The sequence below is a fragment of the Hippopotamus amphibius genome, chromosome 2, assembly GCF_030028045.1.
Source record: "Hippopotamus amphibius kiboko isolate mHipAmp2 chromosome 2, mHipAmp2.hap2, whole genome shotgun sequence".
Taxonomy (NCBI): domain Eukaryota; kingdom Metazoa; phylum Chordata; class Mammalia; order Artiodactyla; family Hippopotamidae; genus Hippopotamus; species Hippopotamus amphibius.
Window position 1 is genome coordinate 200709024 of NC_080187.1, and position 144179 is coordinate 200853202.

Genomic DNA, 144179 nt, shown 5'->3' on the forward strand with positions numbered 1-144179 from the left:
GAACCTGTGGAGCCAGTGGTAGAAATCCAAGTCCACATGCAGGAGAAGACTGACGTCCCTGCTCAAACTGGCAGGCTTGATCTGAGGATTAGCCCTTAGATTTGTCTCTCCTCAAAGGTCATATTAGCAGAATATTATTATGACCTTGGATTAGGAAAAATTTTATTAATAATGACACAAAAAGCACTAACTGCAAAGGAAAAGATTGATATAATGGACGACATTAAAGTTAAGAATCTTGCTCATCAGAAGATAGCATTAAGAGAGTCACAATACAGAGTTCCTATATACTCTTCATCCAGTTTCTCCAAATGGTTATATCTTGTGTAATTCTATCACAGTATCAGAATCAGGAAATTGATATTGGTAAAATGTATGTGTATAATTCTATGCCATTTTGTCATACACAGGTGCACGTAACCACTGCTACAGTCAAGATACAGAACTATTCCTTTACCACAAACATCCCCCTTGTGCTACTACTCTAGTAGCACACCCATTCCTCTCCCCGACCCCCATCAACCCTAATCCCTGGCAACCACTTACGTATTCTTCATTTGTATAATTTATTTGAAGAATGTTACAGAAATGGAGTAATTGAAATGTTTTTTTTTCCCACTCAGCATTAGTCCCTTGAGATCCAAGATGTTGCGTGTATCAATTTTTATTTTTTTATTCTTTTATTTAGATTTATTTTATTTAGTATCCCATAGCATGGGGGTGCCACAGTTTGTTTAGTCACTCACTTATTGAAAAAACTTTTTGGCCTTTCACTATCACAAATAAGCTGCTTTTTACACTTGTGTAAAGATTTGTGTGTGGACTCAAGTCATTTTCCTGGGACAAATGCCCAGGAGTGTGAATGCTGTGTCAAAAATTAAAAGTTAATAAAAAAAGTTATGTGGTATGTTTCATTTTTTGATAAACTGCCACTCTTTTCCAGTGTGACTATACCATTTTATATTCCCACTAGCAATTTATGAGACATCCAGATCTTCCACATTGTTGCCAGTAGTTGATATTGCCACTTAAAAAATTTTAGCTGTTTTAATAGGTATGTAGTGATATCAAAATTTGGGATTTTTTTTTTTTCTTTTTTTTTCTTTTTTTGGGATCTTCCTGGAGCTGGGATCAAACCCGTGACCTCTGCACTGGCAGGCGGATTCTTAACCACTGCGCCACCTAGGAAGCCCAAAATTTGGGATTTTTAATAACCAAAGTGAATCCATTTCTAACACCAGGATGAATTCCAAATGGATTGGATATTTAAATATGAGATGAAATAACACAAGTCCTGGAAGCAAGTGTTGGTGAATTCCCAGTTGCTGGCAACCACTGACCTAACTTCTGTCACATTGTTTTGCCTGTTCCGGTTTGTCACGTAAATGGCATCATATAGCACGAAATCTTTCAGTTTTGATTTATTTTACATAGCTTAATGCTGTTGAGCTCCAACTATGTTCTTTTTATTATTATTACTTTTATTTAATGTTAAACTTAAATGTTTAAGAAACTCAGGTAATTTAAGTAGTCCAAGTAAGCACTAGGTGAGTACTTGTTTCCAACTATGTTCTTGCATGTATTATTACTTCCTTCTGTTTAATGGCTGAGCAGGATTTCGTAATAAGGTTGTACCATAATTTGTTTATCCATGAACCAATTGATGGGCAAATGAATTGTTTTGAATATTATGAACAAAGCTACCATAAACATTCTCATGCAGGTATTTGTATAGACATATGTTTTCATTTTTCTTGAGTAGGTACCTAGAAATAGGTAGCATGGTGATTATATATTTAACTTCTGGAGAAACCACCAAACTGTTTTCCAGATATGTCATTTTCCATCCCCACCAGCAATATCTGAGGGTTTCAGTTGCTGTAAATTCTTTTTGTTTGTTTGTTTTTTGGCACATGGGCTTAGTTGCTCCATGGCATGTGGGATCTTCCTGGAGCAGGGATCAAACCTGTGTCCCCTGCATTAGCAGGCGGATTCTTAACCACTGCGCCACCTAGGAAGCCCTCTGTAAATTCTTATAAGCACTTAATATGCTCAGTCTTTTTAAATTTTAACCATTCTAGTAGATACGTAGTGTTATTTTATTGTCATTTTAATTCGCATTTCTCTAATGCCTAATAATTTTGTGTACATTTTCATGTGCTTATTTGCCATCTGCCTATGTGGTGAAGTGTATGTTCAAATCTTTTGCTCATTTTAAAAATTGGGTTCATTGGGACTTCCCTGGCTGTCCAGCAATTAAGACTAGGTGCTTCCACCTAAATGCCCATCAACAGATGAATGGATAAAGAAGATGTGGCACATATATACAATGGAATATTACCCAGCCATAAAAAGGAATGAAATGGAGCTATATGTAATGAGGTGGATAGACCTAGAGACTGTCATACAGAGCAAAGTAAGCCAGAAAGAGAAAAACAAATACAGTATGCTAACTCATATATTCGGAATCTAAAAAAAATGGTACTGATGAACCCAGTGACAGGGCAAGAATAAGGATGCAGATGCAGAGAATGGACTGGAGGACACGGGGTTGGGGGGGCAGGGGGGCGAAGGGGAAGCTGGGACAAAGTGAGAGAGTAGCATAGCCATATATACACTACCAACTGTTAAATAGATAGCCAGTGGGAAGTTGCTGTATAACAAAGGGAGATCAACTCGATGATGGGTGATGCCTTAGAGGGCCTGGACAGGGAGGGTGGGAGGGAGTCGTGGGAGGGAGGGGATATGGGAATATATGTATACATACAGTTGATTCACTTTGGTGTACCTCAAAAGCTGGTACAAGAGAATAAAGCAATTATATTCCAATAAAGAGCTAAAAGGAAAAAAAGGCGAGGTGCTTCCAATGCAAGGAGTTGATTCCTTGTTGGGGAACTAAGATCCTGCATGCAGAGAGCCCAAAAAAGTATAAAAATAAATAAATAAAATAATAAAATTTGTGTTCATTGTCTGATGTTTTTATTATGATTTAAATATTTTTAATAGTATGCATATAAGTCCTCTTTTAGATATATGACTTTCAAATATTTTCTCTTGTTCTCTAGCTTGTACCATTATTTTGTTAGGAGTACTGTCAAAGAATAGGACTTTTAAACTCTGTGGAAATCCAGTGTATCTTTATTTTCATGATTAATGCTTTTTACATCTTATCTAAAAATAGTTGCCTAACCCAAGGATACAAAGGTTTTATTTGATGTTTTCTTCTGAAAGTACTATAGTTTTAACTCTTAAGCTTCTGATCCATTTTGAGTTAATTTTGTGTATGGTATAATAGTCAAAGTTCATGTTATTACATGAATTACCCCATTGAATTAAGTTGGCAACATTGTGGAAAATCAACTGAACATATATGTTTTGAGCTGTTACTGAACTCTCTTTGTGTTCTATTGAGCTGTGTATCCATCCTTACAGGATTTCCACATTGTCTTGATTATTGTTACCTTATAATATAAGGTCCGTTACATCCAAATTGATCTATAGATTCAACCCAATTCCAACTAAAATCCCGTACTTTTTTGATAGAAATTGGAAAACTGATTCTCAAATTTATATGGAAATGTAAAGGACCTTGAATAGCAAAACAATTTCAAAAAGGGGACAAATTTGGGGACTCACAGTATCTAATTTTGAGACTTTATAAATTTCTTAAAGAGTTATGGAAGGATCGCGCTGTGATATATGTCTCCTTGGCTTGTTTCTCTTCATGAAACTCACCGTGATGATCATTGCAGGCATGTGATTAAGAATGCTGTTTACTGTCACACAGTGTCCCTTTTTTTGGTTTTGTTTTGTTTTTTAACTTGTATATAAGGTTTATTGTACACTTTGTTTTTAACTTTTATGTAAGGTCACGGTGTCCCTTTAATAATATTTCTTTCAGATCTCAATGTAAGGAAAATTTCCACTTCTTCTGAGACATATTACCTTATCGATACTTGTGAATTTTGCAATTGACTGCATTTCCCTATTGCCTTTGGCTAAAAGGAATCTAAAGCTAGATTTGTGGCCCTTGTCTAGAATTTGTCTGGATTCTACGGTAGGTATTTCTGCATAATTACCTCTGGCTAAATTGTCCTATCCTCATATATTTTTCATTGTTTTAGGTTTCTACCTTGATATTACATGTGTTCATGTAATAAGCCCTTGAGAATACTATTAGAAAATAGGATTGGGAATGTTTAAACATAAGTAAATATAATAAAATATGGTTCCTTTAAAGTGGCACTTAATGCAAGGAATTAGTATTTCATATTTTAAAAGTTATAGTTTCAAAATTTTAGATTGCGTCTCTAAGTTCATGATCTCATTGTTAAGACAGGTTTTATTGCATAAACCAAAGGTGAAGCAGTGGGAAATATGCTTCCTCCAACAACAAAAATATTTTTAATGTGAAACATCTTGTCTTTTTGTACTCAACACTTAATATTGACCTTGGACAAGTAATTTAAACTTTCTTAGCTATAATTGTCTCACTTAAAATGTGAATAAAGCCGACTTCACTTAATGATCAGTTCAAGAAATGGTACCTCAGGTGAAAAAAAGAAAATTGATTATTGCTACTAACTAAATTGCTATGGCATATTGGTAAACTACTTGATCTCTATAGGGTTTACTTTAGTGGGAAATAGGATGACTCAATTACATGATCCTTAAGATCCTTTATGGGGCTTTCCTGGTGGCACAGTGATTAAGAATCCTCCTGCCAAGGCAGGGGACATGGGTTCAAGCCCTGGTCTGGGAAGATCCCATATGCCGCAGAGCAACTAAGCCTGCGAGCCACAACTACTGAGCCTATGTGCCTAGAGCCCACGCGCCTAGAGCCCGTGCTTCGCAACAAGAGAAGCCACCACAATAAGAAGCCTGTGCACTGAAATGAAGAGTAGCCCCCGCTCTCCACAACTACAGAAAGCCCACGCCAGCAACGAAGACCCAATTCAGCCGATGTAAATAAATAAATACCTTAAAAAAAAGACACTTGGGCTTCCTAGGTGGCGCAGTGGTTGAGAATCCGCCTGCCAACGTGGGGGACACAGGTTCGATCCCTGCTCCAGGAAGATCCCACCTGCTGTGGAGCAACAAAGCCCGTGCGCCACAACTACTGAGCCTGCGCTTTAGAGCCCGTGAGCCACAACTATTGAGCCCATGTGCTGCAACTACTGAAGCCCATGTGCCTAGAGCCCATGCTCCGCAACAAGAGAAGCCACGGCAATGAGGAGCCTGCGCACCACAATGAAGCATAGCCCCCACTCACCGCAACTAAAAAGAAAGCCCATGCACAGCAAAAAAGACCCAACACAGCCAATAAAATAAATAAATTTATTAAAAAAAGACCCTTTACGACTCTTAATTGAATTAATCAACAAACGTTCATACAAAAGTGGGTAAAACAAAGGACTTAGATTTTACAAGGTCACAGTAGGGTTAGAGACAGAGGGTAAATGGATTAATTAATAAAATGTAATAAGTGCTCTAATAGAGGATATAAACATAATTTTATCAAGACAAAAAAGGGAAATACGGGCTCTAATTGCAAAGCCAGAGGAAGATTCAGAGGCTATGACATTGACTTTCTTTGTTTCTTATCCTAGGGGAAAAGTCATTAGTCTTTCACTATTAAGTATGATATTAGCTGTAGGTTTTTTATAGATGGCTTTTTTTAGAGTGAGGGAATGTTCCGCCCCCCCCCCCCCATTTTTCATTTGCTGTGAGTTATCATGAATGGATATTGAATTTTGTCAAATAATTTTTTTTCTGAATCATTGGAGATAATTACATAGTTTTTTCTTTTTTAGTGTGAGAGTATGGTGAATTACATTGACTGATTTTTTTATTATTATATCAACCATGCATTCCTGTGTTTAAACACACTTGGCCATGATACATTATCCATTTTTATGTATTGCTGGATTTGATTTACTAAAATTTTGTTAAGGATTTTGGCACCTATGTCCATGAGGGATGAGGGATGGTGGTCTAAATTTTCTTTTAATATGTTTGATTTTTGGTTTGGGGTAATGCTGGCCCCATAAAATGAGTTGAGATATATTCAGTATTCTATTTTCTACAAGAGTTTATGTAGAACTGGCATTATTTCTTCCTTAAATATTTTGTAGAATTCACCAGTGAAACCATCTGAACCTCAAGTTTTCTTTAAGGAGGTTCCAAAACTGTGAAGTCAATGTATGGATCTAATGTGATATCCTCTGTGTCATTCATGATGTTGATGATTTATTTCTTCTCTCTTTTATTAACCCATAAACAGTATGGTTATGGGTTTATCTGTATTACTGATATTCTCAAAGAATCAGTTTTAGGTTTCACTGATTTTTTAAAATTGTTTTTGTTTTCTATTTCATTGATTTCTGCTCTTTTTTCTATCTGAAATATTAAAAATTTTTGTTTTCCAAAGTAGAGTTCATAATATGTATAAACATCATGACACAGTACATAAACAAAAAGTACAGATTTTTAAAAAATTAACATATAGTTGATTTACGACATTGTGTTTCAGGTGTACAGCAAAGTGATTCAGTTATATATACATATACATCCTTTTTCAGATTCTTTTCCCTTATAAGTTATTACAAAATATTGAATAGAGTTCCCTGTGCTATTTAGTAGGTCCTTGTTGATTATCTATTTTATATAGTAGTGTGTATATGTTAATCCCAAACTCCTAATTTATTCCCCCTTCCCTTTTCCCTTTGGTAACCGCAAGTTTGTTCCTATGTCTGTTAGTCTATTTCTGTTTTGTATATAAGGTCATTTGTATCATTTTTTTTAAGATTCCACATATAAGCAATATCATCGGATATTTGTCTTCCTTTGTCTGGCTTACTTCACTTAGTATGATAATCTCTAGGTCCATCCATGTTGCTGCAAATGGCATTATTTCATTCTTTTTCATGGCTGAGTAATGTTCCTCACATACATAGCACATCTTCTTTATCCATTCACCTGTTGATGGACATTTAGGTTGCTTCCATGTCTTGGCTATTGTACATAGTGCTGCAATGAACATTGGGGTGCATGTATCTTTCTGAATTATGGTTTTCTTGGATACATTCCCAGGAGTAGGATTGCAAGAGCATATGGTAGCTGTAACGTAGTACAGACTTTTATGGCAGGTATTAGTCTGCATCAGTTTAACTTCACAAAAGAAGTTTATCAGCAGAGCTAATGTCTCACAAACTTACTTCTTCACATTCTGTAATAAGTTAACTTGATTCCTTTTTGTCACCTCTTCTCTCTGCCTCCAATTTATCTTCCAATAGTTCACATTCATATTCTAGTGTGTGCTCCTCCAAAAATGCACTAGCATAATCTAGATCATCTACACTCATTATACCCAGCAGATACTCTTTGGGAGAGATGTCATCATCCATGAGGGGCTTTGTTTTCTTCTTTTTCTACTGCTTTGTCAACTCAACTAATTGTTTCTGCTCTTGTTTTGGTCATACTGGGCTCAAACTTCCAAGCATTTTCATCTTCCTTTTGTATCCTATTTGCTTTTTGAGTGTCTCATGATTGGGTCCACACAGATTTGAGTGCACAGCAGATTCCATGACATCAGATGATCATGGGCTGTTGTAGGATCTATTAAGTCATTTTGTATGAAGTCTTCTTTTTCATCCAGGGTCCACAATCAGCAATTGCCAGTAACTAATCAATCTCAGCCAGAGCTGCACCTTGTCTCAAACAAACACTACAGGAAGTGCATTCCTCAGCGTCTACTGAGACACCAAATGATGCTTCACATGTACAGTGCTTTTCTGTAAGATGGTTTCTGTGTAGTCATTCTGTTCAGCAAACAGAGTTGTCTTCCAATAAACACAGCAGGCTGAAAGATCTGAAGTCAGACCTTGGAAGCTCTACATTCAGGTCATAGATTTCTTGGCTCACTTCAGAAGTGTCCAGCAAATCTGCAAGTGCTTTATTGAGAAGGCCATCCAGGATATTTAGTGCAAATGGTCCTCCTTCTTCGTTTTCTTTGAGGTATTCTGCATTAGGAATTCCAACCTGGATGACTGGAAGTAAAGAGACATCCTAAGGAAAATCTTTCATACCGAAATATTTTTCTAACTAGTACTCCTAAAAATTGTCAAAATCCTCAAAAAAAAAAAAAGGAAAACTTGAGAAATGCCATAGTCAAGAGGAGTCTAAATGAATTTTGAGGAAAACTTCTTGAACAAGTCCTTGTTGCCACTGGAATCAAAGGAGCCATGGAGGCCTCCAGCCCAGCTGCTGTGCAGCCCCTGTGGCCCTGTGTGGGGCCCCACAGCCCTCTAGCTGGTACCCACATGCCTTATTATTATTTTTTTTATTTTCTCCTTTCTGCTTGCTTTCAGTTTAATTTGCTCTTCTAATTTGTTAAGATGGAAGCTCAGGTCATTGATATTGTTTTTTTCTTTTCTAATATAAACATTTGATGCTATGCATTTCCTTGAAAATGCAGCTTTAATGGCATCCCATAAATTTTGAGTAATTGTGGTTCTATTTTCATTTAGTTCATAACATTCAAAATTTTCTTTTGTGATCTTCTTTGAGCCATTGGTTCTTTATGTGCTGTGTTTAACTTTTAATTATTTGGGGAGATATTCCAAATATCTTTCTGTTATTGAATTCTAGTTTACTTCCTTTAAGTTGAGAAGATGCTTTGTATGAATTCAGTCCTTCTGAATTTATTGACTAGTTTTATGTCATAGAATATAACTGGTATAACTTGGTAAATGTACCATGTACACTCAATAAGAATGTGTATTATGCTTTTTTTTTAATGTAGGTCAAGTTGTTTGATATTGCTCTTCAGGTTTTCCATATCCTTACTAGTTTTTTAAATATATCTATTCTATCAGTTATCAACAGCAGAGTATTAAAACATCTAGCATGAATTGTTAATTTGTGTGTTTGTCATTTACATTCTATCAGTTTTTTATTAATGTAGTTCAAGTCTCTGTTATTAGGTGCATACACATTTAGAATTGTTATAGTCTGTTAATAAATTTGTACCTTTCATCATTATGAAGTGACATTATGATAATATTTGTTTATCTGAAATCTACTTTATCTAATATAACCATTTTAACTTTCTTTTCATTAGTGTTAGCTTAGTATATCTTTTTCCATCCCTTTCCTTTTCAACTACCTGTGTCTTTAAGAGTAGAGTATGTTTCTGGTAGGCAACATATAATTGTCTTGCTTTTTCATCCATTCTGACAATCTCTGCCTTTTAATTGGATTATTTAGACCATATACATTTAAATTGATTGTAATTATTATATGATTGGGTTTAAATCCACCATCTTGTTCTCTATTTATTGCGTCTTGTCTTCTGTTTGTCCCATATGTCCTTTGTTCTTTTTTCCCTGTTTTCCTGACTTCTTTGCATTAATTGAGAATTTTTTTATGATTCAGTTTTACTTTATTGGATAATAAGCTATTCCTTTTGTTTTTTATTTTTAGTGGTTGATATAGGGTTTACAGTACAAATATTTAACTAAGTTTCCTTCAAATAATATTGAAATACTACATATACAGAATAGGAACTGTGGAACAACATACTTCTACTTTTTTTCTCCCATCCTTTGTCATGCAATTTCCTTGAATATGTAATAAACTCTACAATATATTGTTATGACAATTGCTTTAGACAGTAAATTATCTTTAAAAATAATAAAATAAGTATTTCATATTAATCTACATATTTACTATATGTGTTATTCTTCATCTCTTTACGCATATCTAAATTTCTATCTGTATCATTTTCCTTTTACCTGAAGAATTACTTGAACGTTTCTTATAGTGCCAACTTAAAGATGGTAAATTCTCTCGGCTTTCATAAGTCTGCAAAAATCTTTATTTTCCTACATTTTTGTTGTTGTTGTTGTTTGTTCTGGCTGTGCCACACAGCATTCAGGATCTTAGTTCCCTGACTAGGGACTGAACCCGTGCTCCCTGCAGTGGAAGCGGGGAGTGTTAACCACTGGACCACCAGGAAAGTCCCTATTTCCCTACATATTTTGAGAGATATTTTTGCTAGGTATAGAATTCTTGGTTGGCAATTTTTTTCCTTTAGTACTTTTAGATAGCACCCCACTCACATTCTGCTTGTATTGTTTCTAATGAAATGTGGGCTGTCTTTCTTGCATTTTTTTCTTCTGTATGTCATGTCTTTTTCTATGTTTGCTTTTAAGATTTAATCATTGATTTTTAGCAATTTATTATGTGTGTATTGTTTTGCTTGAGGGTTGATAAAAACCTGTTGGATCAGTGAGTTCATAGTTTTCACCAGATTTGGAATATATCCTGCAACTTGTTCAACTTTGTCCACCCCATATGTCCTTCTGGGACTCCAATTATACATATATTAGGCTACTTGATATTTTCTCATAGTTCACTGATGCTCTATTCATTTTTTCCCATTCTTTTTTTTTTCTGTGCTTCATTTTGAATAGTTTCTATTATTTTTTCTTCAGGTTTACTTGTAATCCTGTCTAAAGTATTTTGTATTTCAGATATTGTATTTTTCATCTGTGGAAATTTGATGTGGGTGTTTTTTACCTTTTATTTATTTTTTTATCATGCTCATGTTTCCTCTACTTTCTTAATCAAATGAAGTATATTTAAAATAGTTGTTTTAATTTCCTTGTCTACCAACTATGTCATCTGTGTAATTTTAGCATCTGTTTCTGTTAATAATTTCCCCCCTGGTTATGGGTCCTATTTTCCTGCCTCTTTGCATTCTTGGCCATGTTTTTTGGACCATAAATATTGGAAGTTCTACATTCGTGAGTGCTGGGTTATTTGTATTGCTTTAATTATTTGGGCTTTGTTGTGGGAACCCATTAAAGTACTTGAAATAAATGTGGTCTTTCTGAGGCTTGCTTTTAAGCACTGTACATGCATTCATTGTACAAGCATTCATTGGATGAATCCAGACAGCCTTTATTTGGGGCCTAATTTGGCCCCACTAATGAGGCAATAATCCTCTGAAGTCTCTATGCCCCCATGTGTTTGAAGGTCTTCCCACTCTGACTGATGGAAAACACAAGTATTTACAGTCTTATTTGAGTTCTGGAGATGTTTCACGCATTCTCTTCTGATGGCTCTCTTCCTATCCTTAGTTTACTCATAGGCATGTGTAGATCAGTAGTTAGTCCAAGACTCAAGCAGTCCCTCTTCTATTCTTATGAGCTTCCCCTCTCTACATGTACAGCTTCCTCTTCTCTGGTTGTCTGCCATGTAAATTTTAGCTGCTTGCCCCCCACCCCGAATCTCTGTCCCTTCAACTCAGTAGAACCAATGGGGTCTATTTGGGTTCCACCTCTCAATGTCTGGAAACTCTCTTAAGGCTGGAGGCACTTTACAGTTTCACCTTGTTAGTTCCGTTCTCTTGGAATCACTAACCTATGCTGCTTGTCTTCTAGTATCTCAAAACGGTTGTTTCAAATATCCAGTCTGATTTTTTGATGATTTAAGTCAGGACAATGGTGGCCTATTATTTCCTCATGGCAGGAAGCAGAAATCCAGATCTGGATTTTTAAATACTGGTTTTGACTTTTGGAAAATTACTTATACTCTCTGATTCTTTTGCCGTAAATCTGGCATGACAGCAAATGAAAGCATTCAATCTTACTAGGGATCAGCAAGGGATCCCAGTAGGGATCACTTTGCTGATAATGCCAGCTGGAAGATTTAGAAATTGAATGAAATAATATACATATTACTAGAATACATATATTATGTATATGGACTGGAATCACTGACACAGATCCAATTCTATGCATGTTGGGTTTGGGGGTTCCTGTGGGTCACTCAAGTGGAGATGTAGAATAGGCAGTTGAATATACATATATCTGATGCTTAAGAAATATGTGGGCAAAGATATAAAATTTTGAGATATCAGCTTATACATGAAGTAGCATATAAAATTACTTAGGGAGAGAGTGACATACACTGAGAACTAAATGGAAACCCGCAAGACTGAAACTTGAAGGCAGGTTATTTAGCTTTAAATTATTGTAAACTAGATAATTTGTACCTATCTTCCCCCTGAATATAACTTAAAAGCTAGATAGGCTATAATGTCTTCTTAAAATCATGAAACAGCTAATAATTTAGCAAGAAATTACAAGGCAAGTTAAGGGAGAGGTTGGGGTCCAAAGACATAAGCCATCTAGGAGTACTTCAAAAAAAAATTTGAGGTATAATTTGACACATAACATTACATTAGTTTCAGGAACACTTTTGTCCTAGGTATGTATGCCAATCCTAAGAAGTCAATTGAAAGACTAAGCTGAATTTATGGAAGCCTTGCTGGGCTGAAGGAATGAAGACTGGTAAATGGAGCTCACCAACTTTGTGCTCGGGCCATGACAGTCTATTCTCTGGGAGAAAGGGTATGGGTTGCTGTCTCCCTTCACATCCTGTGGTGATGCAGCAAACCACACTTTGGTCTGGCACTGCTGGGCACCTTGAGCATCCAGCAGATACCTACAAAACCCCTTTGTGCAGGAAGTTAACACCAATAACAGATCTAGGGTGATGTCTATAATAAAAGTTCAAGCACAGGGTTCTGAAAATAATCAAAGATAAAGAGGCACACAGAGAGACAAAAGATGCCATGAAGTTGAACCAGCAGGAAAAACAAATAGCAGAAAAAGATTTACAGGGACCCGGAAATTGGAATTATGAGGCACAGACTTCATAAAAACAAACACACACACACACAGAAAAAACACTACGATTACTGTATTCAAGGGACAAAATCAAATTTGAAAATTTTAGCAGGGAACTGTAAACTCTAGAAAAGTGACATAACAGATGTGGGGGGTGGGGAGGGGGATGAAATCCAGAAGTGAAAGTTTAATACCAAATTTTAAAAATTTTGATTAGTGGGTTAGTAACAAATGAAGAGCAAATTAGGTGACTGACTATGCAGAATAAAGCAAGGAGTAATTAAAAAACAGGTAATACCGTATAAAGATGAGCGATGTATCCGATGCAGTGAGGGGACCTAACGTGCTCAGTTGAAGTCCCAGAAGAAAGAGAGAAAGAACGGATCTGAGGCAATATTTTGAAGAGGTGATTGTTAATAATCTGATTCAAGAAGCCCTACAAAGCCTAAGCAAAATAAATAAAAATAAAAATAAATCCTCAACTAAACACATGAAAATGACACTTTAGTAAATCAAAACAGAGGTAAAAATCTTAAAACAGCCAAAAAAAAAAAAAAAAGACATTAACTTTGAAGAAGTTAATGACATCTCAATGACAAGAGCTTCAAAAGACAGTGAAATGTTATCTCCAAGGTGCTGTAAGAAAATAACTACCCCTCTAGATATACTGCAATAAAGAAGGCAAAATTAATACATTTTTGAGAAAAATAAAAGATATCGCCAACAGAAGATACAGTATAAAAAACATTCTATAAGTGGTTCGTCATTCAGAAAGAAAATCATCTTGCGTGAAAGATCAGGTGCAGAAAGTGACAGAGACCAAAGAAAATAAGTATGAGAATAAATCTAACTCACATTGACTGTGAAAGTAGGGGGTGTGAAGAAACAACAGTGTGGCATTTAAATGATATAAAATTACAATAATATAGGACAAAAACAGCACAAGTGATGTGTGTGCATGTTGGGGTGTATGTGGTAAATGTGGTCACACTGTTTATAGATTCTTCCCCAGAAGGATAAGAAAGATAACAATATTAGGTTTTATTAAGTAAGGATGGTTTTGTTAAGGAATTTCTAAAGTAACCACTAAGAAAACAAAACAGTGTGACCACAATGAGCTGCCACTTTACACCCACCAGGATGACTGTAATAAAAAAGACAGACATAACAAGTGTTGGCCAGGATATGGAGGTATTGGAACCCTCATATTTTGCTAATAGCAATGTAAAATTGTGCAGCCACTATGGAAAATTGTTCGAGCAAAATGATTCATCAAAAAGCTAATCATAGAGTGATGGTACGACCCAACATTTCCACTCATAGATACACACCAAAAAGAATTGAAAACAGGGACTCAAACAGAGACTTCTATATGAATGTTCATAACAGCATGATTCATGGTAGCCGAAAGGTAGAAACAACCTGAGTGTCCCTCGAGAGATGAATGAATAAACAATTTTAGAACTTCAGAAATCTTCAATTTGGGAAATTTCTTATTACTTCTTTCATAATTTCTTCTCTACATATTCTTTGTTCTCCCCTTCTGGAATTTCTACTAGGTATTTTACCTCTAGGATTGGTCCTTTATAACTCTTACCTTTTCTCCCATATTCCTTTCCTTTTTTGTCTTACATCCTAGAAGATTTTCTTGCTTTTATCTTTCAAACTTGCTATTGATGTTTAATTTTAGAAATCATCATTTTAATTTCCAAGCATTCTTTCTTGCTTTTTTCATAGCATCTCTTTTTTTTGTTATAGGAATGCAGTGTCACTTTTTAAAAATTTCTGAGAATATTAGTGGGGTTAAAATATTTTCCCCTTCTCTGTGTTAAATTATCTCTACTCTCTGCAGTTTCTTTCAATGTTTAGCTTGGTCTCTTTTGCATTACAGATTTTCCTCAAATACCTGGCATATCTTGGTTTTCAATAAATATTTTAAAATTATGTAGTATAAAAACTAAACGTGTAAAAGGATGATGTCTACTGCCAGGGAGGTGTTAGCAGGTGAGACCTATTAGTATTCAAATTGAAGCATTTAGTGTGGGCTGTCACACCAGCTGCTCTAGATCTCCTCAACTAGTTCAGTCTGTTTGTTTTTTCTATTCTTTTCTTTCTTGCTTTCCTCCCTCCTCCCCCCAGAACTTCCTGCCCTTGTTTTTAGGCTAGGACTTCAAAATCTAGATGCTATACATTCTTTACGTGATGAAGAGAGGCGTAGAGAGGTTTGACCATGCCACATACAGACTTACAATTAATCTTTTTCATTTCTACATTTTTTTCTTTGGCATCCTTTGTCTTTAGCCTGAGTCCTTAGCCTCTGGTGTATTCTGCAAGGCGTATCAGCTACCTAAGTAGTGCAGCCCTCTGATAGTATTTCATGGTGTCGCTTTTTCTTCACTCTACCTCAACAGTCACCAGTTCTCCAACTGATTTCTGTCCAGATATTTGGTAGAATAACTCGTTTGCTCATGATCTGCTCCCACTCTCTTGTTTTGGGTTTGTACCATTTTGATTCCTTTGTCCTTTGTCAGGTGATGTTGGGCATGATAAACACGCATAACCAGTTTGTTATTCTTCTACTAGGAGGAAATATTTAGTCAAAAAAATTTTCAGAGGGTATTTTCTGTATGAAGATTCTTTAAAATATACATTTAAAAAAATAAAAAATAAAAAATACATTTTTGATGCTAGAACTTTAGATGTCCTGAAAATAATGTTGAGGTGTAATTTTGATCCAGTAGGTGGCACTCTTTCCTAGTTTAACTCAATCCTAAATTAGTGTTTGAAGGGTTCAGGGTAGAAAGGTTTTAGTTATCCTTATAATCCAAATAAATACATTTTCAGAGTTTGGTTATAATCAACTTTGACCAATTTATATTTTCACAACTTAAAATTCTTGAGATAAATTTCAAAGTAAAGATCTAAAATTAAAATCTCCAATCTTTCCAAATTTCTGAAACAGTAGTTTTAATAGTGACTTATGCTCCATCAAAAGTTAAAAATAATTAAAATCTTATCAGAAGTCCCGAATACTGGGACTTCCTAGGTGGCGCAGTGGTTAAGAATCTTCCTGCCAATGCAGGTGACACGGGTTCAATCCCTGTTTCAGGAAGATCCCACATGCCATAGAGCACCTAAGCCCGTGCACCACAATTATTGAGCCTCTGAGCCACAACGACTGAAGCCAGTGCACCTAGAACCCAGGCTCCACAAACAAGAGAAGCCACCACAAGGAGGAGCCCGCACATCACAATGACGAGTAGCACCCCCCCACCCCCGCAGCAACTAGAGAAAGCCGTGTGCAGCATCAAAGACCCAACGAAGACAATAAATAAATAAATAAATAATAAAATTTATTTTTAAAAAATGCTGGGTATTAAAGGCATTCAGATTTAAGTTGTTACATATTTTTAAAATTTACTCTTATTACATGGAAAGTTTCATTTCATTCTCTTTCTTCTTTTATATCCTTCCTTCTGAATATTCCCCAAATGTATCAGTGTTTTAAATGTACTGATATATTTGTACAGTCTATAAAGTAAACAATGCACAATCTCTGTTTACAATCTTATAATCCAAAATCATAGTGGAGATACATGTTAGGCAATTAAATAAATACTAATATAGTTTAGGGAAACATTTAGTGCTTTTGGAAAACTTTATATCACCTATAAATAATAAGCCAGTGCATAGAAAATCTTAATTTCCTGTTCCAAATTTGTAAATAATTTACCAGTCTGTAAATCACGTTTGAAACTGTAATATTCACAGCGTTCACAAAAATCTTATTAGGTCTGAAGCAAACCATGAAATGTTAGAGCTTTAAGGGACTTTGGAGAGTATAAGCCTAACTTTTTTTTTATTTTAATTTTTATTTATTTATTTATTTTTATTTATTGGCTACGTTGGGGCTTCGTTGCTGCACGTGGGCTTTTTATAGTTGTGGAGCATGGGGTCATTAGCTGTGGCTCGCTGGCTCTAGAGTGCAGGCTCAGTAGTTGTGGTGCATGGGCTTAGTTGCTCCTCCACATGTGGGATCTTCCCAGAACAGAAATCAAACCCACGTCCTGTGCATTGGCAGGCAGATTCTTAACCACTGTGCTACCAGGGAAGCCCAAGCCTAAATTTTTAATGATTATAACCCTGTAAAGTTTTGTTTATTGCTTACAGAAGTGAATCCTTTAGAAATCATGGTTTTTAAAAACACTGCAAAACATTCTAAAAAGAGTTTAAACAACTTATTGTAAAAGTTAATTGGTAAGCCTATGACCAATTTTGACAAAGTGTGTAAAAATACTAGTAATTACCAGACTAAACTATTCTGAGAACAATTGTCAATCAATCTGGAAACCTCAGTGTGATGCTAGGCTTACATAACCATAGGTGAATGGTAGCTTTCTCTTTTATTTTTCTACAGTTTTATTTTAAAATATACTTTCACAGAACCACGTGGCCTCAAGCATGCCCAGAATTTGGTCAGATAGCCAGAAATATTTCAGGATACTCAAAGTTTCAAATGTTTGTCTACAAAATTCTAGGCATGCTGTGTATTCTTGTTAGTCTATAATTTGTTACTTCTGTTTTTCAAAAACTGAGCACACAGATAATATTAGTGCTTGACAACTCACATATATCTTGAAAGTTGCATTCCAAAGACAATCAGAGAAACTTTAAAAATGATAAATACTCATGAAAATTATCCTGTCTTTTGAAGTTATTTTTCCACCAATAACTCTTCAATTTTTCAAAATGATTTCATTGACTTCAAAAAGTTTAGTAGTAAGAATAAGAGCCATGCCTAATGACTCTTCACTTTCTGTTCCTGTTTTTCTGTCTCTGTCTCTCTCAATATGTATAATAAAGATTGTAATCTTCAAACTAAACATAGTCTCTGTTTGCAATCTTATAGTCTGAAATTAGATTATATATATAGAATTTTAATGAGGACCTGCATTGCCTCAACTAAATCAGCAGTGTTGTGGCATCTATAAAATTTTCCTTCTGGTTTCAAATTCCAGTGATACCTTGGTACATCAATAAGAAAGTAAAATGTGAATCACTGAATGTCCTGACCAGTGCATCTCTTAGATCCTTTTAATTCTTCCAAAAACTTTTCATCTGAGGAAATACTTTAGTAAATATTTTCAACAAGTTCCCCAAGTCCCCTAACTCATTGCATTAAATCTCCAATCTTTGCTTCATTTTCTTCCAAAGAGCTCACAAATCTGGCCATGTAAGCATACTCTCACTTGCAGACTTTACGCGGTTATGAAGTATTTATGCAATGGATGGTGGGCATATAAGTCTTTCCCTATGACTTTGATAATTTGTAGAAAATTTCCTTTTTTCCCATTTATTGCAGGTGATCCATTAACACAGCTCCATATTTTCATGTTTAGAACAAGCTCCTTAAATTCTTGTCTACTAGATAGTTAGGCACTACTGGCCCATGGGTGCAGATTAATTTGGTAAACGTTATTTTGCTGCAGTTCCCAGCAGGCAGAATTTGGTTTGGACTATATGTTAAATAGCCTTGATCTTTCCACAGTAAGTAAACTTAATTTTTGGAAGAGTTCAAATGATTTAAGACTAAGAATTTCTGTTTTCTTAGTGCAGAATTGAGACTAGAACCCCAATCTCTTTTTGAAAATTTATTTTATTGAACTATAGTTGATTTACAATGTTGTGTGTTAATTTCTGCTGTACAGCAAAGTGATTCATATATAAACACTCTTTTTTTCATATTCTTTTCCATTATGGTTTATCACAGGATATTGACTGTAGTTCCCTGTGCTATACAGTAGGACCTTGTTGTTTATCCATCCTATATATAATAGTTTGCATCTGCTCATCCCAACCTCCCAATCCATCCCTCCCCCAACCCCCACCACCCCCTTGGCAACCACAAGTGTGTAGAGCCCCAATCTTCTTTTTCAGTAAGTTCAATAAATATTTTTGAGTGATATTTTTCTGCTAAAGAGAGAAGGACATTATATATATTTTTGATCTTAGTTTTTGGAACAGACAGGTATATATATATAAATAAGTATAGTACTTCTGATAGAAATATATACAAAGATTGAAGAGAGTACAGAAGTGGGAGTAATTATTAGGTCTGTTGTGGGAGTAGAGGGAAAGAGGTGTGGAAATGCTTCATGGAGGAGGGCTTTGAGGAATGGATAAGAGTTTGCTAAGCAGATGAAGCAGGGGTGGGGGATGTGGGGGAGAGGGTGAGGATATTTGAACAGAAGGAATAGTAGGTGCAAAGGCAGGAAGATATTGGAACAGTATACTTTTTCTAGAGGATTGCAAGGAGTTTGAGAATTCTGCTGAAGTCTAAGTGGGGGCAAGGAGTAGGATTGTAGAAAGAGGTGGTGTGAAATGGCCCTGGAGCTGGATTTTTAAGAGCTTTATTTGCCAAGCTAAGGATTTTGGATTTTATCCTGAAGGTGATGGAGGACCATTGAAGAATTTTCACTTAGTGTCCCAGTTTCTGCCATAGTCTGGTAGTGGTTCAAGATGGGATTGGGAGTGGTGGGGTGATGCTGGTGGGAGTAGAAACATAGAAATCAGGAAACTATTGTGTGTAATTCAGATGCGAGATGTCTCCCACCCCTATAATTTGCCACTGTTCCCCCAAATACAATCCATGGCACCTGTCCTTGCAGTCTCACCCCTTTTCTGCTCTGGGCTTCCTGCCTTTGAATTGTTGCTCATGTACTATCTGCCCTGCCATCATGTTAGTGACTATTCTAATGTTTTAAATCTCCCTCTTCTCATTACTCTCCACCCAGCCATTTCCAAACCTGAGGTTTGTAGATGGCCTTACCTCACATTTCGCAGAGATATCAAGGCCATTCCAGGAGCAAGCCCTCAACTTGCCCCCTGAAGCTAACAAACAATTCATTTATACAATCATTTCCTCCTCCTCCCCACGTGTTTCAGGGAAAGGACTAGCCCTTCTCCTATTCAAGGCTAATTCTTCCATCTTAGATTTGCATCCCATTTCCTCTGCATCCATTGAGCATTTCTTTACTTCCCTGTCATTCACCTCTCTTTCTCAGCTGGTTTTTTTCCCTTCAATATACCAGTAGGATTCAAGTCTCCCCACTTTTTAAACGCCATATCCTGCTAGATATGTGTCTTTCTTTTTCTATTTACTACCAATTTCACGAGGAAGTACTGATGATTTCAACTACACTGTTCAGTCCCTTCCAACAGGACTTTTCAGTTTGGATAGTATTGGCATTTTGAGTCAGATTAATTCTTTGTGGTGGGGGCTGTCCTGTGTAGGATATTTAGCAGCATTCCTTGATTCTAACCACTAGATGTCAGTAACATCTACCTAGTTGTGGTAACCAAAAATATCTCCAGACACTGTCAAATAACCCCCGAGGGTCAAAATCAACCACAATGGAGAACCTCTGTTCTAAAATGCAGATCAGTTGCTGAAACTGCTCCTACTCACAGATCTCCATACTGCCAAACTAACAGACATTTCATACCTTTCATCACTCTCGTCGTTACTGAAACCTTTTTTTTATTGGTCCTTTTTGTTACCTGTTTCTCCCTGTGTTCCGGCCCATCCATATCCTTCTAGGACTCCTTTTCATTCTTCAACTCAAAATATCAGACTTCCCCAGGTATCTGTCTCCTCTCACTTATACTCTGTAAGACCTCATCAAAGCTATTGTTTTGGCTATCACATATAAGTTGAGTCCAAATCTCTGTCTTCAGCCCACACCTCTCTCCTAAGCTTCAGACACATATGTCCAACAGCTTAACTGGACTCTCCACTTTGGGTAAATGTTAGATATTTCGTACTCAACTTGCCCAATAAAGAAGTAATACTTTCCTTTCTCTCACCCTCCTCCCTCATCCCACCCAATTCAAAGTCCCAACTCCCCAAAGTTGGGTTTTTCAACCCTGTGTTTCTTTTTTGAATGGCACCACCACCCAACCACTTACCATAAATCTGGAAGCCTCAGAGATACTCCTCCTTTACCTCCTTTAACCACTTAGTTTTTCAATCTTCTTACCTTCCATATCTGTCCCTTCCTTCTCATTCTCATTTCTACTTCCCTCATCACTTTTTACCTGCAATTCCAACTGGTCTTTGCCCCTCTACTCTTGCCCTTCTCCAATCTATCCTCTACTTTGCTTATATAATGGTGTCTCTAATAGTCAAATCTGATTATTATTCCTCTGATTGATTTCCTTTAATAGGTTCCCATAGTTTTAAATGTAAAATAGTTCAAATTCCTTATCCTAGCAAAAATCTTACTTAATACATTTCTATCTACTTTGCCTCCCTCATCTCTTGATAGTTTCCTTGCATGACACATTCAGTAGGTCCTAGTAGAGAAATTGTCTCATGTTGTCTCAACTAAAGGATTCTGTAGCTTAGCATGTGCTGATCTGTCTGCCTGGGATGCCATCTCTCTTTGCTTTATTTAACTGTCTTCATTCATGTTGCAAAATTTAAACATTACCTTCTCTTGGTTTGGCTACAGTGTTCCATCTTTGTGTTCTCAGAGCATGAGTATACCATCCTGTGCCTTCCACATTATAGTGTAAATAGCGGGTTTGCTTTCTAGGTCTTGTAAAATACTGCAAGTAAAGCAGTGGTTATGTATCTAGCACTCATAACGTGCTGCAAATGTCTAGCGCATAGTAAGTACTTGATAAATGTTCCTTAAATAAATGAATAGTACTAAATATGCTAGAGATCTGGACTGATGAGGAGTACAGAGAGGAATGGGTCCATTTTCGATCTTTGAGATATTTCATTGGCAGAATTGGAAGGACTTATTTGACTGATTAGAGGTAGGAAGTGAGGAAGAGAGAGTCATCAAAGATGACCATTATGTTCCCAGTTAGATAGCTTGGTCCTATTGATTGAGATAGGGAAGACTGAGATGGATGGGGTTTAAACACCATATACGTATATTCATTTATTTATTTTGGACATGATGTGTTAGAAATGCCTGTGGGACATTAAAGTGGAAATGACATATCCAATAAGCAGCCATATGGGTCTAGATCCCAGTCAGTGCTCTCTGACAGAAGTATAATGTAAGTTACAAATGTAATTTAAAATTTTCTAGTAGCCATATTTTTAAAAGTAAAAGAAATAGTTGAAGTTAATTTTAATCCTTGGGTTTCTCAACTGCACTATTAACATTTTGGGCCAGAGAATTCTTTGCTGTATAGGGCTATCCAGTGAATTGCAGAATGTTTAGCAGCATCCCTGGCCTCTTGTTAGTAGTTGCCAGCAGCTCCCCCCTCCCCGCCCCCAAAGTTGTGACAACCAAAAATGTCTTCAGATATAGTTTTTTTTTTCCCCCAGATATTGTTAAATGTCTCCGGGGGTAGGGGAAGAGGAGAGGGTACAAAATCACCCCTTTTTGAGAACCATCGATTTAACCCAATATAGCCAAATTATTATTTCAACATGTAATCAATATTAAAAGTTACTGAGATTTTTATATTTTTGTATTCTATCTTTGAAATTGGCTGCATAGATTTCACTTACAGCACTTCTCAGTTTGTACAAGCCATATTTCAAGTGCTCAACAGCCACATGTGGCTAGTGTCTACCTTACTGAAGAGCACAGGTCAAGAGCTTTAGAGAAGTGGTTCAGTCTGGAAATACACGACTTTGAGAAGTCATGAGTTGATAAAAGTTAACACCATGGCAATAGATAAGATAGCTGATGAAGAACTTTTTATTTAGAGTGAGAAAATAGGCTTGAGGAAAAATCTTAGTCCAATGCTCTTCTGGTTTCCCAACACAATCTGCTACCCTTTCTTGTTTATTATCATTATTATTTTAAAATATTTTCTCCACTGAACAACATGGAGAACATGAACGAACAAAGGAAGGGTTTGAGAAAGACAAGTTGATGGCAAAGGGAGAGACTCAGTGTTTACTGAACACTTAACTGGTAAGTAATGTTCAAAGCATTATATAAACTGTCTTATTTAATCTCATACGAATCTCATGATGTTAGTTTATAGAGGAAACTGAAGTTTTTGTTTGTTTTTTAGATATGCTTTTATTCTAGTTTTTTAAAATTGAGGTATAATTGACATTTTCTTTCTTTTCTCCCTCCTTTTCTCTCTCCCTCCTTCTCTCTCTCCCTGCCTGCCTTCCTTCCTTTTTGGAAATAGAGATTTCCAAAAAGGGGATTTTTGGAAAAAAATTTAAAATATTTTCACTGGGATTTTTTTAAACAATTCGGATTTTAAATTTCAAAAACATTTAAAAAAATTTAAAATTTAAAAAATTTACTAGAATTTAAAAAAATTTAAAATTTTTTTTCAAATTCTTTTCCCATTTAGGTTATTACAGAATGTTGAGCAGAGTTCCCTGTGCTATACAGTAGGTCCTTGTTGGTCATCTATTTTAAACATAGCAGTGTATACTTGTCAACCCCAAACTCCCTAACTATCCCTCTCACCTTCTCTGCGGTAACCATAAATTCATTCTCTAGGTCTGGCATCACTGGGATTTGAAAGGAAGTTTGACTGATTCCTAAGCCTACATCCTTTTCCCCTTCACCCTCCTAATGCACATAATGAAGCATTTGCTATCTACTGCTTTTTAAAAAAAATAAGGTGTATGTGATTGTACACTTAGTTTCCAGGCTATTACCATTTTTGATCGGATCCTAGAAGCAAATTCACCTTGACGGTACCATGATTATCTATGTCATTGGCAAGTATGATTTGAGTATCATTTGCTGTGAAAGACACGTTTTTTGTTTGTTACCTTAAGCACAGTCAATTCTGTGGTTAGTTGTAACTTTTAGTTGTGAAAAAATTAGCCAAGATGTAGTCAGTATTTTGTTTAAATAGTGAACGCATTTCACCAACGAAAACAAAATAATGAGCTTTATGACATCGACGGGTTCCGCCAACAGACTGATAAAGCGAGCACAAAGGGGGAGGGCCCGCGAAGAGGGGGCGGGACGGTGAGAAACGAGAATCTGAGCAAGCGCAGAAACAAACAGATGTTAATGGAGGCGTGAAGGCTACTGCGCTCTCACTTTGCGAACTGTCGTAAAGCCCCGGAGTGTCGTGCTTGCTCGGTAGAGGAGGGATTGGCTAGGCGGCGGCGGCGGCCGGAGAGCAGCAGCAGCAGCGGCGGCGACGGTGGCGAGCGGTTCGATCTGCGCAGCATAGAAACGGCCGCAGCTTCGGGAAGGGAGTTCCCGTGGGACCAAATTAGGCATTCTGAACCCAAGCCGGGCCAGCTGGGCCGAACCAGGCGCTGCCGCTCGTACCGTTGTGGTGGCGGTGACAGACGCTGCTCTTGACTGTAGGGGCCTATCAGGCCAACATCCGAGGCGCAGATCTCTGGCTCTCGACGCATTCTCTTCCCCCCCATACATCTCCTGTCTTCCTTCCTGGGCCAGTGACTCCCGGAGCCTGGGAAGAGGGTGGCTGATGACTAAGGTGAGGGGGCCGGGGGGAGGGGAGCGATTGGAGGCCGCGCGTGCGCGCCGCGGGGGAGGGGCCGGGCTGCAGGGGAGAAAGAGGAAGGGCTGCGGCCGCGCGAGGCTGGGGTCGGCGGCCGGCCGCCTGCTGCGGGCGCAGTAGTGACTTGGGGTCTGGGTCTCCGCAGAGGATTTGATTGTGTCTGAGGAAAGCATTGGTCTGCAGACACACCCACCCCCCTCAGGAAGGGACTGTGGGTGGAGGGCTCTCTTTCCCTCTTTCGACCCTCCCTAGAGTCTTAGGACGGGGGCGGAGGGCTGAGGCGTGGGAGTGCGATTTGACAATGGAGTGATGAAGGTAACCCGCACCCGGGGTGTTGGAGGGCGCTAAGTCAGCCCCGACGGTTAGGGAGTTGCCTGCTTCTGTGATCAAGGAAACGCAGACCGCGGAACAGCAGAAATAGACGCGTCAGATTTTGTATAGAGTTGGTTGCTTGGTCATTAGAAAAGAAGCTTGATATTTTTATTATTGTGCTTAGAGAACTTAGAATCAGTAGCAGTGTTGTTGTGGACATATTTGTTCCGTGCTGCAGAAATAGAGGTTTGTCACCATAGTTCTTAAATAGATTATAGTAGATGTTTGCAGATAAGTTCTTAACTCAAGTCTAAGTTTTAACGTTTAAAAAATACCAGGAAGTATAGGGTATTCATTTAGTTTGTTCACGTTTGTAGTGTGGGGTGACTCCATTGTATTGCCTGCTTTCCTGTTTCTTGATTTACGTGCAGTATGAATTTAGAACTCTCTGGGGTGGTAAGATGCCAGCTGACATAGACTTCATTTTATAGTTCATAAAGCTTTTTGAACCTGACTTAATCCAAACTTTATTTCATTTGGTGTTTTATGTTTAATTTTCTTGTTTTAGGGACCTCTTCAACCAAAAAGAACAGACTGGGGAAAAGATAAGCTAAGGTTCCATTTCCTTTCCCATTTTTTTTTTTGTGTCATTACTTTCAAATGTTACTGTGTGATTTCGATATTACATAGAAGTTGTGTAGTACTGGTTTTACTAGGGTGAAAATTTACATTTTGATACTTTGTTACCATATGTTTTTTAGTAAAAACTTTCATGTCAGTGTAAAACAGGTTACTGCTATATGAAACAGTAGTGTTTGGTAGTGTTTATGAGGCAAAACAAGTAGGCTGAGAAAGAAACCCTTTCATTCTGAAAAGAATCTTAAACTTTTATTTTTAAAGCCTTGAATTATTTTACTTTCGTCAATCTCTTGTCATGTAACCTTGGACAAATTACATCCCTCTCCTGTGCATTTGTTTGCCTCTACAATTCAGAGTAGTATTCTACGAACTGGTGAGGGTATTTGTAAATTGGTCTGAACAATCTTGAAGGGAAACTGGGAAGAGTACAGTCTCTCCTTGATCATCGGGGTGCTGTATCTTACGTGTATGGATCCTTCTGTCACTTTTTCCCTTTTATTTGGTGTCTTTTGGTCACCTGTATGTTAGTTTTTTCACTGGAGTTGGTTTTTGAAGAAAGATATAGTAAAAATAATTTCATTTTGGTGAAAAAGGCCTTGTAGCGGAGGTTCCACCTTGACAAACTTCACTTCGGTACTCTGTAGATAATCGGAAAAAATTGCAGCACTGATCTTTAAGATAAGAGGTCAGCAATTTACTTGTTTAAAGCGAAGGAATAGTCAGCAGATATTCCTAAATAGTTATTTTCACTTTAAAATTTAAAATGTGGAATAAAAACCTCATTTAATCAAACCAATTAGATTTTTTTAGACGTTTCTTGTATTATTTTGTCAAAGAGGGGTTTCTGTAACGTGCTTTACTTAGAGCATAATTATATGTGCCCTTATTTTGACTTTTCCCCCAGTGGCTAGGATTTCAATAGGAAGAAAAAAGTGACAGTACTAAAAATGATGGTAAAGTATATTATAACTTGATATTAACATTCTGTGGGTGACAATATCTTATGAAAGAGTATAGGGCTAGTGACAGGAGATCTGGATTTTAGATCTAGCTTTGCTTGTTCGTTAGATCTGTGACTTTGTTGCTGACATCTATCTGGGGCTTTAGATCTCTCTCAACTGTTAAATGAGAAGTGTGGGATAGATAATTCTAGTTTTCTCTAGGTCCCAAGTGTAATGATTTGCATTTTTAGTTACGTGCTGTTGGTATTAATTGTATTCATCATGGTCCAGTCTCCAGAAAGAAATGCTATGCTGAGAGTATAAATTCCTTCATGGTGTGTGTACATTAGAGACGGGGGAAAACAAACAAACTACAATTGAGCCATGTTTGTTGTTCTAGATAATGCTTCTGTCCCGTTGTAGGTACTACTCATGATTAGCTCTCATATGATGCTAAAAATTGCAACTTTATTTTACTCCTGGTAATGTGCTTTAAATCATTCTGAATAATTTTTCTTTCAGAAACCTGTAATCATTGTTCAGTAAAAGTCCAGAAATACATTTGAATGCCTTACACCTCTTTTCTTTATTGGCTGCATCTCATAGTGTCTTGGTAATAGCTGTCCCGAGTTTCTGCAGGTACTCATTTATACCATGACATAAACAGTGAGCTACAAATGTTGAAAAACAAATACTAAACTGAACTTATATTTTAGATAGAGGCACTGCATTACTATTTAATCATTCTGTAAATATTTATTGTCTCATGTTCTTGGCATTATTCTTGGCCTTCAGTGAAGAAGGCACTCTGCCTTCATGGAGCGGACATTTTACTATGGGAAACAATAAACAATAGCTTTATGTAGTGGTAAGTGCCATGAAGAAAACAGGGGCATGTAATGGAGAGTGAATGAAAGTGGGGCTCTACTGTGCATTGAGAGGTTAGGAAGGGCCTCTTTTTAGAGGTAACATTTGATTTGCCATCAGTGATTAGAAAGAATCAGCCATAGTGACAATTTGGAAGAAGAGTGCTGCAAACAAAGGGAACCGTAAATGTATTAGATTGGGTTTGGTTCTGGAGAATCTACAAATGTGAATTAATTGGTTTGTTTGTTAGGCTTTTTCATAATTACTGATAGGCAATTGTAAAAAAGAAAGATTAAGAGTATTTATCTGTAGTAACCAAATGTGTTGACATTGTTTAAATCCTGATTCAAACTGATTGTAGAAAGTAATTTTTGAAGCACTTTGGAGGGAATCTGGGTGTGTATAGGTATTAGATGATATCAAGGAATTATTGTTAGTTTTATGTAAGAAAATGCTCATTTTTAGAGATGGAGACTGAAGAATGAGGAAGAGAAGTAAAATGTCTGGTATTTGTTTAAAAATACTTCAGAGCAAAAGAGGATGGGAGAGATGAGTTAGATGAAAGTGTGGAATTATCCTGATAATTGTTGTGTTAGAGTGATATGTGTAGTAATAATAATGTTCTCTCCATTTGTGACGTTTAACAAGTTCATATTTTAAAATGCATTTAAAATAATTTTTACTCTATTTAGATGTCTTCTCCTTTTCTTTCTCTTCCTCCCAATTTTGACAAAATGTAGATTTTTGTTCCTCTTTCTAAGCATTCATCATTTATTTGACAAATATGAGTACTGTATTTCAGGTACTGTGTTGGTGCTTGAGTTAAAACAAAGAGCAGGAGCTTAAAGCCTGCCTATGAGGAGCTTATAGTTTGCTGGATGAAGGGAGAGTCCCTCAGTGTGGACTGTGTTAACATGAAATCATTGATTTCTGTGTTTTCCTGAGAGTATACAGGTCAGCATCTTAGTGTTTATGTATTTACTTAAAAAATATTTTTCTTGGGACATCCCTAGCAGTGCAGTGGTTAAGACTCTGCGCTCCCACTGCAGGGGGCACAGGTTGGATCCCTGGTTGGGGAACTAAGATCCCACGTGCCACATGGCATAGCCAGAAAAAATTTTTTTTATTTTTCTAGAGAATTGAGAGTTTAAGAAGTTCTGTATGTGCTGTGTGCCCGTCTGAGTTACTGTTGTATTCATTTCCCTTATTCACATGTGCTATAGAGCATCAGAATAAGTCAGTTTTTTATTTTACCACCTTTTGATGTTGCAATTTACCTTTATTTAACTTTTTTATTTTGAAATAATTTCAAACAAAGAAAAGTTTAAAAAATGATACTGGGAATTCTTCAATATCCTCTAGTCAGATTTACCCATTTTTAAAATTTTGTTGCATTTGCTTTAATGCTCTTTTCTGAATCACTTGAAAGTAAATTGCATGTATTATGCCCTTGTCTCTAAATATTCACTGTGTATTGTATTCTTTTGCATTATCACAATACAGTTACCAGATTCAGGAAATGTAACATTGATAATATTGTATCGTTATCTAACCTATAGCCCCTATTGCACTTTTGTCAGTTTGTCTCAGTAATAGCATTTGTTTCTTTGTAACATTTTCCCCATAGGATCCAGGCCAGGTTTGCAAATTGCATTTAGTTGTCATATCTTTTCGGTCTTCTTTTATCTAGAACAGTGTCTTAGCCTTTCTCTCTCATTGTATTGACATTTTTGAAGAATACAGGCTATGTACTTCATAGAATATTCCTCCATTTGGATTTGTCTGATGTTTCCTCATAATTGTATTCAGATTATGCATCCCCAGCTGGGGATTTTGTATCTTTCTCTGAGTATTATATTGAAGTACATGTCATCAGTCTGCTCCTCATTGGTGATGTTTTTAGTTACCTGCTCACTGTGTTGTCTGGTTTCTTCACAGGAAACCAGAATGTATAGTTATTCACAGGAAAGTATATTTATTATTTTTCCCCTTGGACTTAATAAGCAACCTGTGAGGATAACTTTGAGATAGTGCAGGTATCCTGCTTCTAATCAGATCTGTATCTTCATCAAATTTCCCTCCTGGATTTTACATCCATTGATGATTCTTGCCTGTACTGATGTTTACATTGATGGTTGCAAAATGGTTATTTTTTGACTCTGTTTCTTTTATGTCAATAGGAATTCTTTTTTAATGAAGCATCCTTTTATCTATTTATTATCAATATGGACTTAGGTACTTCCTGTCTTACTCAGTGGGTTATGCTTTATTACTGCCTTTATTTATTTTGATGCTTAGATTGTCCCGGATTTGTCCAGTGGGAGCCTTTCTACCCTGGCTTCTGTCTTTTTGACATACTCTCATAATTTTTTTGGAGCCTTTCCTCTCTTTTTGCACAGCAAGATGTTCCAAGTTTAACATATCTTTTCTATCTCAGTCCTGGAATCAGCCATTCTCCAAGAAGCCCTGGGTCCTTATAGTGGGGAATCCACAATTTGTTTTTGAGTTATCTATTCATATATAGAAATAATATCTTCTTTTCTGGATCAGTACATCTTATGAGAAACTAAATTTAAATTAGACTTTGATAGTGGGTTTATATTTCTCTGAAGATTTTATGAAATAATTACATAAGATTCAGCAATTGTGTTTACCATAAAGCAGTTATTTTATTCTTTTCTTTTTCAAATACATAAATTCTGATTTGATCTTAATCACGATCAAGTGAAATAGAAGAAAAAAGATTATTTTATTTTATGTTACTTTGTGCGTGTGTGGATGTATGTGTGTGGGGAGGGTTTAACCACTTAATTGTTAAAAAATAATTTAAGGGTATATACTTAACTGTTTTTTTATTTTATTTTATTTTATTTTTTTTGGGGGTACACCAAGTTCAATCATCTTACTTAACTGTTTTTAAGTGAGTCATCAGACATTCTGGTCTGAGGAGACTGTTGCTTTTTAACTACCTTTTTAAATGAAAATGTTTTTATTATAATATAGAATAATATTTCATATGAGTGTAAACTCACTGGCACATTATTCCAGGCAGTTATTGTTACATCTTGGTATATTTCACAGCCATTTTCTCACCTGCACATAGATATTTGCCTTATTTGTTTTTTAAACTTTTAAATCTTTTTCCATGCAATATTTTGAATGATTTTTAATTTTGAACCAATTAACATCTGTACATGGTTTAAAAAGTTAGTTCCAAATGGATTATAGTGAAAAACAGCAGTCGCCTCTGCTACCCTCCCAATCTCCTAGTTCCACTTCCTAAGTGGGAGCACTTTCAGCTCTTAAAAAATTTTTTTTTAAAAATTTACCTTCATGCTTCTAAGTAATATACTTATATACCTACTTAGCCACTTTAGATGTCAATTTATGTTTTTTGTTTTTTTAAGTAATTATTTAATTTTTAAGATAAAATGCACATCAATACAAGGGATACCAAATTCACGGGGTACAAAGGGTATACAGGGAAACATAAGTCTCCTTGCCGTCTCTGGCTTCCTACCACCCAGTTCTTTTCCCTGGCGATATATTCTCTCTCCTTATTTTGTATGTATCTGCAGAGTAGCGATTCTCAAAGTGTGGTCTGTGGACTCTGGGGGGGGATCTTCAAATGTTTCAAATTATCTGTTGGTTTGAAACTATTTCATAATAATATTAACTTCTTCTTTGTTACTTAACTGTGTTGACATTTGCACTGATGATGCAAACAGTAATGGGTAAAACTGCGGGCCCTGCAATGCATGTCAATAAAGACAGTGACAAAAATGGTACTAACAGTCATATTCTTCATCGCGACACATTTACAGTTGGGAAAAAAAAACTGGTTTCACTTAAGAATGTCCTGCATGAAGCAGTAAAGCTTGTTAATTTTGTCAGTCTTGACCCTTGAGTACGTATTTTTTTTTTACTATTTCGTGTGACAAATTGAGAAGAATGTTATACGACACTTTTGCTGCATACCAAAGTATGATGCTTGTCTTGAAGAAAAATATTTGTGTGACTGAGTTATGAGTCAAACTAGCAAACTAGTTGCTTTTTTCATGGAACACTATTTTTACTTGAAAGAATGACAAACTATAGTTATTTAAACTTGGGTATTTGTACATATTTTCTCAGTAATAAATGAAGTGAGCCTGTCACTTCAGGGAAAGCAACCAACAAAATTTATTGCCAAGATAAAATTAAGCCAAAATTCTACTTTCAAGCAGAAAGTAGAATTTTGGAAAACATATCTGCCACTATGATCTTGGCAACTTCTCAGGACCTTGCTGATGAAATTGTTGGTGATATTAACAAATGTGATTTTCTTTTTCTTTGGTGCCTTAAAATGAAATGTGTCAGTGTTCGGAAGATGTGCATAACTCAGTGGGCCAACTTTTTTCAAAGGACCAATGATATTACAAAATCATGCTGTGAGTATAAGACCTATTTAAGTGCAAGATAGATCAATAGATTTTAAATGAAATAGTCTGAAAAGTTTCATTGGTATAGTTTCAGAGTCCACCTTGCAACTAACCATTACAGAATTACACCTGTTAAGTTTTGGCTTAATATCAAAGAAGAATAATATCCACACTTATCTGAAAAGGTTGTTAAAATAGTCCTCCTTTTATCAGCTACATATTCGTGTGAAGCTGGATTTTCATTTTAGATTGAATACAGAAGCAGATATAAGAATCCAGGTTTCTCTGTTAAAGAGATTTGCAAAAATGTACAGCAGTGCTACTCTTACTAATTCTTTTTTGGAAAATATGTTCATAAATGTTACTTATTAGCATGTAGTGGGTTTACATTTACTGTTTTTAAATAAAAAATTTTAAATCATTTTCCATTTTTCTTTTATAATACTATTACCAGTACATAAAACCTGCATAATAAAAGCTCTTTGGGTTCCTCAATTATTTTTTAAGAGTATAAAGGGGTTCACAAGTCAAAAAATTTGAAAATTGCAGCTATAACTGGGTAACCCAGAGGGTTAAGCAGTTTTAAGTGTTACCCTTTGATTGCTTATGGAAAAGGAGTTCACACTTCTCTCCTTTCTGTTTCTCCCAATATAGTTGTATCACAATTTTAGATTATTTTATTTTTTTTCAAAAACATACTTATTTCCTCTTTTATTACGTAAATATCAATTTAACCTTTTACTGTAGGAATATAAACATTTTAAGAGGATCTTTGTTATTTATACAAATTCACAGTCTAATGAATGTGATTCATTATGGATTTAATTGTGTTTTCTCTGAAATTACGTTCTGTAAAGACCTACATATAGTAGTGGATAAAACTCTATTTTAACCTCATAACCATCTTCCTGCCTGCCATTCCTCTGATAAACCATTATCCTTATTCTCCACTTGAGGAAATCTTACTTTTAAGGACCAGCTCTTAAACTTCTGTGATTCCTCCTCTAGAGTCAATAGCCTTCCCTTTTGTTTTTCCATGGTATTTGGTCCTTTTCTTATCTTGTAGCAGTTATTTCATTTTATTAAAACTTAAGTATTCCCCCACTGTGGAGGCTAAGTTCTGAAAGTCTCCATGATAAAGAGATGAAATTGTGGTTGAGTGACATAATAATCTTATGTAAAAATAAGGACTCAGAACTGAAGTCTTGAGTGAACATGTGAAAGCTCTCATAACTATACATTTAGTTTAAAAAGAGAGACCAAACCCAGCAATTGGTATAAGGATTAAGATCCAGGTGGTTGTGTCAGACCTTAGGCAAGTCATTTAACTTCTGTAGTCCTCAGTTCTCTGGAGATAATAGTTTTTAGTGAGGATAAAATGGAATAAAAACGTGGTGCATAATTCCTTGCAGGCTTTACCTGATCTGTCCCTTGATCAGCCCTGATCCCATTGTGTGCCATCTCCCTTTCTTCCCACTTCCCATCTTTCTATTCCTTGTACATGTTGGGCCTGTTCCGGCCACATGAGCATTCTGTTTCCCCTGCTAGGAACGCTCTTCCTCCAGAACTGTGTGGCTTGGCTGACTGTTGGCTGGTTCCTTCTCATGATTCATGTCTTTAGCTTTTTAGCGAGGAGACTGTTGATGGGTTAAACTTTACCATTTGTTTTATTTCCTTAAAAGCACATATTTTAAAAATTATCTTATTTGTCTACTCATGTCTTGTTTGTCCTCATTTGCATGCAATTTCCATAAGAGACTTTCTGCATTCTGTTCACTGCTGATCCCAGTGCCCACTGCCTAGAATGGTGCCCAGCTTATAATAGGCTCTCAATAAGTATTTATTGAATGACCACAATATGTAAGCAAATGGTAGCTAATGTATTATCAGTGATATTGTATCTTCTAAAAAGTTAATAAACTAGTGTAAAATTCATTTCTATTACCTGGGTGTTGTTTCCAGATCCTGATCTGACTCCAGATGCCTGGAATTATCCTGCTAGCACTGAACTGATCTTTCTGAAACCTTCTTCCTCGATTTGCATTTACCCACTTTATTCTAGTGTGAGTGAATATTTTTCCTTATTGGTAGCAGTTCTGGGTAGTAGATCTAAGGCCGGACTTATTTTTCAGTCGTCTTCCTTTATCTTGAACAAACTTTAATTGAAAAGATTTTTTTGTTTTCTCTCCGGTCGTCTTTGTTAATCATCAGTTGCCTTTTTTCAGTTGCCACTTTCTTCCCCAGCAGGAAGAAGTCATAGTTTATGTATACTGAAACCAGAATTCTGAAGATTGCCCAAAAAGTGTATGAGTAAATGTTTGTAGGCTAGACTTAACATATATGGGAATCCATATTAGGGTTGGGATTACTACATTTATCTGGAATATGAAATTCTTGGAAGAGGGTAGCATCTTAAATGTCTTTTATTTATTTACTTAAAAATATTTATTTATTTAGGCTGCACTGCATCTTCGTTGTAGCACATGAGCTCTTTGTTGTGACTTGTGGGCTCTTTGTTGTGGCATGTGGGCTTCTTAGTTGAGGCATGAGGAACTTCTTAGTTGTGGCATGCATGCAGGATCTAGTTCCCTGACAGGGATCGAATCTGGGGCACCCTGCATTTGGGAGCGATGTTGCCTTATCCACTGGACCACCAGGGAAGTCCCTTTAGTGCTTTTCTAAGTGTGGGAAGAGGCAAGAATCCAGGTTTGTAAGACTCTTGTCCTGAAAATATCTAACTATCTGAAGGCCAGTTCAGAATCAGCTGTATGTATACATAAATCCCCATATCCCCTCCCTCTTGAGCTTCCCTCCCAACCTCCCTGTCTCACCCCTTTAGGTCTTCACAGAGCATCAAGCTGATCTCCCTGTGCTCTGTAGCAGCTTCCCACTAGCTATCTGTTTTACATTTGGTAGTGTGTATATGTCAATACTACTCTCTCACTATGTCCCAGCTTCCCCCCATCCCCAGTGTCCTCAAGTCTGTTCTCTACGGCTGCATCTTTCTTCCTGACTTGCCACTAGCTTCATCTGTACCATTTTTCTAGATTCCATATATATGTATTAGCATGTGGTATTGCTTTTCTCTTTCTGATTTACTTCACTCTGTATAACAGACTCTGGGTCCATCTACCTTACTACAAATAGCTCAATTTCATTCGTTTTTATGGCTGAGTAATATTTCATTGTGTATATGTGCCACATCTTTACCCATTCATCTGTTAATAGACATTTAGGTTGCGTCCATGTTAACTATCTTTTAAACTATCACCTTGAGCAGTGACTGGTAGTAAAAAACTGAGAAAGGTTTATTGAATAAAGTGGCTGACATTAAGTATACTGGATAATAAATCCTTGGTTTCCTCAAACCAGTACCCTAGGATTATTTAATAGCTTTCTATTTTTGCTTTTTGCCACAAAGATTTTCACTTGCTGTCTGAATACACAGATTCAAGGGAGACAAAAATGTCATTTAGTCCAAAAAACCTTGGAAATCCCCAAAGTTGCCCATACAATATAAAATATAGACAGTCTCTAAAAGTCTTAACACATCCTATTTTTCCTTCAGTGTTGGAACAAATCACATTTCATTATTAAACACCAGATGAAGTAGTTGGTTGTGTTTGTGGTCCATGTTGTGGGAAAAATAAATGGTTCTACACATTAGAATCTGACAGCACAGCAAGGTGCTCATATCATGAGAGGCACATGGGAAGTGAGACCAACTAGAGAGTAGTAAAATATTACCTTTTTGTGTTCATTTTGGGCATACACTCATTGAGCAGAATAGCAGGCATGATCTACATGATTTAAATTATTTGTTTTCTTCATATAGTTAAATTTATATGAGTGTGCTCTCTATCCAGGGGTGTTCCATCCAGTTTTCAGTATGCCTTTACCTTTAGTCATTAGAATGTCAGTAACTCTTCTTGGTTTTTCTCTTATGACCCTTTTTCTCATTCTTTAGAACATACTCTTTTTTGGTATTTTTTTTTTAATTTTAATTTTTTATTTGTTACATTAAACTGCATATATTTAGAGTGTACAATTTGGTATTCCAATCTCCCAATTCATTCCCCCCCCCCCCAGCCCTTCCCGCTTTCCCCACTTGGTGTAGAACATACTCTTTAATAATTAATATTCTCCAGGTAAAATTTTTTTTTTTATTATTATTTTTTTGGGGGTACACCAAGTTCAGTCATCTGTTTTTATACACATATCCCCGTCAGGTAAAATATTTTGACCTAGATCACCTAGGTAGAGCAAAAGTTTTATCTAAGTACATTTCTTAGACTTCATTCAGGGAGAAATTGTTCCCTTGGACACTTTTGCTCAACATATTAGATCTTACATTCTCAAGGCAGCTGCCATCTTTTCTAATCTAAATTTCTGTTTTATTTTTATTTTGTTACCCCAGCCTTTGCTTTGGGGCTTTAACAATTCAGGGCTTTGGTTTGATCTATAAGAGGAATTTGAGATTTCTCTTGAATAAGACTAGCTTGAGGTGGGCGAACATACAGAATTGAAGGCCTGCGAAACCAAAAAAAAAAAAGGAAAAATTCATGGGGGGAGGATTGTGGACTTTTTTTTTGCCAGGAGGGTTTCTAAAAGCTAGTTGACTGTTTAGCTTTAAAAACAATAATAAAAGCCAGTATGTGCATACATTAGTTTGCTTAAAATTTACAACAGCCTTTTGAGGTAAGTATTTCTTTTTTTCAGATGAGGAAATTTAGGCAGAGAATGCTTAGTAATTTGATGAAGACTCACAGCAATGGTGGAATTGAAGGAATTTAAGTTCATTAGGTTTTGAGTCAACATGAGAAAGGAATTCCAAAATTGAGGAGCCTAGCTTGTATTTCTGTAATACCTTTAAAGAAAACAATAAGCTGTATTTTTATCTCCACTGGGCATGGCTTTTGTCAGAAGAGAAAGATGGTGATATTTTATTTAGATGGTATGACTAGGAGGGACTTAATTTTCCTGTGCTTTTTTTGTGTATTCCAGATTTTCTATAGTGAACATGTTTTTTTTTAAGAACTTTTATTGAGATGCAGTTAACAGACAATAAACAACATATATTTAGAGTGTACAATTTGGTATCCCAATCTCCCAATTCATTCCCTCCCAGACCTTCCCGCTTTCCCCACTTGGTGTCCATGTGTTTGTTCTCTACACCTGTGTCTCTATTTCTGCCTTGCATTTCCTCTTTCATAGTTGTTAGCATTTGCCTTATGTATTGAGGTGCTCCTATATTGGGTGCATATATATTTAAAATTGTTATCTCCTCTTCTTGGATGGATCCCTTGATCTTTATGTAGTGTCCTTTCTTGTCTCTTGTAACATTTTTTATTTTAAAGTCTATTTTATCTGATACGAGTATTGCTACTCCAGCTTTCTTTTGATTTCCATTTGCATGGAATATCTTTTTTCATCCCCTCACTTTCCGTCTCTGTATGTGTGCCTAGGTCTGAAGTGGGTCTCTTGTAGACAGCGTATACATGGGTCTTGTTTTTGTATCCATTCAGCCAGCCTGTGTCTTTTGGTTGGGGCATTTAGTCCATTTACATTCAAGGTAATTATCGATATGTATGTTCCTATTACCATTTTCTTAATTGTTTTGTTGTTGTTTTTGTAGGTCCTTTTCTTCTCTTGTTTCCTGCTTAGAGAAGTTCCTTTAGCATTTGTTGTAGGGCTGGTTTGGTGGTGCTGAATTCTCTTAGCTGTTGCTTGTCTGTAAAGCTTTTGATTTCTCCGTTGAATCTGAATGAGATCCTTGCTGAGTAGAGTATTCTTGGTTGTAGGTTCTTCCCTTTCATCACTTGAAATATGTCATGCCACTCCCTTCTGGCTTGCAGAGTTTCTGCTGAGAAATCAGCTGTTAACCTGATGGCAGTTCCCTTGTATGTTATTTGTCGTTTTTCCCTTGTTGCTTTTAATAGCTTTTCTCTGTCTTTCATTTTTGTCAACTTGACTACTATATGTCTTGGTGTGTTTCTCCTTGTGTTTATCCTGCCTGGGACTCTCTGCGCTTCCTGGACTTGGGTAGCTATTTCCTTTCCCATGTTAGGGACGTTTTCAACTATAATCTCTTCCAGTATTTTCTCGGGTCCTTTCTCTCTCTCTTCTCCTTCTGGGACCCCTATAATGCGAATGTTGGTGCGTTTAACACTGTCCCAGAGGTCTCTTAGGCTGTCTTCAGTTCTTTTCATTCTTTATTCTTTTCTGCATCTGTGATTATCACCGTTCTGTCTTCCAGGTCACTTATTCACCCTTCTGCCTCAGTTAATCTGCTATTGGTTCCTTCTAGTGTATTTTTCATTTCTGTTATTGTGTTGCATATCTCTGTTTGTTTGTTCTTTAATTCTTCTAGGTCTTTGGTAAACTTTTCGATCTTTGCATCCAGTCTTTTTTCAAAGTCCTGGATCATCTACGCTGTCATTATTCTGAATTCTTTTTCTGTAAGGGTGCCTATCTCCTCTTCATTTAGTTGTTTTTCTGGGGTTTTATCCTGTCCCTTCATCTGGTACAAAGTCCTCTGCTTTTTCATTTTCTCTATCTTTCTGTGGCTGTGGTTTTCAGTTCCACAAGACGAAATACTGCTGACACTGCTTGATACTGCTGTCTGCCCTCTTGTGGAGGAAGCTATCTAGGAGGCTCGTGAGTGCTTCCTGATGGGAGGGACTGATGGTGGGTAGGGCTGGGTGGGCGAAGCTCAGTAAGGCTTTAATCCAGTTTGGTGGGCAAGCTCAGTAAAACTTTAATCTGCTTGTCTGCTAATGGGTGGGCTGTGTTCCCACCTTGTTGGTTGTTTGGCCTGAGGCTACCTAGCCCTGGAGCTTACAGGCTCTTTGGTGGGGCTAATGGCAGACTCTGGGAGGGCTCACACCAATGAGCACTTCCCAGAACCCCTGCTGCCAGTGCCCCCGTCTCCTCGGTGAGCCACAGCTTCCCCCCACCCCTGCAGGCAACCCTCCAACACCAGCAGGTAGGTCTGGTTCAGTCTCCTATGGGATCACTGCTCCTTCCCCCTGGGTCCTGGTGAGCACACTTTTTTGTGTGCCCTCCAAGAGTGGAGTCTCTGTTTCCCCCAGTCCTGTGGAGGTCCTGCAATCAAATCCCACTGGCTCTCAGAGTCTGATTCTCTGGGAATTTCTCCTCCTGTTGCTGGACTCCCAGGTTGGGAAGCCTGATGTGGAGCTCAGAACCCTCCCTTTAGTGGGTGGACTTCTGCAGTATAACTGTTCTCCAGTTTGTGAGTCACCCACCCAGCATTTATGGGATTTGATTTTAACGCGATTGCACCCCTCCTACCTTCTCATTGGGGCTTCTCCTTTGTCTCTGGATGTGGGGTGTCTTTTTTGGTGAGTTCCAGTGTCTTTCTGTCGATGATTGTTCAGCAGTTAGTTGTAATTCCAGTGCTCTTGCAAGAGGGAGTGAACGCACCTATAGTGAACATATTTTAAAAGTCAATTTGAGTATAATTTATATAAAGTATAAGGCACATGTTTTACTGTACTGTTCAGTGAGTTTTGGCAAATATATACATCCAGGTAACCAACACCTCAATCAGGACATAAAACATTCCATCACCTTAGAAAGTTCTTTCTTGCTCCTTTGCTGTAAGTAATCCCTTTCTCATGTCCCAGGCAACCACTGATCTGATTTTTGACATCATGGATTAGTTTTGTTTGTTCTAGAACCTCATATACATTTGAATCATATAATATTACTTTTTGTGTCTGGCTTCTCTTGCTCATCAAATACTTTCTCTCTAGCATTTCTTTGTGAAATATTTCAAACATATAGAAGTTGAAAGAATTGTACAGCAAACACCCATTTCCCTATCACCCAGATTCTACAATCACCAATTTGCTTTTTTGCTTTATCACATATCATTCCATCTATTCATTCCTCTAACCATTCATCAGTCAAGCTTATTTGTGTGTGTGATATTTTGTTTGTTTGGCTTTGTATTTCAAATCCAATTGCAGGCATCAGTGCATTTTACCTCTTAAACTCAGCTTGCATGTCATTTATTAAATAGAATTGAATGTTTACAGTTCTTTGTTTTTGAAGTAAAGTTTACATGCAGTGAAATGCACAAATCTTAAGTGTACCATTTAAGTTTTGCCAAATGTATATACATTTGTGTAACCCAAATCCTTATGAAGAGATAGAACATTAACATCACCTCAGAAGAGTTCCCTCATGAGCTTCCTATTCAATTCTATCCCCCTGTCCTTTGTAGAACACAACCACTATTTGATTTTTTTTCATCTTAGATTAAATTTGCCTGATCTAGAACTTCATATAAATGGAATCAGTATAGATAGATGTTTCATATCTGATTTCCTTCCTTTATCAGGATGTTTTTGAGATTCATCTATAATGTTACTTGTATCAGTAGTTCCTTCTTTGTTGTTATTATTGCTGTTTGGTATCCCATTGTACCTATATATCATAATTTATCTTTTAACTTGTCGGAGATTTGTTTTTCCCAGTTTTTGGTTATTATGAGTAAAGCTGTCAACATTCACATACAGGTGTTTTTGTGTACTGTACTTGTATTTTCAATCTAGGTGTGGAATTACTGAATCATAGGTTAGATGAATGTGTGACTTTATTAGAAGCTACTACTACAGCTACTAAGAATTGTATGCAGAGTTCCATTTGTGCCATGTACTTAACATTTGGTACTTTGGTCTTTTTAGTCTTTTAGCCTTTTATTGGGTATACAGTTGTGTCTTGTGGTTCTAGTTTGCATTTCTCTGAAAACTGAAAATATTGAGCATTTTTTCATGTACTTTATGGCCATTTGTATATGTTTAGAAAAATGTTAAAAATTATTTGCCTGGTTTTTTTGGGGGGTTGTCTTACTAAGATGTAAGAGTTTTACATATATTCTGAATTCAAATTGGATGTGTATTTGTATATACATAAAATTACATATATGTATATGTGATTTTCTCAGTCTTAAGCTTGCTAGCTTGCCTTTTTGTTTTCTTAATGGTATCCCTGAAGAGTAGAAAGCTTTTATTTTTCTAAAGTCCAGTTTATCAGTTAAAAAAAAATGTTTAGTCCTTTTTGTGTTCTACGAAATCTTTGCCCATGGTGTGATCACATAAATTTTTTGTTCATTTCTTTTTGAAGTTTTAGCTTTTAGGTTTAAGCCTGTGATCTGTTTGGAGTTAATTTTTGTGTCTGGTGTAAGGTAGGGGTTGAGATTTTTTCCCACACAGCTTACTAGTTTTTCCACCACCATTTGTTGAAAAGACTTACTCCTGCCCGATTATTTTGGCACTCTTGTTGAAAACCATTTGATGATATGTGTGAGGCTATTTCTGGACTTTCCAGTCTATCCGTATGCCAATAGCACTCTGTTTTGATACAGTTGGGCTTTAATGTCTTCTTGCTATTTGTTTTCTGTTTGTCCCATCTATTCTCTGTTCCTTTTTCCCCCCCTTCTCTAACCCCCTTTAGGCTTGAGTTTTTTTAGTTTTTGTTTTGTTTTTGCGTTACATTTTACTTCCACTGTTGACTTATTAGCTATATCTGCTTGTTTTATTTTTTCCCTTTGATGATCTCTCTAGAGTTTACACTGTTTCATAGTCTGCTTTCAAAGAATAATAAACTATTTCATGTATAATATAAGAAACAACAGTCTATTCTGTTTGCTCGTCTCCTGTGCTTTGTGTTATTATTGCCATATGTTTTACTTTTTTACATGTTATTAGTTTTTGGGAGGATTTCTTTGTTCAAATTTTGGGGTGATGGCTAGAGAATAATCCTTGTGAAGGTGAGTGTCTCTATGAGGAAGATGCCAGTAGATCTTACTTTTTTCCATTCTACTTTTACAAAAGTGAGCAGATGGTGATGATTTATGAAAAAGTCTTTTAAATTTGACAAATTCAGACCAGAAAACTTTGATATTTGAGTCCAAAAAAAAGGATGCTTATATCATATATTCTTTTTGTAGAACTCGACCAGAATTAGAACCTGGAGCATTTGTAACTGAACGGCTCTGAATACTACCCATTTATTGACTTTAGGCAAATTATTCAGTGAAAAACATTTAAAAAAATTCCTCCCCTATGTTTTTAATTTGTATGTAATGTAAACTTAGTTGTACTTTATATTAATTAAAGCTTTTGTTTTTAAATGATTTTGCTCATCTCATTCTAAGCTTTTATTTTCAGGTCTTGATTTTGTCATTCAGTTTATATGTAATCCTTTTTCAGCTTTGTGTCACTCGAGACTATGGTGAACATTCCGTTTATGCCATCATGTGAAATCATGGCTAAAAACAGATTTTGGAATGCATGTTGTGGTCTAATTTTTAATTATACACCTCATTTTATGTTGCTGATTATTTGTGCATTTCCAGACAAGTTTTGGGATTGCTCTTTATTCTGTTTTAACTTCTAAGTGGATTATAACTTACCATTCTTCTCTACCTACTAAAGGGTAATGGAGTTGAGACTGTGCTGCCTGATGAGAGTGATGTGGAGCTTAGTGTTAAGGGTGGAGATGAAGGGAGAACATAGGGCTTTAGTTCTTGTGAAGTGGATTCCTCCGCCTCATATTAAATTCCAACACATTCTGGGGGAAATCTTGTAATACTGTGGACCTTTGTAGCTTCTTTCATATGCTGAAAAGCATCCCAAGAATCATCTTATTTTCTCCTTTTCTTCTTAACAGTAATTTTGGACAAACAGTTGTTTGAGGTGGAATGGCATCTTTGAAAATTGTAGTTTTTCTCTCAGAAGAACATATGTTATCTTACAGATCACTGGTGTTTAAAATTTTGTAGGTGTACTTCATCATTAAATGTGTGGTTCATTCAGAGAACTTCTGCCGTGGAAAATAGGGTAATCAAGTCTTGTTTCTTCCCATTTCACTGTTTTTCCTTTTTTTCTTCCTGAAAAACCTTCCTTGGTACAGCCTCCCCTTCAGAATTGAATTAGGTTCCAGCCCAGTTTGTTTCAGTGCATGCCACTTTCATGACACTGTGTTTTAATTACCTGCTGATAGGTTTCTCTACCTGCTGTACTGTAATTTCTTAAGGACACATCTGTCCTATTCACCTTTGTATTTACAATATTTGGAACAGTCTAGCACATTTAAGATGCTTAGGAAATGTTCATTGCATAGTGTATTCATTCGCTAGGGCTTTCATAATGAAATACCACATGCAGGGTGACTTAAACGACAAAAATCTATTCTGTCACGGTTCTGGAGACTAGAAGTCCGAGAACAAGTTGTGGACAGATTTAGTTCCTCCTGAGGCCTCTCTCCTTGGTTTGCAGATGGCTTCCTTCCTGCTGTATCCTCACATGTTCTTTTCTCTGTGTCTCTCTGAGTGTCCAGATTTCCTCCTTTTATAAAGGACACCAGTCAAATTGAATTAGGGCCCTTAACCTTAATTACTTCTTTAAAGACCCTATATATAGTCACATTCTGAGGTACTGGGGGCTAAGATTTCAACATACAAATTTTGAGGGGACACAGTTCAGTCCATAGCACATGAACTCTTTGATTTGGTATGTATTCCAGCTGAAGGGGATTTGTTATGGTCCAACACCAAACCAAGGTGATAGAGGTTGGGACCAAAGATTTCCTAGTTTGTATAAGAACTAATGGCTTAATTCTAGTGTTTTGTCTTAATGTAATTATAGTACATATTTAATGATTAAGACCCTGTAGCCTTTAGTGCTTGGAGATACTGCTACTACTAAGTTTTCTTTCTTTTACTCTTTATATCACAAAAAAGTGATAAAACAGACTCACACATGCATTTGGGCACATGTATGCTTTGTGTACATATTGGCTGTTAATGCATGGTTGCTAAACATTTTAACCAAAGAAATACATTTTTTTAAATTGAAGTATAGCTCATTTACAGTGCTGTGTTAATTTCTGTTGTACAGCAAAGTGATTCGGTTACACACATGTATACACATTCTTTTTTTATTCTTTTCCCTTGTGGTTTATCACAGAATATTGAATATAGTTCCCTATGCTATACAGCAGCACCTTGTTGTTTATCCGTTCTATATATGATATTTTACATCTGCTGACCCCAAACTCTCACTCCAACAGGCTACCACAAGTCAGTTCTCTATGTCTGTGAATCTGTTTCCATTTTGCAGATACGTTCGTTTGTGTCATATCTTAGATTCCACATATAAGTGATATCATGGTATTTGTCTTAGTCTTTCTGGCTTACTTCACTTAGTATGATAATCTCTAGTTCCATCCATGTTGCTGCAAATGGCATTATTTCGTTCTTTTTTATGGCTGAGTAGCATTCCATTGTATACGTGAGCAACATCTTCTTTATCCATTCATCTGTTCATGGACATTTAGGTTGTTTCCATGTCTTGGCTATTGTGAATAGTGCTGCTATGAACATGAGGTACATGTATCTTTTTGAATTATATTTTTGTCTGGATATATGCTCAGAAGTGGGATCACTAGATCATATGGCAACTCTATTTTTAGTTTTTTGAGAAACCTCCATACAGTTTTCCATAGTGGCTGCACCAACTTATATTCCCACCAACAGTGTAGGATGGTTCTCTTTTCTCCACACCGTCTCCAGCATTTGTTATTTGTAGACTTTTTATTGGTGGCCGATGTGAGATGGTACCTCATTATAGTTTTGATTTGCATTTCTCTAATAATTAGTGATGTTGAGCCCAGGAAATACATTTTTATTTGTCAAGTTTCCCAGTGGTAATTTGGAAAGGTGACACCATTCACTAATTTCTCTGTAGAAATTCCATGAATTATACATAATTTCCCAGTGTATACAGATACATGCCTTGCTCTTTCAGTGGAACTACCAGATAGTTTTAGGCCCTTTCTTTTCCTTAGTAGTTCCTGCTTTAGATTCCCACTTACTTTCTTAGTAGTTCAGTGTAAGATTTTTGGTGATATTGTTGGCAGTAGTGAGGGAATGGTGAGATTGGAGAACAGGGTAAGCTCCATTGTCTCTCATTTGTCTCCTCCCTTTCCTAGGAATGGGGTAACTTGCAAGTAATACCCTAGTGCCCCCTTCTCCTTAAAAAAAGTTTTTATTTTTACAGTTTTTCATTTTCAGAAAAGTTGCAAAGATAGTACACAGAATTCCCATAAACCCCTCACCGTTTCCCTTAATGGTAACATCTTAGCTGTTGTACATCTGTCACAATTAAGAAACCAACCTTGGTACATTACTTGATTGTAGTCTCCTCTGGTCTCACAGTTTTTCCGTCTTTCCTTGTTTGTCACGACTTTTAACAGTTTTGAGGAGTGCTCATCAGGCATTTTGTAGAATGTCCTTCAATTTGGGTTTGCCTAATGTTTTTCTCATTGGTTTGACTGGGGTTTTGGATTTCAGGAAGAATACCAGAGAAGTGAAGTGCCCTTGTTAGCAACATGACTTATGATTGGTGAGATTAACCTGGTCGGGGGTGGGGGGGGGGGGTTTGCCAGGTTTCTCCACTGTAAAGTTACTCTCCTTTACCGATAGTCTTTTTTTTTTTTTTTCTTTTTTTTGGGAAGCAAGTCACTAGAGAGGGACAAATTAAGTTCCACCTTCTGGAAGGGATATATCTACAGTAATCATTTGGAATTCTGTCTTTTCACTCCCACTTATTTATTTATTCAATCATTTATTTATATCAGTGTGGACTAAATGGATATTTATTTCATACTTTGGGTTTGAATTCAGTACTGTGTTATTTATTTTGTTGCTGCAACTGTTCTAGCTTTGGCCATTGGGAGCTCTTTCAGGTCGGCTCCAGTGTTGCTTTGACGTGCCCCATCCTTTAGTGTTTTGTGTTCTTTACTTTTTGGCACTATAAGAAGCTCCAGGCTCATTTGTTTTTCTTGCCACAGTTCTAGTATCAGCCATTCCTCCAAGGAGTCCTGATTCCTTTTGTTGAAGAATGGTATTAAAAATCAGTATCTGGGTGCTGGGTCCTAGTGCCCTTTTTACTTGATTGTTCGATTATGCAAAGTGTGGAAAGTCTGAACCTGAATATTTGAATGAATGGTAAAGTGGTTATAGCGCCACACATTTGTATCATAGTACTTGATAGTATCTATGTGTGTTGACTTTGTCTTCTGCTGTGGAGTCATAAAAGCAGCTTTTAAAAAGTACTTCTAAGTGTTTAAAGAAAGAAAAGTTAAAGTTAGAAAGCTTTAAGGAATGTATGCTTGTTTTAGGTGCAGGCAGGTAGGGAAGAGTCATTAGGTTCTTCTGTTTTATTCTGAACTTCAGAAAAAATGAACTTTCTTTGGATGCAAAAAGGAAGTGTCATCACGAAACCTGTCATGGACAAAGAAGTGTGTTTGAGAACTTCTGCTAACGGGAATTGCAGACTTCCTAGAGCCTGTTCCTCTCCATCATTATCATGGTCATGATTGCTGTCATCGTCAATAATGTTAGTGTTATTTTGCCATAACTGCTGTTATTCCAGCCTTAATTCTCTTATCCATAATGCTGGAATTTTTGGTTTTTAAACATATAAGTCATTTACAGGTGATTTGTAGACTGTCAGGGCAGGTAAAAGATTAGGGAGGTTGGAGCCTCTTTCCAGTTGCTTTTGCTGGAGTTTGGTTCCAAGTAATGGAAATTGGAGCTTTTGAATCTATTTCTGCCTTGAAACTTTATTAAATATTTTAGAAAATGAATGGAACTGGATCAAGGAAAGAGTTTATTGTTGAATTCTCTTGGAAAACCTGACTTGCAATAGCAGCTGTAGCTCTAAGAAAAGGTTTTAGTCAGAAAGAACAGCAGAGTTCATCTTTTCATAACAGTTGATGAGAGAGCCAGTGATATTCACAAGGTTTTCTGAAGTTCTCAATTTCTTATCTTTTAAAAATTCTATAGTACAGCCTTTGTCCTCCTGCTTATATTTAGCAACTTTGATCTGAGGAATGACACCCACTAGGGACCAAAGTTTTTAAATAACCTGAATAACTCTCCTTTTTTTTTTTTTTTTTTCCCATTTGGTTATTTTGCTCTATAAATTTCTTTAAAAAAATTATGGATAGAATTCACATTTATTTTCCTTATCAGTTTGAAGAAACTTTGCGTATTGGAATATAGTTTAATATCCTGTAGGTATTTTGTATGTTTTATTCTTTTACTATTTTTGTGAATTTATGTGCAGTTTTTGTACTATCAATACATCTTATTTGTACATTTTTAATAAAATTGAGATAATGTTAGTCACAGTTAACATGTTACCATGTTAACCCTTGGTAAGCAACTAAAACTTATTAACCATATTATTATAAATATGTCTAAAACATGCTGTATTCCTGTTTATTTCACTGAGCACAGTTTGTTTTCTGGATGGCTCAGAATCATGATTCTGAACATCAGCTTTTATTCTTTGCTTTATTACGGTGTTGCCCTCATAATCTGTTCACATAAATGATGTTATTTAATCTAGACAAACTTCTGACTTTTTAGTTATTGGGACAAGTGCCTTAGTTCATCTATCTTTTAATTATTAGGTGCTGCCACCAGTATTCTGCCTGTTCTTATTCCTGTAATCCAGACAGCTAAGCTTATTAGTATTAAATATAAAATAATAGTCTCTGAGTATTGAATTGCATGTGGCCTTTTTGACAATTATTTTGAACCTTTGTAGAATCATTTTCCTTTAGGCTCTGTTCCCAAGAGTTGAAGTTGCTGGAAATCTGACTTCCAAATAAATGGAGTATTTATTACTGCCTAATAGAAAGAGAAAAGGGGAGTTATTTCAACAACATGATAAAACCTGAAGAGTATTTTATGCAAGGGAATTATATAAGTTACTGAATTATGAAAGATACCATATTTTAATATGAGGTTTGCTTGGTTGGGAGTATGAAGTGTTTTGTTTTGTTTTGTTTTGTTTTCCATTTAGAAGTATGAAGTTTAAGGCCAGGTGTGATACCAGCAAGAAACAGCATTCATTACAAAGTGGCATAATTCTGTAGTGTTTAGCAGTTCATGGTTCTAGTTCACTTATTGAGCAGTGCTCTGAAAAAATGTCAAAGGCTTCAACTCATATTTTGGTGTTCTGGCTCAAGTTTGAACGATTCTGGGAGTTCAGCCCTTGATTTGGTAAACAAATTCTCCTTCCTTCACACCACCTTCCACCCCTAAAACCACCTTTTGCACCCACCACTGCAAAGCCTTCTCCCTGGTTTCTGCTTTCTCTCCAGCCTATGGCTATTTGCACCACCTTAAATCTTCCTAAACTTTGTTAAGTAGAAACATTATCCTTCACCTTTTGATGATTTGACTCCAGCTTAGTCTCTTCCACTAAAAAACAAAACCAAAAAAACCCACACCCTTAAACATTCGAGTACTTAGATACTGTCATTTCTTGCCACGTCTCAGCATTGTTTGAAATGAAGGATTTTCTCTGCCTGCCATCACCTTCTGCATACTTCATGGTTTGACTTGGATGTCACCTTCTCTATGAATGCTGTGAATACTGGAGACACCACATGCTTCCTCATTTGTGTTCTATAGAGAGTGCTTTTATTTATATCATTATTCATAGCATTCTGTATTTTGGTTTTCTATTTTTTTTTTTTTTGTCATACTAAATTATGAACTTCTTGAAAAGTAAGACCCTGTATCTTATTTACATCTCTGCCCACAATGCATAAAGCCCTCTTAGGTAGTGATTCTTGTGTGTCCACTTTAACTTGGTTATTGCATTTGCCTTTGACATAGGATTGTAGTTATTCTCTAATTAATTGAATAACTGGCCATATATCGTATCAGTCAAAAATTTTCATCTTGACTTTTTCAGCCCACCATCATTTGGTTCCACCCTACCCGTTTCAAATAGTATTTCCTGCTTCTCACAAGGATGTGTTCACTGCTTCTTTGAGATTGTTCTTTTCAAAGAGTCTTGCGTAAGCCACTGTAATTTTTATTTTTGTAATTTTTTCAGCTTCGATTTATTTTTAATCAAAGTACAGTTTATTTATAATATATTAGTTCCAGGTGTACAACACAGTGATTTGATATTTTTCCAGATAATGCTCCATTTAAAGTTATTATGAAATACTGGGTGTATTCCCTGTGCTCTACAATATATCCTTGTAACATTGTAGTTTATTTATTTTATACATAGTAGTCTGTGTCCCTTAATCCCTCACCTCTAAATCTAGCTGCTCCCTCCTCCCTCTCCCCACTGGTAACTGCTAGTTTGTTCTCTTTCTATATAAGGCTATTTCTGTTTTGTTATGTTCATTCATGTTTTATACTTTATATTCCACATATAAACAGTAGCATACAGTATTGGTCTTCTCTATTTCACTAAGCATAATATCCTCTAAGCATAATATCCTCTAGGTTCATCCATGTTTATGCAAATGGCATCATTTCATTCTTTTTTATGGCCAAGTAATATTCCATTGTATATATGTGCCATATCTTCTTTATCCATTCATCTCTTGGTGGACACTTAGCTTGCTTCCATATCTCAGCTATTGTAAATAATACTGCCGTGGACATTAGGGTATTAGTATCTTTTCAAATTAGTGTTGTCATTTTCTTTGGATGTATACCTAGGAGTGGAATTGCTGGATCATATGACAGTTCTAGTTTTAGTTTTTTGTTTGTTTGTTTTAAATAAATTTATTTATTTATTTATTGGCTGTGTTGGGTCTTTGTTGCTGTGAGTGGGCTTTCTCTAATTAGGAGAGAGCAGGGGCTACTCTTCATTGAGGTGCGCAGGCTTCTCATTGCTGTGGCTTCTCTTGTTGTGGAGCATGGGCTCTAAGCACTTGGGCTTCAGTTGTTGTGGCACGTGGGCTTTAATAGCTGTGGCTCAGGGGCTCTAGAGCACAAGCTAAGTAGTTGTGGTGCATGGGCTTAGTTGCTCCGAGGCATGTGGGATCTTCCTGGGCCAGGGCTGGAACCTGTGTCCCCTGCATTGCCAGGCAGATTCTTAACCATTGCGCCACCAGGGAAGCCCTATTTTTAGTTTTCTGAGGAAACTCTATACTGTTTTCCACAGTGACTGCACAAATCTGCATTCCCACTAGCAGTGTACAAGGGTTACTTTTCTCCACATCCTTGACTGCTTCTGTTATTTGTAGACTTTTGATAATAGCCTTTCTGACAGATGTGAGTTTAATAACTCATTCTAGTTTTGATTTGCATTTTTCTCGTGATTAGCAGTGTTGAGCATCTTTTCATGCACCTATTGGCCATCTGTACATCTTCTTTGGAAAAATATCTATTCAGGTCTTCTGCCCATTTTTAGTTGGGTTATTTTTTTATGTTGAGTTGTATGGGATGTTTACATATTTTGGATGTTAACCCCTTATCTGTCATATCATTTGCAAATATTTTTGTCCATTCAGTAGGTCGTCTTTTCATTTTTGTCAGTGGTTTCCTTTGCTCAGCAAAAGCTTTTAAGTTTAATTAGGTCTCATTAGTTTATTTTTATGTTTGTTTCTCTTGCCTTACGAGGCAGAATCAAAAAAATATGTTGCTAAGATTTATGTCAGAGAGTGTGCTGCCTCTGTTCTCATCTAGGAGTTTCATGGTTTCAGGTCTTACATTTAGGTCTTTAATCAATTTCGAGTTTGTTTGTTTATTTTTTTCCAGATCTTTATTGGAGTATAATTGCTTTACACTGTTGTGCCTGTTTCTGCTGTACAGCATGGTGAATCAGCTGTATTTATACTTATATCCCCATATCCCCTCCCTGCCCCACCCCTCTAGGTCATCACCAGTCATGAGTAGATCTGCCTGTGTTATGCAGCAGCTTCCCACTAGCTAGCTATCTTACACTTGTTAGTGTATATATATCAGTGCTAGTCTCTCACTTCATCCCAGCTTCCCCTCCCCCTCCATTTTTGTATTTTTGATTTTGATTTCTCCTTCTTTAGCATCATTTAACATACGTGACTGTTCATTCGTAAGTAAAAGACCAAATCACTTTAAATTATTGACAAAAATTAGTTCAAAATGTTAAATGTGCTCTGGTAAAGATTTCAGATCTTATTTAGCAGTATGGTTTAATTCTACATTTAGTTCTTGCAGATTATTAAATTTTGATAAGATATTAGGCAAGTTAAAGCAGATATCTTTCCACATATAAAAATATTGTCTTCATGTTGCCTCTACCACTTTAAAAAAGAGAGAACTCTCAATTCACTGAGTTCCAATCTCCAAGGAAACCTGGAGGCCACTTAAAGTTCAGTTTTGGAAAGTAAGAGTTTAATAGTAATCTCTAATAGTAGTTGTAAATCTGAAGCTTTTTGAAAGTTGGCAGACTGATTACTTGAAAAACTATCAAGAGTGAAAGATTGTGGAGGTTTGTTTTCCTTGCACTTTTTTTTTGGCTTTTTATTGACACTTTTCATTTAACTCAGTGAAATGATTATTATACTTATATTGGTGAAAGATTTTCTGAAATGGTTTGATGATAGATTATTATTTTCCAAGCAAGAAATTTTCTTCATACAGATAAGTTCAGAAAAACATGCCTAGGACTGTAGACTTGTATCAGTAACTAAAAAGCATAATCATTTCTCAAATTTGACAACTACATTCAAATTTGACAACAATTAGATGCCATCTATCAGTTTCTGCCCTATTCTATCATTAAGCTGTCCAGGAATGGTGGTCATTTCTGATCACTAGGGAGAAATTTTATACTTAACAAGATTCTTGTAAAAACCAAACTATCATATGTTTGATTTATTTAGTAATCTGCTACTAACAAAGTTGTGTCCTAGTCCAGAGGAAAAATAAAATATATTCAGTTCTTATTTTTCACTCCTTTAAAAAATTCTTGTACTTCAATTTCAGAAGTGGCAAATGATCATTTTATAAAAAATTCAACCCATGTGGAAATTTGTTAACACGAAAAGATGAAAGCTCCTAAACCAGTGCTGTAAATCTCCACCTTACAATTTCGGTCCCAAACTAAGTGTATATTTTTCTATATTTTCTCCATGCATGTATAAGTTGTTTTACAAAAAAAGATCACGTTATAACAGACCTATTTGCAACCTGCTTTAAAAAAATTGTTTGTACAGAGCCTGCCTCATTTTTTTTTAAGAACTTTTATTGAGATACAGTTAAGAGACAATAAACAGCATATATTTAGAGTGTACAATTTGGTATCCCAATCTCCCAATTCATTCCCCTCCAACCCTCCCCGCTTTCCCCACTTGGTGTCCATATGTTTGTTCTCTACATCTGTGTCTCTATTTCTGCCTTGCAAACTGGTTGATTTGTACCATTTTTCTATAGTCCACATATATGTGTTAATATATGATATTTGTTTTTCTCTTTCTGACTCATTTCACTCTGTATGACAGTCTCTAGGTCCATCCATGCCTCTACAAATGTCCCAGTTTGTCTACTAACTTTGGGTTTTGTTTGCTCTTCTTTTTCTAGTTTCTTTAGGTGTAAGATTAGATTGTTTATTTGGGATGTTTCTTGTTTTTTGAGGTAGGATTGTATTGCTATAAACTTCCCTCTTAGAACTGCCTTTGCTGCATCCCATAGGTTTTGGATCATTGTGTTTTCATTGTCATTTGTCTCTAGGTATTTTTTGATTTCCTCTTTGATTTCTTCAGTAATCTGTTGGTTAATAACGTATTGTTTAGCCTCCATGTGTTTGTGTTTTTTACAGTTTTTTCCTGTAATTGATGTCTAATCTCATAGCGTTGTGGTTGGAAAAGATGCTTGGTATGATTTCAGTTTTCTTGAATTTACTGAGGCTCATACTGATTTATGACCCAAAATGTGATCTATCCTGGAGAATGTTCCATGTGCACTTGAGAAGAATGTGTAATCTGCTGTTTGGACGTAATGTCCTATAGATATTAAATCAAGCTGATTTATTGTGACATTTAAAGCTTATGTTTCCTTATTAATTTTCTGTGTGGATGATCTGTCCATTGGTGTAAGTGGGGTGTTAAAGTCCCCCACTATGATTGTGTTACTGTTGATTTCCTCTTTCATAGTTGTTAGCATTTGCCTTATGTATTGAGGTGCTCCTATATTGGGTGCATATATATTTAAAATTGTTATCTCCTCTTCTTGGATGGATCCCTTGATCTTTATGTAGTGTCCTTTCTTGTCTCTTGTAACATTTTTTATTTTAAAGTCTATTTTATCTGATACGAGTATTGCTACTCCAGCTTTCTTTTGATTTCCATTTGCATGGAATATCTTTTTTCATCCCCTCACTTTCCGTCTGTATGTGTGCCTAGGTCTGAAGTGGGTCTCTTGTAGACAGCGTATACATGGGTCTTGTTTTTGTATCCATTCAGCCAGCCTGTGTCTTTTGGTTGGGGCATTTAGTCCATTTACATTCAAGGTAATTATCGATATGTATGTTCCTATTACCATTTTCTTAATTGTTTTGTTGTTGTTTTTGTAGGTCCTTTTCTTCTCTTGTTTCCTGCTTAGAGAAGTTCCTTTAGCATTTGTTGTAGGGCTGGTTTGGTGGTGCTGAATTCTCTTAGCTGTTGCTTGTCTGGAAAGCTTTTGATTTCTCCGTCGAATCTGAATGAGATCCTTGCTGAGTAGAGTATTCTTGGTTGTAGGTTCTTCCCTTTCATCACTTGAAATATGTCATGCCACTCCCTTCTGGCTTGCAGAGTTTCTGCTGAGAAATCAGCTGTTAACCTGATGGCAGTTCCCTTGTATGTTATTTGTCGTTTTTCCCTTGTTGCTTTTAATAGCTTTTCTCTGTCTTTCATTTTTGTCAACTTGACTACTATATGTCTTGGTGTGTTTCTCCTTGTGTTTATCCTGCCTGGGACTCTCTGCGCTTCCTGGACTTGGGTAGCTATTTCCTTTCCCATGTTAGGGACGTTTTCAACTATAATCTCTTCCAGTATTTTCTCAGGTCCTTTCTCTCTCTCTTCTCCTTCTGGGACCCCTATAATGCGAATGTTGGTGCGTTTAACACTGTCCCAGAGGTCTCTTAGGCTGTCTTCAGTTCTTTTCATTCTTTATTCTTTTCTGCATCTGTGATTATCACCGTTCTGTCTTCCAGGTCACTTATTCACCCTTCTGCCTCAGTTAATCTGCTATTGGTTCCTTCTAGTGTATTTTTCATTTCCGTTATTGTGTTGCATATCTCTGTTTGTTTGTTCTTTAATTCTTCTAGGTCTTTGGTAAACTTTTCGATCTTTGCATCCAGTCTTTTTTCAAAGTCCTGGATCATCTACGCTGTCATTATTCTGAATTCTTTTTCTGTAAGGGTGCCTATCTCCTCTTCATTTAGTTGTTTTTCTGGGGTTTTATCCTTTCCCTTCAAAGTCCTCTGCTTTTTCATTTTCTCTATCTTTCTGTGGCTGTGGTTTTCAGTTCCACAAGACGAAATACTGCTGACACTGCTTGATACTGCTGTCTGCCCTCTTGTGGAGGAAGCTATCTCAAGCCTGCCTCATTTTTAAAGGCTGCATAGCAACTTATTGTATGCATATGCCCTTTTTAAAATTAATTAATTAATTAATTTTTTGGGCTGGGTTGGGTCTTTTTTGCTGTGCGCGGGCTTTCTTTAATTGTGAGTGGGGGCTACCCTTCATTGTGGTGTGTGGGCTCCTCATTGCTGTGGCTTCTCTTGTTGCGGAGCAGGGGCTCTAGGTGTGTGGGCTTCAGTAGTTGCAGCACATGGACTCAATAGTTGTGGCTCATGGGCTCTAAAGCACAGGCTCAGTAGTTGTGGCGCACAGGCTTAGTTGCTCCGCGGCATGTGGGATCTTCCTGGAACAGGGATAGAACCCATGTCCCCTGCATTGGCAGGTGAATACTTAACCACTGCACCACCTAGGAAGCCCTTAAGTTTTAATTGAAGTGTAGTGTGTTTACAATATTGGTTTCAGGTGTACAACATAGTGGTTCGGTATTTTTATAGATTATACTGCATTTAAAGTTATCATAAAATAATGCCTATATTTCCCTGTGCTGTACAATATATCCTTGTAGCTTATTTATTTTATATATAGTAGTTTGTACCTCTTAATCCCCTACTCCTATCTTGTCCTCCCTCCTCCTCTCTCCTCAGTAGTAACTACTAGTTTCTTCTCTATATCTGTGAGTCTATTTTGTTACATTCATTCATTTTATTTTTTTAGATTCCACATATAGGTGATAATAGGATATACCCTAGTTTTATCTTTGTTGTAAAAATTAATGCTTGATTTGTAAGAAAGGAAAAACAAAAACTGTTTTGAGTTCAAATTTTACCTTTCACTTCTGCCCTCCTCAGTTATATATGTAACTGTATAGTTATCATTTTAAATGCTGATTATTTGAAATCTCCAGTGAACAAAATGATGAGAAACCGAATGCAAACAGTATGAATTTGAATTAGTCTTTACATTTATGTCTTCAGACTATTTTAAAAAATGATGTGTTTAAAGGCCTATCATGTCTGTGGTGATGGTGTTTTTTTTTTTTTCCAAATTTTTTTTTTTAGGTTTTGTCTGCATTGGGTGTTTGTTGCTGTGCATGGGCTTTCTCTAGTTGTGGCGAGTGGGGGCTTCTCTTTGATAGGGTGTGCAGGCTTCTCATTGTGGTGGCTTCTCTTGTTGTGGAGCATGGGCTCTAGGTGTGGGGGCTTCCGTAGTTGTGGGCTCGGTAGTTGTGGCTTATGGGCTCTAAAGCGCAGGCTCAGTAGTTGTGGCACATGGGCTTAGTTGCTCTGCAGCATGTGGGATCTTCCCAGAGCGGGGCTCGAACCCCTGTCCCCTGCATTGGTAGGTGGATTCGTAACCACTGCACCACCAGGGAAGTCCCCTATTTATGTTTTATATTTTAAAAATTTAGGGACTTCCCTGGTGGTCTGGTAGTTAAGACTCCGAGCTTCCACTGCAGGGGGCCTGGGTTCGATTCCTGGTCTGGAAACTAAGATCCCACATGCCACACGGCCAAAAAAAAAAAAAAAGAGAAAGGTTTGTATCTTTCTTTTAATTTGTAACAGAGCCAGTTCGGAGTGTTTGCTCATTCAGAAATGAGATATCTTTCCACTTATGAGGATTGTGTTGTACAGTTTTGTAGTTCTTTGCATATAAGCGTTTTTCGGTTGATTCTTTCATAGAATATATTTTATGTAATAGATAATTAGCAATATCTTTGTATCTCATGTTTCATGTTGTAATATAAATTCCAAAGTCCAGGCCAGAAATATTAGACATTCATGTATTGTACCCTATAATTTATAATACTGCCTTCCTAAGTAGTTAAAACTTACTGCTCGATACTCTTCAGGCTTGCCAGGATAGATACACCCTTCATTTTGCTACTGGCCATGGTAAAAACACAGTCGTGAGTAGAACAGTAGACTCTCTATAATATATTGAACTCCACCCAGTTTGTACTGATAGGAGACCTAAATAGATGCTAGCTGTGTTTTTCTTTGATGAGTAATACTTAGGGATTTTAGAGTACTTTAAACAAGACAAACAAGAAAATCATTAAGTTCATTGAGTAATAGAAACCTATTCTTTGAGAGAGATTTAGTTTCTCTTTTCCCAGAAGTAAAATGTCTAGTATGAGAAATTAGGGAGCTGAAACATCCAGCTCCACAAACTAATTCTCCGTAGTAAAGGAGAGTCTAGAGTTATTTGCTTTCATAGATTCTGTGCGAAAGAATCTTAGTCCTTTAGTCGATTTTATGCCCATCTTTGACTCCAAGGATTTCTAGTTATAAGGAAGGCCTTAAACATTGTATGTCTTATGTGTGTAAATGCTCCTCTAGAAAAGGAATTAATAACAGCCATTATGCCAGACAGTCTTGTAGGTACTCTCATTAACCCTTAAAGCACTTTTATGAGGTAGATACTATTATTGTCCCAGTTTTATAGAGGAGAAACAGTGTTAGTTTAAATAATATGCCCTAGATTACACAGCTAGTTGGAGGCAGAGACTTTAACCCAGATGTTTTTAGTACACAAATGAATAACACTTACCTTTGCTTGCCTATTTACTCCTTTCTGTCAATGATCCCACTTAAAAGTGGATAATCACCTTTCCTTTCACTCAGTATCCGTTGAGTATTTCTGTTTCATTAATGTTCTCCCAAACTTCTTAGATTCACTATAACTTTTTTGGTTATTATTGTAATGCCTTTATTTTTTCTAGCTTCCTAGAATATTTTGGAGATATTTTATAAGACTTCTTAGTCTTGAAATCTTCCTCTTGGTGGTTTGGTTAATCAGCTAATTCTCTACCCTGAGTCATTTTAGGTCAAGTTTGTACTGGGAGGGTGGGGCACGAAAATTCTACATTCACAGAGTAAGCCTTAGATGAGATAATCAACCCATGTGAACTCTACATGTAAACTGGGTACTTTCTGTGCTCTTGGTTCCTCTTTACCCTTTCGGAGAGATAGTGATCCTGGGCAGAACTCTCATAAGGCAACTTTCAGAGTCTGACAGTTCTAAATTCCAGTGTACTATATCTTCATTGTGCTATAGCTTCATTCCTTTTAATACCATGAGTAATACGAGGGTGAATCAAAAATATCTGCACTCTGGCTATAGAATTTATTTTAATTAACTTTTAGAAAAGACATATACATCATTTTTTGACATAATCTCCTTGCTTTTCAATACATTTTGTCCATCTGTCAACAAGCTTTTGTGGGCTTCCCTGGTGGCACAGTGGTTAAGTATCTACCTGCCAATGCAGGGTACAGAGGTTCGAGCCCTGGTCTGGGTAGATCCCACACATCTCAGAGCAGCTAAGCCAGTGTGCCACAACTACTGAGCCTACACTCTAGAGCCCTGTGAGTCACAGCTATTGAGCCTACGTGCCACAGCTACTGAAGCCCGTGCACCTAGAGCCTGTGCTCCGCAACAAGAGAAGCCACGCAACAAGAGAAGCCACCACCATGAGAAGTCTGCGCACTGCAACGAAGAATAGGCCCCCCGCCCACTCTCTATAACTAGAGAAAGCCTGCGTGCAGCAACAAAGACCTAATGCAGCCAATAAAAAAACAAAAGCAGAAAAAACAAGCTTTCACACTCCCTCATTAAAAAATGTTTTAGGCTGAGTTGCGAGCCACAAATGCACTGCTGTCTTCACTTCTTCATCAGAAGTGAATCTTCGTCCGCATAAGGCTGCTTTCAGGAAACCAAAGAGGTGAAAGTCTGATGGAGCAAGATCAGGGCTATAGAGAAGATGTTTAACACCTCATAACGAAGTAATCCACGACAGACTTAGATTTCGAAAACTTTTTGTGAGATGGGTACTGAAACAACTCACAGAAGAGTATAAACAGAGGCATTTGGATATCTGCAAACAAAATTTGGACTGATATTCTAAGGAAGGTGAAAGTTTCTTAAAGAGAATCATTACTGGTGACGAGACATGGATTCATCACTATGAGCCTGAGAGTAAACGGCAGAGTATGGAATGGAAACATCCTCAATTGCCAACGAAGAAAAAGTTCAAAAGTCAACAACCATCAGCTGGAAAATTGATGCTTACAGTTTTCTGGGATTCTCAAGGGCCAGTATTGGAACATTATCAGGGAAAAGGGTCAACAATCAACAGTGCTTGTTACAGTGAGATGCTTACTGAAGAGCTGAAGCCTAAACTTCAGATTAAATGTAGAGGACTGCTATCTTAGGGCGTTGTCATCTTGCATGGCAATGCACCTCTGCCTACTTCTGCCCACACTGTCGACATTCTGCAAAAACTTCGTTTTGAGGTGTTAAAGCATCCTCCCTATAGTCCTGATCTTGCTCCATCAGACTTTCACCTGTTTGGTCCCCTGAAAGCAGCCCTAGGCAGATGAAGACTCACTTCTAATGAAGAAGTGAAGACAGCAGTGCATTCGTGGCTTGCAGGTTAGCCTAAAACATGTGTGTGTTTTTTTTTTTTCTTTTATTTATTTATTTATTTTTTGAGGTACACCAAGTTCAATCATCTGTATTTATACACATATTCCCGTATTCCTTCCCTCCCTTGACCCCCCCCCACCCTCCCCTAAAACATGTTTTAATGAGGAAATATGAAGGCCTGTTGACAGATGGACAAAGTATATTGAAAAGCAATGAGATTATGTTGAAAAATGATATGTGTCTTTTTTTGGGGGGGTGGGGGGTGTATTATTTGAATCTCTCAATTAAAGTGAAGTAGCAGCAGTAACACAGAACAATTTCTGCAGATATATGATTAAAGCTAAACAACCCTTATGGCATCCATGGACGCTCACGTCTCACAGGCTGCAGCCTTAGTTATGCCTCTGCTTTCAGACAGATGGACTGTTATGGTATTTGTCTTTTCTAAAAGTGAATTAAAATGAATTCTACAGCCAGAGTGCAGATAATTTTTGATTTATCCTTGTAATATCCAGGGCAGCATGGAATGGAAGATGGATATCCCATGTCCAGTTCCTCTCAAGGCATTGTCTCTATGGATATCTGTTTAGGTTAAGGAGTGGTGTAAACATCTCTGGATTCAGGTCTCAATCCTTTCACTCTCCATATGAATCATTCTTAATTCACTTACTTTGAAATGCAACCCTAAGACTGACTTGTGACTCTAAGAAATAATAGGATACTCCCTTTTATATCTGCATAGAGCCATCCAGTGAGACTCCCTGTCCTTCCCTTTCTCTACTCAGAGGGTTTTTCAAGATTTTAGTTTGAAAGGTGAGGAGAAATTCAGAGCGGCTTAACATAAAACTATGAACAGATCGACAGTATTCTAGAGGATTGTGGATAACAGAACTTTTGAAGATGAAGAGAACTGGAATGCTAGTTTCCCTTGTTTTATAATTGAAAAATCTTCCCATTAATTTTTGCATAATTGACATAATAATAGTTGTTTCTTATAGGCTCTGTGTTTCTCTTGTTAAATTTGATACTAGGTATTAAATCTTTTCATCTCTATAGTGAATGGTATATTTTTGTTATTCTGTAATATTTTCTAACTAGGTACTGTTTATTTAAAGGAAAGTCTTTAATTTTGGAGTATTATTTTGATAAACCTACAAATAACTGGCCTATCTTACTGTTTCCAGTGGTTATCCTGTTGATCTCATGTGTCGATGTCATCTTCGAATAATGATAAAAAATCACCTCCTTTTTAGTATTTATGTCCATTCTTTTGTTTGAATGACTTGGCTAGCCTTTCCAGAACAGTGTTATACTGTGATGAAAACCATTTTTTCCCTTGATTTTAGTGAGAATGCCTGTGGTGTCTCACCATTAACCATCGGGTTCCCCGTGCCCCCCCACCCCCCCGAGTTGTGCAGGCCAAATAAAACACAGTTGTGCAGTCCAAATAAAAACAAAACATGTGTATGACTGAATACAGCCAATTCTCTGGTTTGAAGATTTATTTGTTTAAACTTTTATTATTTATTTATTTATTTGGCTGTGCTTGGCCTTAGTTGCGGCACGCAGGATCTTCATTGCGGCATGTGGGCTGTTAGTTGCAGCATGTGGAATCTAGTTCTCTGACCAAGGATCGAACCCAGGCCCCTGCATTGGGAGCGTGGAGTCTTAACCACTGGACCACTGGGGAAGTCCCTAAAGGTTTATTTTTTAACCTTGGACCGTGATGCTCTCAGAGACATTAAAAGTGGTCTCTACAGACTTTCTGGAAGAGGCAGCCACTTTTCTATTTAATACTTACTGTGCATTGAGAAGTAGCAATGTAGATCAGGTTTACCAATTTTATAGAGAAGAAAAATCTCTTATTTCCCTGCTGTTCTCTCTCTTTTTTTTTTTTTGTGGCGCACGGGCTTAGTTGCTCCGTGGCATGTGGAATCTTCCCAGGGCAGGGCTCGAACCCGTGTCCCCTGCCTTGGCAGGCGGATTCTTTACCACTGCACCACCTAGGAAGTCCTGCTGTTCTCTTTTGAGATCAATTTCTGTTACTTTAAGGGTGTATTGGACTCCTAAAAACAAGACAAATGTCTTCTGTGGTTCTAGAGCTTCTATAACTGAAAATTGGGCCATAGTAAATGTTCATGAAGTCCTAATCAGACATTATTATCACATGATTTTGTTGTTACTATTATTTTCATTCTTCATATTCTCCACTTTCCTATCTAGTGATTGGTATCATCATGTTCTTAGTTACCCAAGCAAAAAATACAGCAGTCATTTTTTACTTTTAGCCATGCATTCTTTTACCGATTAATCCAATTAAAAAATAAATATTCATTGAGTGTCTACTATGTGCCAGTCACCTGTTTTAGTTAGTACAAATCAGTCAATAAATAGGACAGACAAGGTTTCTGCTTTCTTTGAACTTCCATTCTAGTGAGGGGACTTGTACAATGTACAATAAATGAGATAATTTCATTTAATTGGCAAGTCAGTTACTTTACAAAAATCAGGATGTGATATAGAGTGATGGGGAAAAGAGAAACAGATGCCACAATAGGATTAGATGTATAGGGATTTTTTTTTGTTTTTTTGGTGGTATGCCAAATTATACATAATTATACCAAATTATACATAATATAAAATTTACTGTTTTAACCATTTTTAAGTGTATGGTTTGGCATTAAATACATTCACATTGCTGTGTTGTATAACCATCACCATCCATGTCCAGAACTTTTTTGTATTCCCCAGCCAAAACTCTGTACCCATGTAACACTAACTGCCATTCCCCTCTCACCCTAGTCCGTGGCAGCCACCATTCTACTTTCTGTCTTTATTAATTTGACTACTCTAGGTACCTCATACAAGTGTAGTCATACTATTTGACCTTTTGTAACTGGCTTAGTTCACAACGTAGTGTCCTCAAGGTCCATCCATGTTGTAGCATGTGTCAGAATTTCCTTCTTTTTTGAAAAAATTTTTTGAAGCAGTTTTATGTTTACAGCAAAATTGAAAGGGAAGTTTAGAGATTTCTCATACACTTTCTGCCCCCACATATGCATAGCCTTCCCTGTTATCAATATCAGTCATCAAAAGAAACTTTTTTTTTTTTTAACCAAAGACGAACCTAAATTGACCCATTGTAATCACTCAAAGGTTCATGGTTTACCTTAGGGTTCACTCTTGGTGGTGTACATTCTGTGGGTTTAGACAAATGTATCATGGCATGTAGTCATCATCATGATATCAGAGTATTTTCACTGCCCTAAAAATCCTCTGTGGTCTACCTATTCATTGTTTCCCCTCCCCCAGCCCCCTGCCCTGCAACCACTGATTGTCTCCATAGTTTCTCCTTTTCCAGAATGTTAAATAGGTTGAAATCATATACAGTGTAGCCTTTCCAGATTGGTTTCTTTCACTTAATAATGCATTTAAGGTTCTTCCATGTCTTTTCATTGCTTGGTAGCTTCTCTGTAGCACTAAATAATATTCCATTGTCTGGATAAACCACAGTTTATTCATTCATCTCCTAAAGGACATCTTGGTTTCAAGTTTTGCCAGTTATGAATAAAGCTGCTGTAAACATATGTGTGCAGGTTTTTGTGTGGATTCCCTCCTAAATTTTTGAAGCTGAACATTCCATTGTATGTGTACCACGTTTTGTTTATCCTTTTGTCAGTCATTGGACACTTAGGTTGCTTCCACCTTTTTGGCTATTGTGAATAATGCTGTGAACATGTGTGTGCAAATATCTAAGTCCCTTCTTTCTTTTAGGTATATGCCCAGAAATGGAATTGCTAGATCGTACAGTAATTGTGTTGATTTTTTTGGGAATTGCTGCACCCTTTCCCACAGCTACTGCACCATTTTATGTTCCCACCATCAGTGTATAAGGGTTCCAGTTTTTGTACATCCTTACCAACACTTATTTATTTATATAGCCTTCCTAATGGCTGTGAAGTGGTATCTCATTGTATTTTTGACTAACTTAATGGTTAGTGAAGTCATTGAGCATATTTTCATGTGCTTATTGACACGTGCTTATTTCATGTGCTTATTGTATATCTTCTTTGGAGGAATGACTATTCAAGCCCTTCCTTTATTTATTTATTTATGGCTGCGTCAGACCTTAGCTGTGGTGTGTGGGCTCTCTAGTTGTGGTGAGAGGGCTCTCTAGTTGTGGCGCATGGGGTTAGTTGCCCAGCGGCATGTAGGATCTTAGTTCCCGATCCAGGGATCAAACCCATGGCTCCTGCATTGGAAGGCAGATTCTTAACCACTGGACGGCCAGGGAAGTCCCCTGTGTTAACAGTTAATTGGGCGGTTTGTCCTTGTTGCTGTTGAGTTACAGGAGTTCTGTATATTTCCTTCATACTATCGGGTGTATGATTTACAAATATTTTCTCCTATTCCGTGGGTCGCCTTTTCACTCTGTTGATACTGTTCTTTCTTGCTAATGAAATTTTCACTGTTTCGGAATATGTAAAGTATACTGTCTGTATTATCTAGCTATAAGTAGAGATTATTATAAAGCATTTAAATAATAGGAAAGAGTATTCTGTCAGGCACTTGATTTAGTATTCTTAAACTGGCACAAAGTAAAATAAATATCCTGAAAGAGAAAAGTTTAAAACATGCATGTGGCACAAATATTAATTTTTTCCATTTAATTAATATGAAAGAAGATAAACAGCAAACATATTTCTACTTCATTTTCTGAAAACCTCTAAAACTTTTATAGAAAATTCAAAATTATGCATTTCTTTTAAAATCTTGTTCCTTTAGAGTTCTGTAAAATTATTTTTATTTAAAAAATTTAAAATTTAAACTGTGTTAATCATGGGACTTCTCTGGTGGTGCGCTGGATAGGACTCCTGTGCTCCCAATGCAGGGGGCCTGGGTTTGATCCCTGGTTGGGGAACTGAATCCCACATGTATGCTGCAACTAAGAGTGTGCATGCTGCAACTAAGACCCAGTGCAGCCAAAATAAAATAAATAAATATATATATAAAAAATATTGTGTTAATCATAAGTATATTTATCATTGGTAGTGCAAGTTTCATACTAATCATAATGACTGTTTACAAGTACAGTTCCTGAAAGTTGTACTGCTAGTCTTAATGGATTTTTGCCACCCCTTATTAAGCTTATACCTTCACATAAGCTTTATTTATAATGTAAATTGTCAAATCCTAACCCTATTTTATAGTTTTGAAACTTAGCCTTTTTAGCTGTTGTGCTTTTTTCATGCAAGATTTACTACTAGTTGTGTATCCAAAACTATTATAAGGGGTAATTGGTATGCTGCCATTATGACATAGCAATAAAATGATTGGATCAAACCAGCAGGAAGAGGGACTGGTATCATGGTTTCAGTATTTAAACACTGTATAACATCAGACCATTCATAATGGGGCCAAGGAGATAGATATATCTAGTACAAACTTGCCTTCTTTGTAAATTAGATCAGCCAGTAATTTTTACAGAAGTAAAAAACTAGATCATGATTTTATCAAATAGCAAAGAGTTCAGAACATTCTTTATTGATCCTTTGTGTTAATTTTGTTGCTTTTTTAGTTAAAAAACATAGTATTGGTATTTATTTCTTTTTATGACCTTGCTCCTCTTCTTTTTCTTAGTTCAAAATAGAGCATACATTGGTACTCCCCTGGTGGGAACATCTCAGGTAATATGGGATGTTAATATTGCATCTAAGGACTGCATGACAATGCAGAGAACAGTTGCTGGTATACAAATGCACATACCACACACCACACCATATACCACCTCTCTCTCTTACTCCCACCCACCTTGAATTGGGCAGACAAAATTCACCAAAAACCAGAGTAGAGTTAACCATAAAGAGTTCATTATTTTGGCTTTGGGGCATAAACTGATGGAAAAGAAATTGCGTTTAGTAAATTATTCTGTGAATCACTTCTTTGTAAATTCGCTTATGGATTCCTGGTCTCATAATTTATCTGTTCTTTTGGCGAGTTTTTATTGCCTCTCAGGATCTCCATTACCAAGACCCAGAGGGTGACTTAGTAATTAAGGATGAGGAGTCTAAGATACTTTTTTTCTTCAGCATAGAGAGACTATTTCCTCAGAGATCCAACTCAGCACAACTCCTGGGAGACATGACTTCTGGAAGAACCCCAAATTTTTCCAAATGAGATGACTTTTTTTGATGTCAATCAAAAGAGGGGTTCATAATTATCTGATGCCCAGAAATCTTGATGCTTTACGTGTTGACTTTTTGGCAACAGCTTTATTGAGATATAATTCACATACAAGTCTCTCTTTAAGTGTACTGAACTCAATGGTTTTTATAATATTCACTAGTTGAACAACCATCAAAAGAATCTTAAAATATGTGGTCTTTTGTGACTTTTTTTTTTAACTTAGCATAGTGCTTTGAGGTTTGTATCATGTTGTAACATGAATTAGTACTTCATTTCTTTTGATTACTGAGTTTTAATCCATTTTGTGGATTTATTTATTCATCAGTTGGACATTTGTGTTGTTTACACTTTTTGGCTCTTTTGAGTGGCTCTAATGGTGTTAGGAGTGAGTATAAATTTTTATGTAGATGTATGTTTTCTTTTCTCTTGGGTGTATACCTTGGAGTGGAAATGCTGATCATATGATAACTCTGTGTTTAATCTTTTGAGGAACTGCCAAACTACTTTTCCAAAGTGTATACACCATTTTACATTCCCACCAGCAATGTATGAGGGTTCCAATTTCTTTACTTCCTTGCCAACACTTGTTATTACCTGTATTTTTTATTATAGCTGTCCTGGTGGGACCTGCTTGAATCTTGAATCACATATACCTGTGTGTTATCGTTGTGACTTGTTTTTTTCTTGCATTTAATTATGGTGATCCTTATATAACTAGCCACCTCTTATAGTTGCTCACTGTTCTACCCATGTGTTCACCCATCTTTTTGTTCCTCATTTACTACTGACCCTGCTGAACTCCAGAGAGGGCTTGATGACTGATCTTGGATACAACACCACCTGCCCTTGAAGAAGATAGGGGTTTTGATAGCCTCATATAGAAATAGATTGTTCCTTTTTTTTTTTAAAATATAATTTTATTAATTTTTAAAATATTTTTGGCTGCGTTGGGTCTTCGTTGCTGCATGTGGGCTTTCTCTAGTTGTAGGAAGTGGGGGCTACTTTTTGTTGCGGTCGTGGGCTTCTCAGTGCTATAGCTGCTCTTGTTGTGGAGCATCGCTCTAGGCACTGAGGCTTCAGTAGTTGCAGCACGTGGGGTCAGTAGTTGTGATTCACGAGCTTAGTTGCTCCGCAGCATGTGGGATCTTCCTGGCCCAGGATTTAAACCCGTGTCCCCTGCATTGGCAGGCGGATTCTTAACCACTGGGCCACCAGGGAAGTCCCTGTTTCATTTTTTAATTACTGTCATCTGTTCATCTATTTGATAATAATTATATACCAAAATATATACCTATGAAGTTGTTTATTCCTGTAACTGTAATTTATGGAGAAGAAAAAACTTCCTACTAAGTATCTAGCTTTTTTCCCTCTCTTTTTTGGAAGTGGTTTACAAAGTGCATTTTTTTGGTTTTTGGGGGTTTTTTGGTTTGTTTTTCAGTTTTGGCTGTGCTGGGTCTTGATTGCGTGGGCTTTTTGTTACAGGCTTCTCTCTAGTTGTGGCATGAAGGTTTAGTGGCCCTGTGGCACGTGGGATCTGAGTTTCCTGACCAGGGATCGAACTTGAATCCCCTGCATTGGAAGGCGGATTCTTAACCCCTGGACCACCAGGGAAGTCCCCCAAAGTGCATGTTAAGTACAAAACTAATCTATGGTGTTAGAAGTTAGGCTGATGGTTACAGCTCTTGGTGGGTGGAGTGACTGGAAGGGGATTTCTGGAGTGCTGGTTATCTTACGTTTCTTGATCTTGGAGCAAGTTACATAGATGTGTAAGAATTCATCAAGGTATAAACTTAGAATATATGTCTTTGTTATACTTCAATAAAAACTTAAGTTCATTTTTAGCACTCATAAAGGTCTTCATTTGTTACATTAACTACCTTTTAAGTGAGTATATAGTCTGTTTTTAGTCATATTTACTACCTTACATTATCTTGGTATACAAGCACTACCATTCTTGTATGTATGTTGCGTTGATGTAGATGCTTTAATTTCAAGTCCCTTTGTTCAGCAGCTCATAATTTCAGAGATTTAATGATTTAGAGTCTCAGATTAGCTATAGAAAGTTTGATTTTATGTTCTGGTGTGTTGCTTTAACTGAATGATCTTCAGCAACTCAGTCTTGGCTCTAGTCTTTCTGTATGTATCTAAAACTTTATGAAATGCAGTAGTTGTGCCTATTGCCTGTTGGTGAGTTCAGATTCTCAATAGAGACTAGAGTAGTATGAAAGGAAAGAACCATGAAAGAGAAGCTATGTTTATATTAGTTCATTGTTTATAGTAATCCATCTAGCATAGTAAACATCTAGATGTACAGGAAGTATTTGATATAATTATCACTTTAAAAATATGATACCAGGAGAAAAATATTATTGACTAATCAGAGTTTTGTTTGTTTGTTTGTTTTAATTTATTTTGGCCACGCCTGGTGTTAGTTGCAGCACTCAGGCTCTTCTTCATTGTGGCATGCGGACTCTTAGTTTCAGCATGCATGCGGGATCTAGTTCCCCAACCAGGGATCGAACCAGGGCCCCCTGCATTGGGAGCCGTGAACTCTTACCCACTGGACCACCAGGGAAGTCCCAATCAAGTCTTTTGAATTCTAATCCTTTTATCTGTTTTTATTATAATAGATTTTGAAGAAATTGTTTGATTTTGACCAAATATGTTATGCTGCTGAAGTTAGGAAGATACACAGTAAGATCATGTTTTTGGTTAATAGAATTTTTTTTTAAGCTCTTTATTGGAGTATAATTGCTTTATGCTGTTGTGCCAGTTTTTGCTGTACAACGAAGTGAATCAGCTGTTTTTATGTATATATCCCCTCCCTCCTTCGACTTCTTCCCACCCTCCCTATCCCACCCCTCTAAATCATTATCAGTCATCGTTGATCTCTGTTTGAAGTAGGCTTATATTCTCTGTGGTCTTTATTTCTAAAAACTGGATATATGGGTAAGAGGTATCAAAGAAAAATGACTCCTTGCAGCCATTTTATATCCTGATACGGAGAAGGCAGTTCTGTCCTATTACAGGGATATTCTCAATGGAATCTGAGAAATGTTTAAACAGTATAATAAAACACATTAACAATCTTTTTAATATCTTATTGTGTCTTCTAGGCCTTCCTTAAAGTTTCCCATGTCTCAATGGACTCCTGAGTATAACAAGCTCTATACCTTAAAAGTGGATATGAAGAGTGAGATTCCTTCTGATGCGCCAAAGACACAGGAAAGTCTGAAAGGGATCCTCTTGCATCCAGAGCCCATTGGGGCAGCCAAAAGTTTTCCTGCAGGAGTTGAGATGATTAATAGTAAAGTGGGAAATGAATTCTCACATTTGTGTGATGATTCTCAAAAACAAGAGAAGGACATGAATGGTAACCAACAAGAGCAAGAAAAAAGTGTTGTGAGGAAAAAACGCAAAAGCCAGCAGGCTGGCCCTTCATACATGCAAAATTGTGCTAAAGAGAACCAAGGAATATTAGGGTTGAGACAACACCTAGAAACACCAAGTGATGAAGATAATGATTCCTCTTTTAGTGATTGTCTTTCTTCTCCTTCATCTAGTCTGCATTTTGGAGATTCTGATACTGTGACTTCGGATGAGGATAAAGAAGTCTCTGTAAGACATTCCCAGGCAATTTTGAGTGCTAAAAGTAGAACTCATAGTGCACGGTCCCATAAGTGGCCTCGGACTGAGACAGAATCTGTTTCAGGATTGTTAATGAAAAGACCCTGTTTTCATAGCAGTTCATTAAGGAGACTTCCTTGCAGAAAGAGATTTGTGAAAAATAATTCCTCCCAGAGGACACAGAAACAAAAAGAGAGGATATTAATGCAGAGGAAAAAACGAGAAGTGTTAGCCCGAAGAAAATATGCATTGCTCCCCAGTTCTAGTAGTTCTAGTGAGAATGACCTCAGCAGTGAATCCTCTTCCAGCTCATCAACTGAAGGAGAAGAAGATTTGTTTGTTTCTACCAGTGAAAACCACCAAAACAATCCAACTGTTCCCTCAGGTAAAAATTTTGTTTCTTAAGTTTAGTGTAGCATGGAAGCTATTGCATTTTGTTTGTGCTTATTTTCTTCTACATTTTAGTAATTTCATTGTATTTAGAAGTAATTTCATTGTATTTATATTTGATATATAGATTATCGACTGTAATATTAAACCATAACCCCAATTCTAAGATACAAATTTTAAAAATTTCTAAAATTTTAAATAGAAACGTTAAAATTGTTCTGTTTTTCTGACAAAAATAAAGCAAGAGGGTTTATTGGTTTTTTTGGGTTATTTTTTGAAAAAATTTTCATTTTATACATATCAGATTATATTTTTGTGAGTTGTTGATTTATCATACAGTTTTTTTCCTGTAGTGCTTCTTTAATATGTTTAACTTTTATGAGTTAATCTGATGGATTTCTTTCACATTTAACTACAGTAGGAACAATTCTAGTCACTAAAAAAGACACTTATTTTTCCTTTATTCTGTTCTTACTGTTTACTATTCCTTTGTCATGTTCTTTATAACTGAAGAATAATTTCAAACATTTGAGAGGTAGCTTTTATTGTAATACTGGAACACAAACTTTTAGTCCTGACAGTGCTCAGTAGAGCCTGTGATTAATCAGTTAAAAATGAATTGATAGATGATTAGTTTGAGTGCACCCCTCACCACAGTAAATGTTACATTTAACTAGACTAGGTTTATGTACAATCTCTGAAGTGTATGTCCCATATAAACCATTTTTACAGTTTATTATATTTAAGGTAATTTGAAGTGAGCATTGAGGAGTAAAGTCTGAACTGAGATAAAAGATTAATACCTTGTCAAAGTATAAGGAGAATGGGCATTGGGAGAGCTTTTTAAAGGGCTAAGGTCATGGTTTCCAGTTACTGACACAGAGCTTTCCTAGTCTTTGCCTGATGTCCTGCCTGTTGAGGACAAAGCCTGCTAGTCTACTGTGCAGATACGCCTTTTCTCCCTATTCTCTTCCTCTCTATGGATCCCTTCCTTTCCAAGACACCCTTTCCTCATCCATGTTTATTTTTCTATCCTTGCCAGAACCCTGCAATCAGCAGCTTTGTTCTTAATTTTAGTCTTAGCTATTGTTAGTTAATTTTTTTTTAATCTACCCAAATACTTGTTTTAAGAGGAGTTCATTGAGGACTTCTTAGGTGGCGCAGTGGATAAGAATCCACCTGCCAATGCAGGGGGCACAGGTTCGATCCCTGCCCCAGGAATATACCACATGCCGTGGAGCAGCTAAGCCCATGCACCACAACCATTGAGCCTGTTGTGCTCTAGAACCCGTGAGCCACAACTGTTGAGCCCGTGTGCCACAACTACTGAAGCTCACGCACCTATAGCCCATGGTCTGCAACAAGAGAGGCCACCACAATGAGGAGTCTGTGCACCACGAAGAGTAGCCCCCACTCACTGCAACTAGAAGAAAGCCCGTGTGCAGCAACAAAGACCCAACACAGCCAATTAAATAAATTAATTAATTAATTAATTAATTAATTTAAAAAAAGAGTTCATTGAGATCACCTGCAGCTGAAGGGAGGTTACAGCAACCATTCCCTGAGGTTTCTTGAGAAAGAGGGAGGTGAGAATAGGAATTGTCTTGCTTAATTGTCACAGTTCACATTTTTCTCAGGTAATTAGAATGTGAAGACTCTAATTTTGGGAGTGGGAGCAGCAGAGTCCAATTTCTGCTTGAAATTAGTGAGGCAGGATGGTTGGTAATGTAAAGCAGAAGTTCTAAGGGACTGATATTTGTAGGAAGCATGAGAATAGAGTAAATGTAGGCCTGTATCAGTGTCTTTATGTAGGAAGAAAGGAGTTCATATATCCTCAAGTATTCAAGATAAGTACAAACTCTGTAATTCATTTTTAAATCTATTTAGTACTTACTGTAGTACTGTATTGTGGGTTTTTAAACTGTCTTTCTTGGAAGAATTACATTATTTTTATACATTACCCTTAATTGTTTGTCTCTGGAAACACAAATCCAAAAGCTGAAGCCAGGTACACCTGATGTTTTATGGTTTCTAGACCAGTGTTTTGTTTTAAACTAGTTTTTAATAATAACATTCACTTGGAGTGGAATTTTAAAAGTACCAAGAAAATATAAAAAGTAAAAGTTTACCTCCTCTTTTTAGGTCCCAGTCTTTCTACCCAGAAGTAATCAGTTAGCAGTTTCTTATCTCCTGCAGAAAATGTGAAAGTATATGTAAATGTAAATAAATAATGTGGGTTTTAAAAATATTAGTATGTATAGTTATCTCATTTTTTAAAACAGCTGCATAGTATTCCCTTTGTATGGATGTTCCATAATTTATTTAACCAACTTTTGTTGATGAATATTTGCCACATTCATCAGCATTCAGTCTTCTACATACATTTTTGCACATCTAGGCAAGCATATCGTAAGGAATAATTTTTAAAAGTATATCACAGGGTATATTCATTTTAAAATTTGCTTGCAATTGTTGCCAGAATGCCCTCCAAGGAGTTTGCCTCAAGTTGCTTTACCATCCAACAGTGGATGATGTCATGATAGTAAAAATACCTAGTATTTGTTGGGTATTTACTCTGTGCTGGTAACATTCTAAGTGTTTTATATGTATTCTCGTTCAATCCTCCCAACACTCTTATGAGGTGGATTCTGTCATTATTACCTTCATATCACAGGCAAAGCATTTAGAGAACCATTTTAGAATGATTTAAATTCAGAATAAACTTAAATATTAATGGGACTTAGCTGTATTGTCTAAAAATTTTAGTGCTCTCAAACAGTTGACTTCCTGGGACTTCCTAGGTGGCACAGTGGTTAAGAATCAGCTTGCTAATGCAGGGGGCACAGGTTCTATCCCTGCTCCAGGAAGATCCCAAATGCTGCAGAGCAGCTAAGCTTGTGAGCCACAACTATTGAGCCTGTGTGCCGCAACTACTGAAGCCTGCACTCCTAGAGCACGTGCTCCGCAGCAAGAGAAGCCACCAAAATGAGGAGCCCATGCACCACAATGAAGAGTAGTCCCCGCTCACCTGTGTGCAGCAAGACCCAACACAGCCAATAAATAAATAAATAAATAAATTTATTAAAAAAATTTGACTTCCTTAGATTCTTAAGAGATAGGGTTTTCTACATATATTTCTAATGCTGGCTTTCTGACTCCAAGTCTAGTATGTTTTAGTGTGTGTTAAGAATTCAAAGAGGATTGGAATATCTCAAAGTTTAATTAGATTTATCTACTGAACTTTAGTAATATGATTTGTAATATGGATGGATATTATCTGGAGCTACTGGGACAATTTTTTCACACACTGTCCATCAGCACTTATTAACTATTAATGTTGTGAACTGATGGAAAGACTGTTTTACATGCTAGTATTTTGTTGTACTTTCAAACTCCCTAAGGCAGAACAGTTGTAGATAATTAGTGGGTTTTGCCAGATTACCTAAGAATGAGTTTTAAGTCAGTACTTTACATTGTGTGACAGATACTAGTTCATTTGTTGTAATCAGTAGATTTCTGTGTAATCCCTATTTGCCTCTTACTTCATTATTAATTGTCTTGTAAATTTATTAGAGCTCTCTATTCAAGCCTAGAAAGCCAAAATGATACGCAACTTGAGTTGTTGGACATTGGGTTACTCCTGTTTGCCAGTTAGATGGAAAATTTATATATCCTGTTTTGTTCCTATTTGCCAAGAACTTCAGGTGTTTTAAAATAACCTAACAGCAGCTAAGCTTCAGAGTGAGCTATTCAGTGTGCCTTCTCTGAACTGGTGCTTAAATTTTTATTTTATAGTGCTGTAGCCTTTGCTTTTGCAATTAATTGTACGTTCGAGGACCTCTTTATTTTCTTAACTTTTTAAAAAAAAATTTATTTTTTTGGCTGCATTGGGTCTTTGTTGCTGTGCGTGGGCTTTCTCTAGTTGTGGTGAGTGGGGGCTACTCTTTTGTTGCGGAGCATGGGCTCTAGGCACGCGGGCTTTAGTAGTTGCGGCTCATGGGCTCAGTAGTTGTGGTGCACGGGCTTAGTAGCTCCGTGGCATGTGGGATCTTCCCGGCCCAGGGTTTGAACCTGTGTCCGCTGCATTGGCAGGCAGATTCTTAACCACTGCGAAACCAGGGAAGCCCCTTATTAACTTTTAAATGAAGTATTTATAGATTATATTTCCTTCAGACTTGGAGGAAATGTAAATATTGTGTATGCTCCCAAATAAGAGAGCTAGACTATGTCAGTTGCATTTTCCTACTGAGGAGAAAAAAAAGTTTTGAGTATCTTGAAATATACACTTTTAGTGCTGTAGTTAAAGTAGTCAGATGTCTTAAAAGTAAATTACTAACTTATTTGCATATATAAAGTGTTGAATAAATGTCAATTTAGAAATGCTTCCTATTGGTACCCACATTTCCTGATAATAGTTTTATTCACAGAGGCACCTTAGACGGTAGTGACTTGATAATTGCTAGAACCACTTTTTAAGTCATTAGACAGTTTTGAAGGTCATATTATCCTCATCTTTGTGTGAGATGTAGCACTTGCTGACTCCATGAGTTATACTGTCACTGGAAATTTTATCCCAAACTATGGATACCATTTTCCCTTATATTATGCCTGGGAAATCCGTATTTCACAGTTTTTTTTTGTTTTGTTTTACATCTCATAGCTGTATATTTTATTTACAGCTTTTAAAAAATGTGTCCAACAGCTATATATTCATATTTTCTGACTGTTCTCCATATTGTATTGACTCAAGTGTTTTACAGGTTTGCTTAAGATGCTCAACCCTTGGAATTGTAAAGTCCTAGCACTAGGAATTATATCTAAATCTGTGAATATTTCTTTTTTTCCTTTTCCAAAAATAACATTGATAGAGTTTTTGTTGTTATTTTATTATTTTTATATGGGAATTTTTGCATATTTTAATATAAAAATATATAAGTATACAATGAACTCCCACATATTTATTTCATCTCTCACCCCTCACTTTTTTTTTAATGGGGAATTTCAGAACAATTTCTGACATCATACCATTTAATTTGTTTTATATACTACATATTTCTTACAAACTGGTGGATGTGAAAGCTTGATTAGATTCAGGTTCAGTTCAGCAACACTTTCTTGGTGGTGCTGTGAACTTTCTGTTGCATCACATGTTAAAATCTTTTAGAGGGTTCAGGGGCTTCCCTGGTGGTGCAGTGGTTAAGAATCCTCCTGCCAATGCAGGGGACACAGGTTTGAGCCCTGGTCCGGGAAGATCCCACATGCCACGGAGCAGCTAAGCCTGTGCGCCACAGCTATTGAAGCCCGCGTGCCTAGAGCCCATGCTCTGCAGCAAGAGAAGCCATGGCAGTAAGAAGCCCACGCACCACGATGAAGAGTAGCCCCTGCTCTCCGCAACTACAGAAAGCCCAGCACAGGAACAAAGACCAAATACAGCCAATAAGTAAAAAATAAAATAAATAATTAAAAAATATTTTAAGAAATCCTTTAGAGGGTTCAGGTGTCATCCTGATCCTTCCAAGTTCCCCATCAACATTTCATGTAATATTTTTAGCAGCTTTGGTGATCTTGCCTAGATCCATTATTTCATTAAGGGTTGCAAAATGCTGACTTTCTAATTCTATCATTCCGTTAAATGTTTATTAATGGAGGTTATTTTATGAGGAAGAATTCTCCCTACATCAACTTATCAGTTACTCTGAAATGTAGGTCATACAGTAAAGGTTAAGATGAATGCTTGAGTCTTTATCTTCATTTACCACTTTTCAGAATAAACTCTAGCAGTATTCAAAGAAGTTTTTCATTTTCAAGTACCATTTTGAACTCATGGATTTCAGCATAGTTGATGTGTTACAATCTTTTTATTCTTTTTGATGTTCAGATAGTTTAATCTTTGGCCAGTGGGAGCATCTTCAAGTTGGTTTGTGTCCTTTTGATACCACTCCAGTAGTCTTTGAATACTTCCTTACCCTCTGATACAACAAGATAGTTCAGATTCATCCATTACATTTCCTATTCCAAACCTGGAACCAGTCATTCCAGGTACTCCTGATTTCCTTTTATTGAGAAGTGATATTTAGAACCTGTACACTGGGAACGAAAGTACTCATTGTTCTAAAAAAAAAAAAAAAAAAAAAGAAAAGTACTCATTGTTCTACTGGGTTATGATTGCTTTTCATCTTTCTTAGGACAAAGTTAGGAATGTAAAGATTTTAGAAATACAAGTCATTAATTCATGTGACTATTTCCATTGAAAATTTAGGACTAGGGTTTTTATGTAAGCTTTTGTGTTATTTTTGGATTTCTTTACTCTTACATTAAAAATCTTGATTCTTAACAATATTAACAATTACTTCTTTATACGAACTATAAATACATAGACATAAGTGAACATTCATAGATGAATATAAGTGAAAATCTTTACAATTATTACTAACAGTAATCCTATTGAATATAATAAAAGATTTTTCTACGTGGTTTCTTTTTTGCCCTTGGCAAAATTAAATTGGTGGTTATGCATTTAGGATCATTTGTTTCGTGGTTGTTGCAAGGGTTTTTGTTGTTTGTTTGTTTTTTAAGGGATTTGTTAAAATTTCTAGTTTTGCTTTTTTTTTTTTTTTTTTTTTTTTTGGGCACACGGGCTTACTTGCTCCGCGGCATGTGGGATCTTCCTGGAGCTGGGATCGAACCCGTGACCTCTGCATTGGTAGGCGGATTCTTAACGACTGCGCCACCTAGGAAGCCCCAGTTTTGCTTTTTAGTTATATGAAACACCTGGTTCCAGAATCGAAACTTTTAAACAAGATACAGTCATTGAGTTCTAGTTTTCCACCTCTGCCCTCTCTTTCTATCTTTTTCTCCCTAATAGATAATCATTTTCCACTGGTTTCTGTTTTAGTTTGTTGTTCCATTTTTTTTTCTCTTCAAAAATATTAGCAAATATGTATGTGTGTGTGTGTGTACACACACACACACACATCCTCCCTTATCTTACTTAAAACATACCCCTCTTTTTTTCACTTAACAATATATACAGTTGTTAGAGTATAGAGATATAATAGAGGAATAAAAGTATATATATGGTGAGATATAAAGGATATGTTATATAGGCTTTCATTCCTCTATTCATTCTTTTTCATTCCTCTTTTATTTTTTCCACAGGTCCACAGCACTCCATTGTATATAGTTTTACCCTAATTTGTTCAGCCAGTCCTATATTGATGAACAGTTTGCAGACTTTTGCTATTGTGAATAGCATTGCAGTGACTAGCTTTTTGTATCTGTCATTTAATAGTTTTTGACACTGTATCTGTGGGATAGAATTCTAGGAGAGGATTGATGAGTCAAAGATAAAAGAATATGTTATTTTAAAAATATGGCCAAATTTCTCTATGAGAATCATAACCATTTTGGATCCATAAGCAATGTATGAAACTGCCTATTTTCCCAAAGCCTTTCCAGCAGAATTAGTTGTCAGATTTTAATTTTTGGTCCATCTGATAGGCAAGAAGTAGTATGTCGGTATATTTTTAATTTGTTTTTTTTTTAATGACTAATGTTTGTGTGTCTTTTCATATATTTAAAGGTCATTTGCATTTCTTTTCCTGTGATCAATCTCTTAATTTCATTTGCCTGTTTTTCTGTTGGAATGTTGTTCTTCATTCTTGCATCCATTTTTAGAAGTTTATTTTATATATTAGAGATATACATCCTATATAACACATTTTCCTCAAATTTGTCATTGGTTTTTTGACTCTGCAGTACATTTCTACCTTGCCAAAATTTTTTTGGATTAGTCACATTCATTGACTTTTACTGTTTCTGGGTTTTTGAATCACAATTAGGAAAGTTTTTCCCACTCCAAGTTTATAAGGGAACTAACCCATTTTCCCTCGGCCCTTGTATTGTTTGTTTACCTTTTTTTTTTCTTTAAACTTATAAAGCACAGATCTATTTGATGTTTCTCCTCATGTACAGTGTGAAGAGTGGATCCTTTTTTTTTCCCATGTGGCTGTCCAGTTTTGTCCCAAACAAATCATTAAAAATTTTCATTTTGCTATTGACTTGAGATGCTGTCTTTGTTGTATATTAAATTTCCATAAGTATTTGAATCTATTTATGGAGCTTTCATACTGTTCCATTGGTTGGTCTGCCTGTCCATGCACTAGAAGCACAGTTTTAATTATAGACTCTTTCATATTTTCCTGGTTATTCTTGCCAGTTTATTCTTCCAAGTGAACTTATAATCAACTTTTTATCTGAGGATGGTGGTAGTGGGTGGACACATGATGATATTTTTATTGAGATTGTATTTATAGGCTAAATTAGGGTGAACTGAATCTTTAGGATTTTGGGTATTCCTATTTCAGAGTATGGAATGTCTTCATTTATTGAAATCTAGTTTTGTATCTTGCAGAGAATGTTTTATAGGTTTGTTTTTAAAAACAGCTTTATTGAGGTGTAATTTACCTATCATAAAATTCATCCATTTGAAGTATGCAATTCAGTGATTTTTAGTAAATTTAGAGTTGTGCAGCCATTACCACAGTACAATTTTAGAACATTTCCCTTAACCCCAAAAGATCCCCCATGCTTGTTTATAGTTAATCCCTGTCCTATCCTCACTTCCTTATACAGCCTCTAATCTGTTGCTGTCTTTATAGACTTGCTTTTTCTGGACATTTCATAAAAGTGAAATCATACATGTGGACTTTTGTGTCTGGCTTCTTTCACTTAGTAAAGTGTTTCTGAGTTTTATCCATGTTGTAGCAGATATCAGTAATTAGTTTCATTTCATTTTATTTTATTTTTAATTTAATTCTATCCTATTTATTTTATTATTTAGTTCCTTTATACTATTACATTGTATGGATATGCCACATTTTGTTTACCATTTGTCGGGTGATGGACATTTAATTGTTTCTAATATTTGACTATTGTGAATATTACTGCTGTGAACATTTGGGTACAGATTCTTTGTGTATGTGTGTGTTTTCATTTACGTTGGATAGATACCCAATAGAAGAGTCCCAAAGAAGTCAAAGCTGTTAAAACTTCACCAGCTTTGTGACAGCAAAAGGCAGTAGCAAAGGCAACTGGTAACAGAAAGATTCTGTTGATATAACTAACACCAATTTGTTGATATACTTTAAGAGTCCAAGTTTAGAATTGGAATTAGGTGTTAATTCCAAGTGTTGCTTAGTTTGCTTGATGAGTCTTTTAAACTTTCTAAATTTCAGTTTCTTTATGGAGCTAGACAAGCAGAATATTATACATGGGACAAAGCATGTGCTCACAGATTGGACGCTATTCTTGTTATTGGTATCATACCAGACTTAAGGTACAGGGGGACCAGAATAATCAGTGATTTTGGGGGGGTTCTTGAAGAATTCTGTCAGAGAAACCATTGTTTTTGTTACCATTGTTACACTACCCATGTTGTTACATTTTATTTTTCTCATGATGTATTAACACATTATTGACTTGGGATTTTTGCAGAAACTGACACCTGTGGCCATAATAAGTCTCTGGTCAAAAATGTGTTAAAAAGTACAAACAAAATAAGTAATCTTAAAAAGAAATAGCTAAATCACCTGCAGTCCCATCACTCTTAGCTACAGTCAAGTTTCTCATCCTTTAACGTTTCTACACGTAAAGGACAATGTGAAAATGAAATTGGCCTAGTAAGAAGTGACCTATTCTCTTGATTTTTAAAAAGCTGTATTAAGGTTAACTTCTTAATTTTAGGAGTATTTCCATTAAATTTTGTTTTAAATAATAGTTATTCTAAAGATGCCCAAATCTTGCATAATTGTGATTCTTATTTAGTTACATGATTTTTATGTATTATGTTCAAGTTTATGCTTATAAAGCTTCTTTTTAGAAAAATGATGTTTAAGCAATAGAGTAACAGTACCTAAATGAGTTTTTTTTTAATATAAGTAATTAATTTAATTTAATTTATTTTTTTATTTTTAGTTTTTGGTTGTGTTGGGTCTTTGTTGCTCCTCGAGGGTTTTCTCTAGTTGCAGAGAGTGGGGGCTACTCTTTGTTGTGGTGCATGGGCTTCTCAGTGTGGTGGCTTCTCTTGTTGTGGAGCATGGGCTTTTGGCACTCGGGCTTCAGTAGTTGTGGCTTATGGGCTCTAGAGCACAGGCTCAGTAGTTGTGGCGCATGGGCTTAGTTGCACCTCACCATATGGAATCTTCCTGGCCCAGGGCTCAAATCCATGTCCCCTGCATTGGCAGATGGATTCTTAACCACTGCACTACCTGGGAAGTCCCTAAATGAATTATTTACATAACTTTTAGTTATACAATCTCTGTGTTCATAAAAAGTTATATAAATTGAATTTTAATGCATTAGTAAAACTAGCTTTGTATTATTTATCATTGGAACTTCAAAATGTTTCATTTATATTTGACTTTGCTTAACTGTGTAACAGGTGTTTAATAATGTTAGGTGATGTTTTTGCAGGCTTGTAAAGAAATTTCATGTATACATACATGGAGAAAAATCACTAATAAAAATGATATGTAGATGTAGCTTTCCTCCATATAAAATGGTAATGTGCAGTTGGTGGGTTATTTTTGTGTATGGTGTTAGGGAGTGTTCTAATGTCATTCTTTTACATGTAGCTGTCCAGTTTTCCCAGCACCACTTATTGAAGAGGCTGTCTTTTCTCTATTGTATATCCTTGCCTCCTTTGTCATAGATTAGTTGACCATAGTTTATCTCTGGGCTTCTTATCCTGTTCCATTTGTCTATATTTCTGTTTTTGTGCCAGTACCATATTGTCTTGATTACTGTAGCTTTGTAGTGTAGTCGGTAGTCAGGGAATCTGATTCCTCCAGCTCTGTTTTTTTACCTCAAGATTTTTTTGGCTATTCGGGGTCTTTTGTGTCTCCATACAAATTTTAGGATTTTTTGTTCTAATTCTGTGAAAAATGCCATAGGTAAATTGATAGGGATTGCATTGAATCTGTAGGTTGCTTTGGGTAGTATAGTCATTTTCACAATGTTGATTCTTCCAATCCAAGAACATGGTATCAATTGGTGGGTTAAAATAAGAGAGGTTTTTTTTTTTAATCTATGGTATTTTGTTTTTATATATAATGCTTTTAGTTTTAAATATACGATTGCTTGTGTACTCTTACGTTAAGCTACATCTTTTTTGTGATTATGAAGAATTAGAAAAGTAATTTGGAAATTGAATCGAGAATGTTATTTTAAATAGCCACTTGAGTGCTGCTATTTTGTTTTTCTCTGCCTATATTTATGCTGTTAAAAATACATTCAGGGCTTTCTAGGTGGAGCAGTGGTTAAGAATCTGCCTGCCAATGCAGGGGACACAAGTTTGATCTCTGCTCCAGGAAGATCCCACATGCTGTGGAGCAACTAAACCCGTGTGCCACGACTGTTGAGCCTGTGCTTTAGAGCCCGTGAGCCACACTATTGAGCCTGTGTGCTGAAGCCCACTCGCCTAGAGCCCATGCTCCACAATAAGAGAAGCCACAGCAGTGAGGAGCCCGCGCACCACAACAAAGAGTAGCCCTCACTCACCGCAACTAAAGGAAGCCCACGCACAGCAAAAAAGACCCAACATAGCCAATAAAATAAATAAATAAATAAATAAATTTAACAACAACAACAAAAATACATTCAACCTGAACGTGTCTGTGTCTGTAATCTTTAGAATTTAGAAACTACTTTAAAAAAGTTGCTTTCTGTTTGATGGATAGAACAATTTGCAAGTATTCCAAAACAGAAATATTATGGAATATTTCTAAAGTAACTGTTTCTCTAGTCAGATCATCTTTTATTGCCTCTGTGATTTACCAGTGCCTGCTTTGTTATCCTTTTTTTTTTCCTTTTTTATTTATTTATTTATTTATTTTTATTATTTTTTGGGGGGTACACCAAGTTCAATCATCTGTTTTTATACACATATCCCCGTATTCCCTCCCTTCCTTGACTCCCCCCCCTTCGAGTCCCCCCCACCCTCCCCGCCCCAGTCCTCTAAGGCATCTTCCATCCTCGAGTTGGACTCCCTTTGTTATACAACAACTTCCCACTGACTATCTATTTTACAGTTGGTAGTATATATATGTCTGTGCTACTCTCTCACTTCATCTTGTTATCCTTTTTGAAGTATCAGAGAGCATGTTATATAGATCTTGGTCATGGGCTTGTAACCTCCTCCAGATACTGGCCAGCTTTTGAAGTAGTGCATATATTTGATGATGTAGAGGTGTATTAGAAATGAAATTCCAGATTGTCTAGGAATGGTGCCTCAGGTGAAGGAATGTAGACTGCATAAATTGCACAGTGAGAAGAAAGCTGAGCCATTTGTTATCATTGTGGTAAGTAAGAGTTCTGTAAGAGTTGGATGAAAATGAATATATGTGGAATGCCAAAATACTAGTAGAAAATATAATGAAAAAAGGGAGCATGTTTATAGGAGCAGCAAAGAGAATAAAGCATCTAAGAATAATCTCAATAGGAATATATTTGGCTTCTATGAAGAAAATTATACAGCTTTATAGTGAGTTACATTTGTAATCAAACCAAAGCCTCAGTTTTTCTAGAGGTTTATCAATATATTGGTAGATGGCAAGATATGTTCTTGGATGAAAATATATATATTATTGAGATATCAGGGCTTTGTTAGTGATGCTGAATGCCAATCCAGTCCAAATCTCAGGAATTTCTCTCTCTCCTTGATTTTATAATCCTGAAGAATAATTAGGAAAACCTGAATCTAGTAAGTATCAAAATCGAATTATTCTAATCTTTTCAGCAAATGCTGTTGGGACAATTATAGATCTATATGCTAAAAAGTTGAATTTAGACCTTTTATATCATGTCAGACACAGAAATTAACAAAATGGATCACAGGTGTAAATGTAAGCTAAATTATACAACTTTTAGCAGAAACATACAAATTCTTAGTCACCTTTGGTTATGGAGATGTTTCTTTAAAAGGTCACCAAAAACATGATCCATTAAAGAAATTGCTGATTTGGGCTTCATCAAAATGAAAGACTTTTATGTTTCATAAGGACACCATTAAGAAAATGAAAAGAATATATAAAGAACTCTTACAACTCAACAGTAAGACCAAAGTCCAAGTTAAACATGGACAAAAGATTTGAATAGATATTTTGTCACAGTGGCTAATAAGCACTTGAAAAAATGCTCACCATCATTAGTTATTATAGAACTGGAAACCAAACCACAATGAGATACTATTATATACGTACTAGAAGAGCTATAATAAAAAAGAGACAATAACAATTAGTGGCGAAGATGTAGAGAAATTGGAGCCTTCATTTTCTTGGTGGGAATGTAAAACTGAACAATCACTTAGGAAAACAATTTGGCACTTCATTAAAACGCTAAACATAAATTTACCATAGTATTCAGAAATTACATTCTTAAGTATTTACCCAAGAAAAGTGAAAGTACATGTATGCATGAAATATATGTATTTATTTGTAATAGCCAAAAGTTGAGAAAAATTCAGATGTCCATCAACAGAAGAATGTATAAACAAACTGTGATGTATTCATATGATAGGTATCTACCCAGTAGTATAAAAAGAATGAACTGTTGATACACACATGAGTAAATCTGAGAATAAGTACACTCAGTGAAATATGCCAGATATGAAAGTGTATGTAATGTATTACTTCATTTATATTGCACTCTTAAAAATACAGATCAACCCATAATGACAGAAAGCAGGTTAGTTGTTGTAGGGGTGTAGGGATGGGAATAGAGGGATGATGATTGACTGAAATAGGGCATGTGGGATCTTTTTAGGGTGTTGGAAATGTTCTAAAACTGGATTGGGGTGATGGTTATGCTCCATAACTATATTCTAAAATCAGTGAAATGTACACTTATAGTGGGTGAAATTTTAAGCTCTCAGTATTCTTATTATGGGAAAATTCTTATCACAGACGTGACTTGTAAACTGTTGGTTGACCTTTACATTGGCAGGTGACAGTAATGAAGAGAGAATGTTTTTAAAAAGAAGACATTTTAGCCCTAGATTTGTAGAAAATATAGCAAGGGAAGAAATGGAGCGTGACTTTTTCTTTTTTTTTTCTTTAACCATCTTAACAACTTTAAAGTGTGCGGTTCAGTAGTTTTAAGAATATTCACATTGTTGTGAAACAGATCCCCAGAAACTGCGTACTCATTTAACAACTCCCTTTCCTTCCTCCACCTCCCCCCACCCCACAGCCTAGGTAACCACCATTGTAACTTCTGTAGGAATTTGACTACTTCAGACACCTCACATAAGTGAAATCATGCAGTGGTTTTTTGTGTGTGACTGGATTATTTTACTTAGCAGGGCTAGATTCTATTTATAATCTTATGCCATACTAAAAATTAGTTCCAGGTGACGTAAATATTAAGGAAACACATTGAACCAAATACAGTATGTACCATCTTCTAGATAAGGAAGCACTTTCCAAACTTAGGATACTTTAGAAAAGAACATGTACAAAAAAATTACAGATTTTGTAGCATAAAACTAAAAAGCTACTGTTTTTCTTAAAAGAATACAATATTACATGAATAAAAACACCTTGAATAAAACATACAGAGAGTGTAGTATCTTCATGTTAGATGTTAAAGGGTTGATATAGAATGTGAATATCGTAAATCAGTACTTTTAGATATTACCGTATTAATATCTTTATATATAAAGATTATACAAATTCATATGAAAGCCACTAAAAGTTTGTAAAGAACAAACAAAAATCATAAGAGGAAATAAACGTGCAGATTAAGAGAGTAAGTACTGTTTTCACTTTGGGTGTAAGCTCTGGTTTTAAAAACTTTGATTTGACAGATGTGATTTTTACTTTCGTAATGAATTTCAGTCTTCAAAGTCAAAATAAAAATTTTTGTCTATAGGTTAGCTGACAAGCATATGCTCTTTATTTTTTTAATTGAATTATAGTTGATACACAATGTTGTGTTCATTTCTGCTGTATAGCAGTGATTTAGTTATACATATATGTATATACATTTTTTAAAAAATATTCTTTTCCATTATGTTTTATCATAGGATCCTGAATATAGTTTCCTGTGCTGTACAGTAGGACCTTGTTATTTATCCCATATGCCCTTTAAATGTTTTTTCTTTTTGTTTCCAGGAAATATTGATGAAGATGTTGTGGTGATAGAAGCTTCCTCGACTCCCCAGATCACTGCCAATGAAGAAATTAATGTTACCTCAACTGACAGTGAAGTGGAGATAGTAACAGTTGGGGAAAGCTATCGGTAAGATTTTGATTCCTAGTTGTATATTTAAAGTTTTAAATATAAATATTTAGACACATTTGTGCTGCAGATATTTGCATTCTTTTACTTTTTTTTTTTTCTTTTACCTAGTTTGAGTATGTGTATATCAGCCAGATTAGTGGTTGTCAAACCAGCTTGCGTTAGATTCATCTGGGAAGATTATAAAATATATATTGTTGCCTAGATCATAGCCCAGACCAGCTGAACCAGAATCTTAGGAATCAGTATTTTTTTTAAGCGCTCCAAGTATAAAGTGAGTGTTGAGTCATTGCTCTAGATGAACATTGGTTTTACTTGGTGTTTTATAAAATTGAGTTTGTTTTATGATTCAGAGAGTTCACAAACTCCTCTGAAATTTAGATGTGAATAGTATGTAAGTATTGGGGATGATATTGGTATCTCATTAATAGCAGTGATGTTTATGCTATTATGTTAGGAGAGCTCAGTATAAAACATATTTTTTAAATTTTTTTGTCCTTCACTCAGTAATTTAATATAAGCCCTGTAGTAAAAAATGAATGAGGTATCCTCACTTGTTTTGATAAATAACTGGAAATGATGTTGTGCTTTTGAGAATCAATTTGACAGAAGGGAAAAAAAGAGAGAGAGAAAGAGACCCTAACACTATTCGTTTTGTGCTTCAGATGATTACAAATACTGGTAAAGGAAGCAGTGAAGTGCTCCTCATTCATTTGATACACCAAACTAATCTATGGATGAATCTTAATTTTTGTGTTGGAATTTACTTGCCACTTTCCCATTGGAGTACTACTTCTAATGACATGGAAGAGCGCATTCTGTAATATATCCCTGTTTAAGTTTTAAATGATTTTCCCAGATTCTGAGGAAAATTGATACTCCACAGTATGTGCCACAGTTATCCTGTGACTGTCCAATACTGACTCAGCTTTTATGAGCTATAATGACTGTTGAAACTAAGGACCAGGACTTCCCTGGTGGTGCAGTGGTTAAGAATCCACCTGCCAGTGCAGGGGACACAGGTTCGATCCCTAGTCTGGGAAGATCCTACATGTCGTGGAACAACTAAACCTGTGTGCCACAACTACTGAAGCCCTCATACCTAGAGCCCATGCTCTGCAACAAGAGAAGCCACAGCAATGAGAAGCCCACGCGCCACAACAAAGAGTAGCCCCCGTTCGCCGCAACTAGAGAAGGCCCCTGCGCAGCAATGAAGACCCAACGCAGCCAAGAAATTAATTAATTAAAAAAAAAGAAAGAAACTAAGGACCTATTGTTTTCCTGGAAATGGAGAGCTTTTTTGTCACGCAGATGCTTAAATGTTCAAGCAGATGTACTTACATAGTGATTGACAGTGTTCTTGGAAAAGACACACAGTGCTCATTACCCATATTTATTTTCCTTGTGGTTACCTAGAATATTAACTTTGTCACTCTAGCTGCCTCTTGGCCTTTCCTCTTTAAGAGAGAATGTGTCTTTGTTTCAGATCCCTTTGTGTCAGGATTTGACAATTGCCACTAATTGCAGGGGCCATTAAAGCCTCTGTGAAACTGTTCCTCATACATCAAGTTTTTTGCTGGTACTTCACTCAGCATTATATTCGGAGTTAGTTCATCCTGTGAAGTTTTCACAAAAGTACTGCAAAGTGGACCTGAAAGTTTCTGCAGCTGTTAACAGCTTCTCAGAAAAAAAGAGACTACTCAGTCTCATCAAAGACTCTTGGTTTCTCAAGAATTTTAAATGGTGATTATTCTCCTTCTCTAAAACCATTTCATCTTGAATTACTTATTTACCCTCATACATTAATCTACACGATTCTTGCTGGAATATGCTGTGTTTTTTTGAAACTGCGTCTCAGGATTTAACCTCTATACTCCTGTTACTCGAAAACTTAATTTTATAATTTGAACTTCTTTCTAAAACTTTTAGGCTCTGTAATTGCTGAGGCCATTTTCAGCTCAGTTTCGACTTGAGTTCTTTTCTGATTGGTCGAACTCATATTCTCAGTGACTGCATGTTAGTGGGTCTGGCTCAGTCATTCCATACATGCTGATGATAAGCTTATAGACAGTTTTACATTCAGCTTGGGCAGGAGAAAAAACCAACTTCGTAAGCCTCATCTTTCTAAAGCATGTTTATTTTTTTCTCCTTGGAGCCTGAGGGCTGCATATTCTACAAATATCCCTCTGTACCCTTAGTCCAGAGCATTACAGTGAATCCTTTAAAATTTTTTTTGAGTGAAATATATGCTGTAAGTAATTTAGTATAATACACATAATTAAAAGGTGATAAAAGCATTTGGTGTTGAGGGTTTGTGATTATACGCCTTTAAAGTGTAAAGCAGCTCAAACGATGATGTTCTTATAGCTGCCAAACTAGTAAACTAGCTACAACTATCCTTACTTCTCATAGCAAAAAATCTCTCTGGTGCTTTGAATCTCTTAGACAGTCCCAGAAAGTTAGCTTGGTTTGGGACTCCCAAAGCCCTGCTTTGCAGATCCAATCTGAACGAAACATAGAAGATCATGTGAATGTTATTAAATGTTTAAGATGTTGATATTTTTGTTACTATACTATGGTGAATAATTTTAGGTATTAACATAAAATGTGAATAATTGATTACAACCCAGGTGACTATTCAAAGTGAACATTGAAAAGAGAGCAGCATTCTTGAAACAGAATCTCGTATTTTACAGTGATTGGTCTAACATATCACTTTTCATTTTGTTAGGTCAGTTGGTTGGTGAACATTTATCGAACATTTAATTAAGCAGATGTTTATTGAGTGTGCTAGGCATTATGCTTGTCATAAATTTAAATTCTTTTATGATTATTTGTCTGGAGAATTCTTGAAGGAAGAATTTCACAACTTATTTTGTAAGGAAGACTTATGATTTGTTAGATAACTGAAATTTTTGTTATTTAAGGTCTCGTTCAACCCTTGGGCACAGTAGATCTCACTGGAGCCAAGGTTCAAGTTCTCATACAAGTCGGCCACAGGAACCACGGAACCGCAGTAGGATTTCTACTGTTATACAGCCCTTGAGGCAGAATGCAGCAGAAGTTGTGGATCTTACTGTTGATGAAGATGGTAAGTTGGAGTACTAGCAGTATAGGAGTATGAAGAAAATTTGGTAAAATGAAATATCTTAATATGCTAGAAACTCCTGTTGCTGCTTAATGGTAATATATTATTAAATTACAGGGAAGTTGGCAGATATCCTAATGTTATTTTTCAATTGATATAATAACCTCAGTTTGTAAGTTGTGTCTAAAAATTCTTTCTGGTTATTACTTCTTTGCTTGGTAGTTATTTTCTTAGAAAAAACATTGTTTTTACAAGTGGTAGTTTGATCTATCCTTGGACTTATGTTATTAATACTTTCATTTATAGTATTGTTGTCATACTTTAACTTTGCTATGAAAAATAAACAACACTTTTAAAATACAGAACAGAAAAGCAATATAACTGAGTTTAAATGGTTAATACTGGTTATTTGAGATGCTGAATTTGTTTTTAAAAGTTATGTTATTGGATTTCCCTGGTGGTCCAGTGATTAAGAGTCCACCTTCCAAAGGAGGGGACGTGGGTTTGATGCATGTTAGGGGAACTAAGATCCCACACGCTGCGTGGCAACTAAGCCTGCGCCCCGCAACTAAATTAAAAAAAAAAAAAAGTTATATGGTTACCTTATGTGCTGCTCAACTTTAGTGTTTTGTTTTGTCTTACAAGTGCACCCAAGTAACTGAGGAAATAAAGCTAGAGTTGGAAAACAGAAGTTAGGGAAACTGGTAGCAAGTATGAATATATGAATACATATGTGAATTTTCCCTCATACTGAGAATTATCCTCAGATACTAATAGTTACATCTTAGAAGGAAATGGCCAATCATAATTTCCTTAAGGCAATAGTAAGCCATATATGAATTTGTTAGTTTTGGCAGTTAGCTATAAATTGGAAAGAGGATACATTTGCTAGGTAGGAAGAGTTAGGGGCCTTGTGCAATCAGCCCTTATATGGGGTGTTTGCAGTTTGGGTGATCATAACTTTCAGAGTACCAGTACTTTGGAATTAAGATGTTTATGAAGAGATAATTTATTCCATTGTCTGCATTTCATTTAACAGTGTCTTGGTTTTTATTTTGAAGCACCGTGTATTATGTGTAAGACAGTGGTCAGTATAATAGGGGTTAATTAAAGATGACTCAATTAAATATCAATGACTCTTTTGGAAACTTTTTGTGTGTTTTCCCATGTGACACCTGCCATCCAGTAAAGTAACAAAAGGTGACAGAGTAGCCTTTTAACCCACTGGAATTTAGTTCAAACAGAATACTTTTAAGTTAAAAGTATTCCAGTGATCAATAGATGCCCCCTTCTCCCTACCGGTTTCTTTCAGTGGAAGGCTTAAGTTTATCAGTTACATCAGTGGTTCTTACCTAGTGACCATCTTGTGCCCCTAGAGAAATTTGGCGATACTACAGACTCTGTTGGTTCTCACAGTTGGGGGAGAGCGCTACTAACATCTAATGGGTAGAGGCCAGGGATGCTGCTAAATGTCCTGAAAAGGACAGCCCACACCTACCCCACTCCCACCTCCAACAAAGAATTATTCAGCCAGTGTCAGTACCACTGAGATTGAGAAACTGAGATAAACTATTTGCAAATAGAGGTTCCTTCCTCACCCTTTTATGTTTAGGCAAATATATTTCTTTAAGCATCTGAAGTACAGGGTCCCATATAGACTAACAGGTACTATTTGTGTTTCAGGAATCAGCCTACCTTACTGCATTGTGTAGAATAGTTGTCCTCTCATTCTATATCACATTTAAAGAGTGTCTTCTTTTCAGGTCTATTATTGTGACTATGCTTTGGACAGATTTATTCCTATTATTCTTTTTTTTCTCCCCCCAAAGATTTATTTATTATTTATTTTTGACTGCATTGGGTCTTTGTTGCTGCACAGGGGCTTTCTCTAGTTGTGGCGAGCGGGGGCTACTCTTTGTTGCGGTGCTCAGGCTTCTCATTGTGGTGGTTTCTCGTTTCAGAGCACGGGCTCTAGGAGTGCAGGCAGCAGTAGTTTGCGGCACATGGGCTCAGTAGTTTGCGGCACATGGGCTCAGTAGTTGTGGCACGTGGGCCCTAGGGTGCAGGCTCAGTAGTTGTGGCACACAGGCATAGTTGCTCCACAGCATGTGGGATCTTCCTGGACCAAGGATTGAACCTGTGTCCCCTGCATTGGCAGGTGGATTCTTAACCACTGTGCCACCAGGGAAGTCCCCCATTATTCTTAATTTTTAAACAATCATTTATTAACAATTAGAGTCTAAAATATAACTCATTCGTAAGTTAAGGTTAGCCTGAAATTTCTTTTAATTTCTACTACAGAAACCTTAATTTTTATTAGAAAGCACTGATGAATATTAATATTTGCAAAAGCTTTGGGGGGAAGACATAGAAAAAGGCATGTGAAAAAAATTAAAACAGACATTAGAAATCATAGCTACTATTTATTAAATGACTGCTGTTTGTAAAGCAGCATATGAAGTGCTTTATATGTGTGATCTCTGTTCATCCTAGTAACAGTTCTATGAAGAAAATCCTGTACTTTCCTAGTTCTACAGATGAGGAATTGGAGAGTGGTTACGTAATTTATCTTAGATCATACTGTCAGTGGTGAAATCAGAATTGCTATCCAAGCCATAGCAATTACAGAATCCATAATGTTCCAGAGAAAGTACAATTTGTGTACTGTTTTAACAGCCTGTGACAGGGTGTATGAACATAGCAGAGGGACTTTTATTTTGCCTCTTTTCTTTGTGATCAGAAAACTTACATGGTTGTTACCCAAAAAAACTATGTTAGTCCTTTGAGTTATTGGAATATGCATATATACGTGTTGGGTTTTTTTTTAATGCAGTTAACATGTCATTTTAATATTGTGATTTAACCTCATGAAAGCTTTTTTTTTTAACTATATATTGTACTTATTAGAGGGTTCATATTTTAACTTTGTTTTAATAATTATCATGTTAGCTTTTATTAAAATATAACCCATTACCTAATTTGTTTTGAAATGCTAAATAAGCATTTTGTATTTTGTAGAACCTACTGTAGTACCAACCACTTCTTCAAGAATGGAATCACAAACCACAAGCGCTTCCATTAGCAATTCAAATCCATCTACCTCTGAGCAGGCCTCTGATACTGCTGCAGCTGTCACTAGTAGCCAACCCTCCACAGTGTCAGAGACTTCAACTACTCTTACAAGCAATAGTATGACTGGTACTTCTACAGGAGGTATGTAAAGTGAAAAAAGGTGGAGGGGACGGGGAGGGACTCTTTGTTAGAAAAAGGATTGTTGTTAAGATTTTAGCTACGTTAGCAAGAGTGTTTTCTTAGAATAAACGTCATATGTGAACAAAGTGGTCTCTGTTAGAATTAGATTATGACTTCATATTTGAGTCTGTGTGCTATATGTTACCAAAGTATTATAGCTCAACTGAAAGAGATGGGGGAGAATTGAATGGCTGATACCAAAATTACAAGCAACAAAAGAAAACTATAGGTAAATAGGACATCAAATTTAAAATTTTTGTACATCAAAGGAAATTTTGAGAACGTGAAAAGATAGCTTACAGAATGGGAGGAAAATATTTGCAAATAATATACTTGATATATATTTGTTCAGAATATATAAAGAACCTTGCACAACTCAACAATAAAAAGAAAAGCAACACAGTTTTAAAATGAGGAAAGAATTTACATAGGTATTTTTCCAAAGAAGAAGGTCATTTGTATAAATGACCAAGAAGCACATGAAAACATTATTAGTTATTAGGGAAATGCAAATCAAAACCAGAATGAAATTCCACTTTCCTCCTACCAGGATGTCTATAATTAAACAAAACAAAAGCAAAGAACAGGAAAGCAGAAGATAACCAGAGTTAACAAGGATCTAGAGAAATTGGAACCTTTATTAATATCTGGTGGGAATGTAAAATGGTGCAGCCACTGTAGAGAACACTTTGACAAGTTTCCTCAAAAAGTTAGAGTTACCATATGACCCACAAGTCCACTTCTAGATACGTATCCAAAAGAATTGAAAATAGGAATGGCAGTTTTTAAAAGTTTGATGTCCATTTTCCCAGGTTTTTTTTGTTGTTTATTCTTTTGGTGTCATATCTAAGAAACTATTGCCTAACCAAAGGTCTCAAAGATTTACTCCTAGGACTTCCCTGGTGGTACAGTGGTTAAGAATATGCCTGCCAGTGCAGGGGACACAGGTTTGATCCCTGGTCCAGGAAGATCTACATGCCGAGGAGCAACTAAGCCCATGTGCCACAGCTACTGAGCCTGTGCTCTAGAGCCTGTGAGCCACAACTGCTGAGCCTGCATGCTGCAGGTACTGAAGCTCGCATGCCTAGAGCCCGTGCTCTGCAACAAGAGAAGCCACCTCAATGAGAAGCCCGCTCACCGCCACAACTAGGGAAAGCCCACACAGAGCAACGAAGACCCACATAGCCAAAAAAACCCCAAACAAAACAAAAAAAAAAGCAACAAAAAAAAGATTTACTCCTATGTTTTCTATTAAGAGTTTTATTGTTTTTAGCTCATATCTCAGATTAACTGGGTTTTAAACTAGCCTTCTTTCTCTTCTGAACGATGGCACAGAGATAAGAACTTGCTGTTTGACATCATAGACCCTATAGCTTGTAGATTGACTGTATCACCAATAATAATAATAATCACCATTAATAATGAAACCACTATATATTTTCTATCATTTTTTTGCTTTAATAATTTCATATTTAATTCTTATAATATCCTTATAACCTACCTAGCAGATTAGAAAACTGCTTGTGTCTGGTCTAGATCTCCCTTCCCTGGAAACTTGAGGCAAAGCTTGAGGAAACAAGGAAATTTCCCAGGGGTGTCATTCAAATACTACATTCTTTGGGGGAAGAAAAATAGGCAGAAGTAAAATGGCTTTTATTTCATTTATTGAGTTCACACTCTTTCCTGGTAGCTTTATGTACCCTATGTTTATCTAGATGTTTTGTGAAACAATCCCAGCGTTATTTCAAGACAGTCTCAAAGCTTTTATTTATGTACTTATTATTTTTTTAATAATAAGCTCCTTTATTTTTTTTTATTTATTATTTTAAAATTTATTTATTTTATTGGCTGTGTTGGGTCTTTGTTGCAGTCTGCGGGCTTTCTTTAGTTGCGGTGAGCAGGGGCTACTCTTTGTTGTGGTGTGCAGGCTCCTCATTGCCGTGGCTTCTCTTGTTGTGGAGCACAGGCTCTAGGCGTGTGGGCTTCAGTAGTTGCAGCACATGGACTCAATAGTTGTGGCTCACGGGCTCTAAAGCGCAGGCTCAATATTTGTGGTGCACGTGCTTAGTTGCTCCGCGGCATGTGGGATCTTCCTGGAGCAGAGCTCAAACCCGTGTCCCCTGCGTTGGCAGGCGGATTCTTAACCACTGCGCCACCTAGGAAGCCCTATGCACTTATTTTTTAACACCCTTGTTTAGTTAGGATTCACATTTAATCTATTAGATAGTAACTTCATTGCCTGAATGGCCTTCTCATGGTATTACTCTATCTTTTAATGACCACCCTTGGGATAGACTTGCTCATGTTGTATTTCTCTAGACTAGGAGAACTTTGTTCCAGGGCAAGTTGTTCCTCTGTATAAATCTGATAGAAGCACATACAGATATTCAGACTACATTAGATGCATTCAGTTCTGCTGGCTTCATTTCCTTCCAAGACTGTAGAACATCATTCACCTGTTTTCTTCACTTCCTGTCCTTACTTTGCACCTTCTTGCATTTTTCCAACCTTGAATCACTTGAGCCATCTAGCTTCTCTCTTATCCAGGTTCCTAAATGGGGCTGGTAAAAATCATAGAACCCTGCAGATTGATGCCTTGTGAATTTGTGGTATCTAATCTTGGGTGTTAGGTAATAAATTGTCATAGTGTGACATATCTCAGTCAGTTCCCTTTCCTTCCCTGCAGTGTCTATTCCAGAATTCTCTTATTCTTCTTAAGATTCTCATTTCCGGGGATTGGGGGGATAAAAAAATAAATGAAGGTTCTCAGGCATGAATACTTCTCACTTCGAGCCCCTTTAATAAAAACTTTTGTGTATTTATACCTATCCATAACTTCTGACTCTTGGTCTCTTAACTCCTTCCTATAGCTTCTCTTTATCTGTGCTCTACCTCCTATTCTTTCCTGTGTCCTTGATGTTGCTTTAACAGTTATCTTCCCTGTGTCTTCAGCATCTTTGCTGGTTTCTTTCCCTTCGTACATGTACATGTACATTTGTGTTAAGTCTATGTATACCTAAGTGGATCTTCTTCACCTTAAACTGCTTCACTTAACTTTAACTCTGACTCGTTTCAAAGGAAACAAACATGATGTTTAAAAACCTGGCAGTAATTTTCTTCTCATCTTATTTTTCTCCCAGGACTCTGTTTTCATCCCTTTTTTCACTGGTCCAGCTCATAACTGTAGGTTTTTCACCTACCACTGGTATGCCGATAACTCACCATTTTGTGCTTCCAAAGCCATCTCCTTGTTTTTTTTTTTTTTACTTTAAATTATAAATTATTTATTTATTTATTTTTATTTTTTTTATTTTTTGGGGGGTACACCAAGTTCAATCAACTGTTTTTATACACATATCCCCTGTCTCCTTGTTTTAAACTTTCGTATCCAACTGCCTCTCTTCTGGACCGTTCTGCAGTCACCTCAAACTCAGCATGCCCTAATCAGCTTATCATCTGTCTGACTTCTCAGTGTGTTCCTAGCTTTATGCATATGTGATATCTTATGTATTCTTTATTCAGCAAATATTTATTGATTACATATTATGTATCAGGCACTGTTCTGGACACTGGGAACACAGCATAAACAGAGCTAACAATTGTAGTGGGTAATAATAGCTAACATCTGTTGAGCTCATAATATTGGGCAATTATTTATATTAACTCTGATTTTTGTAATAACCTATGAGAGGCAGATTCTATTATTCTTCTCATTTTACAGGTGAAGTAACTTGTCTAAGGTTATATGATAGTGGAACAAGAATTCAAACCTACAAAGTCTGGCTTGGATCCTGTACTCTTCCTTTATGCCATGATGTCTCAACCTTGGCACTGTTGTCTTTGGGCTGGACAGTGTTTTTTTTGGGGGGGGGGGTGGGGGGAGCTATCCTGTGCATTGTAGGATATTTAGCAGAATTCCTTTTTTTAAATTTTTATTGGAGTATAGTTGTTTTACAATATTGTGTTAGTTTCTGCTGTACAGCAAAGTGAATCAGCTATATGTATACATATATCCCCTCTTTTTTGGATTTCCTTCCCATTTAGGTCACCACAGAGCACTGAGTAGAGTTCCTTGTGCTACACAGGAGGTTCTTGTTATCTGTGTTATACATAGTAGTGTATATATGTCAATCCCAACCTCCCAATTCATCCCATCCCCCACCCCTCCCTGCCCCCCCCATCCATAGCAGCATTCTTGGCTTCTACCCACTAAATAACCAGTAGCACCACCTCCCCTCCATTTGTGACAACCAAAAGTATCCCCAGGTGTTGCCAGGTATTCCTTCAGGGGCAGTGTTGCTCTATACTGTATTAGAACCCAGTGCTTCTGTCATGATACTGGTTGATTTCTTTTTTAAATTTTCTCCATACTTGTTGATGAGCTTCTTGAGGACCAAAGATCAAGTCTTTCTCTTTCTAGCACTAAGCTGCACCCATGCAGGCATGCCTCTTTTCCCTTGTGAGGTTAGCTTAAATTTAGCAAGTGCTTATTGAACCACCTATGTTGTGCAGGCATGTTTATAGTTGCTAGAGATAAAACAACAAAGGCAGACAATATCCATAAGTTATTTTAAAGGCCAGGACTTTCACTTTTACTGTTGTATTTTCCAGTAGCTTTGTAGATCCTTAACCGTGCCATTATTATGTATGACTTGCCAAATAAATGAATAAAGCATGAGTTAATCTCAGTAATCCTCCTAGAATTACAATAAAAGTACTTTAACGTGCTTGATGTCACTGGGCTGTAGAGTTAATTCTTCGCGTGTAGATTTGTGATTATTTTTAGTGGACATTCAGCTAATTTTAATTAAAAAGGCAGTTTTATTTACTTAATCAGATCTTTGTATTTCACGTTTACTCTGTGGCAATTTTCTTTGGTCAGTAACTCTTGAACAAGAGGAGGTTCAGTTGTCTTTACTTTGGATTGCTACCTTGTTTGAGTAACAAAGAGTTTATGGACTGTAAGAAAATAGATTAATTTAATTAGAAGCTAAAACTGTACCCTAAGAAGTAGAGCTGTAAGGTCAGTCCTCTTTTGGGGGCCATAGTGTTAACCACATAACCCCTTAAGTTTATGTGTTCAGCCTTAAGAATATTATAGTCATTGTGCTTCCTCTTCTCTCACTCTGTCTTTTGTATTTGAAATAATTGAAGACCAAGAGCGCAAGTCGTTTCTAAACAGATAAATGTCATATCTGTCACTTCAGTCATGGCCCTAGCAGTCTCTAGATCTCTTGATCTGGTTACAAACTCATCTCCTGAGTCTTAGAGTTACACATAATCCTCAAATAACTGGATTTGTAAAATTAATGTGTCATAGTTGGAAGGAACCATGAAGGTCATTTAGTCCATCCACTGAATGGATTTTATGTCCTAAAGGTTTTTGATTTTCTTTTCTGAAGTAACACACAATAAGTGACATTTACTTGTGTAACATTTTGACATGGGGGCTGAGATATAATCCTGAAAATGTTGTAGGAAGTAAAGCTCCTTTAATAATGATATTGCTATAAATATTACAGCCTAAAGGAAATAGCTACTTAATGTTTGATACAGCATAGCTATCATAGGCTGTTTTTTTTTTTTTAAATAAATAAATATCGTAGGCTGTTGATCATGGTCAGTTCCTGGTATGCCAACTGTGACTCTGTCCACGTTACTCAAGAAATTTGGAATGCAAATGAATGAAAGTGATGTAATTGTAGAACTGACTTTGAATCTGCTATCACTTATGTTTTAAAAGTGCACAGCTTGTTGACTTTCATTGTTTTTTGTTACAAATTACTTGTAATATTTAACCTCTCAACTGATGATCACAAAGTAGTGCAAATTCCAGGAGGCTGTTAGAGATTAGTAAAAATTTGTAATTTTTTTTACATCTAAGTTTACAGACTCCTAAATTCTAGTTCTGAGATGAAGAACCTTTACAAAAGATTCAGGAAATTAGCCCAAATAGGCCAGAATAGGAACTTGATTGGGGCGGGGCAGGGGGAGGAGGACAAAGACAATATACTGAGGTTGAGCATAGAGATACTGCCTAACCGGGTTTAGATCACAGACTTTGCCCAGAAGAGAATCTGCAAAAGCAGGATAGGACATGTATGGGAGGGCAGACCCAGGAGAATTACAGGGAGGTGTACTACAATCAAACCAGTCAATCAGAGCCTGAAGCACTCCTGCCCAGATTTGTTTATGTGAGTCTGTAAATTCCCTTTATTGTTTTAGCCAGTTTTGGTTGGATTTTTGTATTATTTGTAAATAACCAGAAGATTCCTAATTGGTACATTGGCCCAGAAGAGAATGGCTATTTACTGTGAGCCAAATAGGAGCAGGTATCCCTGGTATTGGTTACTCTAGAAATAAGGTTAGGACAGCGGTACTCCAGAATCCTAAGGATTCTGAGTAGATGCCTCACATGGATCACGTGGGGTGGGGGAAGGGAAGGACAGACCTTTGCGGTTTCCACTCTTCTAATTTTTATTTTTTAAGTAAAAAAATTTATCTCCATTTTTATCTGTTTTATATAATTTCCGCATAATATGTAGTTTGAGGAAAGGGTGCTGTTTTTTAGAGGAGTTTGAAACACTAGGATAAACCTTTTGGGGACATTTGCTGTCCTTTCTGGCATGGAAGAACGCACCTTCACAGTAACTCTGGGCATGTGACAAAGCATAATCAGGACTCAGATGTTTCATACCTAGAAGATTATTATATTTTCTAACAACAACCATGCAAGGCAATGACTGCTACATTTAATAGGTGAGAAAGATTTTAAATAACTTTCCTAAAGTCACATTGCTCTGGATTAGAAAGGTTTAGGATTAGAATTCAGGCCGATCTGACTCCTTGCTTTTTTCCCACAGTGCAACTTTGAGTCAGTAGATTATTATGAGACCTTTAATTTTAGACATAGTAGAATCTTATTTCTTGTGTGCTAGTGGGTCTGAGTTTAGAGACTAGAGGAAGGGAAAAGCCATTGGAAATTAGTGAGACTTAGCCAGATATAGAAATGCTCCGAGTTGGGTGGTTATGTCTTAATAGAAGATTTTAAGAAGTACATTGTAGTCTTCATTATATAGGAATGATTTTCGTATTAGAGGCTCATGGAGCTCAGGAAAACCTTAGCTTTGTTGCGTATAATGGAAGGACTCTAATGATATTTTAGAATCTTTAAAATATAATTTAAAACTAATAATTTATAATGACCTAGGAAAAGGTGATCTATTGCCATATTTAAACATTATGATGAATATAAGCCTCCTGAAGCTTGCAGGAAATCTCAGTGAAGATCACTACCTGAAATTATAGGATTTGCATGTTAAAAATGTGACTGTATCACATTATTATTTACAAATGTTTGAACTCACTAATCACTTCTTAATTATTTACTTATTTATACACAGTTATATACATATATAAAATATAGACTTATTTTTTACACAGTGATATTTGATCGTTTGATTGTGCTATGCATTTCTTCGTTTCCAGATGACTTGAGGAGAACTGCATCTAGTGCTGTAATGGAAACTGGCCCTCCTGCAATGCCAAGGTTACCTTCCTGCTGTCCCCAGCACTCGCCATGTGGAGGGTCGTCTCAGAATCACCATGCATTAGGACATCCACACACAAGTTGCTTTCAGCAGCATGGCCACCATTTTCAGCATCACCACCACCACCATCATACTCCCCACCCAGCTGTCCCAGTTTCTCCCTCCTTTAGTGATCCTACTTGTCCTGTGGAAAGACCTCCACAAGTACAGGCACCTTGTGGAGCAAATAGTACTTCTGGTACCAGCTACCATGACCAGGTATGTGGAATTTGATGGGCTTATCTTTCAGGAGCAAAAAAAAAAAACTAATGGTAAAGTTTATATACTAAATAAGTCATTCTTGTTGCTGCAAAAGTGGCCTAATTTAATGATCTGTGATTTTTTTTAAAGTGAAGTATTTGGGATTTTCTCATGTTGTTAATTATTACAACTAATTGTTGGGGGCCAGGGATGTGGATAATTGGACGTGATGCTATTTTTTATTCTGGAATAGTTTTTGGTGTTTTTAGTTAAATATAGGTAGATCTAATCTTTAGGATTTTATTTCAAAGTGTTGAAACTTCAATGTCAACCTAATTAATGAGAAATTGAGGAATTCTCCCAGTTTTTTTCTCCTCTGCCTCCTATTCTGGAGCCTCCCTATAACCTCTACTCATCTAGAAATAAACAGCTTTCTCAGATGCAAATCTATGACAGGAGCAGATGAGGTTTTTAGTTTGTGGGAAATTGAAATTTTTTTTGCTAATTAAGTAAATTAGTTGATATTAATGCGTGCTTGAAATGTCAAATAACATTAAATTAGTATTGGTGATCATGTAGAGTAAATAAAGTGAGATATGTGCTATTTTAACTTTTGCTGTGTCGTCTCTGTGTATAATTGTGATATAAACCTTGGTGGTGGATACTTTAAAAAACAAAACTGTAAGTGACATGCGTGCTACAAAATGTGCTAGGAAAAAAGTCAAAAAGAAATTCAGAGCAGCTGCTTTACTGTACCCGTTGACCTTTCCTAAAATACTTGCTTCATCTTTTAAATTTTTAATAGTTCTCTCTTCTGGTTCTGACAAATTAAAAGTAATTAAGAAAGTAGGGTGTTCCCTTAAGAAGAAAAAACTAGCTGCTTATATCAAAAGGAAATTTGAAAGGGTTTAGTAGGAAATATGAAAAAGATTTTAGATGATATTTTGGTTCTGGTAACAGTTCTAAGTATTAACATCTATTGATTGTCTCCTAACCTGTTCTGCCTCTTGGGCATGAGGAAGCAAACCTGAATGAATTAATTATAGGTAGAATCTCTTTTACTGTTTTATGTAAAATTTAGATGTAACCTATTCACCTATCTCTAAGTAGAGATATTTGGACTGTACCCAAAACTTGAGGAAAATCAGCAGGATCAGGCATTCAGTGGTTATACTGGGCATGAAGGTCAACAAAGAGTGAAGTTTTAGAGATATGAACAGTTGAGATTCATGTAACTATTTGTAGGGCTCTGAAATTGGCCACATACTCATGAGATAGCCTCATATAGTCTCCAGTTGAGAGCTATGTGGACACAGCAGGAAGCTGAGAAGCAAACTGATCTGAGGCTGTCTTATGATTGAGTGTCAGACTAAAGATAGGCAGAGAAAGATTGAGGAGGGTTAGGCCTGACAACAGAGAAGTTGCAATAGTCACTTGATTCTCTACACCCTATCGCTCCTTTGGATGTAGCTTTCTCTTTTGAGAAAATAGTTTAATTAGTGTTATGCATTACTTATGATCTGTGTAAAGTAATATTTGCCATTTCTGTACCATCTTGCTTACCCTCCCTTTTCCTTCTAGAGTAAGAATTGAATGAACTGTTGGAATTGTGAAGAAGAGGGGTTCTCTGTGTTGGTTTTTCCCCTTTTCTTTTTATTCTCTACTTTTAACTTTACCCTCGGTTCCTTCTAGGAGGACCTTCACCCTACTTTACTCACTCTCTGGGAGTGTTCTTAATCACTGACTGGAGAAGAAGATAGGAAATTTGCTCACCTTCATAGTATGTTGATATTCCAGTCCATTTGCCAAATTTTAGCCTAAATAGGAAAATACAGAAAGGATTTGAACCATAAGTAATAATTCACAGTCTTATTCTTAAACCTTATTTATCCAAATTGGGAGCATATATTGTATTTGCCAACTCAAAAGAAAGAGGCCAGACATTTACTTACTTGATTGTAGACACATAATATAGAAGAGGAAAGTAGCTCTTTCTTTTCACCTTCCCACAGCTTCTCCTGTGCCATCCTCCTCCTTCCCTTTTAGTATCCAGAGTTTCTCATGTTTCTATTATCCTCTGAGCTGGGAGGCCATTGAAAGCATAAAAATCACTCTGTCTCTAAAAATAAATAATAATAAAATAAAATAAATTTTTTAAAAGTACAAAGACCACTATGGTTCCTCACTGGACTGGGTGACCGGGGCCTCTAATAAATGCTTTACCCTAGCTTTCCTCACCTCTTAGCCCCTCAGCTTTCAGTATTGAACAATTCCTGTATATGATTCCATATATAACATCTTCATGTTCTTTAATCACATTTTAAAAATTATAGCTATACTGAACCTTAAGCAAAGGCTTGTATTTTAAATACTTAAGAATATAAAGAGGCAGTTCTGTTTCTGTAATCTGCTCTAGAATAGAAGGTAAAGTGTTTTACTTAGGACTTTTCAAAGTGCTCTGGGGAAAAAGCTTAATTACTTTTGGGTAGAGGTGGAATCTAGACTCTTTGATTTTCCAACTTGGTAAATGGGCCTTCCCTAAAGTTATATTCCTAATAAAGATAATCATGGTTTAATCGTTTTGTTTGTTTGTTTTTGTTTTTATGTGAAAAAGGTTATGGGGCAAAGCTTAATGGTTTAGCTTGAATAATCTTAGGCCATTTGTTATCTTGGATACTGTTTGCACTATTAGAGTTTCAGTTGAATGCTTGCTGTGTACAGTTTAAAAACGGGACAGATTTTTACCTGAAACCTTAAATATTTTCAGTGGTATAATTATATGTTTTCTAAAGTAGTCCTAAATTACCAGTCAGAGTTTTGGGGTAAAGGAGGGTTCTCTCTTAAAATCTGGATAATGGAAGAGAAACAGATCTTAAAATAATATGTTAACTTTTGCTCACCTTATAGCATGATCTCATGTTTGATTATTTAAAATTGATTATAGATTTTAAGTGTATAAGCACTATAATTTTTATAATCCAGAATACACAGTGTTTTCTTGGTGCTTAGTAGGTCTTCACACTCAAAATTTTACCAATTTTAAATCCATAGATTCTATTTTTCTAGATTGCATTAGGAGTACTTTTATAATATAACATGAAACAATGTTTTGACGAAATTTTAGAAGGATAAAATGTAGTTCCTCTTTATACAGCAGGCATTGCCAGTAGACCTGAGCAGCAGTGGTATCAGAAGTCATGGAAGTGGTGGTTTTCATGGAGCATCTGCATTTGACCCCTGCTGTCCTGTTTCTTCTTCCCGAGCTGCAATCTTTGGCCATCAGGCTGCCGCTGCTGCTGCTCCAAGTCAGCCATTATCCATAGATGGTTATGGATCAGGCATAGTTGCACAGCCCCAGCCCCAACCCCCTCCACAAGCCTCACTGTCATCTTGTCGACATTACATGCCACCTCCTTGTAAGTATAAATTTAACAGACAAAGAACTTAGAGGCATGTAAATGAAGCATTGTACTCTCCTCCAGGAAATAGCCTTTCAGTAATCCTAATTTATAAGTGTCTAGTATTTCCTCGGCCTAAGAGTGATGTGTATTTTTCCCATTTCATCCTCCCTTCACCTCACATACGCAAAACAGTCTTCTAAGGCAAAAAGGGCAGACCTTCTTTTAAAAGGTCTGGGAAAATAATAAAAAGTATCACATTCTGTTTGTTTTACATTTTAACACTTACGTTATAATATCTATGAACTGGAAGTACATTGAATGGCAAAGGAAATTTTAAGGAATTTAGATTTATCCTTTAGGAGTAAAAAGGAAATGTGAAAGTTTAGTAATTGTTTCTACACATAGGAAAGTAAACTTTGATTAAGAATTCTGAAGCTTAACTGAGGCATAAGAGAAAATTCCTTGACGGAAAGCTTTGCCAATTGCAGAAAGGTTTCTTTACTCATTTGATGCAAGCAATTAAAATAGAATCAGACATGGCTTTTCTAAAGAAATTGAAATCTTTGAGATAACATAAGAAATGAGAAATGCCCTTAGGCTGTGTAACATATTTATTGCTCTATTAAATCATAGGCTAATAATCAGATGGAAACTTATTAAATACTTCGATTAAAAAAAACACTGAAAGTTCATGCCAGGAGTAAACCAGAAAGTTGGCAAGGAAATTTGCTTTTGTTCTGAGTACATGCAGGAGATAATTTTCAGTTATATATCTTCTTAGATTTCTTCTTCCAGTCCTATAATTTTTAAATTATGAGTTCTGCAGGCACAGCTGGAGTCAACCCAGAATTTGTACAGTGAAATCTGGTGATAGATCATTTATCTTTTCAAGAATGCAACTTATAAAGTGTAAGGTAGAACAAAGATTTTGAAACAGAGTTAGTTTTTTGCAAAGCATTGACCAATGGGCAAATTCTGTGTGTAAACACTGGTATGATGTACAGGCTATTCTATAATACTTGTAGATATTCATCTTTAATTGATGAACTCAAAATGTGTGGTTTTTCTCCCCCATCCCTTTAAAAATAATATGCTGAAGCAATTTATAAGTGTATCATTCCTTTTTTTATGTCCTAATAAAAAAAATAAATGTTTTAGACTTAAAATTTTTACTTTTACCATAAAAGTAACTTGTGTACACCCTAAGAAATTCAAACTGCAGAGTGATATAAAATGAGAAGTTAAAAGCCCTTCTGCTTTCTTTCCACTAATGCTAATACCTCAGAGGTAGCAACTATTTGTAGTTTATTATAAAACCTTTCAGAAATTTTCTTCCTCCACACACATTATTGTGACATGTCTCTTATTATGACATATCTCTCCTTTTTGAAAAAAACAGGAACATATCAAACATAGTATTTCTCTTGCCTTTTCATTTTTGATTTTTTAAAAAGTTAACATCTTAAATTTTTTTTCATATTTTCACATAGAAATCTAGCTAATTGTTTTTAATACCCTCATAATATTCCATTTTACATTAAATTAGTCTTCTGTTGATGGACATTTAAATTGTTTATAGTTTTTTAGTCTATCTGAAGGGTAACTTTTGGGAGTGAGATTGCTGGGTTAAAGTGACGTGCTGAATTTTTAAGAAGCAAGATCAAGACTGTTTGTTTTTGCTGGCAAGAACACATAAAATAGAGAAGGAGGGAAATGTTCTGTGGGAATGCAGAATATGTCACCTTTATACAGTGGTTAGTAATTGTTTTGTTTAGATAAACAGTGCATTATAATGGTGGCTGAAGTTTTTACCACACCAAAAAATGGCAACTATGTGAGGTGATAGATATGTAATCAGACTGATTGTGGTAATCATTTCACATAGTTTACATGTGTCAAATTATCATATTATACATTTTAAATATATTGTTGTATTTGTTAATTATACCTCAGTAAGATTGAAAAAATAAGTAAAATGATTAATGAAGAGTTAAATAGATTGATTCATTCTGAAGCAAAACTTTAAAATTTTGTGAATTTGTGTATATGATTTCTTGTATAATGATTGTAGAAATAGAAAACCTTGACATGAAACTGGGGAAAATGCTCTAAATTTGAGGAAGGATAGTCAACAATGATAAACTAGCGACTTCTTTTTTGATGACCAAGAAGTACTGAGCTTTGTGACTTCTTAGAGTAAAGCATTGATTTGAAAATACAACTTTTAGAAAATCAGTTTAAAAATGTCTTGCAACTTACATTGAGCTTAGTGAAAGTTTCCTTTAAATATTGTGAATATTTAGTGAATATTTCCTTTAAATAGCAATACATGCTAGCAAGGTTTCCTTTGAAGTATGGCTGAATGAGTCCATGGTTACCTGACTTTCACCCCTGCTGCATGAATCAAAGCAATTGAAAACTGAAGGCAGTCTTTCTGTAAGAAAACTATAGGAATTTCTGTAGCTCCATACCAGGATACCAAGAAAATCTTACAAATAAAATGAAATGAGAACTGAAATCCAAGAGAGGAGACAAACTTATTTTTAGATCTCAAACAGAGGCACATCTCTTAGAGTAAGAGAGATATGTATTCCTCTGAGGGACCTTTCAGCAGTCACTTTGCAACATAAAGATTCAGAATGAAGGAATGGGCAAAACCATCTTTATAAAGGCTGATTTCCATGGCAAGTTCCTGGCAAATATGCCCCTTCTTTTAATGTAGTACAGGAAAAGTAGCATGGGGCAGGGAGAGAAGCACAGTAATGAAAGTATGTTTGCAGTTGTGCCTAGGACTCGCAGGTTCCTTTCCTCTTTGTAGTGCTCTATAACCAGTAAATGATAAAGAAAACAAGATTTGTGTATTTATAAATATATAATTTATATACATTTGATTATACAAAAGCAAAATACTTGAGTGTGGCACAGTAAAATTAACAGGAGGCTATTTGGAAAAATATTTATACTATCTTAGGACAGAGCTTCCAGGAGTACTTATAAATCAACAAGAAAAAGGTGAATAATAGGCTAAGAATATGAATAGATAATTTTAGGAAGAAATAAAAGTGTAAATAAGTAAAAATAATTTTTTCCAGTTAGCATTTAAAAAATTTAGTGATGTTTAATTAGGCAGGAACTCATATGTACTGTTGATGGTAATTAATTACAGCAAACTTTTGGGCAGGGTGTTTGTCAGCTAGTATCTGAATTTAAATTATTCTCTCAGACTCAGAACTGCTTATAGGAATTTATGCTACAGAAACTCTGTGAGTAGTGTGTATGAAAGAGCACAAGAGGAATCATACTCACAAATGTTTATTGCAGCTTTGGATTGCTTCTAGTTTTTATCAGTGGTGATTTCTTCAATAAATTTTGAGGGATTCCTGTAATAGAATGCTGTGAAGCTGTGAAGGAAGTAAAGCTCTATTTATTGACATGAGAAGATAACCTATGATTACTCAAAGAAGAAAGCACGTTGCTAAACAGGACTAAGTCAACTCAAGCATTGATAAAGTATTCATAAAAATTAAATATGTGCTAATATGTTTGTAAAATATAATAGAAATGTGTTATGCCAATGTATGCTCAACTCTATGGTGCCTGTGCTTTTCTTACAGATGCTTCTTTGACAAGACCACTTCATCATCAAACCTCTGCCTGCCCCCACTCTCATGGAAACCCTCCTCCTCAGACTCAGCCTCCACCTCAAGTGGATTATGTTATTCCTCATCCTGTACATGCTTTCCATTCTCAAATATCTTCTCATGCAACATCCCACCCCGTGGCACCCCCACCTCCAACTCATTTAGCCAGTACAGCTGCACCAATCCCTCAGCATCTTCCTCCCACACACCAGCCAATTTCACACCATATTCCAGCCACAGCACCTCCGGCACAGAGACTGCATCCTCATGAAGTGATGCAGAGGATGGAAGTTCAAAGAAGGAGAATGATGCAGCATCCAACGTATGTCTTATGTTTTTGAAAGATAAGCATCACACTGTTCTTTTGCCTTCTATTTCCACTGGTCTTTAAAACTGTAAAGTCTTTAGAAGTGATGTAGCTATACTTAATCCTCAGTTCACTGGGAAATTAGTTCTTTACCAACCAGAATGTTCCTCTGTCTTAGCCTGGGTTGTAGGTGCTGACAGAAACAATTTACATTAGATTATGTAATGAAATCAAAGCATTTTCAGGATATAACCCAAGGTCATTATTTTTGCAAAGCAGTCTTTTATTTGTTTCTTCAGTAGTCCATACTAAACATTAATGTTAAAATTGATGATCCTGAGTAACAAGATAAAAAGTTATTAAAGATTTAGTTTGATTTGTTTTGTTACCAACCAGAGGGAAGAAAGGTATTAGTAGAATTTTTCAACAGCTGACATTGAAAGACTAGTCTTATTAACTTAGTTTATTTATAAATTTAAATATGAAAATTTCCCCAGATATTATGAAAAGACTGTAATTGAACTTTTCGTTTTATTTTGAAAATTCAGGATCTGATATTCTTATTTAGGGCAGTGTACTTTGTTGGTCTTATTCTGCCTACCTGTTTTTTGCTTGTTTTCTTTTTAATTTTATTGAAGTATAGTTGATTTACAATGTTGTATTAATGTCTTCTGTATGCAAAGTGACTCTGTTTTATATATATGTGTGTGTATGTATATATTCTTTTTCATATTCTTTTCCATTATGATTTGTCACAGGATACAGAATATAGGTCCCTGTGCCATACATTAGGATCTTGTTATTTTTCCATCCTGCATATAGTAGTTTGCCTCTGCTGCCTGTTTTTGTAAATAAAATTTTGCAGGAAAACAGCTACACTTGTTCATCTGTGTATTGTCTGTAGCTTCTTTCACACTACAGAAACTAAGTTGAATAGTCGCAACAGAGACCTTGTGGCCTATAGAGCAAATAATATTAACTATTTGGCCCGTACAGAATGTTTGCAAAATGCTTGATCTAATCAGTTATCTGGCACCTGTGTGACTTCTTTCTTTAGTTGTATAATTTAAGGCTATATTCAGAATCTCTGGCTATTTCTGCCATTCTAATATAGTGACCCTTTATATAGAAAGTGGCCAACTTAATATTCATATCTTCCAGTATCTAGAAAATTACTGGTTTTAAATCGCTAAGATTAAACATGAAAAATCTGTAAATGTGTTCGAAACTAATAGTAAGTAAGAATTAGATTATAAAAATGAATCCCTGGAACTGTTTTTTCTTAAGTGCCATTTGTTTAGAACCTTATGACCATTTGCATTTGTAAATTTGACAGACTTTAGACTAGAAAGAGAAAATATAATAAGCTGGGATGACAAATAAAGAGTGTGAACGGAGGTAATATCAGTTCCCCAGAGGTGCTGACATGTATTTGCATGTGATTGAAAAAAGTGAACAAGGTTTAAATTCTTCTCTTAGAAGTTTTATCCATTAAAATGGATGAATGTTATTACAGTATAAAGGTGAAGCGAAAAAAAAAAAGTAGTTTCCATTTTTCTGCTTTATATGTTTATATAAAATAACTTCTTTGTGCCTGTAGCATATGCTGGAGTATTAATTTTTAGAATTTTATTTTCATTTAGTTCCTATTATTCTGTTTAAAATATCTGCTGTAAAGAAGGTATACAAGATAATGTTAAAACTGCCTTTTTCCTTGGATGATATTTGGATTGGAGGCATTGTAATAAATGAGCAGTGAGAATTTGTGGATTTGTGGGATTATGGTTTCTTGATTTACTATTGATCATTAAGTTGTTTTATATTACATTTTTATAATTTATTGTTACAGAATTAATTTCAAGACTAATCTATAGATGCTTATATATAAGACTAGATTGTTTTTTCTACATTAAGAAATAACCAATTATTCAATTATTTCCAGTGGTCTTTTTGTGTTCTGTGTTTCCAGGCGGGCACATGAACGCCCCCCACCCCATCCACATAGGATGCACCCAAACTATGGTCATGGGCATCATATTCATGTGCCTCAGACTATGTCCTCACATCCTCGACAGGCTCCGGAGAGATCTGCCTGGTCAGTGTCTTGTTTATGTCAAAGCTATGCTCAGTTTCTTGTAGTAAAAACAATTGGAAGAAATACTTTGTGGTGAAAAAGAATAATATAGAGAAATTGAATTCCACCTTAGCTGTAAAGCACTGTCTCTGGGTGAGTTGTAAGAGACCTCGAGAGGAAAGAGTAGCAGCTTGAGTTCTGGGGCAGGGAACCCTGTCACACAGGAGTAGAGCTTTTTGTTGTTGTTGTTTTTCAGGGATCTACCATCAAAAGTTAACTCCCTGAACTTTTTATAACTTCTTTATCCACCGCCCCCGACCTTTGTACTCACATTTGCTACACCACCCTTAACCCCTGCTATTGACAATGGAAGTCCAGCCTGCATCCTCTAGGCTTGTGTTCTTTCCTAGAGAAATGGAAGCAGATTTGCATTAATTTTCTTTCTGGATCTGTTGTCTATAGGCAGTCATTGAGATATTGATCCACAATGACTTTTGAGACAAAGCATAAAAGGAGAATAAATAAATGAAGATTTGGCATTTACCATTTTTACTCTTTCTAAAATTTTGTTTACCCTTGCTTTATAAGGTATAGAAGTGTTTACTCTTCTAATTATCCTTGATGCCAACAATCCAGAGGCACTATCCAACAAACGGAAGACCTGGGAGCAACATTCATAGAAACCAAAAAAGTAAACTCTATTCTGTATGCTCCTGGAGAAGAATCAGACTTTTAAATTGGAAGGAACCTTAGGGGCCATCCATTACATTTTCTTCCTTTGTAAGATATGAAACTCAATACAAATGTTTTGCTCCTCATGGTCAAAACGTTGAATCTTTGAATTTTAATTTCTAAAGTGAATTTGAAATTATATCCTTTGGGCTAAATTATCTTTTTTCTCAGCTAAGTAAGACAAGAGTCTTCAGATTACTTTTAAAAACGTAAACATAAACGTGCTCCCCCTTGTCTGTTGATAATAAAGACACCGTAAGGATGTCTAAAATTTACACTGTTTTCCTCCTTTGTCAGGGAACTGGGAATTGAAGCTGGAGTGACTGCAGCTACTTATACACCTGGAGCATTGCATCCTCACTTGGCCCATTACCATGCACCACCTCGACTTCATCACTTGCAATTAGGAGCTCTTCCTTTAATGGTAAAACAGGAAAATTTCAAAATTCTGACATAGTTGCCTTCAAAAACCATTCTTCCTTTTCTAAATTAAATATTTTATTGGAAATATTTTTAATGTATTAGTTAATGTGTTTCAATAGAAGTTGATAATTATTAGATTGAAATTGTGCTGTAAGAAAGTATTAGATATATTAAGATATGTTTGTATTCACATTGTCAAATGTCTTAATGTAAAAAATGACAGATTTTTTTCTTTTATATGAAGATGATGATCTTGATCCACTCTCATTAGGGCGTGTGCTTTATTTTGTCGTAAGTCGTGATGAGTCTGTTCTAATGCACTCATACTTTATTTTCTGATCAGCAGAAGGACTATACTAATTCTCTGTATCTGATTTGAACAGATTCAGATTTTGTTGATACAAATTTGAGTTCTAAAGAACAGATTCAGCAAAAATTGAGTTTGCTCTTCACATAATACATATTGTGTGGTACAGAGAAGTGAGTAGTTTTGTCTTGTAAGGGTAGAGGCACTTCAGAGAAGGTTGCCAAGACAATTTATTATACATGCAGCATCTAAGCAGGCTTTGGAATTGAGAATGGTACTCTTACAGTGGCTACAACACGTTAAGAGCTTTCAAATAGCATGAGCACAGGGAAATTCAAGGAGGTTCTTATTTCCAGATCTTAGGGATGAGGGTCATTCAGCAATGAAATACCTGCCCTGCCAAGAAACTAGGACCCAGGAACCATTGAACGGGGAATGCCTTGATCATATTTATGTTGTTCGAGTGATTAATCAGATTGTAGTTAAATAGGTCACTTCTTCAGTTATGTGGGAAATAGATTTCATGGTGGGAGGAAGGATACTGGTTAGGACATTATAGTAGGAGAGATAAAAGTTGGTGAATGCCTGAACAAGGGCAATGGCAGTTGACATAAAAATAATGGGATACATTTGAGTAATATTTAGGATGACTCCCAGATTTCTAGCTTTGGTTATTAGGTATATGGTGTTGCCATTCAGTAAGTTGAAGAATATTAGATGAGGGTTTAGGGAAGGAGTTAGGTGAGTTAGGTTTTGGGCATATTGAATCTGAAATAAAATGTGTATCAAGGTGGAATGTCCAGTAGGAAGTTAGGTTTACAGTCTGGATCTCCAAACAATAAACTGGTATTTGAGTTAAAGATAGGTTGTGATCTGTCAATATACAATATATATGTGTCACATATCTGTCATATATGAATCTATGGAGGAGGATTCGATTTCCAGGAAAAATGTGTAGACTGACAAGAGATTTAAAAAAACCTTTGAGAATAATAATACTATATTTAAATAATACTGTACTTCAAACAAAGAATTCCAAGAACTGGCTAGAGAATTTGAGGGGAAACAAAGTTAGAATAATATCAAAATAATATGGTCAGTAGCATTTCATCACAAAAAAATAAAGTTTGAAAAATGTTGAGTGCATTTGGCATTGGAGTGGTTATTGGTGGCTTTTGTCACAGTGATTTCAGTAATGGTGAGGGATGGAGATGGGATGCCTCTTAAATTATAGTAAGGAAGGCTAAAAAATGTGGAGACTGTGGATATAAACTACTTGCTTTATCAACTTGGCTGTGAAAGGAAAGTGGGAAATAGGGTTGGCATTTGTTCCAGTATTAGAGAGAGAATTTGAATTTGGAGAAACTTGAAGGTAATTTTAGGTTTAAGACAGAACAACATTAACATTAGGGAGGATTTGTTTGACAGTATCGAGGAAAGGAGTGGGTAGCAGTTAATTAAGGGGGACCCAGAGTGGGGAAACAGGAGAAGAGGGGAGCAAGTGATAGAGCTTACCTTTGAGGAGGAAAAAGAGGAAGCTTATCCCTAAAAGCTAGAGAAAGGAGACGAGGGAGGGTTACAGGAGAAGTGCAGGTTTCAGTGATTTGGAAGGCAGGTGTTCCTTTCTGATTTTTTCATTTTCCTTGGAGATGTGTAGGAAGTTAGATGATCTCCTTAAAGCTGGATACTATTGATCTTGATTATAAGGAAAGTTGCAGATATTTAAATAATAGGCTATTTGAAGGGTAAAAGTTATTAACATTTTAAATTCTTTTCCATGTGTGAAATGTCTTTTAAAGCTGTAAAACCTGCTAAAAGTATGTTATGATTCAGTGGAAGCTGATTAAAAGATAATTTTGGAGATTTATTTATAAAAATCAAAGAATGGTGCTGTCTTAGAATCTCCCTTTCCTAATATTAAGGTCAACTTTTGTTATTCATAGTAGTTACATTGTATAGATTTGCTGTGAACGCTGACTAAACAGATATTGAGCCATTATTCCTAGGGTAAATACAGCCCTAGGTTACTGCAAGCCTCTAGTCACAACAGCCAATCAATGCATAACGTTGTTTTAATGTGTTTTTCTGTTTAGAAACACCTTATTTGTTATACACTGTTGATTCATTAATATTGAGCTCATGGCCAGTGCAACCATAACTCATGCCTGAAGGAAGCTTCTCTATACATATTTTCTCCATAAGGCACATCACAACCTTCTTGCACTTAGGAACACTAGCCAGCAAATTAAGCATTATGTTTGGGGGCCATTTTTAAATAACAGTGACCTATAAATAGCACAAAAATGTGAAAAACATTGCACTAAGTAGATTGCAAAAAAGACACTTGTTTACAGTGTAAGAGCTGAAACAAGTAGGCAGGGTCTTCTTTCTCAGCTGGGAAAACATGTATTGGGCAACTCAAATTTTTTGCTGCTCTGTGCAGGTCCATGAATGACTGTGAGAGCACAACTATTGGTTTTGTAGTTATAATAAATTCTGTCAAGTAGGTGAGTTCACAAATAAGAGATCCATGAATAATGAGGATTGACTATAACTAACAAAAAATTAGAAAACGCTGTTAAAACTTTCACTAACAGAACCAAACCTAAAAGGGAGCCAAGGGTACCTTTGGCTATTTGGGAGTTAGAAGAAGGGAAATAAAACTTTTGTCTTGAAGTTAAGTTTGGTAGGAAAATTTTGTTCATTTCTGTTTCTTCAGTAAAGCTCTCTGAAATTGACCAGATTTTATGAAAATTTTACTCTATACATATAAGCTAGTAAGAGCATCATTCTTAGGTTTGAGTACTTTCTACTTTGGATTCTTTGTGCAAAATAAATCTAGAAGAGAGCTGTTATCTCATGAAACTGTTTCTTTTTTTTTTCTTCTGATTATAGTTTGAGTTATTATATAAGATCATTTTTGAAGAGGAACCTGTTAACAGAATACTTTTTTGGAGTTATGTATACTTACTGAAGTTGATTTTTGTGAGAAGCTGGATGGAGAGAATTGAGTGTCTGAATTAGTCAATGCTGGCCTATTCTTAATTGATTTAGTGTATCTCTTCTACTAAAATAGGTTCCTGACATGGCAGGCTATCCTCACATTCGTTACATTTCATCAGGCTTGGATGGAACGTCATTCAGAGGTCCTTTCAGGGGCAACTTTGAGGTATGTAATAAAATTAATGAAGATATTTGCCACAGTAACTGTAATGCAGAGAGAAAATATATGTGATATTAGTATTTACAACTGTATAGGATTGCTGCAGTGGCTGGGGATCAGAAGGCAGTAAAATATCTGAATTTCTGATATTGCTTCTAGGGATTATTATGGAAAGGTTTATAAGTAATATTAATCTTAGTGTCAGAAATTACCCAAGTATTTGAAGACGGGTAAATGAAAGTATCTAATATAGAAGAATGTAGAAATTTATTAAATTAATATAAATATCAGGTAAAGAACCATATCATTAAATGTGGGAGAAAAACTTTAATGCTTTTTTTTTTAAATAAATGCAGTAGACTTATGTGCTGTTTGTAATACATTAGAATTGAGTGGTAACATTTTTTATATAAATTTACCCTTTGCAATATATCTTGGAAATCAGTACTATCATTTTTTTTTGACAAATTCATTGTTTTTGATAGCTCTGATACTCTACTGTGTGGATGAATGTAATTTAACCATTCTAGAAAAACACTTATGTTTTTCTAATATTTTCCTACTACAATCAATGCCTATTGCTTTTTGACTAAGCTTAGTTTTTAGAGAAGCAATGCTATAGAAAAAGAAACCTAAGTAATTCAGTTTTTCGCTAAATATTTTCTTATTTGAATTTTCAGGAAGAACAAGTCATTTGAATATGATGTAAAGTTTTGTTTCTTCATGTCAGTTTGGAAGTGGGAGTCATTGGGATTTAGAACTATTGTTTGACTTGTTTCCCTATTTTGCTACAGTGATTTCATCTTCTACATGCCTACATGCTTACTGACTTATATAGTACCATGTGGTAATATGTTGCCCTAGTCTGCAAGGATAACTTTGCCATACCACTTCAGCTGGCTGAGAAAAGAATTATAAACAACCATTTGCCTTACCATATATGGCTTTTTGAATACTCTATTTACATTACAGGTTTATAAATATGGAACTTTATTGCTTTCACCATATTGACAGTGTTGTCCAAGGAATAATCATCCTGGCTTTTAATACTAGTTATTCTTCACCTTCAGGAACTTATTCATTTGGAGGAAAGACTAGGAAATGTCAATCGTGGAGCATCCCAGGGGACAATTGAAAGATGTACATATCCACATAAATACAAAAAGGTAAGAATTTATTTATAAAACATCTATATTGTTATTGAAATGCATAACATTTAATATTATGGACTTTCTTTGAGTTTGTGGAGTCTAGCAACTACATTTATTATTAAAACAATGCATGCATATGGTTAAAAATATTGAAAGTATAAAAATATATGTTCTGAAGTTTGTTAGGCTACTGATCCTAGTTTTCCTTCCCGGAAGAAAAATCATGCTTAAAGATTTTTTAGATAATCATCCATATATTTTTAATAATGTGTATATGTATATATTTTTTCTCCCGCTTTTAAAAATAACTCAGGGGATAATATACACACAGTTTTGTACATTTTCTTCATCCTATATCAGCCCCTTCAGGTGACCCATATTCTTTTTAATAGCTTATACAAAATTCCGTCATATAGTAGTACCATAATTTAACTAGTCGTTTATTTTGATGGACTTTTAATTGACCATTTCTTTTATAATCTACCCTTATATTCCTTACGCGTTATTACGTTTAGAAGTTATGGAGCAGACATGTTAAATAAATTTCTTTCAACAAACAACAATGTTCTATGCTATAGAGATTAATAAAGTATGAAAACTGTTCGTTGTATTTGTCATCCTTTTTCTAAGAGTATTAATGAGGTATTACCATTAAATTTAAGTCCTTACAACTGTTTAAGCTAAATACTATAATTAACATTAATTTTTTGAATGTTACTTGAAACATTCATTAGTAAAATAAAGTTTATTTGGCTGTGCTCATGATAGGACAAAAATAGTATATATTACCCTAATTGTGGATTAAAAATGATAAATTTCAAACTAATGAATTTCTGTTACTTTTAATTTTGCTTCTGATGATTATTTAAGGCTCTTACAAGAACGCTTAGTTGATAATAGTCACTTAATTCATCCTTTAATTCATGACAGTTTTACCTGGGAAATAAGTTGTGGGTGAATGTGTGGTTTTGTTTTGTTTTTGTTTTTCAAATAAACACAGACTTTACTCAGTTGTTCAATAATGTCATCTCTACTAATAAGGTAACAACTGATTGGTTCTCACAGAGGAAACTGCACTGCAAACAAGATGGGGAAGAAGGGACTGAGGAAGATACAGAGGAAAAATGTACTATCTGTTTGTCTATTTTAGAGGAAGGTGAAGATGTGAGGTAACTAGACACTAATTATCTAAAATCCGTTGTCAAAACTGAACAAGAGATTTTATTTGAAAGTAGACCAGAAACCAAATAAAGATTACTCCTGGCATACCCTGTTACCAGTCTCTGACATGTAGAGTTGCCTTCTCATAGTGGGTGAAAAAATGAAAAGACTAAAGTTTCTGTATTCACATCAAAGGGGTGGGGATGGGAAATATACTACCTGTTTTAGGGCCACACCAAGACTTGGCCGGGGAAATTTTGTGGTCAAAATTGTCTTCTCTAAATCTTGCAGGAAGGAGAATTCGAGGGGTGAGAGGCTTTGGAGGCCAAGACAGATGTATTAATGTATTCTGCAAAGCTTAAGGGGGATCCAGATTAGTTCCATGCAGTTTGTTTTACAACATCTTTTATAAAGTCATCTTGTCCTAAAATTTCCTCTCAATTTGTAGATTTTCTTCTTGCAACTTTGTGACTTAGAAAATGTTATTATGTTAACCAAATATTAATTTTAGACTTTTCTTTTTATAATTCTTGTTTTGTTCCTATTCTGTTTTTTCTAATGTAACATAATCCCATATGAAACAAGTTCTAACAACTGTATAGAAGTTTTGTTGCCCTAATTTATAAGGATAACTTTATCATATTTCTTCAGTTGGCTAAGAGAGAGGAAAAAAGTTATAAAAAGTTGTCTACTATACCACATATAAGGTTATTTGAACACTATATTTCCAATGAAGATTTATAAATATGGAAGATAATTGTTTTTACAATATTGACAATACCATGCAAGGAATAATTGGAACACCTCTTTTTAGCTACTTTAAAAAAATATTAGGAAGCCTGAAATGTATGACAACTCTTAACAGTGGGTGGAAGTTGAAATGAACACTTAAGTCAATAATTTTTATCCTGCTGTTACACTTAGATTTAATATTACCCTGCTACTGCATATAAGCTTTCTTTATTTGTCAACTTCTAATGGTAGTGTAGTGTACTTCTGAAGTAAACACCTTTTAACCTGCTTTTAAAAAGTAGCATAGTTATTAAGTGGATGTAACATGAAAGCAATATTAATCTTTAATCAATCATGTACTTAATATGTAAAGATCCTCTAGATAGAAAATAATATTGCATATTAAGACATTCCTTAATCGGTATGATATGGCTGCTGTATATTTACAACATAAGTTCTAAGGTTTTTGAGAGAGAATTAAATGAGATTTTTTTGAAAGTGCTTTACAAGTACGATTTGATATTAAAAAATACACTTACAGTATTATGTTAGAGGGAACTTATTGCCAACACCAGTGCAATGGCAGCTCGTGTATAGAGACAAAGCTGAAATAATTGCTAATGTAATTGTTGTTCTTAAAATTCTTGAGTTTTTATATAATTTGATTCCATAGCTGTGACAGTTAATTATCTTGGTCATTTATACATTATATTGCCCAGAGTATTAATTTAATGTAGATGTACTCTTGAGTAGGGAGGGTTTTTTTTTTAACAGAAGAGAATAATGTTTAGTAACTTCAGAACATTACTGAATTACTACATGTATCATTTGTTTAAAAATAAATGCCACTGCACTTGTCATAAAATTAATTTTTGCTTTTTGTTTTGTTTGCCTATAATAGACGCCTTCCCTGTATGCACCTTTTCCACCAAGTGTGTGTTGACCAGTGGTTGATTACCAATAAGAAGTGCCCTATATGCAGAGTGGACATTGAGGCCCAGCTGCCAAGTGAAAGTTGACACCATGTTTCAGAACTCTTACCCTCCCTATCATTCCCACCCTCCTGGTACTGCAGTCAACCAAAGATGGCATGACTTACCTGCGCAGATTTGGAAGCCTTGAACTTAGAGTGCTGGCTCTGCTATATGGTACAACTAATGCTAAACCTACAGTTTATGTATACAGTTGATTTTGATGTATTTATAAAAGCTTTTTTTCCCCTAGATTTGACATTTTTTTCCTGTATCATTTTACTGTATTTTTGCATGATTCCTTGTATTGCATTTCTTTGCACATATTATGGGCTTGTGACCCTAAACTTGCAGGCAAGATTAGCTGCTTTAGTAAGTAGAATTTTGTGGTCTTTTTGTTTTTTACATAGTACCAGGTCTTGAGAATCATGAGTTTTTTTATCCCTTACTAACGTTTAATTTAATCAATCATGTACTTTAGTTTAATGTATAAAGATCCTCTAGAAAATGATAATATTGTGTATTAAGACATTCCTTAATTAGGACAAATGGCTGCTGTATATTTACAATATGGAGTTCTGAGGTAAATACCATCCTTGATACTGGGAACAGAATACAAAAACCATTTTCAATCAGATGCAGGTGGTATTCACATCACCCGAGTGATCAATAGAAATTTCCTTGGTGTATCCTTTTCCTTCCAGCACAATGCAGGTAGAATTGAGTATTGATATCATACATTTAGACTGCTGTTCTGATTGTATTTATCTTTTACCTACATCATTTAGAACTTTATTTCCCAGATTCAGTTTTTGCTGCTGTGAAACAGCTCTCATGAACACTAAATACTAATTTCAATTAGCTGGATTGTATATACTTGCAGATTTAACAAAATTTTAGGGAAATTGGAGAAGACATGTAGAATTTTGTTCAGTCTTCTGCTAAGCACGTATAGTAAAGATATCTGCTTACATTGATTTTTGTAAAAACATTTAGTCAGGATTTAGAATTGCAGTCATCGGCAGGTATCTATGCATTCATAGAACTTCTAAATGTCCCAGGATCACTTTTAAAGGGATTTTTATTAGTTTAAAGATAAATAAAGTCAGCTGAATCTACATGTCTCTTGTTTTATTTCTCTTTAAACTTGAAAACAGTAAATCTGCAGATACTGTGAGGCACAAATTATACTGTCAACCTACTGTTGCTCTGGTTTTAGACTCCCACTTCGTACATTACCAAGAGTCGATCACTGATTTAAAAAATTTAATTTCTATAGTTAAGATTTACTGCATAATATAGAATATTAAAGTTAAGTTAATGTACTAACATTTCTCCTTTGGAGAAAGTTTTAATCCACTTCAGGATGCATATTATCAAGATACTTTCATATACAGGATAGCCTAATTTTATTTGTCTAAATATGCTCAATATGCCCCAGATTGCAAATGCATCAGTCAGTAACATCACTGCCTATATGTGGAAGACATGTTCCCATGGATCATATGTGAAGATGTCGATAAGCTTGCATTAAGCCACCTGCTTTGTAAGTGGATTGATTAATAAATAACTTATATTTCTATTGTCTTTGTGTTTCATAATTCATTTTTATAAAACCGTTTACGTTGAACATCTTGGGATTCAAAAATAGCAATCTCTCTCAAGTTGACATTGGCATAATTTGATGTTTGTATTCATTCAGTTATGGCTATTTGCCCTTTTTTTGTATTAGTAGATGTTACACCATAGTAATTGTCAGTATCAACGGGCTTCAACATAGTATGTGTAGAGATGGAGGATGGACTATGGTTAAGAAATTTGGGTATAAGATAACATTTAAAAAGGATATTAGATAATTAAGCTGTAGTTACAACTGCAGGGAGTTGTGGGAGGGGTGGCAAGTCAGAATGAGAGAGGGGAAGATATTGGCTTACACTGACATCTGCTTACATTGTCTTACTGGGGACAAGAGCTGTAGCCTGTCTTCAGGTAGCCTGTGATGGATGTAGGACTTTACCACTGGAAAACCCAGGGTCCATGCCAAGAGATAAGATGGGGAGCATCAATGGAGTCCTCTTAATGCTCCCCAAAACACAAATACAGGTAGATTTCTTTATTTTTTAATATTACATCAGACTTAGATGCACAACTACCTGTTGACCTGTTTAATAATTGCTACTGATTTGTTTCAATATAAAGTATCATTATTTTAAAATTTATTTTACGCAAGTATTTGTGGCATATACCTGAACTGTTAATGCAGAAGCTTCTTAAGCTACTACAGTTAATTACAGGAAAATGTAATTAGTAATGAACCAAGTAAGAAAAAATAATTCTTAATATTTTAACTTTTTGTACTTTGTTTTGGTGTCTTCCATATTCTGCTACATCTTATGTCAAAATGAAAATTTCAGTGACAGCTATCCAAATACTTTAAAATACTTTTGTCAGCAAATCCTCATGTTCATTGTTGTTACTATGTAAGTGCTAGACTGATATTTGAAACACTTTCTTATCTGGTGATTTTATTTAAGCTGCTAGCACATTTCATCATTTGAACCATAACAATTTGACAGACAAAAAACTAGCTCTGTTTTAAAAATGCTATTTGTAATACAAATTAAAATGTAAACTATTAGTTTTTCACAAATGGGAATAGCTTAATTTTGTACAAAGTGCGTCCTTATTTGTTTTTAAGTTTTTATTTTATATTGGAGTATAGTTGATTTACAGTATTGTGTTAGTTTCAGGTGTACAGCAAAGTGATTCCGTTATACATATACATGTATCTATTCTTTTTCAAATTCTTTTCCCATTTAGGTTATTACTGTATCCTGATTTCTAATTTAACTTCCAAAACCTCTGGAAACACAGTAAATTTTCTTGCTTTTCCAAGACTTCACATGTCACAGTATTGGATATATCAAGGTTGAAATATTTTCTCTCAGTTATAGATTTCACTCATTTCCTTGAATTAAGAGTTATGTCCAAAACAGCTATTTCTTTCTAAGAAAAATAAATATTATTAATTTTGTGGTTGAGCCTGCTGAGGACAGTCTCTTCTTTCTCCTCTGTATTCTGTACAAATTCACAGGCCACACAGTTGAGTTTTTGGAGTTTTGAAAAGATTATAGTCTTTGGTGTCAGACTTGAGCTTTGAATTGTGTAACTCTAAAAAAAAACTTTCTGAGCTTCATCTTTTTTATCTATAACAGAAATAGTTTGTTATTAGAATTAAATGATGAGTGTGAAGAGCTTTGCATATAGGACATAGTTAAGAAGATAAGTTCTCCCAATGCTTGCTCCATCCTATTCCACCACCCAAGTACCCTTGCCTTTGATAACAAATGGTAGCATAGCAAGGTGCTGAACCATTGATCGGTGTTTGCTGCAGTCTTTCTCTTACTGAGTCCAAGCAACTGATTACTAGATAAGAATGAACAATCCTCTTCAGCCCTTCTCTGATGGGTTGGAATTTTTCTTCTACCAGAGGAATGGAAGATTCCCAGCACATGTTCCTTTGCCTTGAAATCACAGCAGGCCCACAGTTGCCAGTAAAAACCAGCCAGTGCTCTGTTTTAGGTAGCTACTGCCAGTGGATCAGACTTGGCACAGGATATGAAACCATTTGCCCTCTCTTGAGCTAAAAGAAAATATGGAGCAATTAACAGCTAGAATTTCTCAATCTCTTAATTTTTCTCCCCATCAAACTGTGTTATGCAGGGATCTGGTGCCCATTAAGGGTTAATTAAGCACACTACTGAGCTGCCTGTGTTGTCGTATTAGCTGCTTCTGGGCTTATTCTTAGGCTGATAGCTAGGACTGAGAAGTGTGTGAAAAGTGCAGGTTTCCTGGAGAAGCTTTTGACTGCCCAAATTGCAGTCTCTTTTAATCCTTTATCATCACTACAGAGAATGGTTAGATTCACTAAACACTAATTTCCGTTGTGTGCTACACTGATTCAGTTTTGCTTTAGGTGGTAGTATTCAATATGTGTGCGGGGTGGGGGGGGGGACTTCGGAAAGTAAAATTCTACAGATTGTTATGGATACATTGCGCTATAGAAAGGAAGAGTTTGGCTTCCGCCATTGCCTGTGTGGTTGGTAGCACAGCTCAAGACACTCTGATTTCCAATCTGGCCCATAATATAGGATGCTCCAAACCTGTTATCCTAAGGATTCTGGGTTTTGTTTGTTTGTTTTGTTTTGTTTGAATTCTCAAGAGCCTCTGTAGGAAGAGTTTTTGACAGGGGAATTGGAAGAGATGTGGTAAGTCTGCCAGCCTGCCTTCAAAAAGGAATGGCTGTCTTTATTGAAGTGCTATCTAGACTACCATACTGTTGGTATTTGCTCAGAGAATAAGTTGTGATGTACCTGGATGCCTAGAACTTTGTTGTTAGCCACACATGCCCCAAACCTCAGAGGTTTGTATTACCTATCTGTTGCCTGGTAACCCTAAACCTAAGTGGCTTAAACATCAAACATCTTAGTTTCTGTGGGTCAGGAATCTGGGAGCAGCTTAGCTTGGTGCTTCTGGCTAAGGGTGTCTCATGAAGTTACAGTCAAGGTGATGGTTGGGGCTGCAGGCATCTGAAGTCATTGCTAGGTCTGGGTGATCTGTTTCTAAGATGGCTCACTCACATGGCTGTTGATAGAAGACTTCAGTTCCTTACTGACTGTTGGCCAAGAGACCTCACTTCCTTGTTTTGTGGGCCTCTTCATAGTGCTGCTCAAATGTCTTCACAACAGGGTAGCTGGCTTCCCCAGAGCAAAGACCACACAGAGAGAGCAAGGAGGAAGCCACAATGATATTTTTCATCTAGTCTCAGAAGTTTATACTCTCATTCTTTGCCACGTATTCATTAGAAGCAAATCACTGGAAATAGCCTATACTCAAGAGGAGTTGATTGGGTTCCAACATTTGAAGGAAGGTAGAACAAGAATTTGTATGTACATTTTAAAAACACCACAGTTAGTAACTGCCTTATCCCCCATGTCAAGACCCAGTCTCCAGACAATCTTGGACTTCCGTGGCCAAAAATTCTATCAGACTGGCTTCATAGCTTCCCAGGGCTCTCAATTAACATCTGATCCACGGTTCAGCACTAAACTGTGCCCTCAGGAGGCAACCAAATGCCAAAACATCTGGAAATGGCTCAGGCACTCAAGTTTCCCATGTGAAAAAATTTTCCAAGAATAATATATATATATTTTTTCGGCCGTGCTGCATGGTGTATGGGATCTTAGTTTCCCGACCAGGAATTGAACCCGTGCCGCCTGCACTGGAAGCGTGGAGTCTTAACCACTGGAGCACCAGGGAGGTCCCAAAATAATGTTTGGGATTCACAGTTTACAAATAATTATTAATCCTAGCTACTGTGCTATGTTTTCCTAAACTGTGATGCCATAGGAAACAGTAAGATACAAGACTTCAGCAGACATAAAAGCTTATTTGGTGCAAGGATTGAGAATACTCCCAGGTAAATATATCTGTTAGCAATTAAGTAACAAACCACACCAAATCTTAGTGACTTAGACACAATATTTATTTGCTCATTGTTGTATAATATGGGCAGGGCTGGGTGGAAATAGCTCATATCTCAGTGTGGTATGACTGCTGTGTCCTTTGTGTGACTGCATTCAGTTGCGACCTCTACTGGGATGGAATGTCCAGTATGGCCTCCCTTAAATGTCTGATGCTTTAGCTGAGATGGCTGGGAGAGCTGAAGACTCGCTGAGCATTTCTCTCTCTTCATGTGGTCTCTCTAGTGAGGGAAGCCAGACTTCTTTACATGGTGGCTCAGAGCTCTAAGAAAGAAGAAATTGCCAGGCTTCCTAAGACCTAGCCTGGAACTGGCACAGTGTCATTTCTGCCATATTCTGTGAGATGAAGCAAGGCTAGCGGGGATTCGAGGAGGAGGGGAAATAGACTATACCTATTAATAAAAGCAGCAGCAAAAAAAAAACAAAAAAAAATTGTGACCATCTTTAATTACAGTAAAGTAAAACAAGCGCCATTGCTTTGTCAGAATTCCTAGTACAAACTTCCTGAACACATTTCTATCCCCAGGCCAAAGTTTAGCATATGGAGAAGCCATATATGCAAATGGCTTATTTTCTCAAGTGTAATAATGAGAGGAATCAGTTGTAGAGGAACTTTGACTTCCCTACAATGATATTTGAGAAAAAGAAACTTCTAGAGATATTTCTGTTCCTTTAACTGCCATATCTTTGTGTAATTTAGAAATTCTTTCTGCAGTGTTCTTTTTTCTTTTTAATGTTTATTTATTTATTTAGGCTGTGCTGGGTCTTCGTTGTGGCCCACAGGATCTTCATTGCAGCATGTGGGATCTTTTAGTTGCAGTGTGCAGACTCGTAGTTGTGGCATGTGAACTTCTTAGTTGCGGCATACATGTGGGATCTAGTTCCCTGACCATGCATTGGGAGTCTTACCCACTGGACCACCTGAGAAGCCCCTCTGCAGTGTTTTGATAAATGCTTATTGTGATAGTTAATTTAATGTGTCAATTTGACTGCACCATTGAGTGCCCTGACATTTGATGACATATTATTCTGGGTCTGTCCTTGGGGGTGTTTTCTAGATGAGATCAAGATTTGAATCTGTAGACTGTGTAAAGCAGTCTCCCTAATGTGGGTGGGCTTCATCCAATCAGTTGAAGGCCTGAATAGAATAAAAAGACCCTCTTCCCCTCCTCCCATACCCCATGGGTAAGGGAGAATTTCTCCTTCACTACTTTCAAGTTGGGACATTGCTTTTCTCCTGTCTCGGCACTCACACTGAGACGTGGGCTCTTCCTGGGTTGGTAGCCTCCCAGCTTTTCGACTGCAACTACACCGTTGGCTCTTCTGAGTCTCCAGCCTGCAGACTGGAGATTGTAGGACTTGTCAGCTTCCATAATTGTGTGGGCAAATTCCCTGTCTGTCTGTCTCTGAAGAACCCTGACTAATCCAGTTATACTCATGGTTATATTCTTCCAGGGATGATGAGGTCACTATTTATTGGAGGAGTGCATTTCTTTTGTAAACCGTTAAAATCATTAATTCTTAAAAATCATTTATTCCTTTCCTTTGGTAGATGTTCCTATAACACCAGTCATAGGGTCCTATTCTATATTTTGTAGCAATGTTAAAAGGAGTCTGGTTTCTTGCTGTGTGCTAGCTCTTCAGATCCTATATAGGACAGCCATCTTGATTTATTTTGGTCTTTTCCAAGTGGAATATCCTCAGAACCCTTTTGTTTAAACTGGATCTTAAGCCTCTTATCTATTCTTGTTGCCATTTTCTGGATATTCTAGTTTATTAACATTCTTCACAATATTATATCTATAAATGATCATCACTCTGTATGTGGCCTGAGCATTGAAAAGTACAGAATTAACCTGAACTCACTCATGTTAATAAATTAAGTCTTGGAATGATGGTATTTTCTAAGGGTGCACAGGTTCCCTAAAGAACAGGTGTGGAAATGGAAGGAATAAGAATGAATTGAAAAAAGGAATACAAATAAGGGAAATGAGACACAGTCTTCACTCTGCCATCTGTGTGAGAGTTGGATTGGCTCTCACATCCCAAAAGGCCTGCACGCCCCACAGGCACAGTTTAGCCAGAAATGGGGGCAGTAACTGAAAAGCCAGCTTGATATGCTAATTGGGACATTCTCTGCATTCTGTAGCTCCTCAAAATTCCACCAAAGCTGATTAGGATATGATACAAAAATTAGAGTGTCTAACAATGTTTATCTGGTATAACAGAGAACAGGAAATGCATGAATAATTGAACAGCATAATATTAAAACTTGAGTCAATGGTTTATTATCTTCAACAGACTTTTTACTTTTTTACTCACTTTCTAAGGATGAATACATTATATGTTATCCCTTCATGGACCTTGTATTTTAAGCACCAGTTTTTAATGCCCTCTTATTTTTCTTCTAAGTAGTCTGCACAGTGCCTTGCTTATACAAGGCATTTGGTAGATTAAAAGAACAAAACAAACAACAAAAAAACTTGAATAATTCGCAAGCTTGAGGTCCAGATTTTTTAAAAAATAAATTTATTTTTATTTATTGGGGCTGCGTCCAGTCTTCATTGTTGCGGCAGGCTTTCTATAGTTGTAGAGAACGGGGGCTACTCTTTGTTGTGGTGTGCAGGCGTCTCACTGCGGTGGCTTCTCTTATTGCAGAGCACGGGCTCTGGGCGCACGGGCTTCAGTAGTGTGGGGGTCATTAGTTGTTGCTTGCAGGCTCTAGAGTGTGGGGGTCATTAGTTGTTGCTTGCAGGCTCTAGAGCACAGTCTCAGTAGTTGTGGCACATGGGCTTAGTTGCTCCGTGGCATGTGGGATCTTCCTGGACCAGGGATCGAACCCGTGTCCCCTGCATTGGCAGGCGGATTCTTAACCACTGTGCTACCAGGGAAGCCCCAATGTCCAGATTTTAAAGAATCGTTTTGAGTGGAGGTTCACAAAGATACTAGAAAGGTGTTTCTTTTTACCTCTCTGCGTCTCCCTGCTACTGAGCAGGCTTACAGGCCTTAGACTGGGACATGTCCATGCACTCTGCCCAGCCAGCAGCAGACTACCAGGTTATGTTCATGGGATAGATAATGGTGACCTATTAGTCAAGGTGAAAGTAGTAGGTCAAGATGGATGCAAGCAAGGCAGAGGAAGAAGTCTTCTTTGAGGCTTCCCTGGTGGCACAGTGGTTAAGAATCCACCTGCCAATGCAGGGAACATGGGTTCTAGCCCTGGGCCAGGAAGATCCCACATGCCACGGAGCAACTAAGCCTGTATGCCACAACTGCTGAGCCTGCACTCTACAGCCTGAGAGCCACAACAACTGAGACCACGTGCCACAACTAGAGAAAGCCCGCGTGCAGGAACGAAGACCCAATGCAGCCAATAAATAAAAAATAAAATAGATTTTTTTTTTAAAAATGCTTTTTTTTTTTTTTTTTTTTTAAGAAAAATGACCTGCCCCTCCCCTCAAAGAAATTAGCATTGAAAGTTACTTATTTTGGGTAACATTTGAAAGAAAATTTTCACCTAACCACTCAAAACTTTTAAGTTACCTTGCAGTTGTTTTCCCTTGTCATCCATATTGAGTCATTTCCCAAGGTTCTTTCATTTCTCCAGAAATGCTTCTCATACCTGTTTCCATTTTTTTATTCTCTACACTCATCTAAGTCAGATTTTTGTTCGTCTCACCTGGGAAACCTTTTTCCATTGTCCATTCTTCATGCTGCCCCCAGGGGTCAGCTTTCTAAAAGTTCTAACCAAGTTATTAGCCTTCTTTAAAACTTCCCATGATTCCTTTATCTTTTCTGGATCTTTTGCAGCTTTATCTTCAACATCTCTATAATCCAAGTGCCTCAGAGTACTTCGTTTTTCCACAGATTTATTCTCATTGTTTCTACCTGAATGCCTTTGCCATCTCTGCTTGCCCAACTCTAACCCTTCCTTTAAAACTCAGCTCAGGACTTCCTAGGTGACGCAGTGGTTAAGAATCCGCCTGCCAATGCAGGGGACATGGGTTTGAGCCCTGCCCCAGGAAGATACCACACGCCTCAGAGCAACTAAGCCTGTGCGCTACAACTATTGAGCCTGCACTCTAGAGCCCATGAGCCACAACTACTGAGCCCATGTGCCACAACTACTGAAGCCCATGCACCTAGAGCCCGTGCTCCATTAAGAAGAGAAGCCACCACAATGAGGAGCCCGCACACCACAATGAAGAGTAGCCCCCGCTCACCGCAACTAGAGAAAGCCTGTGTGCAGCAACGAAGACCCATCACAGCCAATGAAAATAAGTAAATCCAATAAATAAATAAATTTAAAAAAAATGAAAAAAACCTCAGCTCCAATGTCCCCTTTTTAGTAAGCCTTCCTTCATCTACCCCCATTTTTTTAAATAAATTTATTTTATTGGCTGTATCGGGTCTTTTTTGTTGTGTGTGGGCTTTCTTTTAGTTGCGGTGAGTGGGGGCTGCTCTTTGTTGTGGTGTGATCCCTGTCCAGGGATCAATACCAGGCCCCCTGAATTGGGAGCATGGAGTCTTAGCCACTGAACCACCAGGGAGGTCCCGTGACGTTTTAAATTTAGTATAGCAAATTTATCTTCTAGCTAGTTAAGAGAGAAAGGAAGAAATCAGAAAGAGGCAGGCAGGCACAATGTGGGACAGAAATGGGATAAGAGCAACTGAGGGAGAGAACACGGTAGTAATTAGGAAGACAGCTGGGTTCTGATAAAAATCAGCTGGTGAAAATCATAATTTATTGATTTTGTCTCATTCACAATTATGATCTATAAATTAAACTAGGCCTTTTATGCCCTCACTGTGATCTGGAACAACAATTCTGCTGAAAGTCACCAAGAACAGAAGTAGGAAAGCATTCTTCAAGGATATGGAAACCATAACCATGAGTTGAGCTTTTGGACTTTTATGATAATCTAGTATGTAACCCACATAAATTCTAATAAACATTCAACAATAAATAAGCACTTTATTTGTTCCAGGCATTAGAGATAGAATGGTACACAAAACCAACAACCCTGCCCTCATGGACCTTATAGTCTAGCATGTTTGATCAAATTAAGCAGCTCCCTGGGTTGAGATTGAGATGGTCTTAGTGCCTGTTTATGGGCCTTCTAGAAGGGCTGTGAGGTTTCCAGCTCTGATCTAACGCAGGGCAGTTTTTGCCTCCTGAATTTCTTGAGTTCTGCATCAACAGTGGCTCTCTGACTGTGAAGTTTTCCCAGTATGGGAAGGTCCTGGAAATCTGAGAAAAAGAATCCCAAGACCAGGAGAAAGAGGTGGGTAGCTGAGTAAGAAACTGGAAGTGAGGAGGGTCTGACAAACAGCAAGAAAATCTCTGGTGAAGTTTAGTCCTGACAGCCAAGACTGCATGTTAAGACTCTACTCCAGACTGAGGAATCTATCTTCCTGTCTGTGACTTCCTTTCCTGGGTTTGGAAGACACTAGGCAACACCTACCTTGAAGCCCAATAACTCCTGCCAAACCAAGCCACTCATCATGCCAGTCCAGTATTGGTGGTTTGTGTGCTTTTGCTTGAGGTGCTCTCTATGCCTGCAATATTCTCCCTTCACTCCATACCCGCCCCATATGCATACCTTTTTGAAGCTGTACTTGATCAAGAAATGAAAATAAAGTGAATTGATCATGTAGAATTTTACCATAATGTAAAAGGCCGTTGGCCTTCAGGAAATTTATCCTTGGTTAATTTTCTCTTCGATTCCCTTTAATGACTGTTTCAAACTTTTCCCACTCTTTCTCTCAAATGTAAATAGAGAAAACAACGCTAAATACGGTGGAAAAAGCACAGGCTTTGGAATCAGACCTGAGTACAAACTCTAGCTCTGAAACCCATGAGGACTGTGATTGCAGCCAAGACATATGTACAACTGCTCTGAGACTTAGTTTCTTCATCTGTTAGATTGGGATAACATATGACGGGTGTTAACTAGACTCACTGTGGTGATCATTTTGCAATATATACAAATATTAAATAATTATGTTGTACACCTGAAACTAATATGTATCAATTATACCTCAATTTAAGAAATGAGCAAAAAATTGGACCAATACTGTCTTATAAAGATTATGAGGATTCTATTAGAAAGTTTATTTAAATTAGTATATAGGAAGAGTGATCAATAAATGTTACCTAAGACAGGAGGGAACAGGAAATAAAAATACAGAAGGACTACAATGCATTAGACAAGAGATTGAATCAAAAAATTCATTTGTAAGGTTCTAGGTTAGTTGCAGTGAGGGATAAACCACAAGAAATAGTACTTCTATTTTAAATGAAAATACAATTTAAATTAAATGTCTGATATTTATTAAATTATTCAATTTTAACAATGACAATTCAGTTAAAAGCGCTTTACCATTTATAACATTTCTGTTTACAAAGCCCTGAGAGTTGGTAAGGATTGTTTTATAGTTGTAGCTTTCGATTTAACAAGAAAGCAAAAATATAATTTTACTCACAACCCCAGTGCACTAAACATCTGTTTTCTCTTCCCAACACTGCTTCACTGGATATCTAATTTTTAGTTATAGGACGATGGATACACTAACATCTTCCCATGCCATTAGTAGCTGCAATTATTTCTGTTTTACTAAAGAGGAAACAGGTTTAGAAATGTTAGATGCAAGGGAAGGAATTTAATTCAGATCACGTCAATTTGCACCCCAGTAACAGAGAGAAACCATTTTTTAGAGTGGAGTGGGAGTGATGGGAAAGCTTGCTCAAGTTCTTATACAGAGCCTATCATCAGAAGTCATTTCAGTACCTTCTCTATGGGCCTTGTACCCTTTCCTTTCCTCTTCCCTTACCAGTTCTTCTCACCTTTTCTTTCCTCTTTTGCCTTGACCTGATCCTCCCACCCTGCTGCCCAAGGCTGGATCACACTTGTCTTTCTCATTTTAAAACCTTCTGCACATCATAAGATAATTTATCGACGAATATATGTTGAGCGCCGATCACAAAACACACCGGCAACACAATGGAGAGCTTATATAAATCAGGAGTCACCCAAATCGCATTTATCATTTTCCCACCTCTCCTAGGAATCTTAGCTTTTGAGTAAAGGCCACAAGTCCTACTCCTTAAGCACAAGTTTGCGTCTCAACTCCCTAACACAGCGCAGCCCTAAACCACCCCGAGGCGCCTGTTCCACGACTCAGGCAAGCCAACCCGACCTAAACTCCAACGCGAAATTTCCGGAAGAGAAATGAAGGTCGGAAATGACATTTCCAAGGTGTTCCCTAGAACCGACTTCCGCTCATCCGGTACCAACGTAGACATCCGTAATTGAGGCCTCGTCAAGACTCAGACAAGGCGTCCTACGTCTGCTTTCCCAATGAGGCATTTCATTTTTGTTTAATCTCAGGGCTGAGATTATTTTAAAAGACAGTACGCAGAAAAAACAACCGGTTGTTATGACAACCAAACGGGTCTGGAAAATTCAGCCAATCAGCCTGAGGGAACGCCTCCCGCTTAGCCAATGGGAAGGGCGCGCCATACGTAGGGCCGCCCAATGGGGGCGCGAGCGGCGCGGTATTTGAATCCGGGAGCTAGGCGACTTGCAGAAGATCCGCAGCGGTGCGGGCCCGGAGCGTATCCTAACGGCGCCGCGGAAGCTAGTGCTCTCCGTTTCCAGTCCGCGTCCCTCCCTGGGCCGGGCTGCCACTCTTGCCTGTCCCGTCCCTCATGGCGCTTCTCCGACGCCCCGCGGTGAGTGGGCCGGCGACCCCCGCACGGGCCTGGGCCCCGGCCGCGCAGCCCCATGGGCCACCTCTCGCTTCTCTCTCTCCTCGGTTCCGAGCTTCTTCGTCCCAACCTGCGCCGTTTCCCCACTCCTTCAGGCGGTCCGGGCCCTGCGGCCTGGCCTCCCCGCTCCGGCCCGCTTCTGCCTGCCTCGCTTCCTCTCTCCGGGCCCCTGCTCCTGGCCTGGTGGCCCCTGCCCAGGGACGGGGGAAGCGTAGGAAAGCGCCCCGGGAGCACCGGGGCCCAGGACGCGGCGAGCGACCCCCGAGGGCGCTTTGTTGTTAGTTACAGCTTCTTGGGGTTTCCTTCCTCTCTTAAACTCCTTGCCAGCTAAGGGATCCGTGGTGGGGATGGGGAGAAGGACTGAAGAAATTCCCGCAGGCTGTAAAGTGTTCTGAATGTTTGATCAAGCAACAGCCATGGCTGTTTTTCAAATGTTTTCACATTTCACTTTTATTAGTTTCCTATTTATTTATGCACACAAAGTTTTACAAGGCTAGGTTCACTAATGTATGGGTTTGTCCCTTTAAAAAAGTAATATCTTTTCTCAAATGTAATAGCGATTTTGCATATAATTTGGAGCCATATGGCAGACTGAGAGAAGGGTCCAAATTCATTTATGTCATCTTTGCAAAAAACAAAGTGTTGATGGTATTTTGGATTTTTTCCTGTAGGTTTGAATTGTACCTGGATCTACTTTTTTCTTTGCTGAAAAGTAGAGGGCCCTGACACACCTGAGCTCCATCTTCCTGGCTGTAGGCTTGTTAAAAGCTGCCGGTTTTCCCTTCCAGATGGATTAACTTAATCAGATTACCAGGCTTCAACCCATAAGAATTCAACTTTTAAACACTTTTCAAAATTGGCAATAACTGTTGGAAAGGTTGAACAGTGTGACTTTTGAGAATCCTAATAAGTTGAATACATTTGGTATTTGATTGTAACTCTTTCGTGAATCTGAGTCAAACTGATAAGTAATTTTTGTCTCATCTATCCCATAAAGTGCTTTCATCATCAAATTCTTTCTATTCAGGTAAGGCTTGAGTTTTTCCCCGCCCCTCTGTCTATCCTGGTAGGTCCATTCAAACCCCCTGTAGGGAAATTTTTTAAGATTAGGACCCCCGATTCTCAGGGAAGTTACATGCTGTTTTTTTCTCATGAAATATATATTACATATAATAAACTTTGTGTGAATTGTTTTTACTAACAAGTTTTGTTTCTAAGCACATTCTGTCTAAAGCAGGTTAAGGTCAACTAACAATTTTTATTTCATACAATTCAAACTTTCTATGAATTTGAGATTAAAACTATTTTACTCATGAAAACTATTTTCTTTCTAAATATCCCTAATAAAAGATGGAGTACATGCTGTAGCACCCTCATGGCTAAAAGGCTGTATCTCTAAAGATCTTGTCCATCTGAGCACTTCTTATTTCTAGCGTGGCATAAGAAACAAAGCTAGTTTAGGTTTTAAACATCTGGTTTTTAAACAGCTTGTTAAAAAATTAATTAATTACTTTATTGGTTGCATTGGGTCTTCGTTGCTGCACACGGGCTTTCTCTAGTTGCGGCGAGCAAGGGCTACTCTTCATTGTGGTGTGCGGGCTTCTCATTGCAGTGGCTTCTCTTGTTGCAGAGCATGGGCTCTAGGCATGCGGGTTTCAGTAGTTGCGGCACACAGGCTCTAGAGCACAGGCTCAGTAGTTGTGGTACACAGACTTAGTTGCTCCACAACATGTGGAGTCTTCCTGGATCAGGGATCGAACCCGTGTCCCCTGCATTGGCAGGCGGATTCTTAAGCAGCAAGCCACCTAGGAAGTCCCTAAACAGCTTTTTAATATTGCATCTTAATTGCACTTGTTACTCATCTCTGTCAAGGAAGTTTTTTAAATAAATGCTGAGGGATATCTAACAAGTGATGTGGATGCCATATGAGAAATAATCACTTATTTGTGAAGCTCTTAGTGGGATTTTTTAAAAATATGTAAGGTGGATGAATGATTTACCTAATTTAGAGTGATGTTATAAATCACAAGTAGAGTTTTAGACTTCCTAAAATGTAACTTTTCCCTCTCACAGATCTCAGCATATTCACCTTTCTTGAATCAATTCTGAACTTGGGTATCTGACACTGGCAAAGTATTGTAAGTGATTTCAACTCTTCATTAATTTTTTTCCTTTTTTTTTTTTAGGTGTCCACCAATTTGGAGAATGTTGACACAGGAGTTAGTACTAAACCTAAAAGTCATGTGACTATCAGGCGGGCAGTTTTAGAAGAAATTGGAAATCGAGTTACAGCCAGAGCCACACAAGTAGCTAAGGTAAAAACTGTGAGGCCTGTACGTGTGCACACTAGGCTGATTCTGTAGAGCGCTGAGGGGCAACACTGGCTGTCTTGCCCTATGTGTGTTTCTTTTCCCTTTTAGAAAGCTCAGAACACTAAAGTACATGTTCCACCCACCAAAACAACAAATGTCAACAAGCACCTGAAACCTACTGCTTCTGTGAAACCAGTACAGATGGAAGTGTTGGCTCCAAAGGTAGGAATTTCTGAATTTACAAATGTACTTAATGGAGTAGCCTGTTTGGGACTAAACTATAAGAGTACCTTTGTCCTCACTGCATCTTTTGAAGAACACTGATAGCTAGAGCTCTACTTTAAGACAACAGTGTAGAAAGTGAACATGTATATCTTTTTAGTGATGGTACCTTAACATAGTGTTATGACCTTGAATAACAAAGTTAAATACCTTAATACCCAGATAAAGTTAGTGATCTCAGAGGAAAATTTGGTAGGTTTTATTAAGATAACTCACTATAAGAATGAACTTGCCCATGAAGGTGGTGGAAGCTTACAATTCTGAGACCTTCACTCATGGAAGGACAAAGTAATGCCAAAATTCTCTGTTGATAGCTTGTAGTCTCCGTGACTGGTTAGCTCAGCTGAAGTTAGAACACTGATGGGCCCACTGGCCTGTTCATCTTCCGCTGTATTCTAGTTCATGCATGCTCTCGTTCATAGATTATACACATTCATATAATTACAATGAAGCAAGCACTGCTGTAGGTGCTGAGAATACAGCAATGACCACTTCACTCTAGCTCAAAACATTTATATATTACTGTATGTTTGAAGTTTTTCAAAATAAAACGTTGAATATATTCGAGAAATAGGTTGAGTGCTTACTATACACATCTGATTGTGTTAAGACTGATAAAGAGACATCTTGCCTTGAGGAGACTTACCTAGAAGGGGCATCTGTACCTGAAAATTAAATATGTAATCCGGGGGCATGATGCTAGATGCCCACAGGCAATGGATGACTGCATGCAGAGTGCATCTAAAGGAGGGAGAGAATTGTGAGGGATGGAGTGGTCTGGGGAAACTTCCTGGCGTAAGTGGGATTTTTAAGGATAGGGAGAAGCTGATAAGACCAGGCACCTTTTGGGGGAACAAAGCAGCAGTAAGAATCAAGGCACCAAATAGGGAATAGGCCTATAAATTCTGTCCTCTGGGGCAAAGAGTCAACAAGTCTAAATTGGGTCAGAAGGTTTGTGTGAGGAAGCAGGAAAAAGAGTTGGGAAGAAGGTTGCAGTTGGATGTGAAGGCCTTGGAATTTGAATTTTATCCTATTAGGCAATGAGGAAGCTGTGGAACGTTTTGAGGAGGAGAGAAGTGATGAAAGCAGTGTAGGGTGGCCGTGGAAGGGACATTAATTAGGAGGTGCTGCAGTTTTCTAAGCAGGGGCTGATGGGTGTCTTGAATGAGCCCAGATCTCCCGTAAGATACCCATATGCCAGTATCTGTATGGGTGCTAAGAAACTACCTCAAATGTGTTTGGATGTACCAGAACTCCTTTCAGGGACATCATCCTGTATTCAGAAGGAATCCTTTGGGTGTTTTGCTTGGGATAGAGGAGTGAGACCCTTAAGCATATGAGTATTTAAGGAATCATTTATGGAATAAATTAATAAAATATAGGAAATTCAGGAGAGTGAGGTAGCTTTGGGGAAGATGTCTCATTTGCCTTTAGATTTGTTGATGTAACAGAGCCATCAGGAAATGCAGTTGGAAATGTGCCAGCAATATCTGAAGGCGAGGGCTCCAGCCATTCACGGGTATTTACAGAAGCTTATTCTACAATTTTTGGAGAAAACTGTTTTTTGCTGACTCATGAGGCTTTGGCAAATGGTTTGAAGGAAGGAAGAAAGCTTTTTACTAGCCCCTCGTTTGCTGGGCACTGGGGGAAAAAAGGTGAGTGAATCACCAACTCTGTCCCCAGGAAGCTCCCAATCAAGTCAGGAACTGCAGAGTGAAAGCAGGCGCTATAATACCCTGTAGCAGATGTAGATGCAAGCTTAAGAGATGTACTGGGGAGTGGCAGCTAGAAATTCCGATGTGGTTTTAGGTATACAGATTTCATTGAAACACTAAATTTAGTGATAGTCCTTATTCAGCAATAAGAATCTTTTATGGCCTAACTTTCCCTAAAACAAACAGTAAATATAAAAGGAAATGAGCACAACTATTCACATTAAAACAAAAAATAAAAGGCACTCTTTTTTCTTTTTTTAATTACACAAGAAACATAGGCATAAATAAGATAATACAGAAACAGTAGTGTAGGTAGAATAAAGGGTCAGTTCATTTTGACCACCCTCCCTACCCCCCAAATTCCACTCCATCACATTCCCTAAAACTAATCATGGTAACTTTCTACAATTGAGTACGCTTTTGTACGCACGTGTACACAGTCATTGCTATAAATCATGAACTGTCTGATTGGAATCAACAGTTTTTCTTGGAGTCCTTCCTCATTGCACTGAATTGACATTGTTTAGCTATTAAAAATTTAGTAAGTAAACTGTTTTACCAAAACTTGTGTAAATACCTATATATTTGCATATTCATATTAATCCATTCTCTTAACAGACCCGACTCATTGAATGCTGGTGCTAGGAGAACTTCAGTAGCCTTTACTCATACTCCACCCATCCATTACCAAAGAGCAGCTTCTCAAGTTCAGCAAAATCTCACAGCTTATTGTTTCTTTTTTTTTCTTTCTTTTTTATTTTTTTGAGCTGCATGGGGTCTTCGTTGTGGCAGGCAGGATCTTTTGTTGTGGCACGTGTGCTCCTCATTGCGGTGTATAGGACTCTCTCTAGTGGTGCACCGGCTTCTCTCTAGTTGTGCACAGGCTCTGTAGTTGTGGTACACGGGCTCAGTAGTTGCCTGGCAGCATGTGGGATCTTAGTTCTCCAACCAGGGATTGAACCCGCATCCCCTGAACTGGAAGGCGGATTCTTAACCACTGGACCACCAGGGAAGTCCGCTTTATTGTTTCTGATACTACCTTTCAGTTGTCTTTAACAACGCACAGAACTCATTCATTAATCTAATTTGAAGATTTTTGTTCAAGGACCACTTTTGTGATGGGTTTTTTCACCTTTGCATGCAGCAGACACTGGACAGGATTGCACAGTTGGCCCACAGGGCTTAGGCTATAATCTGCACAGGCAAGCAGGATCTTAGAAAGGATTTTAGAATAATTAGCTTATGTGGGAGTCCAAAAAGGAATGCTTTCAAGAAATTCTAAATTGAGGCCCAGAGCAATTCTCCTTGTCTTATCCTGGTGGCTTGGGATACGGCTAAAGTCAGATATACTTCTGAGTAGACGCAGGTAAACATTTCAAGCTGCTAAGGCAGCCCAAAGCACATGAAGATAACCTCTGCCTTCTTAAACCGGGCTTCTTGGTACTGACTGGGCAGAGTGATGACGCGTAGCCTTAAGAAAGGTAACCTTACATTGAAGCTACGTGTGCTTATTAAGATGTCCATCTGATTCTAGTCACCCTTGTTCAGTTCCTTCACTGGGTTCACTTACATTTGAATAAAATCTAAACTCCTCAGCCAGGTTCTTACGTTTCCAGCCCATTTCTGTCACCTCACGCACTACCTCCCACCATCCCAAATCCGTGTGCAGTTCCCAGACTTGCCGTTACTTCTTGGCTCCACCTGGTTACTTCTGTTCCTTTGCCTGCTCATTTTCCTTGAGGTCCTATCCTTTTTGGTAACCTTATGAGGTTTCTTCCTAGTACCCCAAGTAGCTCTTCCTGTTTCTTCTAACGGCTCTTAAATTCTTGAATAGATGAAGTATACCATACCTCTTGCTCACCTGGCCCTTCCTCAGTTTAAGACCTTTGGTTTAAGAGAGAAGGGCATGTTTTGAATTGCTATCAATATGAATATTCTGTTGTTACTATTTTCTTCTTCTCTAAGACTGGAAACTATAATCGTTGAGCTTTAATGTAAGTTAAAAGTTTATTATACTGCCTCTTATTTTTTAAAAAAGTAATTGTTTATTTCTGCTTTATTACTAAAGCAAAAGTTTTAACTTCATAAAATTTTAATTTGTGTGATTTTTATGAATAATCACCCAGTCAGCATGAATAAAATACTGCGTGTGTACTTGCTCAGGCTTTGCTTCCTCCTTCTGTTTTATTCATAGGCTGGAATGTGCTTCCCTGTTTTTTCACTGCCAAACAATTTCTCAATTTAGAATAAATTAGTTGATGAGAAGAACACATTACACTTGCACAAGAGGCTACTGCTAAAGTGAACTGTCTGCTCTAAGAATCTCTGAACCAGGTGTCTACGTTTGTTTCACTCAATAAATATTTACTGAGCACCTACTCTGTGTCAGGGATGACAGATATTTGAGATACCTTAGTGCACAAAATCAGTTTGAATAAATATAAGGTTATAAAGCTTACATTCTGGTAGAAGTAGACAGAAAATAATACACATCATATATAAATAAACTATAGTATATCAGGAAGTTATAGATTCTCTGGGGAAAAACACAGTAAGAGAGATGAAACGTATGTGTGGGGGGAATAGGAGGCAGATGGTAATTTTAAATAGGATAGACCTAATCGAGAAGGTAACACTTGAGGAAAACTTGAAGAAGGTACAGCAATTACCCATGTGAACACAGGGACAGGCGCCTTCTGGGAAGAGAAAGCCGAAGAGGAAGCCTGCTTGTGGTGAGGGAGGGCTTGCCAGCAGGCTGGAGAGAAGTAAATGGGAGAGAAGTAGGAGATGGGTCGGCAAGGGAAGAGGGAAGGGCCGGATCATGCAGGGGCCCATAGACCATTGTGAGGACTTAGGTTTTCACTCTGAGTGAAATTAGAGGGTTTTTTTTTAAGATAGAATTTTAATTAATTAATTACTTTATTTTTTGGCTACGTTGGGTCTTTGTTGCTGCACGCAGGCTTTCTGTAGTTGTGGCTAGCGGGGACTACTCTTTGTTGCGGTGTGCAGGCTTCTTAGTATGGTGGCTTCTCTAGTTGTATAGCATGGGCTCTAGGTACCTGGGCTCAGTAGTTGTGGTGCTCAGGCTTAGTTGCCCCGAGGCATGTGGGGTCTTCCTGGACCAGGGATCAAACCCGCGTCCCCTGCATTGGCAGGTGGATTCTTAACCACTGTGTCACCAGGGAAGTCTCCGAAATTAGAGTGTTTTTAACAGAGGAGTATATCTCCAAAATCTTCCCACACTACATCTTGAATTATTCACCTCTTACTGTGAAATGTATTTGTTTTGGCTTTATCATTTATAAAAATGCACATGATATTTTTAAACCAGTTGACCCTGCTTGTGTCTGCGATCAAGCTTATTCCTAAGGTAGTGATACCTGCGCTTTCATTTGTGGGTGTAGGGTCCCTCTCCCACAGCCGAGGATAGCGCCACGAAGGAAGAGAACCTCTGCCAAGCTTTCTCTGATGCCTTGCTCTGCAAAATCGAGGATATTGATACTGAAGATTGGGAGAACCCTCAGCTCTGCAGCGACTATGTTAAGGATATCTACCAGTATCTAAGGCAGCTTGAGGTGAGTGGGTCTTTGTGTTTTGCTTATACAGCAGTGTAGAATTTACCACACAGCTGGGAAGGAAATGAGGTCAACTTTTTTTTTTTAATTTGTTTTTTACTGAAGTATAGTTGAATTACAATATTCTGTTAATTACTATTGTACAGCAGTGACTCAATTATACATACATATATACATTTTTTTCATATTCTTTTACATTATGGTTTATCACAGGTTATTGAATATATTGATAGTTCCCTGTGTAGGACCTTGTTGTTTGTCAAGGTCAGCTTTTTAAACTTTTAATTCCACCAACAGGTTCTGCAATCCATAAATCCACATTTTTTAGATGGAAGCGATGTAAATGGGCGCATGCGTGCCATCCTGGTGGATTGGCTGGTACAAGTCCACTCCAAGTTCAGGCTGCTGCAGGAAACTCTGTACATGTGCGTTGCCATCATGGACCGATTTTTACAGGTAAGTGTGCTTCAGGGACTTCGTATAGCTCAGTGAACTTTGCATTTATACACTGCCAAGGTGTGGTGCCTCTGAAGAAAAGACCGAAAGCCAATTTATGGGACGCCAAAGAACTTCAAGTGCTAGAAAAGGAAGTAGTCTAAGTGTGTCACACCTCTGGTGATGCTGACCGATGCTGGGTGTACTAGGTCAGTGTGCTGAAAAGTGCTCAGGGGAGATGCTGTCTTGCCACAATCATTCCTTGGAGGAGATAAACCAGCAGATGGTCTGAAAGTCCATCTGAAGCCTGTGGTGCCTTTGGAGGCCAGTTCTCCAGGCCCACTTGCAGAATTTCCATAGTTCAGTAGTCTTTGGTGTTAAGCTCCCTCATCTGAAAAATGAGTTCGCCTAGAGAACTTAAGAGTTTCCAGCCAGCTGTGGCATTGAATCACTGTAGAAGAGGGAGGAGGCAGAGTTTTATTTCTTTTTTTCTTTTTTAAGTATTTGTTTGTTTATTTTGGCTGCGCCAGGTCTTAGTTGCAGCATGTGGGATCTTCGCTGTGGCATGTTTATTTGCGGCATGCAGACTTCTTAGTTGCGGCATGCATATGGGATCCAGCTCCCCGACCAGGGGTCGAACCCTGGTGCCTTGCATTGGGAGCACAGAGTCTTACTCCAGGGAAGTCCCAGTAGGCAGAGTGCTTTCAGAAGGGTTAGAGGTATGTCTGGTGAATGTATTCAGAGTGTGAGGTCTAAAGTAAAGAGGAAGGTAAGAAATTAAGCTGAGAGGCAGAAGTGATCATCAAAATATTTATCAACTGGTAACGTGAGAACACTGACCAGTTAGAAGAAATGCTAGACCTTAACCACAAGTGTGTTACCTACCAAATGGTAGCCCTGCGGATAAGGCTTTATTTATTTTAAGTCAACATTTATAATATAGGTCAAGTACAAATGCTGCCCAAATGATACAATAATAATTGTGTTGATAATAATGACCCTGAGATACTACAAAATGCTAAGTAACCATAGAGTCATTGGTTTTCATTATATAATCCTCACTGGATGGGAAAGCACTGTGTACTTTTGGTAGATTGCCAATATTGAGAGTTGAAGCAAAACATGCAAATTCTTAGTTTAAAAAACAAACTTAAGGACTTCCTAGGTGGCACAGTGGGTAAGAATCCGCCTGCCAATGCAGAGGACACAGGTTCGATCCCTGCCCCAGGAGGATCCCACATGCTGTGGAGCAGCTGGGCACGTGTGCCACAACTATTGAGCCTGCGCTCTAGAGCCCATGAGCCGCAACTATTGAGCCCGTGTGCCACAACTACTGAAGCCCACGCACCTAGAGCCTGTGCTCTGCAGCAAGAGAGGCCACCACAATGAAGAGTGGCCCCCACTCGCTGCAACTAGAGAAGGCCCGTGTGCAGCAACGAAGACCCAACACAGCCAATAAAATAAATAAATAAAATAAAAATAAATAAATTTATTAAAAAAAAAAACAAATTTAAGGGAAACACTTATACTCTAGACTGAGATTTTTTTCTCTGACCCTGAACTATCTTTGGAAGGTTCTTCAGGCTTAATAATGAGTGTATTTTGGGAAGGATTAAGGAAATGCTTAAGTCACCCCTTCCTCGGCCCTAGTCATCCATTAAACTCCTGCTTTTTTTTGGCCTCATTCTGATTCAGACCATGCTGAGTGCCGTGCTGGGGCTTCCCCAGACACTCAGGCCAGGACCTGGGGTGGAGCGGTGCCTGGGAGCTTGGCTGTCAGGCTAATTCTTCCCTGTCAGCAATTGACTGATCTTGGGCTGGTGTCTGAATCTCTTCTCAGGCCATCTGTTTGTGAGGAAAAAAATACGTACTTCCCAGGTTTTTTGTGAGGATTCAATGAGATGATTGAGTCCCAGCACTGTGCCTGGCACATGGCGAGTGAGCACGCCATGACAGGCAGCTCCTGGGAGCCGCGACCATGCCGCGATCAACACTCAGGGTCTTGTGCCCTCAAGAGGGGCGTGAGCAGAGCGACGTGCCCTTCTCCAGGACTTGGTTTCCTCTTACTTTCTTCCACCCAGAGCCCCTGTCCTCTCAGTCGTTAAGACTTTTGACACATTCTTCTTCAATTAGGTTCAGCCAGTCTCTCGTAAGAAGCTTCAGCTGGTTGGGATTACAGCTCTGCTCTTGGCTTCCAAGTATGAGGAGATGTTTTCTCCAAATATTGAAGACTTCGTTTACATCACAGACAATGCTTACACCAGTTCTCAAATTCGAGAAATGGAAACTCTAATTTTGAAAGAACTGAAATTTGAGTTGGGTCGACCTTTGCCACTGCATTTCTTAAGGCGGGCCTCAAAAGCTGGGGAGGTAAGTGCCTCCAATTCCATAGGAGACTTTGTTTTGCTGTTTGTTGTCTCATCCCAGAAACAGTGATCCAATGAAAGGAAAGCTTACGAATTTATAGGAAGCATCTTTTAGATAAGTCCTGACACTTACCTTGTCAGTTCTTAAAAGGCTTCATGTTCTGTGTTGGTAACATACTGTGGAATAGAGCAGTACCTGGGAAGGAAAAGTGAGTTGAGTGGATCTGAGTTCCTAGGTCTTCATGCAGAATTTTGCTAGAGAGTAATAACAGCCACGCTTCTTACCGACCCTGGCTGTTCTTTTGTAGGTTGATGTTGAACAGCACACTTTAGCCAAATACTTGATGGAACTGACTCTCGTTGACTACGACATGGTGCATTATCACCCTTCTAAGGTGGCAGCAGCCGCTTCCTGCCTGTCCCAGAAGGTTCTAGGCCAAGGAAAATGGGTGAGTATTGAATTTAAGAAGAAATTAATTAGCTGTATTTTTTTTTTCAAGCTCTTTATTGGAAAATAATTGCTTTACACTCTTGTACCAGCTTTTGAGGTACACCAAAGTGAATCAGCTGTATTTATACATATATCCCCGTATCCCCTCCCTTCTGCGACTCCCTCCCGCCCTCCCCGTCCTGGCCCTCTAAGGCATCACCCATCATCAAGTTGTTATACAGCAACTTCCCGCTAGCTATCTGTTTTATAGTTGGTAGTGTATATATGTCAACGCTACTTTCTCACTTCGTCCCAGCTTCCCCTTCGCCCCCCGCCCCCCTAACCCCATGTCCTCCAGTCCATTCTCTGCATCTACATCCTTATTCTTGCCCTGTCACTGGGTTCATCAGTACCATTTTTTTTTTAGATTCCGTATATATGAGTTATAATTAGCTGTATTTTAGGGCCTCTTGATATGAAAGTTGTTAGCATTTTCACAACACTATCCTTGAAACAGTTCTTAAAAGAGCTGCTTGGAATGATGCAGGCAGAGACTAGGTGACGACATCATGGTACACAAACATGTTAAAGAATCGTAAAGAATGAGGAAGGCCACTAAGAACTGATACACTAAGATTTCTGGGATATTTTGTTCGATGAAACAAGCAAGTTGTCAAGGACATAAGACAAAGCCAGGCCAAGGCCTGACCTGGTTTACCCAGTAAAGATGCAGTGAGCCACTTTTAGGTTCATACAAGTAGCCAAAGATGTCAGCTCCTCCCTGGGTTCTTGTTTTACACACCAGAAAGGATAACAGTGAAACCAAGGGGGCCGTTGACCGCAGTGTAAGTCAGAGGATCGCTTTTGCGGATGAGCTATTCTGGACTGCCGCTAAGCAGTTCTAGAGTCTCTATCTGTACCCCGCAAGCAGCAGAGTGAACGCCTTCGTGGAAGCCAGGGGGTGATAAGAAGTGGTCTTATTACAGCCTCCTACCAGAAGAGATAGGGAAGTGAGGGGAGATGGCTTGGGAGCCACTCCTCCCACGCCTGCCATCCCCTCATGTTCCAGGAGGATCACAAAGCATTTTTCCTGGAAGATCAATGTAGTTCAAGCCTTCGTCTGTGTGGCCTGTGTGGTGGATACGTGCAAGGTTGCCAGGGCGTCCTGTGGACCTGTCCCTCTACATAGTATATAGAGTTTACATTTTATGTAAGAAAGAATGGAAATAAGAGAAAGAGGATGTGTATGTGTGCTTATGTATCTTCTAATTTTTCAAAAAATACAAGAAGAATAGACCAGAAATTAATGAAGATGGATCCCTCTGGCTGGGTATCAGGGTAGAAGGTTGAGGATGGGAGCAGAACTTCTGGTTGTAATTTTTTATTAACATGTATATGATGTAATGTAACTTTTTTGGCTTTTGAACAATATGCATATTCTATGCAAACCCTAAACTGTAATTAAGCCAAAACAATGTCACGATATATTCAAAGTGGTAACAGAACAGAGGGAAGAATTAATTCCTGTAACTGTTGAACACAGCATTCTCACTGTGCATCTTTAGTGGGATGTGAAGTTAAGCAAAACAAAGGACCAAAAAGGTAGCATACTCAAAGTTTACTTAGGTGTACTAATCTGTTCATAGGAGGTTAACAGTGGTCTGTTATTATCTTCTGGAACTATTTTTATTGTAGGATAAAGCAAAGATTTGTGTTATTAAGGACTAAAACTTTCATTGTAAGAAGATAAAATATTGTTAACGATTAAAAACAAAAGGAGAACCCTATATTAAGTCTGGAAATATCAATAAATTCACAATGAAAGACCCAGAAACAGTGACAACCTAGTAGCAGTGAAGATACCTAGTGCTCACATCTTGGATACTCAATGCCATGACCCACTAGGGTTTAGGGCTCCTTCAAGAAATAGCTGATTTCAGGGCTGTGACAGGGGAAGCACAAGGTAAGCCTAGATCAGTTTGTAACAGGTAGCAAGCAAATTCTCAGAGATCAATGGGGTCACGTCAGAAGGACATAGGAACTAGCTTGAAATGGCTCCTTCTGACTAAAGTTGAGCATTAAAAAGAATTGTGGCAGTAGTAGATTATAATGCATTAAAAAATGCATGAGTCCATAATGATAAGAAAGGAAGGAAGGAAGGTAAGGAGAAAGGGAGGGAGGTACTTAAAAAAAAATCAGTAGAATGCTAGCGAATTAAAGTAGAAACACTGGTAGAGGTAAAAATCCACCATTTTCAACCCCCCAGTATAATAACTGATCCAAGCATCGTCAGTTGATGCTTATAGCATTAGGTAACATAATTTGGGGGAACAAGAGTCACATTGTCCTCAAAATATCACCCCACAGTTGTGTAGTAATTCTGAAGAAAAACTTTTGAATACCTGACTTGACCTGCCTTCTCGTGCAATAGGAAGTATGCATTCTCACCGAGAGAGAGTTCGTGTCCAAATGTCGGACACGAACCCAAACATCAGGAAGCACAGACAAATCCAGAATGTGGGACATTCTCAAAGCAACTGGCCTGGATCCTTCAAAACAGTCAATGTCATTTATAAAGCCAAGAACGTGGGAGTTTTAAATTAAACACTAAAGGCAACAACAACCAGATGTACGTGTGTACCTTCATTGGATCCTGGATGTAAAAAGAGAAGTCTACAAAAGCTATTTTTGCAACAATTGGAGAAATTTGCATATTGACTATATATCAGGCGATATCATGGAACTGTTGCTGTTTCTTATGTGATATGTGTTCTCTGGGAGGTATTGTGGCGAGGGAGGAACATGCTTTTTAGGAGATGCTTCTGAAACACTTAGAACTGATGTGTCATGGTGGCTGCAACTCATTTTCAAATGGTTCCGCCGCTTGATGGCTTCAAAAATCACACACAATTTTTGCTGAACCATTTGAAAGTGAGTTGCAGGTGCCGCGAGTGAGAGAGAGGAGAGAAAAAGTGGCAAAATGTTAAGAATTGATGAAGCTGCACCAAGAATATACAGATGTTCCTTACCTTATTCTTTCAATTTTTCTATAGATTTGAAATTTTTTGACATAAAAATTGGAGACAGAAAGGCCGCGGGTACACGTATGGCACATGGACTTGGGACCAGTGCCTCATTTTAGCCAAATCACTCTTAGAGGTGCTTCCTTGGCTCTAAACCTATTAACTATAGGCCTCCTTGTTTTCTGGCATCTGATTTCAAAATACTAGTAATTGTGCATTACATCAGGATTCACTCCTGCTCAGTTCTTTTTTCCTTTAAACTATTTTAGGATTAAGGTTATATCATGGTTTATTTTCCCGATTGTGCATGTGAAAGGGGTGTGTTTTAGCTTCTAGAATTTTATCACAAAACTGAAATAAAGTCAGGCTACATATCTTCATACAAAATAAGTCTTATCAGTCTTGTCCTTTTGCTTGAATTTTGTTCTCTGGGAGGCTGGGCGTAGATGCTTTTCTGAGTGTTCTGTGTTATCTGGTGCTTAACTACACAGGGCCCAGCAAGAGAGTGCTGGGAGGTCTTCATTCTTCTGGGTTTGGTAGCTTAGGTTGCCACTTATGGGCCAGTTTATTTCTTAGTCCTGAACCTCTTTCCCTGACTGACAATATGGATATCTGGGCTCTTGAGCTCCCCACCAGCCACTGCCAGGCAGGGCTTTAAAGAGGGGACGGAAATGTGCTAGACCCAGATCTCTGCCCTTATTGTACACCCTTTGTTGGGTTTGTTTATACTGTGTCCCACTTTCTTCCCCTGTCCGTGTGATGACAGAGGTAAGCATGAAAGCTTTGTTACTTGAAACGCCCTACTTACCTGTGCAACCTTCTTTAAAACATAATTATTTGGGA

General features: G+C 37.0%; 2 protein-coding genes and 1 pseudogene across 10 annotated transcripts in view; 2 read left to right on the forward strand and 1 right to left on the reverse strand.

Moving 5' to 3' along the window:
* Positions 1–7475: 7475 nt before the first annotated feature.
* LOC130844696 (putative ribosome-binding factor A, mitochondrial) lies at positions 7476–8066 on the reverse strand (annotated as a pseudogene).
* Positions 8067–23755: 15689 nt separating this feature from the next.
* RNF111 (ring finger protein 111) lies at positions 23756–117464 on the forward strand. Of its 8 annotated transcripts, none has more exons than XM_057722570.1 (15): positions 23759–24158; positions 25063–25109; positions 67494–68389; positions 83565–83691; positions 86619–86782; positions 89798–89992; positions 97520–97839; positions 100976–101237; positions 104837–105185; positions 107113–107265; positions 108274–108400; positions 111783–111875; positions 112940–113035; positions 114086–114189; positions 115815–117464. In XM_057722570.1, exons 1-15 carry the CDS (start codon positions 24150–24152, stop codon positions 115930–115932), a joined length of 3060 nt encoding a protein of 1019 aa, XP_057578553.1. In that variant the 5' UTR covers positions 23759–24149; the 3' UTR covers positions 115933–117464. The 8 variants fall into 8 exon arrangements, 6 of the variants coding, with proteins under 6 accessions (XP_057578553.1, XP_057578552.1, XP_057578554.1 ...); XM_057722569.1 differs by having other exon boundaries at positions 23760–24158; positions 114062–114189; XM_057722571.1 differs by having other exon boundaries at positions 23760–24158; positions 107140–107265; positions 114062–114189.
* Positions 117465–128992: 11528 nt separating this feature from the next.
* The window catches only part of CCNB2 (cyclin B2), a 16992-nt gene continuing 1805 nt past the window's right edge, over positions 128993–144179 (forward strand). The window contains exons 1-8 of one of the 2 annotated variants that reach the window (XM_057724992.1): positions 129026–129162; positions 131385–131513; positions 131619–131732; positions 136912–137082; positions 137380–137538; positions 139651–139887; positions 140192–140332; positions 142745–144179. The exon at positions 142745–144179 is cut by the window's right edge and continues 179 nt beyond it. In XM_057724992.1, the coding sequence (XP_057580975.1) occupies positions 129139–129162; positions 131385–131513; positions 131619–131732; positions 136912–137082; positions 137380–137538; positions 139651–139887; positions 140192–140332; positions 142745–142912 (1143 nt within the window). In that variant the 5' untranslated portion in view covers positions 129026–129138 and the 3' untranslated portion in view covers positions 142913–144179. Of the gene's footprint in view, positions 129163–131384; positions 131514–131618; positions 131733–136911; positions 137083–137379; positions 137539–139650; positions 139888–140191; positions 140333–142744 lie in introns of both variants that reach the window. The other variant, XM_057724991.1, reaches the window with a different exon arrangement.

What these genes read in the sequence shown, in the direction of transcription:
- RNF111 (XM_057722569.1), top strand. An exon ending in CAATCCAACTGTTCCCTCAG is followed by an intron (nt 68,390 to 83,564) that starts GTAAAAATTTTG and finishes TTTTGTTTCCAG; the next exon opens with GAAATATTGATGAAGATGTT. An exon ending in GACTGGTACTTCTACAGGAG is followed by an intron (nt 89,993 to 97,519) that starts GTATGTAAAGTG and finishes CTTCGTTTCCAG; the next exon opens with ATGACTTGAGGAGAACTGCA.